Consider the following 144,179-nt stretch of genomic DNA (forward strand, 5'->3'; position numbering starts at 1 on the left):
AGTCAATTATCATATGGTTTCACTTATTTGTGGAGCATAACAAGTAACATGGAGGACATGGGGCGATGGAGAAGAGAAGGGACTTGAGGGAAATTGGAGGGGGAGATGAACTGTGAGAGACTATGGAGTCTGAAAAACAATCTGAGGGTTTTGAAGGGGTGGGGTGGTGAGAGATTGGGGGAGCCTGGTGGTGGGTATTATGGAGAGCATGTATTGCATGGAGCACTGTATGTGGTGCATAAACAATGAAATCTGTTACACTGAAAAGAAATTAAATAAAAACAAAAATTTAAAGAGGGGCTATACAAAGAGTAAAATTAAAAACTAAAGAGAGGAAGTAAACGAATATTGGCAGAATATCTAAGTCATTTGCCAAGTGCTTTTTTCTTAAAGATTGTATTTATTTATTTGATAGACAAGGATCACAAGTAGGCAGAGAGGCAGAGAGAGAGAGCGGGGGAAATCAGGCTCCCCGCCAGGCAGGGAGCCTGATGTGGGGACTCGATCCCGGGACCCTGAGATCATGACCTGAGCTGAAGGCAGAGGCTCAACCCACTGAGCCACCCAGGCGCCCCCCCAAGTGCGTTTTGTTTTAAGTTTTTTTTTTTTAAGATTTTGTTCATTCATTTGACAGATAGAGTAGGCAGAGAGGCAGGCAGAGAGAGAGAGAGACGGAGGGAAGTAGGCCCCCTGCTGAGCAGAGAGCCTGATGCAGAACTCGATCCCAGGACCCTGAGATCAGGACCTGAGCTGAAGGCAGTGGCTCAACCCACTGAGCCACCCAGGTGCCCCCTCCAAGTGCCTTTTAAAATTTTTAATAGACATACCCTATTTGCAGAAAAAAACCTGACCAATATAGGCATTATTTTTAAAAGGAAACATTTTAAAACTTGAGATTGGGAGAATGGATTACACTTTAAAATTATACCTAAGAGTACAAATGCTGTAGCACATTAGGACGTTGCCTCTGAAGATTTAACAGTGTGTCAGAGGCACTATCCTTGGACATGTGGGCTTCCAATTGAAATCTGGGGCAAAAATGTAAAAAGGAAATTCCACCACAAAATGAAATACACCTACTTCTTCAGTGACCACAGAAAAAAGAAATCAAGAGTTTTCCCAAAAGAGTTTACAAGAGCTGGGCTTTACATCTAAAAGTGGCTTTTACCAAGTAAAACTAGGAGGTGTAAAGTCTTCAGGAAACACAGGGCCATGAGAGAACATGCTGAGGAACACAAGTTTAACCCGAAGGCGCATGGTAAGAAGTGGCAAGGATGAGCTGGTAGGTAGGACAGAGCCAGACCATGAACAGACCTCACAGGTCATTCAAGGAAAAAAGGCAATACCTCCTCAGGCAATCAGGCAGCCATCAGGCAGCAACCAAGAATTCTAGGCAGACAAGCTACATGAGCTCTGTTTCCTACAGAGATCACTGGACACCTGGCTGAGCAAAGCTACTCCAAGTGTCCAGGTGTAGGTCTATACTGTAGAGATTTGCAATTAATGAAGTTCACACTGAACTGAAAAATTAAAGAATGAGGACTTAAATTAAGGTGGTAGTGACAGGCATACAGGAGGAATAAAACAACAGAATTTGGCATCAGACTGCTACAGTGGGTGTCTAATGATGCATACAGACTGGTGGCTGTAGTGATGGTAATACCTTTTTCAGAAAAAAACCTTATTAAAAACAATACAAACGTGAAGTAGGAAAAGATCTGAGTCAAGTGCAATAGTACAATATAAACCCAGCTGGAAATGTAAACTCTAAGGCTAATTTTGTTACCTGCCAAGTGGAGCGAAGTATCACACCCTTAAAAGGATTAAATGAGACAATCCATGAAATAGGCTTAATATACTGCCTATTTACTAAATGCAGGTTAAGTAGTGGCCCTTATCAGCATTCGTATTAGGGCGAGTGTAGGTTACAGATGAAGACTTGATAAGGTGTCCCACTCTTCTTCCTGTTACCAAGTGAAGCTCCTTCTCGGTCTGTTGTTCCAATTACTCCCTCAATAATGGCTATTCAATAAACACTATGCATGAAAAAGTGCAAATGTACAGCTGTTTTAACAAAACCAAACGTTACCTTGGGGCATCACACAGTATTAACTATTTCAGTAATACATTTTCCAAAAAAAAAATAAAAGAAAGAAAAAGAAAAAGCAAAGCACTGAGTCTTTCTTTTAATTAAACAGCAAAAACTATGACGACCCGTAGGGCTGTAGTACACGATTCTGTAGGGAATACACCTTCCACACCAGGTATTTTGACAGAAAACTCTTATCTTAAAGATCTTTAAATAAGAGGATTACTGAATCTAGTCATCTTTTCAGTCTGTGATGAGTTTAATTTCTTAGACTGGGAAAGAGAAGGACAAATATATTTAAGTCCATAAATGAAGGATTATTAGTGAAGGATTTCAACATATAAAGCTTAATTATAACTTAAATAAGGAAATTTTCACTGTACATACTTTTTTAAAAGATTTTATTTGAGAGAGAGAGAGAGCACAATCATGCAGGGTGGCAGGCAAAGGGAAAGAGAGAAGTCTCCCTGCCTAACAAGTAGCCCGATGAGGGACTTAATCCTAGCACCCTGGTATCATGACCTGAGCAAAAGGCATCCGCTTAACCGACTGACCCACCCAGCATCCCCAACTACACATACTCTTGCCAACAAGTTTTAACAGAGAAAACCTTCCTATTCAGAGATTTGCAAATGTATAAGTAGCTACTGGGGGTGGAGGAGTGAGACATTACTAATAAATTATTTTCAATAAACTTTAGGCCAGTAATTTGGCATCAAGATATTTCATTATTGCATTAGAAACTGCCAAAACTGACATAAATCACAGCATAACTGGAGGAACCAAGAAATCAATCAGTTCCATGAATTTCAGCGAACTTCAATTAACTGCAGCCCAAAGTTTAAAATCCCAACCTGCATATGTGTCTACACATACATAATATCCTTCAATGTGATATTTTTAAAGCTTTTATCCACAAAGTAATGGCAATAAACAGACACTGTGTATACTGAAACTTTAAAGACACCCTAAAGCACTGAGAAAAAAAAAAAATATGAACCATCATTACATCGAATTTCACTTAGTCTGGACAGCCACATTCCACAATCCTCACAAATGTTCAATAAAAAAAAAAAACTCTAATTGCAGAATTTCATGCTGCTAATATTGACCAAAATCAGAAATGAGATCTTCATAAAGAATGCTGAGGTGTTGTTTGTACATTTACAGGCTCGGTAGAAAAGAAGAGAGTCTCTGGGCTTATCAGGAGTGGTATATTTTGTACTTATAATTTGGGGTGGTAATAAGTTAGGGATGGTGTCAGTCTCTATGGAATTTTGGAAGCAAGTTTCTAGGACCTTGAGGGGCTAGCTATTGCTTTGGAGAAAAGGTTATTCATGACCAGTAATTAAACCTTTATGGGAGACCCTTTCGATGTCTACCAGTGGGCCATATGCTTGGGAATGTTTGTCAACACTATCTTGGAGGCTTAGTTATAAAGTTTCCAACGGAATTGTTAAAGTAGACTTATAGGATCCTGGTTGGGGGTAGGGGTCAGTCAGGCTAGGATTGCCTTTTGCCTTAGCAAAGCCTTAAGGTGGGGGTAGTTGAGTCCCTAGAGGAGGGTCACTCTGCCTGTTTTAAGGGCTTGCCAGTAGGTAAGAAAATTTTTTTTCCAATTTATTTATTTTCAGAAAAACATTATTGCTGAGTGAAAGAAGTCAAGCGAGAGAGTCAAATATCATATGGTTTCACTTATTTGTGGAGCATAACAAATAGCATGGAGGACAAGGGGCGTTAGAGAGGAGTAGGGAATTTGGGTAAATTGGAAGGGGAGGTGAACCATGAGAGACTATGGACTCCGAAAAACAATCTGAGGGGTTTGAAGTGGCGGGGGGGTGGGAGGTTGGGGTACCAGGTGGTGGATATTATAGAGGGCACGGCTTGCATTGAGCACTGGGTGTGGTAAAAAAATAATGAATAATGTTTTTCTGGTAACCCAACCTCCCAACCCCCGCCACTTCAAATGCCTCAGATTGTTTTTAGAGTCCATAGTCTCTCATGGTTCACCTCCCCTTCCAATTTACCCAAATTCCCTACTCCTCTCTAACACCCCTTGTCGTCCATGCTATTTGTTATGCTCCACAAATAAGTGAAACCATATGATAATTGACTCTCTCTTCTTGACTGATTTCACTCAGCATAATCTCTTCCAGTCCCATCCATGTTGCTAAAAAAGTTGGGTATTCATCCTTTTTGATGGAGGCATAGTACTCCATAGTGTAAATGGACCACATCTTCCTTATCCATTCATCCGTTGAAGGGCATCTTGGTTCTTTCCATAGTTTGGCGACCGTGGCCATTGCTGCTATAGACATTGGGGTACAGATGGCCCTTCTTTTCACGACATCTGTACCTTTGGGGTAAATATCCAGGAATGCAATTGCAGGGTCATAGGGAAGCTCTATTTTTAATTTCTTGAGGAATCTCCACACTGTTCTCCAAAGAGGCTGAACCAACCTGCATTCCCACCAACAGTGAAAGAGGGTTCCCCTTTCTCCCCATCCTCTCCAACACATGTTGTTTCCTGTTTTGTTAATTTTGGCCATTCTAACTGATGTAAGGTGATATCTCAATGTGGTATTAATTTGAATCTCCCTGAGGGCTAATGCTGATGAACATTTCTTCATGTGTCTGATAGCCATTTGTATGTCTTCATTGGAGAAGTGTCTGTTCATATCTTTTGCCCATTGTTTGATGTGTTTGCCTGTTTCGTGTGTGTTGCGTTTGAGGATTTCATTATAGATCCTGGATATCAACCTTTTTCTATACTGTCATTTGCAAATATCTTCTCCCATTCCGTGGGTTGCCTCTTTGTTGGTTTTTTTTTTTTTTTTGACTGTTTCCTTTGCTGTGCAGAAGCTTTTGATTTTGATGAAGTCCCAAAAGTTTATTTTCGCTTTTGTTTCCTTTGCCTTTGGAGACGTATCTTGAAAGAAGTTGCTGTGGCAGTTATCGAAGAGATTACTGCCTATGTTCTCCTCTAGGATTCTGATGGATTCCTGTCTCACGTTGAGGTCTTTTATCCATTTTGAGTTGATCTTTGGGTACGGTGTAAGAGAATGGTCGAATTTCATTCTTCTACATAGAGCTGTCCAGTTTTCCCAGCAAAATTTATTGAAGAGACTGTCTTTTTTCCACTGTATATTTTTTCCTGTTTTGTCGAAGATTAATTGACCATAGAGTATTGGGTCCATATCTGGGCTCTCTACTCTGTTCCACTGGTCTATGTGTCTGTTTTTATGCCAGTACCACGCTGTCTTGGTGATCACAGCTTTGTAATAAAGCTTGAAATCAGGTAACGTGATGCCCCCAGCTTTATTTTTGTTTTACAACATTTCCTCAGTGATTCGGGATCTCTTCTGATTCCATACAAATGTTAGGATTATTTGCTCCAGCTCTTTGAAGAATGTCGGTTGAATTTTGATCGGAATGGCATTAAAAGTATAGATTGCTCTAGGCAGTATAGACATTTGAACAATGTTTATTCTTCTGATCCAAGAGCATGGAATGGTCTTCCATCTTTTTGTGTCTTCTTCAATTTCTTTCATGAGTATTCTGTAGTTCCTCAAGTACAGATCCTTTACCTCTTTAGTTAGGTTTATTCCGAGGTATCTTATGGTTCTTGGTGCTATAGTAAATGGAATCGATTCTCTAATTTCCTTTCTGTATTTTCATTGTTAGTGTATAAGAAAGCCACTGATTTCTGCACATTGACTTTGTATCCTGCCACGTTGCTGAATTGCTATATGGGTTCTAGTAGTTTGGGGGTGGAGTCTTTTGGGTTTTCCATATAAAGAATCATGTCATCTGCGAAGAGAGAAAGTTTGACTTCTTCATTACCAATTTGGATACCTTTTATTTCTCTCTGTTGTCTGATTGCTGTTGCTAGGACTTCTAATACTATGTTGAACAAGAGTGGTGAAAGTGGGCATCCTTGTCTTGTTCCTGATCTCAATGGGAAGGCTGCAAGCTTTTTCCCATTGAGGATGATATTTGCTGTGGGTCTTTCAAAGATAGATTTGATGAGGTTCAGGGATGTTCCCTCTATCCCTATACTATGAAGCATTTTAATCAGGAACGGATGCTGGATTTTGTCAAATGCTTTTTCTGCATCAATTGAGAGGACCATGTCATTCTTCTCTCTTCTCATATTAATTTGTTGTATCACATTGATTGATTTGCGAATGTTGAACCATCCTTGTAGCCCAGGGATGAATCCCACCTGATCATGGTGGATAATCTTTTTGATGTGCTGATGGATCCTGCTGGCTAGGATCTTGTTGAGAATCTTAGCATCCATATTCATCAGTGATATTGGTCTGAAATTCTCTTTTTTGGTAGGGTCCTTGCCTGGTTTGGGGATCAGGGTAATGCTGGCTTCATAGAAAGAGTCTGGGTGTTTTCCTTCTGCTTCAATTTTTTGAAACAGCTTCAGGAGAATAGGTGTTATTTCTTCTTGGAAGGTTTGGTAGAATTCCCCAGGGAATCTGTCAGGTCCTGGGCTCTTGTATTTTGGGAGGTTTTTGATCACTGATTCAATCTTGTTATTAGATATCGGTCTATTCAGGTTGTCGATTTCTTCCTGGTTCAATTTTGGTAGTTTATATTTTTCCAGGAATGCATCCATTTCATCTAGGTTGCTAAGCTTATTGGCATATAACTGTTTGCAATAACTTCTGATGATTGTTTCTACTTCCTTGGCGTTAGTTGTGATCTCTCCATTTTCATTCATAATTTTATGAATTTGGGCTTTCTCTGTTTTCTTTTGGATTTGTGTGGCCAGTGGCTTATCGATCTTATTCATTCTTTCAAAAAACCAGCTTCTAGTTTAATTGATACGTTCTACTGTATCTCTGGTTTCTCCCTCATTGATCTCAGCTCTAATCTTGATGATTCCCCTTCTTATGTATGGAGTTGGTTTGATTTGTTGTTGATTCACCAGTTCTTTAAGGTGTAGAGGCAGCTGGTGTGTTCTGTATTTTTCAATTTTTTTGAGGGAGGCTTGGATGGCTATGTATTTTCCCCTTAGAACCGCCTTTACTGTATCCCATAGATTTGGACCGAAGTGTCTTCATTCTCATTGGTTTCCATGAATTGTTTCAGTTCTTCTTTGATCTCCTGGTTGATCCAAGCATTCTTTTTTTTTTTCTTTTTGACGAGGTTCGTCCTATATTTGCTTATTTATTTATTTTTTCTCTTCTCATATACTTTTTTTCCCAATTTATTTATTTTCAGAAAAACAGTATTCAATATTTTTTCACCACACCCAGTGCTCCATGCAAGCTGTGCCCTCTATAATACCCACCACCTGGTACCCCAACCTCCCACCCCCCCCACCACTTCAAACCCCTCAGACTGTTTTTCAGAGTCCATAGTCTCTCATGGTTCACCTCCCCTTCCAATTTACCCAAATTCCCTACTACTATCTAACGCCCCTTGTCCTCCATGCTATTGGTTATGCTCCACAAATAAGTGAAACCATATGATAATTGACTCTCTCTGCTTGACTGATTTCACTCAGCATAATCTCTTCCAGTCCCGTCCATGTTGCTACAAAAGTTGGATATTCGTCCTTTCTGATGGAGGCATAATACTCCATAGTGTATATGGACCACATCTTCCTTATCCATTCATCTGTTGAAGGGCATCTTGGTTCTTTCCATAGTTTGGCGACTGGGGCCATTGATGCTATAAACATTGGGGTACAGATGGCCCTTCTTTTCACGACATCTGTACCTTTGGGGTAAATACCCAGGAGTGCAGTTGCAGGGTATAGGGAAGCTCTATTTTTAATTTCTTGAGGAATCTCCACACTGTTCTCCAAAGAGGCTGCACCAACTTGCATTCCCACCAACAGTGGAAGAGGGTTCCCCTTTCGGCACATCCTCTCCAACACATGTTGTTTCCTGTTTTGTTAATTTTGGCCATTCTAACTGGTGTAAGGTGATATCTCAATGTGGTTTTAATTTGAATCTCCCTGAGGGCTAATGATGATGAGCATTTCTTCATGTGTCTGATAGCCATTTGTATTTCTTGATTGGAGAAGTGTCTGTTCATATCTTCTGCCCATTTTTTGATGTGTTTGTCTGTTTCGTGTGGGTTGAGTTTGAGGAGTTCATTATAGATCCTGGATCTCAACCTTTTGTCTGTACTGTCATTTGCAAATATCTTCTCCCATTCCGTGGGTTGCCTCTTTGTTTCTTTGACTCTTTCCTTTGCTGTGCAGAAGCTTTTGATTTTGATGAAGTCCCAAAAGTTTATTTTTGCTTTTGTTTCCTTTGCCTTTGGAGACGTATCTTGAAAGAAGTTGATGTGGCTGATATCAAAGAGATTACTGCCTATGTTCTCCTCTAAGATTCTGATAGATTCCTGTCTCACGTTGAGGTCTTTTATCCATTTTGAGTTGATCTTTGTGTACGGTGTAAGAGAATGGTCAGTTTCATTCTTCTACACATAGCTGTCCAGTTTTCCCAGCACCATTTATTGAAGAGACTGTCTTTTTTCCACTGTATATTTTTTCCTGTTTTGTCGAAGATTCATTGACCATAGAGTTGAGGGTCCATATCAGGGCTCTCTACTCTGTTCCACTGGTCTATGTGTCTGTTTTTATTCCAGTACCATGCTGTCTTGGTTGATCCAAGCATTCTTAAGCAAGGTGGTCTTTTGCTTCCAGGTGTTTGAGTTCCTTCGGAACTTTTCCTTGTGATTTAGCTCCAGTTTCAAAGCATTGTAATCTGAGTATATGCAGAGAATCATCTCAGTCTTTTGGTATCGGTTGAGTCCTGATTTGTGACCCAGTATGTGGTCTATTCTGGAGAAGGTTCCGTGTGCACTTGAGAAGAATGAGTATTCTGTTGTTTCAGGGTGGAATGTTTTGTATATATCTATGAGGTCCATCTGGTCCAATGTGTCATTCAATGCTCTTGTTTCTTTATTGACTTTATGCTTCGATGATCTGTCTAATTCTGAAAGTGGCGTGTTAAGATCTCCTACGATTAGTGTATTCATATCGATATGACTCTTTATCTTGATTAACAGTTTTCTTAAGTAATTGGCTGCTCCCATATTGGGAGCATAGATATTTACAATTGTTAGATCATCTTGGTGGATAGTCCCTTTAAGGATTATGTAGTGTCCTTATGTATCTCTGACTAAAGTCTTTAGTTTGAAGTCCAATTTATCTGATATGAGAATTGCTACCCCAGCCTTCTTTTGAGTCCCATTGGCATGAAAGATGCTGCTCCATCCCTTCACTTTCAGTCTGCGTGTATCTTTAGGTTCAAAATGGGTATTTTGTAGACAGCATATGGATGGGTCCTGTCGTTTTATCCAATCTGCAACCCTGTGCCGTTTTATGGGTGCATTTAGGCCATTCACATTGAGAATGATTATTGATAGATACGTTTTTATTGACATCGAGTTACCTTTGAAGTCTTTCTTTCTGTAGACTGTCTCTATATTTCTGTTCAATGCTACTCTTGGGATTTTCCCTCTTTTATAGAACCCCCCTTAATATTTCCTGCAGTGTCGGCTTGGTGGTTGCATAGTCTTTTAAGCCTTGCCAGTCTTGGAAACTCTTTATCTCTCCATCCATTTTGAATGTCAGTCTTGCTGGATAAAGTATTCTTCGCTGCATGTTCTTCTCATTTAGTGCCCTGAATATATCTTGCCAGCCTCTTCTGGCTTGCCAGGTCTCTGTGGACAGGTCTGACGTTATTCTGATGGGCTTCCCTCTGTAAGTAAGGAGCCTCTTTGCCCTGGTGGCTTTCAAGAGATTATACCTACAATTATAATTCCTCAATTTGACTATCAGGTGTTGTGGTGGTTTTTTGGAATGTATAATCTTGGGTGGAGACCGTTCAGCCTCTAGTACATGAACGCTGGTTTCATTCGCGAGATTCGGAAAATTTTCATGAAGGACTTGTTCCACGATATCTTCTAGACTTCTTTCTTTCTCCTCCCCTTCAGGGATTCCAATAATTCTGACGTTGCAACGCTTCATGGCATCACTTATTTCCCTGATTCTTCTTTCACGGTTTCTAAGCTCTTTGTTCCAGGCTTCCTCCTGATCCTTTCTCTCTATCTGTTTGTCTTCCAGATCACTAATTCTATCTTCTGTCTCAGTTACCCTAGCTTTGAGAGAGTTTAGATTAGATTGGAACTCATTGAGAGCATTGTGAACCTCCTCCCTTGTAGCTTTAAGCTCCGCCCTAACATTGTGAACATCCTGTCTGGTCGCTTTCAGTTAGGCCCTAATCAATACTGTTTGGTCATCCATGGCTTTCTCCAACCTAGCCATTGCCTGGATAATTGTTAGCCTGAATTCTCTTTCCGACATATTGTCTATGTTGTTAGCTGTTAGCTCTGTTGCAGAAGGTCCATCCTCTGTATTTTTCTTCTGTTGGGCATTCCTCCTCCTAGTCATTTTGGTGGGAGATGACTGAACAGATGTAGCTAGATGTATCAATTCTGGTGCAGTCAAGGTGCACCCTGGAACACTTCTGAGCAATCAGGATTCCCCACCCAAACGAGAGACAAAAGAAAAGAAAAAGAAAAAGAAAAAAAAAAGAAAAGAAGAAGAAGAAAAAGAAAAAGAAAAAAAGAGAGAGAGAGAGGAAAGAAAGGGAAGATGAAAAAGAACGTTCTGCCCAGATGGGCCCCAAGGTAAGATTTATGAAGTAGACAAACGAAAAGAGATAAAAAGTCTGATACAAGTATATGGCAAGAGAATAAATATATATATATATGCAAGTAAAGAATGAACCTCGTTAAAAAGAACCACAAGTATAAAATTTATATGCCATCAGGACAAACAGAAACAACACAGAAACACTGAAGATGGTAGAGTTCTTATAAATTCTCAGTGTGTACGAGGAAGGTTGTTTTGATTCTTCCTGGATGTATCTTGATATCTTTGTTAAAGCACTCAACTTTCCTAAGATAAAGGGGATTAAAAATTGGTTTATCTATAGGGGTAATATTGATTGGGTAAAGGAGACTATTTTGAAGTTTAACTCTATATGAATATTAGAAGATAAATATAAAAAGGGATAAACTAGACTAAACTAAACTAAACTAAAATTTTAAAAAAAGGAATTCAAAAAATAAAAATGCAAAAGAAAAACATAGGTGTATGTATCAAAAATTTCAGGTTAGAAAGGTATTATGGAATTTGATGTACTGTACAGCTCGCTGTGATGGTAAATAGGTTAAAAAATTACCTATGTGTAAAAAAAAAATGAACCTGAATAGTGGAAATGAGCGAACAATACAAGTTTTCCTATGAAGTAGTGGTTGTTCTCTTGTAGCCCTTTTTTTTCTTTCTTGGTTTGTTTTCTGGGGGAGGGGCCTGTCACGTGGGTTGGCAGTCAATGATGTTTCCTGAGTTGAGTCCTTCCGCCCCCGTCAAGGGGGTGGGCTCTGGGGAAACTGGTTTTTTTTCAGGCTTTCAGTCATAAAAAGCGGTTTTTTATGCTTGTTCACTTTTTTTCCTCTCACCTTGACCGCCTTTGATGGTTTTTGTAGTATTAGAAGAAATCAAACCACAACCTGATCTCCCTCTCAGAGAGAAGCCTCAGTCTGGGTACAGAAGCTGCATAAATTCCCCCTTGGCTGCTGGCAGAGCAGGTTCTAAGGTGCAGACCCTGGGGGCACAGGATCTTTTGCTTGTACCCAAAGCCGAGGCAGTGGCGGCTGTCTGGGCGCTCCCAACCGCCAGAGAGGATCCAAGCAACAGTCGCACACTGAGATTTTGCCGCTGACCTGGGCTGGGAGTGCCCGGCTTGCGCGCACCTCTTTTCAGAGGCGGCTCTGGGTCGGGCGCGCATCTGGGGCACTGAGAATGGGGCGCTGGTCCGTAAGCCCCAGGCTGGGCTTTTGCGCGCCTCTGTCAGGGGAAGAGTTTCGGGCATGCGGCTTAGGTTTTGAAACAATGGCGCTGGTCAAAGAGCGTCGGCCGGGCATTTGTAACTCAGGGGAGCATGAGGGATGTGCGCGAGCATCTCAAGCTTTGTGGTAGGGCTATCGCGCGTTCTGCAGACCGGCGCGGCTCCCATCCCCTCACAGGAACCAGAACCCACCTATTCTCGGGCGCGCTGGCGATTTAGGGAACAAGAGCGGTTACTCCACCTCACTCTCTCTGCCTCAGCGCCGGGGAGGCTGTCTGGGGCCCGGGACTTAAGCCCCTGTCCCTAGCTGCCCCGATTCCCACAATTTCCCCCCGCAATCCTTTGCTCTTTTAGAGTGCTTTCAACCAGTCTCCAAGTGAATGCTGGTCCCCAGACGCAGGGCACTCTCCCTCATATTGGGGTATTACATTCCAACCGGTCGCTTCTGGTGGCTCCCTCCCCCTTTTGTTTATCTTCCAATATCAGTCCGCAGTTCCCATTCTGCTTTACCTGCCCACTGGCATCTTCTGCCCCTGTAGAGATCCAGACTTGTATAATTTTGAACTCAGGCTGATTTCATGGGTGATTGGAGTTCTTTGGTAGGTAATCAGCTCACTTTGGGGTACGGCTGAAAAGGCGCCTCTTCCTACTACCCCGCCATCTTGTCCCCCCAGTCTAGGTAAGAAAATTTAATAATTTTTCTTCTGCCTCTGTTTCCCACATTCCCCCCTGAACTATGTTGACCCTTAAATCTTTACGGTAGTTGAAGATGGAAGGTCTCATCTTCTGTAACTTCTTCCTGCTGAATAGGGGTGTAGAGTTGTCCCTACCTACTTGGGTCAACATTGATCAGTTGAGGAACGTGTAGAGAAGTTACAAAAGAGGGAGGCAGCTGAATCCAGCGCTGACAGTGAGGAAGTGTCTCTGTGCGTGTTAAGTATCATCTGTCGTCATGAAGTCATTGCAGCAATGGAGCTTGGCACCAAGCAGAGAAACACTGAACAAGGCAACACATTAAGATTATCAAGGCCATAAGGATGAGAACGCCAAAAAGGAGATATTTAATTGTTGGCCACAGTCCTCCTTTAAACCAGGAACTTAACCAATCACTGAGAGAGAGAGCGGGAGAGAGAGAGAGAGAGAGAAAGAGAGAGAAGGATCCTGCAGAGCCTCAATCTGGGTATTCTTATCTTTTATTAGTCCTGTGATATTTCTGTGATATTCTGGGATGTACACACAACATTCTGCTTTGATAATTGCACATGTGTCACCCGATGCTGCTGTCAGGATATCTAAGGCCATCTTATTTTGTAGGACTGCCTTGTACATATGTGGGACTTTGATAGTAAGTAAGGAGATGCTATTTAGTGAATCACTGAGTGCCTTTGTAGTATATTTATTAAGGGCTTCTACATGCCAAATGAAATACTCTAGTCCCACAAATGGAGCAAAAATGGATGTGAAGTGATCATACCACTTAGAAACAGATCGTGTCCATCTCTGCTTTAAACTGGGAGATTAGCTGGAGTAGTGATGATTATAGTATCATGCCCATGAATCCAGGCAAATCCTAAGGTGCAGTGACCTACCAACCCTGGAGGAAGCCAGGGCCATAGGTTAGTTCCACATATCCAGTGGGTTCCGTCTGGAGCTGTCCATCTAATGCCAGGTCACCTTACCCAATCAGTAGAAAACCTGTCAGTAGCCTGGAGTACTGTTATTTCAGAACACATTTCTAATGATAGCCGTCCCAGATGTCGTGTGCATTTTTCTCATGTATCATATGTATGATTTCTTTGGTCCTGGCCTAAAACTGCCTTTTGACTGCGCTGTCTAATGGTGGGTAGGACCCACAAATATGTATCCCAAATTTGATATATGCCATCCTTGGTATAGCAATGAGGAGGGATGTGTAGTTTAGGCTTAGGCCCTAGTTGGTGGGTATTAATTTGTGGGCTTGTAAGGTCAGTTAGGACTTTAATAGTTTGAGAGTATGAAAAAGCTTGGTCATGGGGTCCTGGTGAACTCCATATTTTAATGAGGATGGGCCAGGAAGAAACATCTGGATTAGTGATAGAGTTATCCTGGTACATAATGTCTCCATATATTATATCTGAAATATAATCCTGCAGAGAATGCCAATCAGTGCCCTGTAAAGGCAAAACACACCAGGGTAACCTGGATGTACTTGACATAGGCAAAATTCCACATATCCAACAAACTGATTATGTAGTTTAATATAATGCTGTGCCCACTGTAGAAAGGAACTGTCAGTTAAGATAGGTGAAAGGAAGATAAAGAGAATTACAACCTTCATTTTGGCTTGAAGAGAAGTTTGAGGTCTTCTATGGGTTCACAGGAGTAAGAAGGCGCATTCATTTGCTCACTGGGTCCCTGTGAAGGAGGTTAGGGTTTTACTCTAGATATACGCACCCAGGAAGAGTGTCTATCTAGCTTTCCCGCAGTGGGAGTACATAGTATGACCCGATATGGACCTTTCCATTTTGGATGTAGGCTTTCTGTTGTATGTGACTTCCAATATTTTTTTAAATAAACCATATCTCTGAGATTTACATGGGATGGGTTTTCAGTTATAATTAAATCTAGTTTGGGGAGTACATGATTAGTATCTTCATTGAGTATCTTATAAGTTAAACCAGCCTCTAGTGAGTATTTAATAAGGCATTATAATCTTCATCTAATAAAAGATCTATGGAAAGAGATATTTTATATACATATATATAATAACTCATTACTACATAATAATAATTATAATAATCATTATATAATATTATTATGTAATAAGTCAAAAGGGCTGAGTCCTAGAGGTTGTTTTGGAGCAGTTCTCATCGTGAGAAGTCCTATTTACCTACCGTAGAGTGATTCAATTTTCCTGGGTTTATAGACTAAGCTTCGTAATATGACATTTCAAAGTATGATTAGTTTTTTCTACCTTTCCAGAAGATTGTGGATGCCAGGCTTAATGCAGGAAATATTTAAATTTTTAAGGCTTTGGCAATTGCAAATCGCAAGTGGGCACTATGGCACACCTAAATTTTCTTACTCTTTTCATGAAAACTACTGTCATCAGTAAACCAACTATCATTTGTATTTTATACAGGGGCATCTTAAATCTGGCCAAATACAGTAATCAAGATCAGTAACATCTGAACAGTTATGCTCTATAGAGAAGTACAATGATCAAGGTGATAGTTAAGTTATACAATTGTTTGGGAATCAATTCTATTTTCCAGTTATTTAACCAAGTGCCATGGGCTCTTGTTATAACCCCCCCAGAATAAAAATGCAAGAAGATCCTCTGAATGAGCTATTATGCAACTTTTCTGAAGTTCACCTCAAATTGTTTAGCTTAGGTAAACAAACATTTAAAGACAATCCAATCTAGAATGTAACCTTCATAAAGTTGTTATTAAAACATAATTTGTCTCTCTAAAACAACCCTCATTTCCAGAGATAGCCAAATCAGGACTAGTTTATTTGAAAAACAAGTCCAGTTTTAACAAATGTGGCCTGATTATATACATAAGCTCAGAAAGAACAGTGAGTGATCATATAGATCTTTTAGAATCTGCTTTATTGGAACTTCTTTAAGGAATTTCTAGGTAGAACTTGTTATAGCCTCTCCAGGCCAGAAGCCAAGCCATGTACTTGCCATCAGACATGCCTGCAATACCCGTTGATTTGGGTGAATTCCTCTTCTTGAGGTCCCCCAGGGTATCCCGAGGTTCCAGCACCTGCCAGGAAGTGACATTATTTACTCAACTGGTGAGGCTGCTGGGAACACTGTAAGCCAGGTATTGGGCCAACAGCTCCAAGGGGCTTTATGGCTCCAGGTTTCAAAAAGGCAACCTTAGTTCCTTAAAGCTGTCTGGTCATATCTGAGTTGTTCTTTTTGTCTTTCTCAAATAGGGCATTCCAGTCAAAGCCTTGGTAAAATAACCCATGTTTCCCATGGTGTTCTATTACAAGAAGAACAGATTCTTATTGAACTTATTCAAATGACTGATTGCCATGGAGGAAAATACTTATTGAGACCTTTTGAGTTTTAGAGGGTTCACATAGAGAGAAAAGGTGAATGTTTTATTTACAAATAAATATTTTTACATTGCTGTAAGTCACGGACCTCTTAAGAAAAAAGTTTCCTTAGTCTGGAAGAGCAAACCTTAGAGTACCAGCAATGGTTAAAAGGACAGCTCCAACAGAGGAGCAGAAGCCATGTACTCCCGCCAGGAAGGAGGGGTTAAGCAGTCTATGTCAGGCCAAAGAAGAAAGGGAATTTCCCTGAAACAAAGGGAGTTTTGGCAGCTGCCTGGGAATATTCCTCAAAGTCTCCATCTCGAGTTAGACTAACCCCAGTTGGCTCCAATTATAGCCATTAACACAGAAATGAGTAAAGGAGAAGCCCCCACATCTATGAGGAGAAACAGAGAGAGGCAAAGTCAGAGTCCCCTTACCTAGGGGTGGCCTAGCAACCTGGGTTTACTAGAAGGCTTATTTACGTAATTATCACCCAATATGTCAGGAGGGAGTTGACTAGCTCACTCCTTCAGGCAAACACATTCTGCAAAACGCCCTTAGGTCTGGGTCCTGGTGTAGAGCAATGATGGCTTAGGTATAAACAATGAAGGCACCCTATGTTCATTCACCCTGTTTCCTGTACAGGAGCTCTAACTGATAGATCCCACTGAGGCCATGCAGTGTTACTGGAGCTCAGTCCTCTCCTACGTTTTGCAATCCAAATTATTTCCAGTGGGTTCAAAGGCATCCCACGGTAGAGTCCTTGGGACTGAAGAAGCCTACTGAGGCCATGCTCCCAGAAAAGGAAAGAAGGTCCATTACCTAATCCCCCCTGATGCCTGGGTGGAGTCCCACACAGGATATGTCAGAGCTGCCCATATGTCAAAAGCCACCCTCAAGAAGGCTTCCCTCAAAACCTCGCTATTGATCAACATTCTACATTCTTGGGAAGGCATTCCTGCCATAAAAGACCCTGGAGAGGTTCCGGCGTCCCTCTTCTTCCCCATCACATCCTAGGCTACAGATGGGTGCCCGGTGAAGGGACTAGGATATTGTGCCATCCTATACTCTACAAGTTGTGGGGTTGCCCTGCCATTTTTAATCCATGGGAAAGAAAAAAAAAATTGGCAAGGGGAAATTACCCAATTTCATAGCTTTAAGTAGTTTGGAGAAGACACTGACGTGAAACAGTAAAGACTGAAACCCGTCATGGTCTATGTGACATTCCTACACATGGGGTCCATACCGCCCACTTCCCTAGGAAACGATCCCCGCTTGTGTTTTAATTGAATCGGGTACTGGTTTTGGCCATCTCCCAGTTGAGGTCCCATGGCAGGAAGTGGCTAGGCCAGGCATGTGGAGGAGATCACATTAGATCATTCAGGAAGAAACCTCACATGGGAGTCTTAAGAATGGCAGCGGTCCTTCCTGGTGACTTAGGTGGCTGTCCTGTGCCCAAGAAAGCCAACTTTATGTAAGAACAGGAATAAAGAGACGACATCAAATTTCTGGGTCTTATTACCATTCCAGCCAGCGTACTAACTTCCAGCCAAAAATCTGATGTTTTCTTCCCTGTGGATTAGCCACGGGCTAGAGGTTTATAGCCTGAGCAACTGACATGCAAGTGTTCCAATAAGACCATACTCCTTGAAAAGCCCTGAAGTGAGAGTAAAGGAAGGAGTGAGAACGGACTCACCAACTTTGCACCAAAGCTCAGAGTCCAAATGTAAAGACTCACAGCCCCAGTTGGATGCCAAATGATGAACTTCTAAAACGTAGGTGAGGTTGGTGGGGTGAGGTCTGGAGCTCAGTACCAAGAAAGGATTCTTGAGGCCTCTCTGGTGCAAAATGGTGATTTATTAAAGTATGGGGACAGGACCTGTGGGCAGGAAGAGATGCTGCCCTGGGGTTCTCAGGAGTGGTCTATTATATACTTGTAAGGTGGGGAAGGGATTAGGGATGGTGTCAGTCTCTAAGGAATTTTGGAAGCAAGGTTTCTAGGACCTTGAGGGGCCAGCTATTTTTGGGGGGAAAGGTTATTCACTACTAGTTGTAAAACCTTTTTGTGAGACCCTTTACATGTCTATCAGTAGGCCATATGATTGGGAATGATCGTCAACACTATCTGGGAGGTTTAGAGATAAAGTTTCCAAAGGAGTTGTTAAAGTGCTCACAGGGTCCTGGTGAGGGGTAGGGGGTCCGTCAGGCTAGGACTGCCCTTTGCCCTTAGCAAGCCCTTAAGGTGGGGTAGTTGAGTCCCTAGAGGAGAGTCACTCTGCCTATTTTAAGGGCTTGTCTGGAGGTAAGGAAATTTAATAATGTTTCTTCTGCCTCTGTTTCCCACATTAGTATGATTTTTATCACAGTATGATAAAATGAATGTAAAGCATCTCACTGCGATTGTATACTGATTACATATTGAAATGATAATATTCTGGATATAACTGATTAAACAAACTAAATTTCTTAAAAATGATTTCAACAAAGGACACCTGGGTGGCTCAGTTAATTAAGCTTGAGCTCAGGTTGTGAATTCAGAGTCATGGGATCAAATTTCACATCCAGCTCTTTTCATACCAGGGAGCCTGCTTCTCATTTCTGCCTAGTCGGATGCCTCTGCCTGCCCCTCCCCCCTGGATTGTGCATGTGCCCACAGGGGCTCTCTGGCTTGAAAGCACATCTACTGGAGCTCTTGCTCTCGCTCTTTCTCTCTGACAAAAAATAAATAGAATCTTTAAAAATAATCATTTTGCCTGCTTTTTACTTTCTCAATGTGGTTGATGAGGCTTGAAATTTCATGTGACCTGCAATGTATATACTTACATTGGACAACAGTGGGGAGCCAGAACAACAAACAGGACATTTGTCATACCAAGAGCAAAAAAAAAAAAAAAAAAACCATTTAAATTTACATACACAACACATTTTAGAGGATAAATACACTCTCCAATCTCAGCTAAGAGCTATTTAAATGCTAACTTGGTGTAACCAATATAAACAAAACTTTACAGTCTCAATGTAACTGTTATTTAAATTTGAACATTCCAGAATTAGATTTTTGGCACTTATTATGAATACAGTTTTTCAAACGACAAAAGTGACACCAGCTCATCTAAACTGTCGACATTATAGAGAAGCATACACACACTCACAAAAGTATCCAAAAGAATCCACCATGCTACTGCTCAGAATATTTTGATCACTCATTACTTCCAGGTAAATGTATTAAGTGATATGAAATATCAAGGTGGGATCGTATGTTTTATCACTTTGAAACTTGTTTTATTCTAATACTGTGAACACTTCCTTTTATTAGATATTCCTTCTAAAACTTCACATTTTACTTTGAAATAATTACAGATTCACAGGGTGTTGCAAAAACAGTATGAAGGCCCATATAATTTCCACCCCATTTCCCAGACAGGGTTGCATCCTCTGGATTACAGGACATCAAAACCAGGAAACTGACATTGGGACGCATGTGTACCATTTTATGTCACCTTATCACAAGTGTCGATTCAGGTAACAACCACCACAATCAAGATCAGATTTCATCAACACAAAAACATTCCCTCTCAGTACCCCTTTCCAGTCACAACCACCCACCTCACCCCCAACCTCATCAGCCCTAACCCTTTGGTGACTGCTAATAACTTTGTGATAACAAAAACGTGAATGGCTGCCTACAGTGAGTGACCTGTACAGATTGGATTCTTCCACTCAGCATCATGCCCTTGAAATCCACACTAGTTGCTGCATGCATCCAGAGTTTGTTCCTTCTTAAGTGCTGAGAAGTATTCCATCTGGTATGGATGTGCACTCATGTACTGAAGGACATCTGGGTTATTTCCAGTTTTACCATACGAAAAGTAAAGCTGACATTATTAAGACCTGCAAAATATTTGTAACTATTACACAGTTTTGTATCAATTCCCTGACCTCTATGTAGACTGTTTTGTTTGTTTGTTTTTAACTTGCAGCAAGAATTACTATCAAACTCCACTTTTTGGGCCACAGACCCTTGTGGTCTTAGCAAAAGAACTGCCCCTCATGAAGCATACTACCAACATTTAATGAGTGCATTGGCCAGGCAGCTATTTTTTGTTGTAATAATGATGTAACAAATGAATTTACACAGAAAATGTATATCCAGAAAACACTAATTCCTATTCTAAATGCTGGGTCACAATCTAAAAATATTTTTAAAGGAATTGCTGTCAACTGGCCTTCAGAAAATCAAAGCAGCTTATCTTATCCACCAAGGCTGTTACAATGTCCACTTCTTACAAGATGCACTAAGATTTTTGTAGTCTTTAAAATCTGACTTGCCAAAAATGTTGTTTTATATTGAAGTAATAGAAGTTATATATTTCTCATGTTTCTGCACTTGATTTGTCATTCTTTAACTATCTATTCATATTCTTTGGCCAACATTCTATTGAAAGTTTAGTTCAGGAACCTATCAAACTTGGCTCTAACATACATTACAAATAAATAGCCTTTAAAACTACATGTATCTGAAATTCGACACACATATTAATAGCCCAAGACAATATCTGATTTTCAATGTGGACGATAAAAATTTAGTGGATATGGTTCCCCAATTGATAAGTGCTCTTCTACTACACACAATGTCTTTATTAAAAAATCACATCTAATTCCAGCTCTAAGTGAAAAAAAAAAAAAAAGAATGTAGGGATGCCTTGGTGGCTCAGGAACTTAAGCAACTGAATTCAGCTCCCGTCATGATCCCAGGGTCCCGGGATCGAATCCCTCATGGGGCTTCCCGCTTAGCACGGAGCCTGCTTCTGCCTCTGCCTGCTGCTCTCCCTGCTTGTGCTTCCTCATTCTCCCCCACATCTCCTGACAAATAAAATCATTTAAATGAATTAATTAATTAAAACGTGAATGGATATCACTTCTCTTAAATTCCCTGTGAAATACCAAAACATCAATTTTCTGTAACATCAAAACTATCTCCAGGTTCATTAAGAAACATGGCTGGCCTCTCTTTTGCATTTAAGATCATCTAACCAATAGTTCCCAATAGCGCTCTTTAGACCAGCAGTAGCAGCACTAACATCACCTAGTAACTTCTAAGAAATATATGCAAATTCACAGGCCCCACCCCAGACCTACTTCATAAAAAAACCCCGGAAGATGGTGGGTAGAGCCAGAAATCAAGCAATGTGTTTCAACAAGCGTTCCAGCGGATACCGATACATAGGAAAGTTGGAGCACCACAACATTAAACAAATTTAGTAGAAAGACATTAAATCTGGATTGCTTTCCACACTTTTTATTTTCATGAAAGACTTCGGTAAAGTTAATCACGCCACAGATACGAAGAATCCAGAGACATATTTTCATTCTCCCCCAAAGCAAAGCAAAACAAAACAAAACAAAACAAAAACTGGAAACTGGATGTTAGCTTTATTTCCTACAAAAAGGAATACCTAAAACTATGAAGTGATCACAAAAAATTACCATAGAGAAGAAAACCCCAAAATGAACGAAAGAGAACCAACAGGTCAGAACTGATGTCTTTCAAACCAGAGACTCAATTAGTTTTGTATCATACACTGCCTGATACCCCCATTCCTACACGGAACTACAACCTATAGCACTTTCAATATTCAATAAACTAGCATATTAAACATCACCTAGAAAACTATAATTACGCAAATATTTGTGGTCCAGGGACTTCCAAAACTTGGGTGTTGTCATAGGAAGCCCTGTGATTTGGTTTGCACAACAGGGAATTTTGATACAAGGGGATTCAGGGTGTGAATTATCTTTCTCTTGATTTGTCTGTAGACTCAATGTCTCCCAGTGGGAGAGATGTATGAATGTGGGTGGTGATTTGTTGTTGTTGCCATCACATGCATAAAACTCCCTAAGATTTCCTTTGTTTTTCAATGCCTTTCCTTTGATTATTCTTCTCGGATGATTTTCTTCATAGATGATTGTGGAGCTCCTGTAGTACTTTGGCAGGAGTGGAATGCTTTACATGCTTTTATCCTTTTTGAAGTTTATGAGATTAGCTCTACAAGACATGCATTGGAAATACTAGATTGTCTCGTCATATGGAACATCTGGTTGTCTTGGAGTTGAAGTTTGATCAGCATGGTTATATGAGGCTTTCAGAAGTACGTTTAGAAGTACATGATGAGAGGATTTGTTAGAGAAGTTTGAATGGAGTTTGGAAAACTGAAATGTTAAAATATTTTAAAGAATATACTTAAGAAAAGTATGATTTTTTTTAATGGTTACATATACTGGGGTATTCATATATGGAATAGTCAGATTAATCCTTCTTGGTGTACAGGTCTGTGAATGTTCATGAACTTATTAACCCTGTAATTACAAGCAGTAATAATATTTGCATCATCCCCAAGAGAACCATTTTGTTTTTCTTCATCAACAGTGTAGAATTCCCTGTTTGTGCATCCTCAGTATTTGACATTGCTGGTTCTTTGTCCTTTTGTAATACCAATATAATAGATTTAATGGTCTATCTTTGTAGTCTTAATTTGCATTGCCTTAATGACTAATGATAAGTGTCTGTTAATGCATTTTTTTAATATTCAATTTATTTAACAGAGATCACAAGTAGCCAGAGAGGCAGGCAGAGACAGAGAGGGGGAAACAGTCCACACTGAGTGGAGATCCCTAGGTGGGGCTCGATCCCAGAACCCTAGGATCATGACCTGAGCTGAAGGCAGAGGCTTTAACCCACTGAGCCACCCAGGTACCCCATCCTTTTATGTGTTTTTATGCAAGTCACCCATCTATCTCTGGGGAAATGTCTTCAGATAATTTTTTTGACAATTGCATTTATTACTCAGTTTTCATACAGGTTTTCATATATTTCAAATAACAGTTTATTAGATACATATTTAGCATATTTCCTCACCTAGTCATTGGCTTTTCATTTCCTTCATGGTGTCTTTCAGTGGGAGAGGGAATTTGAAGAAGGTGGTCAAAATGCACAAATGCCAAGTTAGAAATAAGTACTAAGGATGAAATGTACAACATCATGACCATGAGTCTATTGTATTATGTATAGAAAAGTTGTTAAAGGAGTGCATTCTGAGAGTTCTTACCCAAGGAGACCTTTTTTTCCATTTTATTGTATTTATAGAAGATGATGGCTGTTCCATACTTGTGGTAATCATTTTATGACATATGTAAATCAAATCTTCATGCTGTACACCTTAAACTTTTATAGTGGTATGTGTCAATTATTTCTCAAACCTGGGAAATGCCCTCTTTCAGAAAATGGAGATTTATACTTTTTTGAAACTCAATATATGTATTTTTTTCTTTTGCAGGTTATGCTTTTTATGTTTTGTTTTGTTTTTTTGAAGATTTTATTTATTTGATGGAGATCACAAGCAGGCTGAGAGACAGGCAGATGGGGGGGTGGGGAAGCAGGCTCCCTGCTGAGCAGAGATCTCGATGTGGGGCTCTATCCCAGGACCCTGGGATGAGGACCTGAGCTGAGGGCAGAGGCTTTAACCCACTGAGCCACCCAGGCGCCACTGCTTTTTACGTTTTATACAAGGAATCTGTGCATAGACATGGTCCTAAAGATTTTCCTTTATTTTTTCTCAGAAGATTTATAATAACTTTGAATTTTTACAATTAGGTATTTAATCCATTCTTATATATGGATAAGAATATGGATTGAGGTTCTTAATTTTTATGTATGGACATCCCACCTTTTTCTGTACCAGTTATTGAAGACTCTCTTTTCTCTAATGAGTTAAATTGGTATCTTTGTTCAAAATCAAATGATCCTATGTATGCATGTATATGTATCTGAAGTTTGTGTTTTTGCCAATATCACACCATTTTTAATTAGTATTAGCAGTCATCATAAATCATGAAATCCAGTAACATCAGTCCGTCAGCTGGGTACTACTTTTTCAGAATTTTAAAAAATTACTCACTTACTTATTTAGAGTATATGAGGTCCTCTTTTTCCATCCTCATTTCTGTGAAATTTGGTGAGATTGTGACTGGATTGCATTGACTCTGTAGCTAGCACTGTCCAGTAGCAATAAGAAGTTTTTGTAAGTTTTGTAAGTTTTTGTAAGTTTTGTAAGTTTTCCCATCTACACTGTCCAGTATGACAGTGATGGACAACATGTGACTTGAGCACTTGAAAAGTGATTAGTGAAACTGAGGAAACAAATTCTAAATTTAATGTGATTTTAATTAAATGCAAATGTAAAGAGCCATGTTACTAGCGACTGCTGTGTTGTGTATCATAACTACAGGTCATTTTGAGGAAAATTGATTTTAACATTAATAAGTTTTCTCACCTACAAGCATGGTATGTCTCTTTCTCAGTTAAGTCTCTGATTCTCTCATCAGTGTTTCGTATATTGTAGCGTACAGATCTCCTCCATATCTTTTTATATTTATCCCTGAATAATTAATGTGTTTTTTTATGCTATGGTTAAGTTGTACTTTATGTTTTATTTCCAGTTGTTGGTAATATGTCAATAATCTTGTATTTATTTTAGTATTTTCATGTTTCAGGTACGAAATAACTTTATTACGTGTTACCCTTTTTATGTATTGCTGGATTCAATTTTCTAATTTCTTAAGGAGTTTTGGTTCCATATTCTTGAGACAACTGGATCGTTCTCTTGTGTTGTCTTTATTTTTGGTGTTCTGGTAATACTGACTTCATAACACCGAGTTGAAAAGTGTGTTCTTTTAGGAAGGAAGAATTGGTGAAGAATTCTTTCTTAAATTTTTGGTAGAAATTCACCAAAGATGTTGTCTTGGTGGAGGTATTCTTTTGGTCTTGTTGTTTTAATTGCTGAAGTATTTAAGTACAAATCAGTTATTTTAAAAATATATAGGTCTTTTTACTTCACCTATTCTTATATAACCTTTGATAATTGGAGAAATTCTTTGAGACATCTCCTCTAAGCTGTAACATACACAAATTGTAAGTTTCCATTATCCTTTTAATATCTATAAGACTTGTACTGATGTCTTTTTCTTGATTGTTCGTATAACTTGCATTTTCTTTTTTCCTTTGAGTTAATGTACTTTTCCGTTTTTAAAACCTTTGGAAAGACAATCTTTTAAACTAATAGAAAAAGAAAAAGTAATACTCATGCCCTAAATTTAAAAAATGTTAACTTTTTTGTGTATTTGATTTTCATATTTTTTTAAATTAAGATTTTATTTATTTATTTGCCAGAGAGAGAGAGCGAGCACAGGCAGGCAGAGTGGCAGCAGATGCAGAGGTAGAAGCAGGCTCCCCGCCATGCAAGGAGCCTGATGTGGGACTCGATCCCAGGACGCTGGGATCATGACCTGAGCCGAAGGCAGCCGCTTAACCAACTGAGCCACCCAGGCGTCCCTGATTTAGATAGTTTTGATTAAAATATTCAAACACTGAACAGTTTGCAGGAATTGAAACAGAGAGCACGTCTTCTTTTTCTCCCTCAGTGCCTTTCTGAACCACCGTTACTGAAGGAGGTCTATATCATTTCTTTGCATATTTCTCTATTTTTTGGTGCATGTTTGTATGAAATCATCATCTTTATAAACCTTTTTTTCTAGTTGGAAAATCTGTCTGAAAGGTGTACTTTATGTATCTTTTTGCACCTTGGGTTTTTTGTTTTTGTTGTTGTTGTTGTTTGACTTAGCATTGTGTGACATACAACTATGTTGATACTGGATCTAGCATGCATAAACAGAATTCCAATTTTCTTGTAGAATACCAACAGTTTGGGGTTATCAGGTTTCAGGTCTAGGAAAGAGAGGAAAAGGGAGGGTGGTAAATGGTATTCGAATCTTTTACTCTACATTTTCCTTATCCAGAAGTATAAACTTCTTTTCGTATGTTTGTTAGCTGCTTGAAATTCTTCTGTTTGTTAACTGTGTTGGAATGATCAGAAAGTATAATCTTAGGAACATTGTTCCCAGAGTTATAATTTGAACTTTGGTGTTCCTTTCATTTAGTGCCTTTATACAGTTTTCTTATGTTTTCTGTCCTTTGTCTTGTTACCTGTAATTTCAGGGTGCAAAAGGACAAGAGTATGTGCCCATCTTGATTTTCTTTCTTCTATAAGTTTCAAGTAATGTAAGGATGTTACAGTTTTCAGATGGCTCCTTTACTGTTGTTTTTTCTTTGAAATGGGAAGGAAAGCTTCTCCACCTTTACTATCCGCCTTCCTTTTTCTGGCAGCTGTCCATTGCATGTGAAGACTTGCTGGGTGCCATCCGTAGGTCACCAGGTGGAAAGGGGATAGCTTTGCATGCTTTATGTGGAGTTAAGAGACAAACTGGGCTCCCAAAAGATTTCCACTAACCAGATATCCTATCAGATGGGAGTTGAAGGTGTCAAGGTGCTAAGAACCTAGGTTGTTGCTTTGAACTGACTTGGTAAACTTGGAATTAATAATAAAGTGTATGCCTTTTTGAGTGTCCTACAGTCTCGAAGGCATGGTTTCATCTGTACCATACCTTACTGATTGAAGAGATTGTTCCAGGGTTTTTGGTTAAAAATTTAAATCCACCTCTAGAGATTGTTTTTTGCAGCTCGATGTAGAAGTTTTCAGTGCTGAATTTCTTTCCTGTGTTTGTTCTCTGGTGCTTAAGAATCAGTAGCTAATGATTGATTGAAATCACATTTCTTTGCTCTGCTGTGTGGAAGGTTTATACCCCATAAAAAGATTCATATATTGCAAGCCTTAAAACGTGATGCAGCCTCAGAATATGTGAGCTACTGGTATTCTGTAGAGGTAGCAGTGCAAATATGCTATGTTGAAATTTTTTTAACTTTAAAAAAAATTTTATCTTGAAACACTTGTAGATTTATATGCAGTTGTAAGAAATACTAGAGACATCTCACATCTCCTATAACCTTTATCCTGTTTTTCTCGGTGATAATGTCTTGAATGACTGTAGGAAACAGTAACACATCCAGAAACTTGACACCGACACAATCCAGACTTTATTTAAATTCCCATGTTTTACTTAGACCTATCTGTGACGTTGTCAGGTAGAGGAAATGAGAAAGAAAGAGAGTGTATGCATAATTATTTGTAGGTAATGTTACCATACATGTAGTTTGTAATGCCACCATCACAGTAAAGATACAGAGTAAGTCCGTCACAAGAATCCCTACTGTCCCGTCCTCTGCTCCCAGCCTCTTCGTCAACCACTCATCTGGTCTCTCTCCAGTGATGTGGTCATTTCAAGAAGGTTTTGTAGATGGAATCATATATATGTTACCCATTAAGAGTAGATTTTTTTCACTTAATCATAAATTATTTAAGGTGAATTCAAATTGTGTGTTTTACTAGTTATCCCTTTTTACTCTTCAGTTGGTATTACATGCTGTGGACATGCTTCAGCTGTAATATCCACCCATTGTAGGGTATTTGAGTTGTTTTCAGTTTTGGGCTATGATCAGATAAAGCTGCTAGAAACACGTATGTAAAGGTTTTGATGTGAAAATAGATTTTTCTTTCTTTAGAATAAATGCACAAGAGTATACTTACTGAGCAATTTATTGACTGTGTTTTGGCTTTTTTGATTTTTTTGACCATGTCGATGAGAATGAAATACCTGCTGTTAGACATTGCTAAACAATACACCTTAAATGGAAAACTGTCATCTTAAGTTCCTTTTAATTCTATTACAGTTGGTGTTTGAAAATACAATCTTTTGCCTTTGGAAACTGTGAGAATATGTTGAAAACTAAATTAACTTCTACTAAAAATTTTGGAGCGTTGGGTTTTCACTTATAACAGTATTTTTTTTAATATTATAATACACAATTCACCTGTCAAACGATTTAGCGAGTTTATACATGTGTCCATTAAACAGATATTTATGGAGAGAGGGAGAGAGAATCCTGAAGCAGACTCCCCACTCAAGATGAAGTCCAACGCCAGGCTGGATGCCAGGACCGTGAGATCGGGACCTGAGCTGAAACCAAGAGTTGTCCGCGCATACCATTTGGTTTAAATGGTAAAGATGTTTTTTAATTCCCAAGATACCCATTGAAGGGCAAAGGTCAAAATGGCTTCAGATGGCCTTAGAGATCCAGGCTCCCTCTGCTACTTCTTGGCTCCCTAAGACTGGTTCCTCACAGTTGGCAGAAGACTTTCACCGGTAATTTGGGCGTCAGCTCCTGGTTTAGAACACTAAAACTTTGGTTCCTTGTAGTGTACACCAGGGAGAGTTTAGGCTACCATAGCATTTTCCAGGTTGTGTATATCAGAGTTCAGGCTACTGCACCATTTTCTAGGTTGTAGCTATTATGTTTATTGGTACCTGGTTTTCCCACTGCAACCTGCCTAAGGGATGTTAAAGGGCTGGTACCTATTACAGAGCTGGGGGAAAGGCTTAGGAAGTCATTCAGGTGAGTTTTAGGAAACAATCTTGGAGCTCTTTTCCCATAGACATAGAACTTGTGGTGGAGCAGAGTTGTCTGGCTGGCTCTTGCCAGTGAGTTTGCTGAGGGAATAAATGGTGGCAGTCTTCTAGGTGAGATGCTGTGCTCTGTAGGGTCCTGGGAAGGGAGTTAGGCACCTGAGCAAATAAAGAGTAGAAATGGCCACCTGCGAGGGGTTGAACAGTAAGGGGCTGTGTACGTGAGCACCAAGACAGATGGCTGAGTCTGCTGAAGTTTGTAATGGTGCATGAAATGTGCCTCTGATGACCTTTGGAGGTAGCTGATTGTCCTCGTTGACCTGCTTCCTGAGAACTGGTCCAGAACCTATTGACCTCCCCTCACCTGCCTCGTTAGTTCCCTCCTATGTCTGCAGTAAGCCTCAGCTACTGGCATGATCCTTCCATCCAGCATTGTATAAGACTAAGGAGAAGAAGGCCTCCAGAATTAACAGAGGCAAGTGACTCCCTCCCTCCCCTCATCAGCCCAGAGGCCTGAAGTTTTAGAGGTTCATTCTTCAAAAGAGAGAGTTCCAGTGTTCATGCTCTCCGTTGGCATATGAAAGTGCTCATTTCCCAACATACTCACCAGCACAGGAGACCTTTTCATTGTGGTTCATCTGTTGTGTGAAAAATGTGACCTTACAGTATATTTGTTATTGTATTCCTCTTATTTGGGGGCTGAAATTAAGGATCATTTTTATATGCTTAAGAACCATTTCTAGTATCTTTTACAGTGAACTGTCCAGGTAAGGAATCACCTTTTTGGCCATATTAAAGTGATAATAACACTATTAGGCTCTGCAAGTCCTTTCTATCAAGGAAGGCAATGAAAAGATTTGAGATGGGAGGGTGACTCATTCTCGATCAGATTGAGAAATTAGCCAAATGACCCCACGTCCTTGGGCATGCAGGGAATCCTGGCCAAAAAGATAGAGCCTCTGGGTAGATTTTGTAAGAAACGCAAAGAAAGTTTAAAGTGACAATCAGGACAAGGACCTTCCTTTGAGCTAAGGGTGAACCCAGGCTTTAGGAAGATGGGACCAGGCCTGCCTAAGAGGCCTGAAGCCTCCGTCCGGGGCTCCTGAGGCAGCTTTTGTAACCAGAGGTGGGGCCCCACCTTGGAGCCCTGGGGACCTGGTTGCCCTGAGGCAGCGAGTCAGCAGCCTGTCTGCCTTCTTCCTCTGCATGGGCTGGCATGTGCAGAGTGCTTCCCAAGTAGGGTGTGGTGAGCATCTTTTCAGGTTTTGTTTCAACATCCAGCCTGTTGTGGATGATACTGTGTAACATACAACAAAAATGATTTCCTAGAAATAAAATGCAAGATAACCTGTAAACTACAAGCTCAAATGATTTATTAGGAGAATCAATAGACACCGAACTCCTATATCACATTGCAGTACACTTCTAAATGCTGCTCACGTTTTGTTCTTAAGATAGTTACACTTTAAGCAACAGGGCTATAGAACACAGATTTTATCTTCCTTTCCCCCTTTTATTCACCATCTCCTTTACCAAAGCTCCTCACACTGGAGCTGAATAAGTCCATTTTGGGGGCAATGTTTGCTCGTGCCTTCCTCTCCTGCAGTCGGTCTGTGAGGTCAGTTTATAAGCATAGAGACTTTTACCCACACAGGTTGGAGATGAAGGGAACATGGTAAGAAATACGGCTTTATTTTATTTTATTTTATTTTATTTCATTTTTCTTGGACATTTATCTGCCCCATATTCTGACCGAAAAATATTATATCGTCTTGATCTCGCATGTTGACGTTTAGCTGAGTCCTCAGTAGTTTGCACCTGGGCACAAAAAGCATATTTCAAAGAGGAACATTAAGATCTGATGTTTTGATGTAAAACACTTGTCCATCCTGTGTACAATCATAGGACATTTTATGGTAATCTTTAAAGATTTTATTTATTTATTGGAAAGGGAGAGCATGAGTGGGAGAGCCAGAGGGAGAGGGAAAAACAGGCTGTCAGCCGAGCAGGGAGCAGATCCTGACCTGAGCCAAAGGCAGATGCTTTACCGACTGAGCCACCCAGGTGCCCCAAGGGACATTTTTATTTCTAAGATCTTTATTTCCACCATTAAATCATTAAATAGATTGTAGTTACTTTGGTTCCAGCAGGTTTAAGTTAAAAAGAAGACAATGTGAAAGTCTTGATTTCTCCCATGAGTCCACAGGAAAATTACTGACCCCAAAGAAGAGCAGCCGAATCCTCATTTCCTCCTCTCCTAGGGCGGGCTCTGCAGCGATGCTTTCTGATCTCACTAAGCGATAACTTGTCTCTGTGTCTCTGTCTCAGGATATTTTGCTCGAGTCTATGGCGTCAGTCAGCTGATAAGGGCATTTCTGCAGAAGACAGAATGTCATTGTCAAATTCTAAATCTTGGGACTGGGATGGAGACCACCTTCTGGAGATTAAAGGTAAATGAACATTCGCCCTCTTCTTTCCCAAATTGTTTCATTTGTGAAGGTGCCTGCGTGGTTCAAAATGTTAAAAATATATTAGTAGGAGATGCAGTGACCACCTGTCTCCTACACCTGTCCCCAGCTACTTGCGCCTGCTGCTGCCATCAGCCACATACTTGATGTCACCGGGGCCCCGGTGAAGGATGGGTGCCTGGCTTCTCATCCTCTGCTGTTACCAACAGGGGTCCTGATAAAAACCCTTGTCGACGTGCCCTCTGTATGAGTGGAATACCCTGACAGTGGGACTGTGAGCGCTAGACCCTGTTGTCTGCTGTATTCACAATCACGAAGATTTTATTGTCAGCGTGACAGTATCTTCAGTACAGTTTAGAGACGTGCAAGGCTGGTGATAGTGATATGTACAAAGGCCTTTCATAGCTTCTCCCTGATTTCATCCTTCAGCTGCTCGGTTAACGATCAAGAACAGTTTTAACTTCTCTCACAGGAAATGAGACGGTTCCGGTTAGTGGCAGAACGAGGACCGAATAGACTGTAGGTCCCGCAAGTCCTGGTTGCTTCTGTGTTTCTCTGTACAGAGCCTTGCGCTTGCTCAGGGGGGTCTTTGTGATCCATCAGTCAGTGGTGCCTGCACCTCAGTGGCCATTGTGTGACGGATGGAGCTGGAACAGAATGCAGGGGCAGATCGTGTGCAGTAGGAACAGATGCCACTGGAGAAATGCCTCCTCTCAGCCCCACATCCTTTCAAATTGGTCCCGAGGTTTGTTTTTTCCTTCGTGGCATATACTTGGGTTGGTCAGGAATACATCTGACATTTTCATTTCTGGTCCAGGTACACTGAGACTTAGGTACCCCTTCCAAGGATAAGGTTATCTGCCAGTAGTAAGGAGGGCAAATAGCACAGGGTAGAAAATATTTAGTGGAGGTGTTTTGGATCAGGCCAAAAGGTTTTTTAAAAAACTCAAGTCTCCTTGAAACAAAAGAATGCCTGTTCCAAACATCTTCATGTTCATTCCCTGCTAGAAGGTAAAACCTCCTCACTTGACAATGGCAAGGTCTCCAGTATCTTGTAGGTCTTCCTTAGCATAGGAAAGTTCTTTTGAAACCCTTCCCTGTCCTTACCTCCCCCACCTTTCAAGGGTGTATCAGTTCCCCCCACAACACTGATGCCACGCTTTCTGTGCACGGATCCTGTCCCCGTGCTTTAATAAAACCACCGTTTTGCACCAAAGAGGTTTCAGGAACACTTTCTCAACATCGGCTCTGGACCTCACCCCACCAAACGTCACCTACATTCCAAAACTCTATGACTGCTCCCCTGTCTACCTGCCGCTTGGCATTATTTCTATCATTTCCTACAAATGATAGCAAAGGAGGCACTGCTAGGCTGTAGGGGACAGGCTTCAACTCTGGAAACAGGATCAGTGTGCACTAAGATCATAGAGTGGAGTAGCAACCAAATTAAACACAAAACAAAGCCACTGAGTGAAAGAAAAGTTATGGGGAAGGACCCCCAAAACCTCAATAGCAAGTTTAGAAAATGAGAGGGGAAGGAAAAGCATTTTGGTTCACACACACTAGAAGAACTGTCACATGTGCTTTGACCAAACAACACTCCCCATTTGACCCAGGTTTTGGGGGAAAAAACAAAAAAGCAAAAGCTGTGGAAGACTCACACTTTGGTATCTCATCCAGAATAAACAGCAAGTAGGTCCAGTACAGCCAACTGCCCTAAGGACCTTGAAAGTTGTGCCCCAGATAACTGGGCATATGACCATCACCTCCAGGAGCTCTCAAAACCACCAGGGAGTGGTTCCTATTCCAACAGCCAGAAGGTCTACAAACCATGGCATTCGCTGACATTTCATAATGGATAATGTTTCCTGTCAGTCATTAAAGCAGAAACCAAAGAAACTTGGAGAGGATCTGCATCCAAACCCAGAGGGAGAAAGGAATTTTTAAAAGCTCTTTAAAATAATAAAAAGAAAAATAAACTTAAAAGTCGGCCCAACGCGTTTCCACAGTTCTTTTCTCCCAGAGGCCTGGGTTTGGAGGCAGCAGCACCTCTACGGTCCCTCTATGGATACCAGGAACTCTGGAGGCAGATCCTATTGGCCCAGACATCCCCTTAATTCTTTCCTGCAATTAGGCACATGGAGGCTGAGGATCTACAGAGGTAGGACACCCCCGAAAGGCAGAGAACACCTCCCCCAGAGCACAGCGTCCACGGGGCCTCAGGCACATCAGTGCCCAGAGTTTTCACCCAGGTCAAACCCTGATGCGGGGGGGCAGGGGAAGGCTCAGGTGCAGTCCCCCCAGGGCGATGCTGGGCGTGGCCAGGACAGAGGGCGGTGGACACCCCCTGCAGAGGGCGTCTTAGAAAGGCCAATCCACCAAGTAGCTCTTCCCAGACTCTGGCACTGGCCCAAGCTGGCCTCCAGTCTGTGGCTTGGTGCAGACCCAGACCAGGACCCTTTGTGCCTGGTGCGTGGTGGTGGCAGGGGACGGGAGCACGCCACCAGGAGAGCCGCCAGCCCTCCCGTTCCGGCTCCTGACCTCACCTGGCACAATCCCGGCCTGAATGGGCACATTTGCAGGCCAGGGTCTGGTTGGACAGCTGCTTCACGCAGCAGAATTGCATCTTCATCGTGGCGATGGGGTGGGCAGCGAGGCTCCCGCGGGGCAGCTGCCAGCGCAGTTCCTACCCCTATCCCCTGGACTAGCATTAGTCAGGACTGGCAAGGGGGGTGGAATCGGGCCTCTGCTGCTGCACAGCTGCCACTCTGTGCGGGCGGAGGACCCGCGGACCAGGCATGTCCACCATTCTGCCCAACCGCCTGCCTGGTCTAGGCGCACTGTGGGAGGTGATAGAGGCGTAGCGTTGGCAGTGGCCAGTGAACCGCCAGACAAATCACGACCAAGCTGTCCCTGCAGAACTGATGGGGCAAGAAGGGACAGGGCACTCTGGAGCCACTGGAGGCTGGAAATACACAAAGTCTCCATGAGGGCCATCCTCTGTGCAGATAAAGACCTCTGTGAAGTGCCCTGAGGATCCACTCTCCTAGCTGGATGGATGTGTGTGACCCTATAATTTACACCAGAATGAAAAATGTACTATTGGGTGGAAAGACCATACCACAGGACTTTGTGTATTGTGATCCCACTTAGGGGGAAGTAGAGGGCCATGTGCATTTTCTGGGGGCAGGCACCTGGGTGCAGTCAGGCGGGATCATGCACTAGGGGCACACCCAGGACAGGCACCAAGGAGGACAAGGGGCCCAGGCCTGGTTGGGAAGTTGTGGGGATGTGCTGTGGGGACAGGGACCCGGACCAGTGGCCAGAGGGCCTTGGCTGTTTGGAGCTACCTGAGCAGCAGAGGTGCGAGGGAGTGAGCGGCAGGAGGTGGGGTGGCAGGGTGGAGAGGTAGGAAAGGGGCATGCAGGCATTGCCTGGAAAGGTCTGTATGCTTAGGCACAAGGGAGCTCTGGAGAGGGGGTGGGGGAGGGGCATGCAGGCATTGCCTGGAAAAGTCTGTATGCTTAGGCACACCTGAGCTCACAGGAGGGGACGGGGGAGGGGCATGCAGGTGTTGCCTACAAACCTCTGTAGGCTTTTGATTCTTAGCCTTGTGCAGCTTGAGGTTCTGGGACACCTGGCAGGGTAGTCCGACTGGGCTGGACGCTTTTGTACCGCGGACCAGGACAGTTGTATGACCGTCAGATGTTCTCCTGGGCTGGTAGGCTGGGCTCTGGCCTAGGCCATTCCCTAGGGGCCGTGGACAGCAGCCAGACCTCTTTGGCCAGGGACATCAATATTAAGAGACATGTGCTGGGGAATGGGACTTTCCCTGGGGATGCCAGGGATTTGGCAGATGTCATCTCAACCCAGACACAGATCAGTAGACTCCTCCGTGAGATTGAAACATTGGAGGCTGAAGTGACTCATTGGAAGAAGTTGTGCCAGTGTTCCACCCAGGGACCCAATACCATCGACCCAGAAATACTGTGGAAACTGAAGAGCCACATCAGGGACCTAGAGCAGCGGCAGAAGCGGGAGCTGCACAAACATCAGCTGGAGGTGGCGGGGTTGCAAAACACCCACCGGTGGAAGCTAGCAGACCTTAGTGACCGGCACCGCCAACAACTTAGAGACTATCAACGGATGGATCGGCTCTCCAAAGAGGAGATTGGGAAACTCACTCAAATTATCCAGCAAAAGGATTTGGAAATTCAGCATCTTTCTAGGAATATCTCTGCGGCTTCTCACTGCCAGAATGGGCCCGTGGAACAACTTCAGCGCCAATTGCAAGAGTGTACTTTGAAAAGCGTACAGGTCTTGGTGGTCTTAAATGAGAAGACAAGGGAGAATAGCAATCTGAAAAGGAACTATCACAGAATGACCGGTCGACTTGCTGCCGAAGAAGCAGAACTCCAGAGGATGCAAGAGGAAAATCAAAAACTGCCCACTAGAATAGAAAGCAGTGGCCTAGAGTTGTTTAGAGAAACGATTCGGAATTTGTCACACATTATTCGAGAAAAAGACCTGGAAGTGGATGCGTTAAGTCAAAAATGCCACACTTTAAGGACGATCCTGCAGACACCCAGCACTGGTCATGAGGTTGGAGGAGTTTCTATTGATCAGTTCCAGCAGCTTCTACAGGAACGGGACACATTAACACAGCGGGCGAAGATCATGGAGGAGTGGAAAGAGCAGGTGCTGACCACAGTCCAAAATATGAAGCGTGAGTCACCCCAGCTTCAGAGAGATCTGCGACAACTCCAGGTGTGGGCTTGCACCAACAGCGAGGTTTTGAAACCACAGACGACCTCTCTTGACCAGATCCACACTTACCAAGGACATGAGATAAACTTACAAGAGCTAGAGAAGGAACTGGCACAACTTCAGCTCCGCATTGAGAAGCTCTGCAATGCCAAGGACCTCCTTTTAGGGAACCTTGACGTGGTTTTCCTCCGGCCCTCCAGCGACTCCGCAGAGGCAGCCAACTCTCTGAAGGAGGTGAAATCTGACCGAGTGAGTGAGTCTTCTCAGGTGCTCCTAGAGGAGGTAGAAGAGCTCAGAAAATCAGGGCAAGGAAAAGATACAATGATTCAAACCCTCCAGGAAGATCAGCAGAGACAGATTTCTTTAGGGGCTGCTATGGGGGAAGGAGAAGGGAAGCCACAGGAACACAGCGATTCTGATTCCCACATGGAGCAGCAGAAGGAGAAACAGGCTGTTCTACAAGATTTCCCTCAGCCTCAGGAGCTCCGAATCCCAGCGAAAAGTGAGGAACTGCTTTCTTTCCAGGAGAAGCTCAGGGGCCAACTGAGTGAGAATGAGCTGCTGAGGCAGGCATTCACCAGTCTGAAGGAGAGGATAGCAGATTTTGAAATGGTTGTGTGTCGGCTGAAAGAGGAAAATGCAAAGATGGTGGAAACATGTAGAGAAAAGGACATGGAAAATCAGGCCTTGCAAGAGACAAATCGGCTGCTTTCAATGATGCGGAGGGAGGAGGAATCCCAGCTTGCCACGATGAAAGAGAAGGCACTTGCTCTGGAGCAACTGCTGCGGGAGAAAGAACAGGGTGAGAGCGGGGAATTGAACCGGCATGTAGACGCAGTTCAGTCAAAGCAGGAAAAGGCAGTTGTGGGTCAACAGGAGAAAGATGATGTCGTGTTGGCACAGAAACAGAAAGAAACGGAAACCTGCGCCCACCAGAAGGAGGGTCACCAGTTACATGAGAGAGAATTGCGCTTAACCCAGGAGCTGGAGAGAGGGTGGCACGTCACTGAAGAAGCCCAAGATTCTCGTAGCCTGGAACCTTTGGCTTCAGAAAACCAAGTGGCTCATCTAAGAGAGGAAGTGATGGTCCTGCAGGGAAAACTCGTTTTGTCTTCTGCTGCCATAGAAAAGGGCAGCCATGGAGCCAGTCTGCAGGTAGAGTCGCTGCGGGAGCAATTGTACGTGGTCACCCAGCAGAAAGAGGAAGCGGCGCTCTGGTTTGCCGCCTCCCAGGAAGAGGGAAGGCACTATGATCGAAGGCTAGTGAACCTCAAGCTGGAACTCGCTGAATGGATGGAAAAGGCAGACACCCTAGAAGGAAAACTGAAGTCGTTACACGGACGATTGCATCAAACAAATGCCGACTTGGAGGAGAAGGAGGACCAACTCCAAGAGTTCAAGAAACAGAATGAGGTTCAACAGGAAATACTGGAGGACACACAGAAGAAAATCTTGACATTAGTAAGTAAGGCTGAAGGAATGGTGGACAAAACCCTCCTAAGGAGACTCTTTGTGGGATCTTTCCAGGCAGCTGATGCAGAACGGCAAGAAGCGTTGAGGTTGATGGCAAGCACACCGGGGATCCAAGAAGACCAGTTGCGGCAGCTGCGTGGTCAAGAGCCCGCGGGTGTGCCCAGTGGGGTGACTGGGGGGCATGGATCCAGAAGCGCCCCCAATGCACCTGGGAAGCCAAATCACCAAGCTGTGGCCAATCATTCTTTTTCAGGACTTTTCGTCCAGTTTCTAGAAGCGGAATCTCATTCAGCTTTTCCATCGCCAAACTCCTCTGCTCATGACGTGAAACCCCCAGATTCAGGAGGAAGGGGAAAACTGCCTAAGAAACAAGGCCCACCACGACTGAATGCTACCCTGGGATCCAAACCCAGAAAAAAAGATGTCAAGCCCCGAACAACAGCTGTGTCTCTTATTAACCCACCTGGACCAGAAATTGGGCGGAGCACCTTCTTCTAAATGTTATCTCTGATTCTTTACCCAGATACACACCCTACATACTGTCACCTGCCAAGAAGATTGGAATGGCGGCCAAAGACCTCTCAAAGAAATAGGTGATCCAGAGACGAGACCACTTACTGAGACCTTTTGAGTATTAGCAGGTTCAGATAGAGAGAAAAGGTGAATGTTTTACTTACAAATAAATATTTTTACATTGCTGTAAGTCACAGACCTCTTAAGAAAAAAGTTTCCTTAGTCTGGAAGAGCAAACCTTAGAGTACCAGCAATGTTTAAAAGCACAGCTCCAACAGAGGAGCAGAAGCCATGTACTCCCGCCAGGAAGGAGGGGTTAAGCAGTCCATGTCAGGCCAAAGAAGAAAGGGAATTTCCCTGAAGCAAAGGGAGTTTTGGCAGCTGCCAGGGAATATTCCTCAAAGTCTCCATCTCGAGTTAGACTAACCCCAGCTGGCTCCAGTTATAGCCATTAATACAGAAATGAGTAAAGGAGAAGCCCCCACATCTATGAGGAGAAACAGAGAGAGGGAAAGTCAGAGTCCTCTTACCTAGGGGTGGCCTAGCAACCTGGGTTTACTAGAAGGCTTATTTACGTAATTATCACCCAATATGTCAGGAGGGAGTTGACTAGCTCACTCCTTCAGGCAAACACATTCTGCAAAACGCCCTTAGGTCGGGGTCCTGGTGTAGAGCAATGATGGCTTAGGTATAAACAATGAAGGCACCCTAGGTTCATTCACCCTGTTTCCTGTACAGGAGCTCTAACTGATAGATCCCACTGAGGCCATGCAATGTTACAGGAGCTCAGTCCTCTCCTAAGTTTTGCCATCCAAATATTTTCAGTGGGTTCAAAGGCATCCCACGGTAGAGTCCTTGGGACTGAAGAAGCCTACTGAGGCCATGCTCCCAGAAAAGGAAAGAAGGTCCATTACCTAATCCCCTCTGATGCCTGGGTGGTGTCCCACACAGGATATGTCAGAGCTGCCCATATGTCAAAAGCCACCCTCAAGAAGGCGTCCCTCAAGACCTCGCTATTGATCACCATTCTACCTTCTCGGGAAGGCATTCCTGCCATAAAAGGCCCTGGAGAGGTGCCGGCGTCCCTCTTCTTCCCCATCGCATACTAGGCTACAGATGGGTGCCCGGTGAAGGGACTAGGATATTGTGCCATCCTATACTCTACAAGTTGTGGGGCTGCCCTGCCATTTTTAACCCATGGGAAACAACAACAACAAAAAAAAAAAAGTTTGGCAAGGGGAAATTACCCAATTTCATATCTTTAAGTAGTTTGGAGAAGACACTGACGTGAAACAGTAAAGACTGAAACCCATCATGGTCTATGTGACATTCCCACACATGGGGTCCTTACCGCCCACTTCCCTAGGAAATGATCCCGGTTGTGTTTTAATACAATCGGATACTGGTTTTGGCCATCTCCCAGTGAAGGTCCCACGGCAGGAAGTGGCTAGGCCAGGCATGTGGAGGAGATCACATTAGATCATTCAGGAAGAAACCTCACATGGGAGTCTTAAGAATGGCAGCGGTCCTTCCTGGTGACTTAGGTGGCTGTCCCGTGCCCAAGAAAGCCAACTTTATGTAAGAACAGGAATAAAGAGACGACATCAAGTTTCTGGGTCTTATTACCATTCCAGCCAGCGTACTAACTTCCAGCCAAAAATCTGATGTTTTCTTCCCTGTGGATTAGCCACGGGCGAGAGGATTAAAGCCTGAGCAACTGACATGCAAGTGTTCTAATAAGACCATACTCCTTGAAAAGCCCTGAAGTGAGAGTAAAGGAAGGAGCGAGAACGAACTCACCAACTTTGGACCAAAGCTCAGAGTCCAAATGTAAAGACTCACAGCCCCAGCTGGATGCCAAATGATGAACTTCTAAAACGTAGGTGAGGTTTGGTGGGGTGAGGTCTGGAGCTCAGTACCAAGAAAGGATTCTTGAGGCCTCTCTGGTGCAAAATGGTGATTTATTAAAGTATGGGGACAGGACCTATGGGCAGGAAGAGATGCTGCCCTGGGTTTCTCAGGAGTGGTCTATTATATACTTGTAAGGTGGGGAAGGGATTAGGGATGGTGTCAGTCTCTAAGGAATTTTGGAAGCAAGGTTTCTAGGACCTTGAGGGGCCAGCTATTTTTGGGGGGAAAGATTATTCACTACTAGTTGTAAAACCTTTTTGTGAGACCCTTTACATGTCTATCAGTAGGCCATATGATTGGGAATGATCGTCAACACTATCTGGGAGGTTTAGAGATAAAGTTTCCAAAGGAATTGTTAAAGTGCTCACAGGGTCCTGGTGAGGGGTAGGGGGGTCCGTCAGGCTAGGACTGCCCTTTGCCCTTAGCAAGCCCTTAAGGTGGGGTAGTTGAGTCCCTAGAGGAGAGTCACTCTGCCTGCTTTAAGGATTTGTCAGGAGGTAAGGAAATTTAATAATGTTTCTTCTGCCTCTGTTTCCCACAGCAGTATGATTTTTATCACAATATGATAAAATGAATGTAAAACTTCTCACTGCGATTTTATACTGATTACATATTGAAATGATAATATTCTGGATATAACTGATTAAACAAACTAAATTTCTTAAAAATGATTTCAACAAAGGACACCTGGGTGGCTCAGTCAATTAAGCTTGAGCTCAGGTTGTGAACTCAGAGTCATGGGATCAAATTTCACATCCAGCTCTTTGCATACCAGGGAGCCTGCTTCTCATTTCTGCCTGGTCTGCCTCCTCTGCCTGCCCCTCCCCCTGGATTGTGCATGTGCCCACAGGGGCTCTCTGGCTTGAGAGCACATCTGCTGGAGCTCTTGCTCTCACTCTTGCTCTCTGACAAAAAATAAATAGAATCTTTAAAAATAATCATTTTGCCTGCTTTTTACTTTCTCAATGTGGTTGATGAAGCTTGCAATTTCATGTGGCCTGCAATGTATATACTTAACATTGGACAACACTGGGGAGTCAGACATCAAACAGGACATTTGTCATACCAAGATCAAAAAACTGCTTTAAATTTACATACACAACACGTTTTAGAGGATAAATATACTCTCCAATCTCAGCTAAGAGCTATGTAAATGCTAACTTGGTGTAACCAATATAAATAAAACTTTATGATCTCAGTGTAACTGTTATTTAAATTTTAAGATTCCAGAATTAGATTTTTGGAACTTATTATGAATACAGTTTTTCAAACGACAAAAGTGATACCAGCTCATCTAAACTATCGACATTATAGAGAAGCATACACACACAAAAGAATCCAAAAGAATCCACCATGCTACTGCTCAGAATATTTTGATCACTCATTACTTCCAGGTAAATGTATTAAGTGATATGAAATATCAAGGTGGGATCATATGTTTTTCACTTTGAAACTTGTTTTATCTAATACTGTGAACACTTCCTTTTATTAGATATTCTTTCTAAAACTTCACATTTTACTTTGAAATAATTACAGATTCACAGGGTGTTGCAAAAACAGTATGAAGGCCCATATAATTTCCACCCCATTTCCCAGACAGGGTTGCATCCTCTGGATTACAGGACATCAAAACCGGGAAACTGACATTGGGACGCATGTGTACCATTTTAGGTCACCTTATCACAAGTGTCGATTCAGGTAACCACCACCACAATCAAGATCAGATTTCATCAACACAAAAACATTCCCTCTCAGTAGCCCTTTCCAGTCACAACCACCCACCCCACCCCCAACCTCATCAGCCCTAACCCTTTGGTGACTGCTAATCTAACTTTGTGATAACAAAAACGTGAATGGCTGCCTACAGTGAGTGACCTGTACAGATTGGCTTCTTCCACTCAGCATCATGCCCTTGAAATCCACACTAGTTGCTGCATGCATCCAGAGTTTGTTCCTTCTTAAGTGCTGAGAAGTATTCCATCTGGTATGGATGTGCCACTCATGTACTGAAGGACATCTGGGTTATTTCCAGTTTTACCATACGAAAAGTAAAGCTGACATTATTAAGACCTGCAAAATATTTGTAACTATTACACAGTTTTGTATCAATTCCCTGACCTCTATGTAGACTGTTTTGTTTGTTTGTTTTTAACATGCAGCAAGAATTACTATCAAACTCCACTTTTTGGGCCACAGACCCTTGTGGTCTTAGCAAAAGATCTGCCCCTCATGAAGCACACTACCAACATTTAATGAGTGCATTGGCCAGGCAGCTATTTTTTGTTGTAATAAAGATGTAACAAATGAATTTACACAGAAGATGTATATGCAGAGAACACTAATTCCTAGTTCAAATGCTGGGTCACAAGCTAAAAATACTTTTAAAGGAATTGCTACCAACTGGCCTTCAGAAAATCAAAGCAGCTTATCTTATCCACCAAGGCTGTTACAATGTCCACTTCTTACAAGATGCACTAAGATTTTTGTAGTCTTTAAAATCTGACTTGCCAAAAATGTTGTTTTGTATTGAATTAATAGAAGTTATATATTTCTCATGTTTCTGGACTTGATTTGTCATTCTTTGACTATCTATTCATATTCTTTGGCCAACATTCTATTGAAAGGTTAGTTCACTAACCTATCAAACTTGGCTCTAACATATGTTACAAAGAAATAGCCTTTGAAACTACATGTATCTGAAATCCAACACACATATTAATAGACCAAGACAATATCTGACTTTTCTATGAGGACGATAAAAATTTAGTAGATATGGTTCCCCAATTGATAAGTGCTCTTCTACTACACACAATGTTTTTATTAAGATATCGCATCTAATTCCAGCTCTAAGTGAAAAAAATTGAATGTAGGGATACCTTGGTGGCTCAGGCACTTAAGCAACTGAATTCAGCTCCCATCATGATCCCAGGGTCCTGGGATCGAATCCCGCATGCGGCTTCCCACTTAGCATGGAGCCTGCTTCTGCCTCTACCTGCTGCTCTCCCTGCTTGTGCTTCCTCATTCTCCCCCACATCTCCTGACAAATAAAATCATTTTAATTAATTAATTAATTAATTAATTAAAACGTGAATGGATATCACTTCTCTTAAATTCCCTGTGAAATACCAAAACATCAATTTTCTGTAACATCAAAACTATCTTCAGTTTCATTAAGAAACATGGCTGGCCTCTCTTTTGCATTTAAGGTCATCTAACCAATAGTTCCCAGTAGTGCTCTTTAGACCAGCACTAGCAGCACTAACATCACCTACTAACTTCTAAGAAATAAATGCAAATTCACAGGCCCCACCCCAGACCTACTTCCTAAAAAAAACCCGGAAGGTGGTGGGTAGAGCCAGAAATCAAGCAATGTGTTTCAACAAGCGTTCCAGCAGATTCTGATACATAGGAAATTTGGAGCACCACAACATTAAACAAATTTAGTAGAAAGACATTAAATCAGGATTGCCTTCCATACTTTTTCTTTTCATGAAAGACTTCGGCAAAGTTAATCACGCCACAGATACTAAGAATCAAGAGACATATTTTAATTCTCCCCCAAAACAAAACAAAACGAAACAAAAAGAAAACTGGAAACTGGATGTAAGCTTTATTTCCTACAAAAAGGAATCCCTAAAACTATGAAGTGATCACAAAAAATTTCCTTAGAGAAGAAAAACCCAAAATGAACCAAAGAGAACCAACAGGTCAGAACTGATGTCTTTCAAACCAGAGACTCAATTAGTATTGTATCATACACTGCCTGATACCCCCATTCCTACACGGAACTACAACCTATAGCACTTTCAATATTCAATGAACTAGCACATTAAACAGCACCTAGAAAACTATAATTATGCAAATATTTGTGGTCCAGGGAATAAACAAATAAATTGGTCAAATAAAAGTAATTCTACATGGGCAGAATAAAAGTGACCTTTATGTTGTTTTGTCCCCTAATTTCTTCTAAGCATGTATTACCACCTTCACAACCAAAAGAAAGGAGAATCAGGAATATATGGAATGATACAGGAAAATACCCTACAAATACATCCGTTATTTTTTAAATTTTACCAATGAGCTGATAATCTCTCTCCTTCATGGGATCAAAATTCAAAGAGGCTTTGGTAGTACCAGATAAACCGAGTTCCAACCTTCATGCTTATTAAAGTTTGAAACTCAAAGTGAACACATGGCTACTAACCCAGTTACAAGCAGGTAGCTACCTCCTATCCACCTGGGTAAGTGCCCCATTTTCCTCCAAGTAAGACCTTCTGAGCAGGGAGCCTGATGTGGGGCTCAATCCCAGGACCTCAGGATCCTGACCTGAGCCAAAGGCAGATGCTTAACCAACTGAGCCACCCAGGCACCCCAAGACCACAGAACGGTTTGTTTTTTGTTTGTTTGTTTTTAAGATTTTATTTATTTATCTGACAGAGAGAGATCACAAGTAGGCAGATAGGCAGGCAGAGACAGAGAAGAAGCAGGCTCCCTGCTGAGCAGAGAACCTGATGTGGGGCTCGATCCCAGGACCCTGGGATCATGACCTGAGCCAAAGGTAGAGGCTTAAACCGCTGAGCCACCCAGGTGCCCCAGAACAGTTTGGTTTTGACTGATGTTCATTTTAAGCTGAATTTTTATTTCCTGAAACCTGGAATATTCTGGCAGACTTATGATATTCGACAACTTTTACTTCTAGAAAAGAATGAACAGTGTATAAACCTTCTACTGTACATAGGAAATCTCATTTCTTCTCAGAAAGCAGTAATCAGGTATATTTTCTCCCTGACTAACCACCAAGTACTCGATAGATTTGAAGATCCAATACAGGCTGATAATACTGGCATTCTACATCCCCTTTAATTACCTGTTCCCCGCAAAAGCAACTTCATCTTAAAATGTATTGCGAATGCTCTTAATATGAAGTTTTAAGTAAGATTTTTTTAACATATCCCTTGTACCAGTTTCTTCTCTTAACCAAAGGATCATTTAAATAGTTTTTCTAAACTGAGAAAGCGGGGGAAAGGAGAGCATTATCTAATCCTGTTGAAAAATTAAAATTTCCCTTGTTTACCTTATGATTTCCACTATTCCTGATTTCTGACTAACACTGCAGTTTTCTTGCAGTGTCTTTACTGACAATTCTTCTTGGACACGACAGTCAATCACGGCATAGAACTGAAATTAAAAGCTCAATACGTGGAGTGAATGGTCAGGACTTCCATTTAACAGAATTAATCCACAGTCCTCAACAGAATATACTCTGTGTACAACTTCCAACTTATAGGTATATGAGCACTAGACAACTTACACGATGGACAGCATAACCCCTCCATCGATACCCAACATGTTCTGTTCCCATTCTTAAACTGCCTTTTGACACCAGGTCACGTGCACACCCATCTAGTTCCTCAAAACCGATTTTGCGCATGATGGACCTGCGCTTCCTCAGCAGACTTTTAAGACTTTCTCGGCCACGTAAATAACCAAATGGACACCCCAAAAGGATTAGTAATCATCAGAGTTTTTGCTCAGGTCAATGTGCTCATGCTCTGAAGCTCCACACCACTCCAGGAAGTACTTTCAAGGCACTGCCTACAGCATCCAAGACTCAAGTTCTGGGTTTAATTTCCAGCCCTGGTGAGAAAAACAAAATAAGAAAAACAGGCATACTACTTTTAAGGACACACTTCATAAAGACAACTTTCCCCTATCCTAGTAACATTACAGACACAGGATTCAAGCCCTAGTATGAAAGCTTATTTATTACATAAAACTTCCAAATGGATGGAACAGTTTTAGGCGGATTCCAACTAAAACTCATCTTCATGTATTCTATACACATTTCCTGAAGCCCTGTCACTGCCAGGCACTGTACTACACTGTTTAGAAAAATAAAGATGTGAAAAGAAGGTCCTGCCCTCAGGGGGCACCTGTGTGGCTCAAATCAGTTAAGGGTCAGATGCTCAGGATCTCAGGGTCATCAGATGGAGCCTCATGTGGGGCTCAGAGTCTGCATGAAGACTGCTTAAAACTTTCTCTCTCTCTGTCCCCACCCTCCCTCCCTCCCTCAAAATCATTAGGTTGTTTTGTTTTTAAAAGGTCCTACCCTCAAAAATGGTAAAATGTAGTAGGTGATCCAATAAAACTTCTGTTCAAGTGTTAAATGAATTGTACATGATTTGGAGGGTGAGGTAAGCCAATAAAAATACAATTCGAGTGTTACAAAGATGAGCTACACCTGACTGGAGTGATGAACAGGCTTCCTGAGACATCTAGGAGTCCAAATGGTAGTGAGGCAGGTCACAGAAGCAAGGGAAAGCATTTCAGAGAAAATCCAGAGGAAGAGTAGGTGTGAAGGTATGGAAATGAGGTCCCATGGTCCCAGCCCAAGACACAAGCAGTTGGCAGGTAACACAGACCCCTATATGTGGAGGGCACATGGGGATTGGTGGCAGTCTGCTTGCAGAAATCCTAAAGGAACATGAAAGAACTGAATCAGGAGCCCCTCGTGATGCTTGGCATTTGGACTTTATTTCAAAGGCAATGAGAGGGGCACCTGGGTGGATCAGTGGCTTAAAGCCTCTGCCTTCGGCTCTGGGCATGATCCCAGGGTCCTGGGATCCAGCCCCACTTCTGGTTCTCTGCTTGGCGGGGAGCCTGCTTCCTCCTCTATCTCTCTCTGCCTGCCTCTCTGTCTAATTGTGATCAATGTCAAATAAATAAGTAAAATCTTAAAAAAAAAAAAAAAAAAAAAAAACAGAAAAGAAAGAGGCAATGAAAACTGCCACGTAATTTAATTTGACCAAGCAGAGAGAGTTGGATTTGCTTGCCTCGGGCCTGGACGCATAAGGCTGGTGATGGTTATATACAGTAAATGGTAGTTACCAGCCTGTGGGGTGAAGTGGAAAGGTGTGGATGACCTCTGAAGTGAAGGAAGAGCTTAACAAGGATGGAGGAGGGAACAAACAACTAACTTGTATCGGCATGCCCAACAAGCGACCTCCAAGAATCATAAATCCCAGGTTCAGTAAGGCCTTTCCCAATGTACCCACAGAGACTAACTTTCTCTCCCATGGACCCATTTATTCCATGGGTGCGCCTCCCACCACTGAAGACCTTTTTGTCTCACCTTTTCAACATCCGTTCAGTTCCCTGAAAGCAGGCATTTTCTATCCACTTCACCAATGACATGAAAGAGCAATGACTGATAGAACTCTACAACTGAGGAGGCAAAAGCTTTCTCCATTTATGGGCTGTAGAAAAGTTCCACACACCAGGCTTGATCCTTACACTACAGCTGAAAGAAGACACCTTGGTTCAAGGATGCAGGTAATTAAAAGGCACCAAGGAGCTATCCTATTTCTAGGATGTCTAAGGGTCTACACGCAGAGTGGAGCTCTAAAATAGTGTGAGGATGAAACAGCAGCACTGGTAAACTCACAACCACGCACACAAACACGGATGACTCTCCATAAGGCAGGCCCAGGAGTGCATCCAACTGGATGACTCCACGTACACCAAATTCAGGAACTTGCACAACAGCTCCCCAGCAACGGAAGTCAAGAACTGTGGCAGAAGTGACCCTCACGGGGGTTATCACAGACCCTGGGGTCCTGGGTGTAAAGTCACATGGTGTGTTCCCCTTGTGAAGGTTCCTCAAGCTTTTGGCTTATGATCTGTGCACTTCTCTGTATATATGCTGCGGTTCAAAAAGTTTACTTAAAGGGGTGCCTGGGTGGCTCTGTGGGTTAAGCATCCAACTCCTGACTCTGGCTCAGGTCATGATCTCGAGGTCCTCGGATGGAGCCCTCATTCTGGCTCCTGGCTTAAGTGTACCTGACATTCTCTCTCTGTCCCTCTGGCCTCCCCTGCCCCCACAGAGACTCTCTCAAGGAAACAAGTATCTTTAAAGAATAAGTAATCCTTAAAAACAAACAAACAAACAAAAAAAAACTAACAAACACAAAACTCCCTTCCCTTAAAAAGAAGGGAACATCCCCATGGGGAGGAAGACAACACAACCAAAAAGGCCCAGGTGACAGAGCCAAAGAGAAAATGAGAGCCAAAAGAATAGAGCATGTTTCAGTTCAAACTGCAAAGGAGACATCCAGGGATCCACTATTACCTGAAGTTCCTATGAATTGAGTTAGTGCTGACCACTTCCTCACCCAGCTGCCTTTTACCAGAATAGTTTTGTTTTTGTTTTTGGTTTTGGTGTTTTGTTTTTTGTTTTTTGTTATTTTTTTTTGTAGGGGGGCATAAAGAGAGATAGAAAGCATACAAGCAGGCAGAGAGGCAGGCAGAGGTGGAGAGAGAGGCAGGCTCCCCGCCAAGCCAGGAGCCCGATGCGGGACTCCATCCCAGGACCCCAGGATCATGACCTGAGCCGAAAGCAGTGGCTTAACCCACTGAGCCACCCAGGCGTCCCTACCAAAAATTGTTTTTATTCATCTTGGAATTTCTTCAGCATTAACTGAAGCACAGGATGAACCTACGTCACTCAAACCTCCCATCCCAGCAACTAATAGCATACACTGACAAGTTAGCTGGCCTGGCCTCAGAAAATGGCAGGCAAATAAGGAAAAGCAGACTAGCCTCTACACAAAGGTCTCAACTTCACATTATCCCCAACCCAATGAGCTAAACGGCAAAGCCTACAGTAATAACCTACAGAAGTAACTACCCTTGCTCCAAAAGAAAGGAGATTGTGTGCTGCCCAAAAAGACTAATGTGTACCTTAACACTGTCTAGAAAGACACCCATCACCACTGCAGAAGATCATCAGAAAACAGACACAAACTGACCATTCAGCTTTCCAAAAAATTACACTTTCTTTATCCAACCCCAATGTTTATCTTCAAACACAAGAAAGGAAGAGACATTTGCCGCTCAAGACAGGAAAAGCACAACAACCAGCATAACTGTACCTCCACCACCAAATCGCTCAGGAGAAGAAAACGTAATTCAGGACAGGCAAATTAAAACCATTCTACACATGGTCAAAAGAAAACGTCTAAACTCCGCCAATCCACAGAAAAATCCCTGCTTCCTCTCTTTTTGAGACCATCCATACCAATAACCCAATGGATACAAGTGGCAAACCAATCCAGCCCGTTAGAAATGAGAAAAAAACTTGGTAAACTCAACAAGTTGGAAAGAGGACCTCAAGGAGAGCCCTCCACCCTCTCCCACACCTTAAGCAACAAAAGTCCTCCCATCAAAGCTAAGCCAGATCTTCAAGTACCTGGTGGAGGTGCCTTCCCTCACATGGCAGAGGCTGCCTATGAAGGCTTCAGCGCAGCTTCTGAAGGTGCAGATGCTCAAACCCCAAAAGCCTTTCTCTACAGCAGGTTCTCTGGTCATTCTGGCCTTCTGAGGAGTGAGGAGTGGGGGAAAGGGGAGGGAAGAGACAGGGATCCAGTTAAAAAGGAGGAGAAACAGCAAAACACAGGCACTGGTGAGCCCTAGCAACTTCCCAGGCATCCAGTGCTGCAAACTTGGCTTGGAGACCACCCACCCACCCTTTCCAGGGACCCAAACAGGGACCTGGGAGTGCACGGGGTGCCCCCAAGGGCACCCCACAACCTCAGGGCCCAGACCCTGCTACCTCTAACAGGAGGCACAGATGGCAGCGGCCCAAGAGAGGCCGCGGTGGGCGCGGTGAGCGGGCAGACTTGTGGACTGCAGTGTGGGGCTGTGGGGAGCAGGGTGGGGTGCAGCAGAGGAGATGCTGGCTGGATCGGACGGGGCGCTGCAAAGGCAGCCAGAGGCCCAAGGCGGGGAGTGGGCTGGCTCCTTCCCTCTCCCCTCCCAGGCTGGCTCCCTTCCTCCCTCCTCACCAGGGTAAATCTTCCTTTCCCTGGGAGGAATGGCCAGGGCGGCGGCAGCGGCGAACAGCCGCTGAGGAGCCGGCGCCAGGACTGCTGCACCAGAGCAGCCAAGCCTGAGAGGGAGCGACCCGGACCGCTGCCGCCACAGCCTCCCCCAGCCCGGAGAATCTCAATTTTAGCATTGTGCGCCTCCCTTCGCCCTGGGGAGCCACGGAGACTTGTCGTCGCCAGCCCCTTCTCACCACCAACCCTCCCTCCCCTTCCACCCTCTCAGCTCAGAGCAGGTACCTGGTCGGGCTGTCCTTATCGCGCAAGGACAAGGGTTGGCTGTACACCCGCCCGCCCACCCCAAAGCCCAAAGTGGCGCCACTGGAAGGAGAAATGCCATCCAGGAATTCCTTCCAAATCTGCCCCCCTCCCTTCTCAGCGCCTGTCCTCAGCCCTACCTCTGCCCTTCCTCAGTTGCTGGCCCTCCCTGGAGCTGCCGCTGCCGCCTCTTGCGCAGCCCCCGCCGAATCTGCTTTGCTGTCATCTGCGTTGCTGGCATCTGCGCCAGATCCGCCGCCTGAGTTGGCAACACTGCTTGTGCAGCCGACGCAGTCTGCGCCCACGGCGCTGTCTGTTCCACCGTTGCTACCGCCGCGGACGCCGCTGCTGCCGCTGCTGGAGCCATGGACGCCCAAGCGGTTGCCGCTTGTGCAGTCTAGCTGTCTGCGCCAATGCCGCTTGAACCGCCCAACCATCGTCTGTGCCGCCGCCGCTTCCGCAGCCAACACCGCCTGCGCCGCCGCCGACAATACCGCCCCCACCAAAGCCACCGCCATCTGCACCGCCACCGCCTGCTCCGCTGACGCCGCAGTCTGCACCGCCGCTGTTACCGCTGCCGCCGCAGACTCTGCCCCCGCCGCTTCGCCGCCGCGGCCACTTGAATCTAGACGCCGCTTGTGCAGCCCAGGCCGCTTGCGCCGCCGACGCCGTCCCCGCTTGTCTGGCGACGTCGCCACCTGTGCCGCCGCCTCTTCTCCGGCTAACGCCCTCTGCACCGCCTCAGACGCCGCTTAAGCCGCCCGCGGAGGCCCCGGCTGCGCGGTCGCCGCTACAGAGGCCGTTGGCGCCGGCGGCGCAGACAGTGGCGGCGGCGGAAGCGGCGGCGGCGGAAGCGGCTGCGTCAGAGGCGCAAGCGGCCCTGAGGCGTAAGCAGTGACCGCAGACAGCGGCGTTGAGGGCGCCAAGCGGCTAAGGGTAAGATGCCTTCAGCTGCACAAGCGGCTTCGGCGTCGAAGGCGTCCGGGGCTCAAGCGGTGGCGGCAGCGGCATAAGCGGCGGCGACGGCGGGGATAGCAGGGGAAGCGGCTTCAGCGGCTGCACAAGCGGCGTTGGTGACGGCGCAGAGGATGTCAGCGGTGGGACAGGCAACATCGCTGAGGACAGCGTCAAGGGTGCAAGCGGCCTCGGCACAGACAAGGGCGGCGGTGCAGACAGCGGCGGCTTCAGCGTCGTCGGTAGCAGCGACGGTGCAGACAGCGGATTCGGCATCGCAAGCGGCGGTGCAGATGGAGGTGGCTTCGACGGAACAAGGGGCATCAGCGGCGGCGCAGGCAGTGTTGGCTGCGGAAGGGGCGGCCACACAGAGGATGGCGTCGGCGGTGCAAGCGGCATTGGCACAGACAGCTGGTCTGCTCAAGCGGCAACCGCTTGGGCGTTCAAGGCTCCAGCGGCGGCGGTGTCTGTGGCGGTAGCAGCGGTGGAGCAAACAGCGGCGTCTGCGCAGACTGCGTTGGCTGCACAAGCGGTGTTGGCAACTCAAGGGGCGGCTGGGGCGCAGATTGCAGCAAGGCGGATGGCGGCGGCGAATTGGCGGCGGGGGCTGCGCAAGCGGGGGCAGCGGGAGCCCGAGGGCCGGCAACTGAGGAAAGGCAGAGGTAGGGCTGAGGACTGTCGCCGAGAAGGGAGGGGGGCCGGTTTGTGAGGACTTCGTGGACTGCATTTTCCTTCCAGTGGCGACACTTTGGCCTTTGGGAGGGGGGGTGCGGGGGTAGAACCCACCCTTGTCTTTGTGCGATAAGGAGAGCCCTACCAAGTACCTGCTCTTAGCTGAGAGGGTGGAAGGGGAGGGAGGGCTGGGGGCTAGAGGGGGCTGGCGACGACAAGTTTCCGTGGCTACCCAGGGCGGAGGGAGGCCCGCGCTGCTAAAATGGAGATCCTGGGGCTGGGGGAGGCTGCTGCAGCAGTGGGCGCCTTCGCTTCCGCTGGAGGCTGGCGGCTCTGAGTGCAGCAGCCCTGGCAGCTCCTCCTCAGCGGCCCTCCACCGCTGCAACCGCCAATACCATTCCTCCCAGGCAAAGGGAGATTTACCCAGGTAGGGAGAAAGGGAGGGAGCCAGCCTGGGAGATGAGAGGGAAGGAGCTGGTCCATTTCCCTCCACAGGCCTCTGGCTGCCTCTACCTGCTCCCTCCAGATCTGGCCAGTGTCTCCCCTGCAGGCCCCCTCCCCAGCCCCAGGCTGCAGTCCACAAGTAGGCCGCTCCCCATGACCGCCTTGGCCTCTCTCAGGCCACTGCCATCTCACTGCCTGTGGGAGGCAGCATGGTCTGGGCCCAGAGTTTGTGGGGTGCGAATTGGGGCCCCCCTGTGCACTCCCAGGTCCCTGTTTTGGTCCCTGGATAGGGTGGGTGGGTGGTCGGTCTGCCAGCCAATTTTGCAGCACTGGATGCCTGGGAAATGGCTGGGGCTCACCAGTGCCTGTGTTTTGCTGTTTCTCCTCCTTTTTAACTGGATCCCTGTCTCTTCCCTCCCCTTTCCCCCACTCCTCCCTCCTCAGAAGGCCAGAAAGACCAGGAAACCTGCTGCAGACAAAGGCTTTTGGGGTTAGAGCATCTGCACCTTCTGAAGCTGTACTGAAGCCTTCATAGGCAGCCTCTGCCATGTTGGGGAAGGCACCTCCACCAGGTACTTGAAGATCTGGCTTAGCTTTGATGGGAGGACTTTTGTTGCTTAAGGTGTGGGAGAGGGTGGAGGGTTCTCCTTGAGGTCCTCTTTCCAACTTGTTGAGGATGGCTTTTTTGCATTTTCAGGTTGTTGATGTGTGGTTTTGGTTGTGTGTATTTCTTTTTGGGTGCAAAGCAGACACATCTCCAATGGAGACATATAAATGACCATCAGACACATGAAAAAATGTTCATCATCACTAGCCCTCAAGGAGATTCAAATTAAAACCACATTGAGATATCACCTTACACCAGTTAGAATGGCCAGAATTAGCAAGACAGGAAACAACATGTGTTGGAGGGGATGTGGAGAAAGGGGAACCCTTTTCCACTTTTGGTGGGAATGCATGTTGGTGCAACCTCTTTGGAGAACAGTGTGGAGATTTCTCAAGAAATTAAAAATAAAACTTCCCTATGACCCAGCTATTGGGCTCCTGGGTATTTACCCCAAAGGTACAGATGTAGTGAAAAGAAGGACCATCTGTACCCCAGTGTTTATAGCAGCAATGGCCACGGTCACCAGACTGTGGAAAGAACCAAGATGCCCTTCAACAGACGAATGGATAAGGAAGATGTGGTCCATATACACTATGGAGTATTATGCCTCCATCAGAAAGGACGAATGCCCAACTTTTGTAGCAACATGGAAGGGACTGGAAGAGATTATGATGAGTGAAATAAGTCAAGCAGAGAAAGTCAATTATCATATGGTTTCACTTAATTGTGGAGCATAACAAATAGCATGCAGGACATGGGAGGATAGAGAGGAGAAGGGAGTTGGGGGAAATTGGAAGGGGAGGTGAACCATAAGAGCCTAGGGACTTGGAAAAACAATCTAAGGGGTTTGAAGGGGCGGCAGGGTGGTAGGTAGGGGGAACCAGGTGGTGGGTTTTAGAGAGTGCAGGGATTGCATGGAGTACTGGGTGTGGTGCAAAAATAATGAATATTGTTATGCTGAAAATAAATAAGAAATAAATTAAAAAACAGAATTCCATAGTGTATACATGTATATATATACATGTGTGTTTATGTATGCATATACTTGTGTATACATGTAGTTTTCCAGTTTGGGGCATTGTGAATAGAGCTAAAAACATCTGTGTAATCATTTTGCATAGTTTCTTATGGAAAAAAACAAAAAAAGAAAGGTTGAGTTTCAAATATGCAATTTAAGAGTGTGTAACCTTGGGAAAGTAATTTATAACCCTATATATTATACAGTAACTAGGTGGTACAGGAGAAAATATACACATTTTATCTCAATAAAATGCATTTTATAACTTTTATGTAGAAATATGTAACATTTGATGTAAAAATGCATAAATATTATCATATTAAGTAGAGCTGATGTTATTCCCAGTTTAAAAATAAGAGCATAATGATTGATTTGTCTACAGTCTGACTGTGTTTAGGTGCAACAATTAAAAACCAAGCTAAATCTTTTGTCTCGATAAAATCTGTTTTACATCACATGTCTATGATGCGTAGGCAGGAAGCATGACACAATTTGAATCCTCATTTTTCTCTGTATTTAATAATCTTTCTTGATTTGAGTGTATTAGGGAGCTCAAGTCAAATGAAAGCCTACATTTGTGAAAATTTCACATTTCATTTGTGAAATGAAAAACAACATTTGTGGTAAGAAAGCCAATAGAATTTTGTTGCATTCTTGATGCACACTCCATGGAGTAGCAGCTAAAAGAGAATCATTGTATAATTATAAAATAACATCAAAATTAAACAGCAGTAAATAAGTAAATAGACATATGCTTTCCACTACCCAGGTTAATAATTAAAATACAGTCATATGAAGTGTGCAAATATGTGTATGTGGGGGGGGGAAACAGAGTGAAATGTAGTCTCAGGAGATCTGGCCTTGATGATTAGGCTACCTTTCAAAACCCAGGGGTAGGATCTTCTTTCTATAGTTACCACATTATATAGATTAAACCTTAATTTTCTCAAAAAATTGCACAATACTCCAGCAAAAGGGAAGTATAGCTATCTATACACTAGGAAAAAAGAACAAAATACAATGAATTAAAGCCATTTCCAAAGAACTCCAGATATAGATTGAATGGATAAAGACGTGGACAAAAACTGTCATTCTTATGTTTCCATATGTTAAAGAACTGAAGAAAAACCATGTTTAAAGAATACACCGGGGTGCCTGGGTGGCTTAGTGGGTTAAGGCCTCTGCCTTTGGCTCAGGTCATGATCCCAGGGTCCTGGGATCTAGCCCAGCACTGAGCTCTCTGCTCAGCAGGGAACCTGCTTCCTCCTCTCTCTCTTTCTGCCTGCCTCTCTGCCTACTTGTAATCTCTGTCTGTCAAATAAATCAATAAAATCTTACAGAAAAGAATACACAGGAAGTACAAGAATGGTGCCCCACCAAATCAAGAATATGCTAAAAATAAAATTAGAACAGAATGAAATGAAAGTTGCATTATAACTGAAATAAAATATTCTCCAGATGAGCTCAATGGTAGTAAAAGATGAAATAATCAGGGAATATAAATAGAGATCAATTGAGATTATCCAGTCTGAAAAACCAAAAGATCTATAAATGTAGTATTCCTGTTGAAGAACTAATGTCACTCAATGTATGGTCTCTAACTCCATGACATAAAATAAAGGTCATTCACAAAAGGAAACAGAAAATTCACAAATATGTGGAAAATAAATAACACACTCCTAAATGAGACAGGAGTCAAAAAAGAAATCACAGTAGAAGTTAGAAAATACCTTGAGATCATTGAAAGCCAAAAATCTGTCAATTGCTCATCTCTTGAAAGTGAAAATATAAAATACAAAGTCTTATGGGATAGAGTTAAGTTGGTTTTTTTTTTTTTGAGGGAAACTTAGTATCATAAACATATTTAAAAAGGAATAATGTGTTACTTTAATAACCTGTCATAGTAAGAAATGACAAAATGAAAAACAAATTAGGGGCTTATAGGTGGCTCAGTTGGTTAGGTGACCAATTCTTGGTTTTGGCTCAGGTCATGATATCAGGGTTGTGGGCTCGAGCCCCGTGTTGGGCTCTGTGCTCAGGGAGGAATGCTTTTGTCTCTCTGCTCTTCCCTTCTCACTCACTCTTTCAGTCTCTCAAATAAAGAAATAAAAATAAAAACTTGAGAAAGGAAGAATGAGTTAAAAAGCAAGCAAAAGGAAAGAAATTTTAAAAGATGAGATCAGATATAAATGAAATAAGACACAACAATACAAAAGCTAATTCTTTTTTTTAAAAAAAGATTTTATTTTATTATTTGTTTGACAGAGACAGATCAAAAGTAGGCAGGAGGCAGGCAGAGAGAGAGGAAGGGAAGCAGGCTCCCTGCTGAGCAGAGAGCCTGATGAGGGGCTTGATCCCAGGACCCTGAGATCATGACCTGAGCCAAAGGCAGAGGCTTTAACCCACTGAGCCACCCAGGTGCCCCAAAAGCTAATTCTTTAAAGAGATGAGCTATTGACAAATTTTTGGCTATTATTACCAAAAATAAGATAAGAATACCAAATTATGAAAAAATATGGAATGAAAGAGAGGCATTCCTATTAGCCTGATAGAAATAAAAAGAATTAAATTGCCATACGAGGAACAATTGCATTCTAATAAATTAGAAAACTAAAGGAATTTGGCAGGTTGCTAGAAAGACTCAAATTCCTTCATCTTAACCCCAATGTAGACAATCTGAATAGAACAGAAACAAGTAAAATAATCGAAAAGGTAATCCAAAAACTTTCCATAATGAAAAATATGGGACCATATGGCACACTGGTGAATTCTGTGAAAACATTTAAGGAAGATTCAAAAATCATTCAAAATGTAGAAGTGGAGAGAATAGTTCGCATTCATTCTGTGAGAGTCAGTATTAGCGAGATCCCAAAACCAGGTAAAGAGGACACAAGAAAATGAAATTATAGACCAATATCTCTTAGAACTGTAGACAAAAAATCTTCAATACTAATGCTAGTAAACTGAATTCAGCAACACATAAAATGCTATGGCCAAAGAGGAATTATCTCAGGTATGCAAAGTTTGCTCAAAATGTGATATTTAGGGGCACCTGGGTGGCTCAGTCATTGGGCATCTGACTTCAGCTCAGGTCATGATCCCAGGGTCTTGGGATCAAGCCCTGCATAAGGCTCCAAGCCTGGCAGAGGGCCTGTTTCTCCCTCTCCAACTTCCCCTGCTTGTGTTCCCTCACTCATTGTCTCTCTCTCTCTGTTAAATAAATAAATAAATAAAATTATATTTAATCAATATAATTAATATGCCATATTAATATAATAAAGGGTAAACCACATGATTACCTCCATAGATATAGAAGAAAAAAGTGGTTAAATGTCAACACCATTTGGTGATAATAATTTTTCAACTGAATAAAAGAGAATTTTCTTAATGTAATAAAAAGCTGTATATGAGAACCCACACTTACATATTAAATGGTAAAAGGCTAGATGGTTCCTCCCTAAGGTCAGGAACAAGAAAAAAAGCCTGCAATTGCCACTTTTATTCAACATTTTATTGGAAATTCTGTCTTGGGTATTTAGCAAGAAAACGAAATAACAGGAGTATGAATAAGAGTGGAAGAAGTGAAAAGGTCTCTATTTTCATAAGATACTATAGAAAAAAAATTCTTCTATAGAATTCTTCTATAGAAAAAGATTAATCCACAAAAATGCCATTAGGCCTCAGTATGTCCAGCATGGTTCCACGATGCAGGATCAGTACTCAGGACAAGTTGTAGTCTTATTCACCAAAATTGAGCAGTGCAAAAATGAGATTAAGAGATTAAGAACAATCCCAGTTACAAAAACATCAAACCTTAAATGATTTAGGAATAAATTTGACATAATCACAAAACTCATACATACTCAGGCAAACTCATACTTAAAAGACCCATGATCACAAAACTCAGGCACTGAAAATGCAGCCCCGTAAGGGGGACATGAGGGGTCCAGAGCCCATCACTGCTTGTGGGGCTCCCAGGCTCCACCTCGCCGGGCCCCCGGGTCACCAGCAGTCCCGCCCTCCCGAGCGAGCACACCCACCCAGACAGACGCACCGACAGCTTGGCACATGCCACGGCACACCATGCCGTGCCATGCCACGCTACTGCATGCCTCAGCGCAGTGCCCGGCCTTGCCCCTCAACAGTCACTTGGAGAAGGCGGTGCAGATGGGAGGGAGACTGGCAGGGAGACTGGTAGGTGCAGTGGTGCAAGCGGAGGTGGCCCGGGAGCTTAAGGCCCAGGGGCTGAGGTCCAGCTGAGGTCAGGCCATGGAAGGGCTCTGGGAAGGGAGGGAGACTGTGTTTCTTCTCCCAGCAGTGCCACTTCCCGCTTGGGGCAGGGGTGGGTGCATTGGGGTACAGCATATCACTGACCAGGTACCTGCTCAGAGCTGAGGGGGTGGAAAGGGGGGGAGGGCTGGGGACTTGCTGTGGGCCAGTGACTGCTAGGCTCCAGGGCCACCAGGGGTGTGGGGTGGCCCGCACTGCTAAAACGGAGATCCGGGGACAGGGAGAGGCAGTGGCGGGGAAATACACACAAAATACACACAACCAAAACCACACATCAACCATCCCCAAATGCAAAAAAGCCATCATCAACAAGTTGGAAAGAGGGCCTCAAGGATAGCGCTCCACCCTCTCCCATACCTTAAGCAACAAAATTCCTTCTGCCAAAGCTAACCCAGATCTTCAAGTATCTGGTGGAGGTGGCTTCCCTCACATTGCAGATACTGCATTTTAAGGCTTCAGCGCAGCTTCTGAAGGTGGAGAAGCGCCAATCCCAAAAGCCTTTGTCTGTGGCAGGTTTGCTGGAACTTTTGGCTTTAGGAGGAGTGAGGAGTGGAGACCCGGAGCAGGGGAAAAGTGGGGAGAAATAGCAAAACACAGGTGCTGGTGAGCCATAGCGATTTCCTAGGAATCCTGGGCTGGAAACATGGCTTGGGCCACCAGCCACCCACTCTTTCCAGGGACCGAAACAGGGACTGGGGAGTGGACAGGGCGCCCCCACTGGCACCGCGCAACATCTGGGCCTGGACCATGCTGCCTTGCACAGCTGGGGTTATGGTCCTGGGGTCCTGGGATCCATCCCTGCATTGGGCTCTCTGCTCAGCAGGGAGCCAGCTTCCTCCAATCTCTCTGCCTGCCTCTCTGCCTACTTGTGATCTCTGTTGTCAGATAAATAAAATCTTTTTAAAAAAGAAAAGAAAAGAAAAAGCACTTACTGGGGGCTGAATAGATTTTGTTTCGCTCTCTGAAACAGGGAGTTCCATCAAATGGCATGAAAGTTTAGAAATGTTATTTAAAGCAGTGTGATTGTGTTTAATTTATGTGTCCTGTGTGTTTTTTGTTTTTTTTTTGTTTTGTTTTTTTTTTTAACATGTGGAATCCCGCAGAGGCCAAACCTCTTTATTGTGGTATTGCTTTGAGTGTTCCCTTAGATGAATGGCTAGGAAACTACTAAGAACTTGAGAAATTTACCAGTGAAGACCAAAACCAAATTCAAGTTTATACTGATGTATTGCAGGGAATAATTATCTTCTAATGAAATGCATTTCAGTTTCTACATGTTTCTTACAAAAAATCTGATTTACCACATTTTGGAAGCACGTGAGAGGTTTTGATTTTAAAAGCCATAGAAATGTTCGAAGTTTGTTCCAGAGTTACAGATGTTGAGAGTGACATTCCGATTTTTAATGAATCTAGGAGATTACTGAATTCAGACTGTTTTAGGAACAGGATACTTCTCTCTTCTCTTTAAGTGTTTTCGTGTAATTTTTTGAGGTTTCTGCTTGAGTGGGGTTTGAACTCAGATATCCAAGATCAGAGGACTTAACACTCTGAAAAGTGGTGCCAACTTTCTGTGGCCTTTTTGTTTCATCTTATTTTTTTAAATAATTTATTTATTGTCAGCATAACAGTTTTCATTATTTTTTCAATACTTGGTTATTGTCAGTGTTAAGGTGTTGGAGAAACCAACACCTCCAATGGTTCTTGAAGCCATCTTTAATTGGAAAGCAGGCCCCATTTGGGCTTTCTTAGGCTAGAAATGGGATTCCTGTGGGAAGGGGACTTTCAACAGGTCTTCACCCAGGTGTCATGAGGTATAGATACAGTTGGTTAATTTCCCTGCCATCCTACTTACTGCTCTGTGATCTTGCTGGGTCTTTTTCTTGTAATTCTTTTTTGGTACTGCAAAGATTTCATACTTTCTGTCTTGCATATTGGTATTGATGACAGTAGAAAACTTGTTGGGTTTGGATGCTGAGGATGAGGTAAGAATTGGGGATTTTAGAATAACTTTTAAAAATATTAAAAGGGGGGGGCGCCTGGGTGGCTCAGTGGGTTAAGCCACTGCCTTCGGCTCAGGTCACGATCTCAGGGTCCTGGGATCGAGTCCCATATTGGGCTGTCTGCTCAGCAGGGGGCCTGCTTCCCTTCCTCTCTCTCTCTGCCTGCCTCTCTGCCTACTTGTGATCTCTCTCTGTCAAATAAATAAATACAAAATCTTTAAAAAAATCTTAAAAGGGATTTGTTAACCTCTTGGCTGGTGTAGAAGTTAGGTTTTACTGCTCTGAGCTGGTATTTCATATTCATATTATGACACCAGCCTCACTGGTGGTCTAACCCGTGGTCATTTTGGAGTTTGTTCATCATTTTGGTCTTTATTGCCATAATCGACCAAGTCTAGGAAGGAAGTCAGAGTTTGATGAGTGGTAGGTCCAGTAGGACACAGAACTGTATTTACCCTTTGAGGATAGAAGAGGTGTCACTTAATTGGGTGAGGAGAATAATAACTTCCCCAAAGAGCATTTATGAAATTCCTAGGAGGTGAAAGGTACTGGTCAAGATATTGGTGAGGGGTGGGGGAGGAGTTGGTGAGAAAGACACTAGGATGAGCAGAAACCAAGTTTTACAGCCTTGGAGACAGGTATAAATAAGGTGCTGTGTGGGAGATTAGAGCACTCTGGCTAGGGAAATAAATTCAAATGCCTCCTTTTCCTTCCCATTTATTCTGAAAAAAGGAATCGACTTCTACAAGATCACCTGCCAAATTTTCATTGTTATTGCCACGTGTACTTTATGTGTTGAATACTCCAGGTGGATTCGTGGAAGGAATTCATAAGGTCTGCTCCGGAGCAGAATGGGAAGGAGGTCAGATGCACCAGAGGAACATGTGAAGGGAAGCAGGAGGAAATACTGAACAGGATCCTCGGAGGTTCAGGGAGCAACAGAGATGTATATTGGGTGTGTCAGTCATATGGAGGGTCACTTTGGGTCTTGGATACACTCCTTTTTTCTAACTGTGTCATCGTAGTCTGCCCCTGGCTGGGGATTATTGTGTAGTTTGATGGAGGTATGATTTCCATCTTGTCGAAGTCACTCATGGTAAGTGCACGATTCATTGAATTTCAGTTGTTTTAAATACTTGTGTAAGCATCACCACAAACCAGTTTGGAAGATTTCCATCCTAACCTGTGGTTGTCTCCTGTTTGTTCTGTGATACAACTTAAGAGCCTGGAGGGGTCACCCGCTCCCGGCCAGGAAGGTTGCCTCCTCACCATGCTGAGAGAACTCTACCCTAAGCCTTTCAACATAGGAAATAAAGGGGTGTATATTGAAGGTGGCTGTGGGTGGGGAGGAAACTCTGTCCCTTTCCTCTGTGATAAGAGGAGACGGATAAAGTAGGGTTTGCCAGTGTCATGAAGGATGATGCCATCAGCTTTTAGGATGAGCCACCCCTGCAAATTGACAACTTTACTTAACCCTTTTGTGAAGTGGACATTCTTGACTGTTGAGCAGAGTAACTTCTTAGACTCGGTGGTAGATTCGATGTACTTTGCTTCGGTCTTGCTGCTTCTCTGAATCCAATCATGTCTTTTTTGGAAGTAAAGATGGCCAAGATACTGCTGCAGCAGGAGATGATTAGTGCCTCTTTGATCATAGTGCCGCATTTGAACCCTCAGCTACTGCTTACGTGACACTCACTCGAAAGTTGGTAAAATGTGGTGTTGGGTAATTCCCATGGATTTAGTACTTTTCTATTCTTCAGTGCCCGATTTTATTGGGATACTAGGGTCAACTCATATTTATTTGCACACCCTCTCTTTCAGAAGTTTGTAGAGCTTTTGCAGGGAGAAGTGAGGAATTTAATTTAGATGTGTCATAAAATTATGTCTTAAAAGGAAAAAAGTTGGTACTCAGGATATTGAATGAGAAGTTGGTACACTGTATTGTTTGTAAAACATTTCCTTTCTTCTGGAACTCCCTCATTTTTTGAAGTTGTAAGTTTGGACGTTTCTCTCCTCAAATTCAGGTAGCCTAACAACTCAATAGCCCTTGGATAGTCATGAAGTACTTTAGAAGTTTTTGGGGAAAACATTCATTCTTAGCGAGACATGGAAGTTCTAATCTTGCCTCAAAAGTGCATCTCCCTGAGGTAATGAGTTTCAGATTGAAAAAAAAAAAAAGAACAACTCCAAGAAAACAGGGCTGGGGTGTAGCTAACCTGGAGTAGAATCAGGCTTCTTCCCTGTGGTTTGGGGTCATCCACCACAGTGGTTTTGCTCCTTAGGGCACATGGGTTTTACTGTAGTGTTTGTCTTTCATAAACCTTCTCCATGAAATACATGGAAAAACTACATGTCTTCTGAGCCATCTAACTTGACCCAACCTTTTGGCTTCTAAGCTCACCCTTATTCCAAAACGGTGGTAGTTTTATTTGTATTTGCTATTACATTGGGCTTAGTGATTTATAGGTACTGACTTGATCTTCTACTTGGTAACCTTCCAGTAAATTACCTGGGTAGTTGTTCTTATTTGACAGGTTTTTCTGGAGCACACCACCAAATGGGCTCTGTTGTCTAGTGGTGGAAAAACAGACAATGTCCTTGTTCTCATTGTGTTTGGAATACTATGGAGAAGAAGAGAAATCAGGAAGTAAACAGAAAAGTGAAATAATTGTGGCCAGTGGCAAGTGTTTTGAGAAATCAGAGCAGAATGTGAAACTACACAGTGATGAGAAACTCTTTCTAGACAGTGTTAAGGTACACCTTTGCCTTTTTGGGCAGCGTGCATGCTCCTTTCTTTTGGGGGCAAGGGGTAGTTACTTCTGTACGTTATTTCTGAAGCCTCTGCCATTTATCTCCTGGGGCTGGGGAGAATTAAAGGTGGAACTTTCATGGACAGGCTAGTCAAACTTTCCTTAGTTGCCTGTCACATCCTGAGACCAGGCCAGCTAACTTGTCAGTGTATCCTGTCAGTTACTGGGATGGGAGGTTGGAGTGCATTCCTCATGTGGCATAGGTTTCTCCTCTGCTTCTGTCAATGCTATAGAAATTCCAAGATTAGCAAAAGCTCTTTTGGTAAACGGCAGCTACTTGAGGAAGTTGTCAGCACTAACTCAGTTCAGTAGAACTTCAGGTAATAGTGAATCCCTAAATGACGTGTGCTGCAGTCCTTTGGCTCTCGTTTTCTCTTTGGCTCCTTCAGGAGGGCCTTTTTGTGGGTGGTGTCTTCGTCCCCATGGTTCCCTCCTTCCTTTTTAGGTAAGGAGGGTTTTGTTTTTGTTTTTGTTTTTGTTTTTTTGGTTTTAAAGGTTTATTTATCCTTTTAAGGATATTTGTTTATTTGAGAGTCTCCATCGGGGGCATGGGGAGGGTAGAGGGAGAGAGTAAAAATGTCAAGTACACTCTGCACTGAGCCAGGAGCCAGACTGAAGGCTCCATTCCAGGACCCTGAGATCATGAAGTGAGCCAGAGTCGGGAGTGGGATGCTTAACCTTCTGAGCCCTGAAAATGGGCTGAGAATATGTAGTATAACACTGCTGACTGTACTGTTTGTCACTTTACTCATACAGAAAATTACACAATTCCTCAAAAGAACATGGCATGCCATCATTAAAATCAGTAGTCTCAGGCAGGAGAGAGATTGTGAATGACTCCCCCCACACACACACTGGGACAGGGCACTGGTGTCTGGACAGGGTCTGATGGAGCACGTGTAATTAGGCCTTTGGTCTCTGTGTTGTCACGTGTGGATTCAGCTTTCCAGGGTATGCATTGCTGTCTTTATTTTGTCAGCACAGTTCTCTCCTGCCTCAGGAGCCTGGGAAGGGGCTTCAGCCTTGGGTATGGGCAGGAGGCCAGAACTTTAGGAGAGGCTGCTCCAAAGCTCCTGGTGGCAGAAGAGCAGAAGGGATCAGGGGAACTGGGGCCAAAAGAAAGAGACCCGCTGGCTCCCAGGGCACTCCAAGCCTGGAGGAATAGCAAGCAGCACTGGCAGTTGCAAGCCTCAGAGTGGGGAACTGCTTCCCTGGGAATGGCTTCTGGACTGGGTGCCCACTACAGCCCCTTAAGGCAGACTTGCAGGGTCCGGAGCCCATCACCACTTGTTGGAATCACACGCTTCACCTCGCTGAGCCACTAGGTCACCAGCAGGCCCGCGCACCCCCAAGGAGCACACACTGCCTGTCATGCACTCAGTGGAGGCAGCGCAGGTGGGAGCTGGTCTCAGGAGACTGGCAGCTGTGGAGGCTGTGGTGGCAGTGGTGGAGGGTGCTCGAGGCCCAGTGGCCTAGGTAGGGCTGAGATCCTGGTCTGTGAAGGGAGAGGGACGGACCACGAGGACTCCACCTATGGCGTTACTCCTCCAAGCGGCGCTAGTTTTGGCTTTTAGGGGAAGGGCGGTGTACAGCCCATCTTTGACCATGGTCCACAAGAAGAGCTTGACTAGGTACCTGCATGGAGCAGAGGGGATGGAATGGGAGGAAGGACTGGGGACAGGCAGGGACTGGCAACGGCTGGACTCTGGGGCCACCTGGGGTGGGGGGAGGCAGGCACTGCTAAGATGGAGTTCCCGGGGCTGGTGGATAACCTGGTGCTGGGGATGTATCTCTCCCGCTAGGGATCGGGATTGGGGCTGTTCCCACTGCTGCAGCCGTGGGGGCTTCTTCTCAGGGGCCCTCCGTGGCTGGGTGGCTCAGTCAGTTAAGCATCTGCCTTTAACTGGCATCCTGATCTCAGGGTCCTGAGACTGAGCCGTGCATCCTCCCTGCTCAGCGAGGAGGCTGCCTCTCCCTCTCCCTCTGTGTCTGCCCACAACTTGTGCTCACTGTCTCTCAAATAATAAAATCTTTCTAAGAAAGTAAATATCAAGTTTATTTAGCATAATGTTGAGAAAAACAAGTTCAATCTTTAAGAAAAAATGATGATAGTGATAGGTATAAGTATCAGTTTAAACTAGCTTTGTATGTTGGATCTCGATGAATCTTGGCATCCATGCCCTGAGGAATGAAGCCGTCCTGTCCCCACATCACAGAGAAGGACACAGAGGTTTGGAGAGGTGAAGTAATTTTCCAGGCAAAGAGTAGAAATTGGAAAAATGGAAACTGGTCCTGTTCTCTTCCAGAGGCTCAACTGGCAAATTGTTTTTTCCATTTCCTTAATAAATATATACTTTTTAGACTATGAACCAGTGCTACATTCTGTCCCCCCAGGATTCTCCCCAGGCCCCATCAGAGAGGGCTCTGGGGCCAGATTCTCCCTCCCTGTTCCAGGGGCCCTGGGTGACTCCTTCTGTCTGTTCAGAAACAAGGACACAGAGCTCGGGGGGGGGGGGGGCCCTTCCTTGGCTGCGGGTGTGCACCTCTTCTTGGCTTTCCCACACCCTGCTGGAAGGTGAAGTCAGGGTCAGAGGTTGAGAGGTGGCTGGGGAAGGAGGAGGAGGCCAAGGGCGTCCCAGCCTGGTGATTCCACTTACCTGCCAGACCATTCTTCCCAGGTCCATCCAGCATCCCATTGATCTGCTGCTACTTCTGTTGCTGGTGCTGCTGTTGCTTCCAGATCCCTGACAGCACCAGCAGGAGTGTAGGAGGGATCTGCCCTGTGGGGACCCAGGAATCTTGTACGATGCCTCCAGCCCTTTCCACAGGTGCCCAATCCCCCAATTCCTTCCTGGGTGCCCCAGAGCTCAGTTCCCCAGTCCTGTATAATCCCTCACTTGATCACCTTTCCCATGGTCCAGGAATATCTCAGTCTTGCCTGCGGCCCAGAGCTCTCCCCAAAGTTCATGGGGTCCTCCTGCCATTGGAGCCGGAATGCTGATGTGGGCAAAGGGTAGGGCATAGCACGCCTGAAACAGGAGGGACATGTGGTTGTCACCTGGGCTGCCATTAACAGGGGTGAGACATGAGGCACTGGATCTCCAAAGACACTGAGCCCATGGAGGTGATGACGCCACTGTCTGTGTGTTCTCAACATGTGACTTTTTCTTGTCCTCCACACAGTTATGGACACGGGCATGAACACTCCCGGCCCACTGAAGGAAATGAGCACCGGGCCAAACAGCAGGTAAGCAGGACAGCTGGATCTCAAACTCTAGGCTCCCGGCTTGTCTCCAGGGGCTACAAAGGGTTTCACAGATGGGAGGCTGACACTGGCTTTGGGGATACCTCCTCAACTCCATGACTGATCTCACCTGTTGGGGGCCCCCAAACTCTGTTCCCTGCTTCTTTCCCTGCTCCTGATTCCAGTTCTAATCAAGGTGACTCTGGCCATATTCCATGGAAGACCCTGGCCCCCCTTACAGGTTGGGCCTCTCTCCTGTTCACTTTTGGGCTAGTCTGACTCCACCCCTTCCATAGCCTGTCTCCTTCTACAACCAGGGCAGCCCAACTCTGGGGCTCTTGAGGTGGACAGCGGCATCTAAGCAGAATTGAATACTTTGTTTTGTTATCCTTGTTTTGTTGTTGGCTTGTTTCTTATGATTTCTGTATGTGTATGTTTAAGGTATTGTATGTGTATGTATGTGTATGTTTAAGTGAGGGTGGCAGGAGTGGAAGTGGGTAGGAAGGATGGGGTGGCTGGGCAATGGGCATCGGAGAGGGTATGTGCTTTGGTGAGTGCTAGAACTATGTGAGACTGATGAATCACAGACTACCCCTGAAACAAAAAAATACATTATATGTTAATTAGAAAAAACAAGCTGTTGTTCTAATTAAGTGTTCTATTTAAGTTGTTCCTGTTTACAAGAAATTTACACAATAATAAAGTGGTGGTTTATAGAGCACTGACAATCAGCTGTCTTGGGCCAGAAGGAGTTGAGGAAACATTTGAGAGTCCTAGGGAGACACAGTTTAGCAAGTTCAGCTCAAGACAGGCCCCAGGAGAGAGGATAACAAGGGGTTTGTCTAGTCTGCTGGGTCCCTGGACCTGCCCACCTGCTTGGCTGTCCCCACCCAGCACAGATGGAGCTGCCAGCTCTCTGGGTGTTGTCCTGGATCCACCAGGGGAGAAGCTGGTGAAAGTCTTCTCTTAAAAGGCTCTCATTCCTGGAGGTCCCAGAAGATGACATTAGAGTCTGAATGGATTGTTTCCCTGTAAAGGTTCCTCATGTAAAGCCGAAGCTAGTGGGCAGGAGGGTCACGAAGAGAAGTGACAGGTCTACTCTGTCGGAGGTGTTCCAATGTCTCAGCCAATTGGGGATGATTTTGAGACCATTAAGTCTTCTCAGCAAATACCGGAGGATATTCCAGCCCAGAAGACATATTTGATTTCAATTGTATCATCCTCGTATAATTCAGTTCCAGTGTTGCTCTTTTCCTTTTCTCTTTCTTTTTTACTTAAGATTTTATTTACTTATTTGACAGAGAGAGAGAGAGAGATCACAAGTTGGCAGAGAGGCAGACAGAGAGGCAGGCAGAGAGTGAGGGGCAAGCAGGCTCCCTGCTGAGCACAGAGCCTTATGTGGGGCTTGATCCCAGGACCTGATCATGACCTGAGCCACCAGGAGCCCCTCTTTTTTCTATATCTTTACTCCTGTTCCATTGATAGAGGTACTTCTCAATTTCTAAACATATGGGAATTTCTAGTTCACTTTTTATCAGTGATTTCTAGCACATTATATTACCACAAGATGCTCTGTAGTTGCCTGAATTAATGCATCTGAAACAAAATTGAAATTTCCCTTATGGCTAAAGTTAATTGGGCACATTTTTGTAATGGTCTCCTATGTGCCTAAAATCAGTGGATGTGGATGTGGACAGATGTATGGAGACAGCTATGGGATTCAGATGGTTTGCCATTAAGATCTACATCTTGTGGATGTTCTGTCTGCGTTGAGTTGCTGAGAGAGGGTTCGAACCTCCTACTCTGGTTGTGTACTTGCTTGTAGTTGCAGTTTGGTTCCCCTTTGCTTTCTACATTGTTCAGCCAGTGGCTCTCAGACGGGAGTTTGGAAGGGAAGGAGAGAGCGCCTAGAAGAAGGAACAGGGACTTGGGTTGGAGGGAGCAAACAAGAAGTATGGCCAAAGATCCAGAGAGGATCTGTCATTGGGATGGCCCATGTTGGGGTATCAGATGGGAAGGGGCTTTGTATCAATGAGGTCACCTGTGGCATCCATGTTGAGCTACTAGGGGCAAAGGCAGTGGATTGGTGGAGAGATTAGAATGTTTCTAGGTTGCTAAGGAAACGTTCAAACCCGGGAAGGCTTGGTGGAGGATGGGTTCTCATCACCAACTGCTCCTGAGAGTTCACTTTACCTGCTAATGTGTCCTGCTGACCTTGTCCTTTACTAACCTGCTGACCTCGTAACCTTTCTGAACCGTGCTATTTCCCCTTGAGTACTTTATCTGACCCTGACACTATCCCTGACCCCTTCTCCTGACCAACACCTTCCCCATCCTACCCTCTATTTCTTCCCTATTCCCGTTCCTAATTACCACCCAGCCCCTCCCAACCCGTTCTGAACACCCCCACCCCACCCTCCCCTGCCCCCCAACCATCTCCACTTCCTCCCTGGGCCCACAGTGCCCCTTAAAAGGACCAGGACATGATGGTGCAAAGACTGCTCTTCTGGCTTGTCTTGCTCCAGTGTCCCAGTTCCCCAAACCCAAATGTGAGTAAATGTGAAACTACACTCGTGTCTTCCTTCTTCTCCTTCTTTTTCTTCTTCTTCTTCTTCTTCTTCTTCTTCTTCTTCTTCTTCTTCTTCTTTTGATATGATTTATTTGAGTAATAGAGAAATAGGGCTCATGTGTAGGGGGCAGTGCAGAGAGGGTGGGAAAGAGAAAATCCCAAACCAGCTGTGCAGTGGGCACAGAGCCCAAAGTGGGCCTCAACCTCAGGACCATGAGATCATGACTTGATCACTTATCTGACCAAGACTTGGTCACTTATCTGACTGAGCTACTTGGGTGCCCATGAGCTGCTAGTGGTGTCTTTCTTCCAACTGGGTTATTTAACCAGAGCTTTTTCATGGGGTTCTTGATGGTAACTTCAGAAGAACGAGAGTTCTTCCTGATGACTGGGCACCACAGGGCAGGTTTCAGGGTCAACCTGAAGGGATTGTGACCACAGCCATTTCCCTCATGTTTTGGGTCCTGTCTGTGCTGCTTGGTCCAAGAAACACAGCTTTGGTAGGATGGAAACCTGAAGCACCAGGCTTATAGTGTCAAGAAGAAGGATTTATGAAGATAGGTAAAGCCATTGAGCTCTTTGTCCTAAATAGGGGGCTTGTGTGATATATACATTATATCTCTTTAAAATTGTCTTTGAAAATGTCAGGAACTCTAATTTAGTAGGAGCTAGGGGTGTTAGATTGTCCCCTGGAATCCCGGTGAAGATCCTACTGCAAGCCTGGTAAATTCAGGGTCCAGCTTCTGTTTAGTTTGTTTCTGTGTCAGCGCATTGTTTATATTTGTAAAGTTTGACAGCCCTGGGTATCTTAAGCATTGGTGTTTGGACTAGAGTGTTAAGAAGTGAAATGTCCTTTTTGCTCTGCGTCTTGGTTGGTAGACTTTTAGCAACTTCTGAATCAGCACTTTCCTTCTGTTCTTGGAGGCTGTCCCCAGGGACTGTGTGTCCCACCAGGTCAATGGAGACCTGAGAATCCCAGAAGACACTAATAGACCGCAACCTGCTGGGATATATGTCACAGGAAAATCACTAGGAGTGATGTGATCAGGAAGTGAATGAGTTGTTGTCCTTTCTCTGACCAAGTATGTGCACAGTGTTGATTTCCCCAAAATAAGAAAGTTCTGGATGTCCATAGGATTGTCCAAATATAAAGAAATACGTGGTTTCCAGCATTAATGTTTCACTCTGTCATGAAAAAGTAAACCCTGTACCCGAGGAGAAAGAGAGAGTCAGCCAACAGTTAGGAAACACCCCTGGAAATAAGTAGACTTCTTTAGATCCGCTTGCACCAGATTATGAAAGAGGGATCTGGAAGTGTCAGTAGTCAAGAAGGATGCTTGTATTGAGTTAGACCCATCCCACATGAAGACCTCTAGTCAAAGGAGACTTCATTCTGTTTCATTTGAGTCTTCAGAAGAGGGAATTTCTTGGTCGTCTGGATTGGAATCATTCCTCTCTACCTGGGCTGCATCTCATGGATCAGTTCACTTTTCTCACCCTTCCTCATCTCTGAACTCTTGCCTAAATGAACTGGTCCTGCATTTCCCACCTCCACCTGCTCATGGCCACTGTTGGAGAACGGAGGGTTTTTGACCCTGCTGGCTGTCCTCTAGTTAAGACTCAGCTACTGGTACCAGCATCCAGACAGCTGCCAGATGTACTGAGTGCCCACAGCTGGGCATGTTTTACATTCCTGACAAGACAGCCTCTGTCTTTTGTGCATTTGATCCCCATGACCAACCATTGTGCTGACAGCTACTGCTCTCTTCCAGACAGTGGCTATTCAAAGACAGTGTACGTTTCCCACCAACACACATTTTCCTGACCTCAGGTGTGAGGGCTGAAGAGGAAAATGTTTTAGATTTCAGGAGCTCCTTTCTAGAGAGGAGGGTTTGCACAAAATTCAAGCTTGGTGTGAATTAGTATGAATTGCATTGTTAGTGTCTTTTCTCCTGAAATAATTCTAAATGTAGTTTTTGTAAAATGATGTGTTCCTAGCCTTGGTGTTCATATCCAGGAATTTTGTATTCTTAGAATTCACAGGCACCTGGGTGGTTCAGGCAGTTAAGTGTCTGCATTGGGCTTGGGTCATGATCCCAGGGTCCTGGGATTGAACCCTGGTTGGGTTCCCTGCTCAGCTGGCACTCAGCTACTCAGTCTCCCTCTGCCCTTCCCCCTCTCTCTTTCAAATAAATAAATAAATACATTCGTTAATATTTTCCCTCTTTAGAAAGTTAAATTTTAAGTTGATTTATTTACAGTACTGCATGATTTATTTACAGTACCAAGAAATAGGCACATGAATTGCTTCCATTGGCTTTTTGTAGATACTAAACCTCACAGATATCCTTAGAACATACATGATCACCTGATTATGTACTTCAGAAATCTGACATCTGGGTTTGTGATTCAGAATCAGAGTGAGCATTGAAAGAAAGCATCAATGTCTTCAGAAACTAATCAGTAACTCTGATTTATTTTTATTGGGCAATAATCACATGTCGTATTAATGAGCAGCCTCCTGTCTCTCTCACTTATGTCCTGATCTATAAACATGTGTCCATATAATGTGCTCATTTGTACCTCTAGTACAAATTCTATTCATGCTTTCTCATTCGTCCATAAATTTTGGGTGTAGTTTTGGAAATGGTCCAAAGGAGTTTTTCCAGGTCCTTCATGGATGTACAATAGAAGTCACTGACTCCTTACCTATTCTAAGTTTACATTGACTTACCTTGTTTTTTTATGTTGGCTTATAAATTCTCAAGTTCTTTTAGCTATAGAAAAACTATCGCAATGTGCTTGTAGATAAAATAAAATCTCTTAAGCTTTGTCTATTATATTTTGCCTGCAGCTTTAGTGTGTTATAGTGTATATATGATCACAACATCTTTTCAAAGAATACTTTTTGTTGATATTAGACATAAGTGAGGAACAAGGAAGCCATCATCATGGTAAGTTGATAAACACACTCATCACTGCCAAAAGTTTGCCCCAGCTCCTTGGAAATGCCTCTGTGCTCCTTCTCCTCCAGGAGGAGGTAGTTGAGAGGTATGCTTACCTCCTGGAGGCTGATTGAGGGTTTGTAAAGTTGATTTTTTGTGACAGATACACAGTAAATGTCTTTGAGATTCCTCATTGTCTCAAAAGGTATTTCAGCTTGTCCTCTCCTTGCCTGACGATTTCCGTCTTGGCCCTCATGGGATTGAAGTTCTGTGGAAGCTTCTCATTTTAACAGCCTTCTTGGGAACTTGTGCCTTTCTCATTGACCTCTTTTTTTTTTGAAGTTCTAAAGATTTATTGTAGTAAAATCTGGATGTGAACTATGTTTGTATGGTGAATGAATTGCAAATAACTAAAAAGATTCCACAATAGAACATTATTTAAACAAATCATGTTTAGCCATTCTAAAAAACTCAAAAGAATAAATAAGTACATACTTCCTGAAATAGAAAGATGTTTGAAACATAGTGTCCAGTGGAAAGACAGACTACAAAGTTTCACAATCCACACACAATACTAGTAGCTAATATTTCCAGGTCAGCTTTCTGTTGCCAATTTTGTGTATTTTATTTTATTATTTTTATTTTTTAAGATTTTTTTCCAATTTATTTATTTTCAGAAAAACAGTATTCATTATTTTTTCACCACACCCAGTGCTCCATGCAAGCTGTGCCCTCTATAATACCCACCACCTGGTACTCCAACCTCCCACACCCCCGCCACTTCAAACCCCTCAGACTGTTTTTCAGAGTCCATAGTCTCTCATGGTTCACCTCCCCTTCAAATTTACCCAAATTCCCTACTCCTCTGTAATGCCCCTTGTCCTCCATGCTATTTGTTATACTCCACAAATAAGTGAAACCATATGATAATTGACTCTCTCTGCTTGACTTCTTTCACTCAGCATAATCTCTTCCAGTCCCGTCCATGTTGCTACAAAAGTTGGATATTCGTCCTTTCTGATGGAGGCATAATACTCCATAGTGTATATGGACCACATCTTCCTTATCCATTCATCCATTGAAGGGCATCTTGGTTCTTTCCATAGTTTGGCGACTGTGGCCATTGCTGCTATAAACATTGGGGTACAGATGGCCCTTCTTTTCACGACATCTGTGTCTTTGGGTAAATACCCAGGAGTGCAATTACAGGGTCATAGGGAAGCTCTATTTTTAATTTCTTGAGGAATCTCCACACTGTTCTCCAAAGAGGCTGCACCAACTTGCATTCCCACCAACAGTGGAAGAGGGTTCCCCTTTCTCCACATCCTCTCCAACACATGTTGTTTCCTGTTTTGTTAATTTTGGCCATTCTAACTGGTGTAAGGTGATATCTCAATGTGGTATTAATTTGAATCTCCCTGAGGGCTAATGATGATGAGCATTTTTTCATGTGTCTGATAGCCATTTGTATGTCTTGATTGGAGAAGTGTCTGTTCATATCTTCTGCCCATTTTTTGATGTGTTTGCCTGTTTCGTGTGGGTTGAGTTTGAGGAGTTCTTTATAGATCCTGGATATCAACCTTTTGTCTGTACTGTCATTTGCAAATATCTTCTCCCATTCCGTGTGTTGCCTCTTTGTTTTTTTGACTGTTTCCTTTGCTGTGCAGAAGCTTTTGATTTTGATGAAGTCCCAGAAGTTTATTTTCGCTTTTGTTTCCTTTGCCTTTGGAGACATATCTTGAAAGAAGTTGCTGTGGCTGATATCAAAGAGATTACTGCCTATGTTCTCCTCTAAGATTCTAATGGATTCCTGTCTCACGTTGAGGTCTTTTTTCCATTTTAGTTGATCTTTGTGTACGGTGTAAGAGAATGTTCGAGTTTCATTCTTCTACATATAGCTGTCCAGTTTTCCCAGCACCATTTATTGAAGAGACTGTCTTTTTTCCACTGTATATCTTTTCCTGTTTTGTCAAAGATTAACTGACCATAGAATTGAGGGTCCATATCAGGGCTCTCTACTCTGTTCCACTGGTCTATGTGTCTGTTTTTATGCCAGTACCATGCTGTCTTGGTGATCACAGCTTTGTAATAAAGCTTGAAATCAGGTAAGGTGATGCCGTCAGCTTTATTTTTGTTTTTCAACATTTCCTTAGCGATTAGGGGTCTCTTCTGATTCCATACAAATTTTAGGATTATTTGCTCCAGCTCTTTGAAGAATGCCGGTGGAATTTTGATCGGAATGGCATTAAAAGTATAGATTGCTCTAGGCAGTATAGACATTTTAACAATGTTTATTCTTCTGGCCCAAGAGCATGGAATGGTCTTCCATCTTTTTGTGTCTTCTTCATTTACCTCTGGAGAACCATCCTCGCTGTAAGTATATTAATGTACCTTCTGTACTTTCATTCATAAATAAGCAAAAATTGTTATAGTCCCTGGACATTTTTATGTCCATTCAGTACTACAAATTTCACTCTATTACGTCAATTTTGATTATCACCTAGATTGATGTAGTTTTAAATTTCTATTGAAGTGCCTTCTTGATCCATATGTTCTTTTTTTTTTTTTTTTAAGTTCAAGCGTAATTGGCAAACAGTGTAATGTGAGTTTCAGGTGTACAACATGACTCCACAATTCTTTACATTTCTCAGTGCTCAGCAGAAGAAGTGCACTCTTCTTTCCCTTCACCTCCTTCACCCATCACTCCACCCACCTGCCCTTCCACCCATGTCTTCCTTAGAAGTGGGCTGTTGAATCTATCTCTCTCTCCGGTCATTTCTCCAGCTATCTTTCTGTTCTCGATCTCTAGTTTGAGTCATCTGTGGTCGGAGAGCATAGTTCCTGTGATTTCGATTCCTTTGGTGGTTCACATAGGTTGTATTGCCCCAAATATGGGCTCTCTCAGTGACAGTTCGTGTGAGCTTGAGCAGAATGTCTATACCTCATTGTTGAATGAAGTATTCTGCCGATGTGAGTGGATGCGGTGGATGGGTGATGCTGGTCAGTTCACCTGTGTTCTCATGGAACTTCTTCATCTCTGGATCAGTCAATGAGGGATAAGAGGATTTTGAATTCTCCAGCTGTAGGAATGGATTCATCTTTTCCCACCAGCAATATTTTCAGTTTCTGCTTCATGTGCTCTGATACTCTGCTGTTGATGCATGCGCATTAGAAATTGTTGTGTCATTTTGGAGAATTGACCCCTTCATCATTGAAATAATGCCTGTCATTATTCCTGACGGGTTTCCTTACTCTGTGGTGTGTTTTGAAGGATCATTTCACTGGCCACAGGTTTCTAGCTCGATGTTCCTTTAAACAGTATAAACACTTCATCCTTCTTGATGGCATGGTTTCTGAAAAGAAGTGTGATGTCGTTCTTATCCTTTTTCTCTGGAGTAAGGTGTTACTGCTCACCTCTCCCCTTCCCACACCCACTCCCAATCCCTGCTCCAGATTTCCAGAACAATTTCTTTGTCTTTAATGATCTGTAGCTGAATATTCTAGATTAGGAAACATTGGTGTTTTTGGTTCATTGTTTGTGTTTGTGTTTTGGTATTTATACTGCTTTCAATGTTTTGATTTTCCTGGTTCTTGATTAGGTAACTCCATTAATTTCGGGCAATCCTCTGTCATTATTGCTTCAAATAGCTCTCCGTCCACTCTCCTATAGGAATAGGTATTCCTGTTAAGTGTGTGTTACACATTTTGTAATGACCTACCAGTCTTGGGTTTTCTGTGTTGTCTGTGTAATTTTTGTCTTTGTGTTTCTTTTTTTGGAAGTTTCTTTACTGTCAATGATTCTTTCCTCTGGTTTATTTTGAGTCTCTTCATGAAGCCAGTGCACACACTCTTGATTTTTATAATGGTGTTGTTGTCTTTCTACACAACATGTTACAATCTTAGAGTTTCCTATCTCTGTCCACATTTACCATCTCTTCTTCCTCTTGTGCACTTTTCCCTTAGGCCCAGTATCATACATCAAAGAGATTTTAAAGTCCAGCCTGCTCTCCCCATCACTTCTGCCACAGGAAGTGTGATTCTCATGCTTGCTGTGATGGTTTTTACCTACAGCATGCCTTGTAGGGTTGTGTTGAAAGCTAGATACCGTGTCCTGAAAGAAGGGAAGTAAGTGGGAGTTAGGGTGAGGTTTTCTGCTCCTCTGGCTCGGGGTTAGACTGAGGTCCTCGCCAGTGAGACAGGTAGGAGATGGCACTGGAGCTGAGTATTTCCCTCACCTCTATGGCTTAGTCTTTGGGAAACCCCCAGTTAGACTCTGGAGACATAGTTTCATTTGAGGGCAGACCTTTGTAAGAAGAAAGAACTCTTTTGAGTTTCTTTCTCCGTGGGACTATTCCCCCCTCTCCCTCACAATGGAGAAAACTTCCCTTCAAAGAGAAAAGAAAAATATTATATATTTGGTGTAGCCATCGACCTTTCCACTTCCCCTGCCCATGGGGCTGGTGACATGGGCCACAGGAGCTCAGAGATTCCTAATCAACATGTGAAATTAAAGGAATAACCATGGCTTTCTGATTTCCCTCCCCTGATGCACTCTCTCCAACAACATACTATGACTGGTTTATTGATAGAATGATGATATTCCAATAACCTGGCAAGATTTGGGGGTTGGCCCCAGCCTCTCATCATCCTGTAAAACTTTTAAAACAGGAAATATGTTAATGGTGTCAAAATGAGGTCTTGCCTAGATGTTATTGAGCTATAATAACATGAGGGTGACTCAAAGCTGAATTGCCTCACTCCCCCTTTTGGAAACACCAGCTCTCATTTCTTCCGTGGCTTATGCTTCATCTCATCACGGGCCACTCTTTATCTCATCCGATGGCTCTTACTTCTTTTGGATGACACTGCATTTAAACAGTCTGGGAAACTTCATATCACCTGATGTGCCATAACTGTGTGTGAATTCAGCAAACAGCCAACTCTTTGTCAGGTTTCAGGATAGCTTTGTAGAGAAGGAAAGAGGTGGCATATCCTTGACACAGCCTTTGCTCCCTTGCCTGCCTGCCTTCTTTCCTCATTCCTTCTATTTTCTTTCTTTCAGTATTTTAAAATAGTCCCAGGTTCTGTGCTTCAGTGCAGATACTGGGTTGCAAAAATGTGAGGGAAATATACTAAGTGAAATAAGTCCAGTGGAGAAAGTCAATTATCCTTTGGCTTCACTTATTTGTGTAACATAAGGAATAGCATAGGCAATATTTGGAGAAGGAAGGGAAAAATGAATTGGGGGGGAAGAGTTAGAGGGAGAGATGAACCATGAGAGACTATTGACTCTGGGAAGCAAACTGAGGGTTTTAGAGGAGAGAGGTATGAGGAGCCTGGTGATGGGTAATAAGGAGGGTATTTCATGGAGCACTGGGTGTTATACACAAACAGTGTATCCTGGAACACTACATCAAAAACTAATGACAGAAGGGACAAGATGGCGTGGGGAAGTTGGTAGGAGGCACCTTTTCAACCTGTACTCTAAAGTGAGCTGATTACCTACCAAAGAACTCTGATCACCCATGAAATCAGCCTGAGATCAGAATTTTACACATCTGGATCTCTACAGAGGCAGAAGATGCCAATGGGCAGGTAAAGCAGAGTGGGAAAGGCAGACTGATATTGGAAGATAAACAAAAGGGGGAGGGGACCACCAGAGCTGACCAGTTGGAAAGTAATACCCTAATACGAGCGAGTGTGCCCTGTGTCTGGGGACCAGCATTAACTTGGAGACAGGTTGAAAGCACTCCAAAAGAGCAAAGGAATGTGGGGTGTAAATTGTGGGAATTGGGGCATCTAGGGACAGGGGCTTAAGTTCCCGGTCCCTGGAGAGACTCAACTGCCTCTGAGCCAGAGAGAGTGTGACAAGGAAACCAGATCTTGGTCCCAGAACTGCCATCACACCCGAGATTGCATGGGTTCTGGCTCCTGTGAGGGGATGGGAGCCACGCAGGATGGCAGAATGTGCGAGCCCTGCTACAGAGCCTGTAATGCGCGCATCCCTCATCCTCCCCTGAGAGAGGTACAAAGGCCCAGCCAGCGCTCTTTGATACCCGCCATTGTTTCAGAGCCTAACACAAGCACCCCATACTCTCCCACGAGAGAGGTGCGCGAAGGCCCAGGCTGGTGCTTTTGGACCTGCGACCATTCTCAGAGCCTGAGACGCGCCTGCGACCCACAGCCTCCCCCGAAAGAGGTGCGCGCAAGCCAGGTGCTCTTAGACCCAGAAAGACTAGGCACTCCCAGCCTGGGCCAGCGGGAAAATCTCAGAGTGTGATCACTGCTTAGAACCTCTCTGGCGGTCTGGAGATCCCAGACAGTCGCCGCTGCCATGCTGTTGGGTACAAGCAGAAGATCCTGCATCCCCAGGGACCACGACTCAGAACCTACTCTGCCAGCAGCCAAGGAGAAATTTATATGGGCTCTGCAACACCCACAGAAGAACAGACTGAGGCTTCTCTCTGAGAGGGAGATCAGGGTACAGTTTGCTTTCCTCTAAACCTACAAAAACCATCAAAAGAGGTCAAGGCGAGGTGGGGGGAAGGTGAACAAACATAAAATCCTCCAGAGAACAAAAGCCTGAAACAACCAGTTTCCTCAGAGCCCACCCCCTAGAGGGGGACTGGAGGACTTAACTCAGGGAACATTACTGACTGAAAACCAACGTGGCAGGCACCTCCCCCAGAAAACCAACGAGGAAAGAAAAAAAAAAAGAAAAAAGAAAAAAAAGAAAGACTACAAGAGAACCACCACAACTACTTCATAGGACAACTTTTATTTTTAATTTGTTCCCACTATTCTGGCTCATTTCTTGTATATAGATAATTGTTAACCTATTTACCATCACAGTGAGTTGTCCAGCACATCAAATTCCATAATAAACTTCCACCCTGAACTTTTTGATGCATATACCTGTGTTTCTCTTTTACACTTATATTTATTGAATTTTTAAAAAAATTAGTTTAGTTTAGTTTATTCCTTTTTTATTTTTATTTTCTAATATTCATATAGAGTTAAACTTAAAAGTAATCCCCATTCCCCAATCAATACTTCCCCTATAGGTAAACCAATTTTTAATCCCCCTTTATCCTAGGAAAGTTGAGTCCTTTAACAAAGACATCAAGATACATCCAAGAAGGATGAAAACAAACTTCCTCACCCACACTGAGAATTTATAACCACTCTCCCATCTTTTTCTTCCACCAGTGTTTCTGTGATTTTGTGTTTGTCCTGATAGTATATAAATCTTACACTTGGGGTTCTTTTCAACGAGGTTCTTCCTATATTTGCATATGTTTATATATTTTTCTCTTGTTATATACTTTTATCAGTCTTTTTCTTTGTCTGTTTTTGTTTGTATACCTCATAAATCTTACCTTGGGGTGCATTTGGGCTGAACCTTCTCTTTCATCTTCCCTTTCTTTCCTGTCTCTCTCTATCTCTCTCTCTCTTATTTTTTTTTTCTTTTTCTTGTCTTTTTCTCTCATTTGGGTGGGGAATACTGATTGATCAGAAATGTTCCAGAATGCACCCTGAATGCACCACGGTCGATGCATCCAGCTACATCTGTTCAGTCATCTCTCACCAAAATGACTAGGAGGAGGAATCCAAACAGAAGAAAAATACAGAGGATGGACCTTCCACAACAGAGCTAAGGGCTATCAACATAGACAATATGTCGAAAAGAGAATTCAGGCTAACATTTATCCAGGCAATAGCTAGGTTGGAGAAAGCCATGGATGACCAAACGGAATTGATTAGGGCCGAGCTGAAAGTGACCAGACAGGATGTTCACAATGTTAGGGCAGAGTTAAAAGTTACCAGGGCTGATGTTGACAATGTTCTCAATGAGTTACAATCTAATCTAAATTCTCTCAAACCTAGGGTAACTGAGACAGAAGATAGAATTAGTGATCTGGAGGACAAACAGATAGAGAGAAAGATCAAGAGGAAGCCTGGAACAAACAGCTTAGAAACCACAAAAACAGAATCAGGGAAGTAAATGATGCCAGGAAACATTGCAACGTCAGAATTATTGGAATCCCTGAAGGGGAGGAGAAAGAAAGAAGTCTAGAAGATATAGTGGAACAAGTCCTTCATGAAAATTTCCCAATCTAGTGAATGGAACCAGCATTCATATACTAGAGGCCAAAAGTTCTCCACCCAAGATTATAGATTCCAGAAAAACATCAAGACACCTGATAGTCAAATTGAGGAATCATAATTGTAGGTATAATCTCTTGAAAACTTCTAGCACAAAGAGGCTCCTTACTTACAAAACCTATGGGATACAGCAAAGGACATCCTAAGGGGGAAATACATAGCCACCCAAGTCTCCATCAAAGAAACCTGAAAACTCCAGAACACAGCAGCTGTCTCTACACGGAAACTTCTCAAGAATAAACCACATACTGGTTCACAAATCAGGACTCAACCGATACCTAAAGACTGAGATGATTCCCTGCATATTCTCAGATCACAATGCTTTGAAACTGGAGCTCAATCACAAGGAAAAGTTCCAAAGGAACTCAAATACCTGGAAGCTAAAGACCACCTTGCTTAAGAATGCTTGGATCAACCAGGAGATCAAAGAAGAACTGAAACAATTCATGGAAACCAATGAGAATGAAGACACTTCAGTACAAAACCTATGGGATACAGCAAAGGACATCCTAAGGGGGAAATACATAGCTACCCAAGTCTCCATCAAAGAAAACTGAAAACTCCAGAACACAGCAGCTGTCTCTACACCTTAAAGAACTGGAGAATCAACAACAAATCAAACCAACTCCACACATAAGAAGGGAAATCATCAAGTTTAGAGCTGAGATCAACGAGGTAGAAACCAGAGATACAATAGAACATAACAATGAAACTAGAAGCTGGTTTTTGGAAGAATCAATAAGATTGATAAGCCATTGGCCACACTAATCCGAAAGAAAAGAGAGAAAGCCCAAATTCATAAAATTATGAATGAAAAGGGAGAGATCACAACTAATGCCAAGGAAGTAGAAACAATCATCAGAAGTTATTATCAACAGTTTATTTGCCAATAAGCTTAGCAACCTAGATGAAATGGATGAATTCCTGGAAAACTATAAACTCCCAAAATTGAAACCAGGAAGAATTCAACAACCAGAATAGACTGATGTCTAGTAATGAGATTGAAGCAGTGATCAAAAATCTCCCAAAAACAAGAGTCCAGGTCCTGACGGATTCCCAGGGGAATTCCACCAAACTTTCAAAGAAGAAATAACACCTATTCTCCTGAAACTGTTTCAAAAAACTGAAGCAGAAGGAAAACTTCCAGATTCTTTCTATGAAGCCAGCATTACCCTGATTCCCAAACCAGGCAAAGAAAATACCAAAAAGGAGAATTTCAGACCAATATCACTGATGAATATGGATGCTAAGACTCTCAACAAGATCCTAGCAAACAGGATCCAATAGCACATTAAAAAGATTATCCACCATGACCAGGTGGGATTCATCCCTGGGCTACAAGGATGGTTCAACATTCGCAAATCAATCAATGTGATAGAACAAATTAGTATGAGAAGAGAAAAGAACCACACATGGTCCTCTCAATCGATGCAGAAAAAGCATTTGACAAAATTCAGCATCTGTTCCATTAAAATGCTTCAAAGTATAGGGATAGAGGGAACATTCCTGAACCTCATCAAATCTATCTATGAAAGACCCACAGCAAATATCATCCTCAATGGGAAAAAGCTTGCATCTTTTCCGTTGAGATCAGGAAGACCACAAGGATGCCCACTGTCACCACTCTTGTTCAACATAGTATTAGAAGTCCTAGCAACAGTAATCAGACAACAAAGAGAAATAAAAGGTATCCAAATTGGCAATGAAGAAGTCAAACGCTCTCTCTTTGCAGATGACATGATTCTTTATATGGAAAACCCAAAAGACCCCACCCCTAATCTACTAGAACTCATACAGCCATTCAGTAATGTGGTCGGATACAAAGTCAATGTACAGAAATCAGTGGCTTTCTTATACACTAACAATGAAAATACAGAAAGGGAAATTAGAGAACTGATTCTATCAACAGTAGCACCAAAAACCATAAGATACCTGGGAATAAACCTAACCAAAGAGGTAAAGGATCTGTACTTGAGAACTACAGAACACTCATGAAAGAAATTGAAGAAGACACAAAAAGATGGAAGATCATTCCATGCTCTTGGAACGGAAGAATAAACATTGTTAAAATGTCTATAATGCCTAGAGCAATCTATACTTTTAATGCCATTCCAATCAAAATTTCACCAGTATTCTTCAAATTCCTGGAGCAAATAATCCAAAAATTTATATGGAATTAGAAGAGACCCCGGATCGCTAAGGAAATGTTGAAAAACAAAAATAAAATGAGGGCATCATGTTACCTGATTTCAAGCATTACTACAAAGCTGTGATAACCAAGACAGCATGGTACTGGCATACAAACAGACACATAGACCAGTGGAACAGAGTAGAGAGCCCAGATATGGACCCTCAACTCTATGGGCAAATAATCTTCGACAAAGCAGGAAAAATATACAGTGGAAAAAAGACAGTCTCTTCAATAAATGGTGCTGGGAAAACTAGACAGCTATATGTAGAAGAATGAAAATCGACCATTCTCTTACACCATACACAAATATAAACTCAAAATGGATAAAAGACCTCAACGTGAGACAGGAATCCATCCGAATCCTAGAAGAGAACATAGGCAGTAATCTCTTCGATATCAGCCACAGCAACTCCTTTCAAGATATGTCTCGAAAGGCAAAGGGACAAAAAAGCCAAAATAAACTTCTGGGACTTCATCAAACTCAACCCACACGAAACAGACAAACACATCAAAAAATGGGCAGAAGATATGAACAGACACTTCTCCAATCAAGACATACAAATGGCTATCAGACACATGAAAAAATGCTCATCATCATTAGCCCTCAGGGAGATTCAAATTAAAACCACATTGAGATATCACCTTACACCAGTTAGAATGGCCAAAATTAGCAAGACAAGAAACAACATGTGTTGGAGAGGATGTGGAGAATGGGGAACCCTCTTCCACTGTTGGTGGGAATGCAAGTTGGTGCAGCCTCTTTGGAGAACAGTGTGGAGATTCCTCAAGAAATTAAAAATAGAGCTTCCCTATGACCCTGCAATTGCACTCCTGGGTATTTACCCCAAAGATACAGATGTCTTGAAAAGAAGGGCCATCTGTACCCCAATGTTTATAGCAGCAATGGCCACAGTCGCCAAACTATGGAAAGAACCAAGATGCCCTTCAATGGATGAATGGATAAGGAAGATGTGGTCCATATACACTATGGAGTATTATGCCTCCATCAGAAAGGATGAATACCCAACTTTTGTAGCAACATGGACGGGACTGGAAGAGATTATGCTGAGTGAAACAAGTCAAGCAGAGAAAGTCAATTATCATATGGTTTCACTTATTTGTGGAGCATAACAAATAGCATGGAGGACAAGGGGCGTTAGAGAGGAGTAGGGAATTTGGGTAAATTGGAAGGGGAGGTGAACCATGAGAGACTATGGACTCTGAAAAACAGTCTGAGGGGTTTGAAGTGGCGGGTGAGTTGGAGGTTGGGGTACCAGGTGGTGGGTATTATAGAGGGCACGGCTTGCATGGAGCACTGGGTGTGGTGAAAAAATAATGAATACTGTTTTTCTGAAAATAAATAAATTGGAAAAAAAAATCAAAAGCTTCTGCACAGCCAAGGAAACAGTCCATAAAACATAGAGGCAACCCGCGGAATTGGAGAAGATATTTGCAAATGACAGTACAGACAAAAGGTTGATATCCAAGATCTACAAAGAATACCTCAAACTCAACACACACAAAATAGATAATCATATCAAAATATGGGCAGAAGTTATGAACATACACTTCTCCAATGAAGTCATACAAATGGCTATCAGACACATGAAAAAATGTTCATCATCACTAGCCATCAGGGAGATTCAAATTAAAACCACATTGAGATATCACCTTACACCAGTTAGAATGGCCAAAATTAGCAAGACAAGAAACAACATGTGTTGGAGGGGATGTGGAGAAAGGGGACCCCGTTTCCACTGTTGGTAGGAATGCAAGTTCGTGCAGCCTCATTGGAGAACAGTGTGGAGATTCCTCAAGAAATTAAAAATAGAACTTCCCTAGGACCCTGCCATTGCACTGCTGGGTATTTACTCCAATGGTACAGATGTCGTGATTAGAAGGGCCATCTGTACCCCAATGTTTATAGCAGCAATGGCCACGGTCACCAAACTGTGGAAAGAACCAAGATGCCCTTAAATGGATGAATGGATAAAGAAGATGTGGTCCATACACACTATGGAGTATTATGACTCCATCAGAAAGGACGAATACCCAGCTTTTGTAGCAACATGGATGGGACCAGAGGAGATTATGCTGAGTGAAATAAGGCAGCAAACAGAGTCAATTATCATATGGTTTCACTTATTGGTGGAGCATGGTGGACATGGGGGGTTAGGAGAAGGGAGTTGGGTAAAATTTGAAGGGGAGGTGAACCATGAGAGACTATGGACTCTGAAAAACAATATGAGGGGTTTTAAGTCTTGGGGGTTGGGAGGTTGGGGGAACCAGGTGGTGGGTATTAGAGAGGGCACGGATTGCATGGAGCACTGGGTATGGTACAAAAACAAAGTATACTGTTAGGCTGAAAATATATAAAAAATAAATTAAAAAAAAAACAAGAAAAAAAACTAATGACGGACTGTGTGGTGACTAACATTAAAAAAGCTAGGGAAATAATGAATTAATGGATATTTTTTTCAATGTCTGCTTGATTCCTTGTCAAAAGTGAATAGGTTGAACATTCATTGAATACTATGTGAATAGAATTTGGGGGCAAAAATAAGTTAAACACACTGTGCTCTTTATCATAAATTTATTGTTAACAATGATGACTTCATCAGAAATTCTAATTTTATCTTCCATTTTAATCCTGTGAATTCATGCTGCTAAGCAAAGTGATCATTTTAATATCTTTGGGTTTCAATTGTGGTACTATCTGTACTACAGATTATTATTCATAATATGTTTTGTCATCCAGCTTACCTTTGTTTCTTCCTCTCTTAGATAAAGCCTCGACAATATGAAGGTAAGATTTGGGGCTTCGGTTTTCTTTGGCAAAAATTCTCAGTACCCGTGTTTGATGTGTGTTTAATTTAATGAGGGATAAATATGGTGACTTCTGATGTCTCACTGAGTTAAGTCTTGAAAATGCTTCTCTTCCCCATGGGGAGTCTTAAGTGACAGTGTGTAGGGAGTTGCCATCTCTATGAGTCCAGGAGAAGGAACTCTTTGTGGGACTAGGGAGAATACAAGGTGTAATTTTGCAGAGAGATGTTTAGGAGGCAAGTGATGATGACAGCGTGAGGTCTGGAGAGAGTACTTCACCATGAGCTGGCTCTTGGTGAAATGTCAAGAGGAGAAAACTCTCTGAGTCTAGCAAATCAGCTACACTTAGAGAAGAAGGCAGATATTGCCATGCAGAGCGTGTGTCACAGGAGAGAAGTAAACCATGGTTTTAAGTCTGAAGTGGAGGGGGCCTTTCCTGCCAGGGGAGAATGAATGGAATAGAGCCTGTGCCAGAGGGGATAATGGATAGTGTGTGGGGCTCATGGATTGTGGTGATTCCATGGTACTGGCTGATGATGGCCTGGGTGGCCACCTGGCACTTAGGAAAGCATTGAATGTCGTTGTTCATTGTTGTGAGTGTAGAAGTGGTACTGGTGAGAATAGAGGTCTCAGAGCAGGAGAGCGCTCACAGTGGGTCAGGAGAAGAGAATTTTGCACTTTGAGGCAAGATGAGAGAGTTATTTTTTTAAGAGATTCTGTTTATTCACTTGATAGAGAGAGAGAGAGCACAAGTAGGCAGAGTGGGAGGCAGACAGAGAGGGAGAAGCAGGTCCCTGCTGTGCAGAGAGTTGGATGTGGGATGCGATCCCAGGACCCAGGCTCCTGATCCCAGCAGAAGGCAGACCCTTAACCAACTGAGCCACACAGGTGACTCAGGATGAGAAAATGAAGTGGCTCCTAGAGGAGTCTGTGTTCTAGACCTTACAAGTGTTATGCAGCTGCCATCAGTCTCCTCATGAGTGTTGTTTTCCTTGAAGGGTGGAAGGTAATATTCTCCTGTTGTGATGAAAAAAGCTTTTCTTCTCAGGCTTGTGCATTATCTAGGGCCTCCAAAGACTCTATGTAACATGGAGATTGTACCCAAGTGAGTTTATAGCAGAGATCTTGTCCTCTAGAGCCCCCAGCCTGGGACACATGAAAGGCGATCTCTGAGCAGCAGAAAGTCTCTGAAGGCCTGTGAGTTGTCACTCACTGACATCTTGAGCTTTCCTTGTGTGGAATTCCAAGTAGGACCTGGAAGTGGACATTCCACTGAGCAGGAACAAAGTATAGTTTTTTCTCATTATGGGTTGTTTGCAGGGACCTGCTTTTGTATCTCAATCACTGGAGGAGAGAGATGTTAGTTGCTAGGATGCTTGATTTTTCGGTCACATCTCTGGCAATGACATTAGCATATGCAAGGTTTGAATTTTCCAATAATGGTGCTTACAGGTGGGAGAAAAATGAGAAAGCATTCGATTGTTTTTTTTTATTTTTATGTTTGAAAACATTTTAAGTAGGAATCTCACTGATATAGAAAGTCTTAGGTTTCAAATGCTGCTACAACATGCTTCCTTCAGGCACAATGGGAATGCTAGCAAGTTAGTGACACCCAAGTGTCAGAGAATGTACTCTGGTGCTAATATATTGGGATTATTCAATGTCGCTGTTTTTGCTAATTATCTTAAAATTCTTTTTTCTCCTTTCAGTTACTTTAGACAAAATCAAGATGAAGATTAATGATCTTAAAAACGAAAACAGGGATCTTGAAAAAAACATAGCGAGTTGGGAGGAGAAGGTATGTGTGCCCTTTCAAATATTTTCTTGTGATTTCATTTTGGTTACTTACCCTCTGGTAGTTCATTCTATCGACCATATCATGCAACCCAGAAATGGTCCTTGAATAAGAGAAGCTTCACAAATGTAGAGTACTGCCTCTTTCTTTGTGAAAGGAGTCACAAATATAGGTTTCTTTCACATGCTATTTTGGACTTCTGATTCCTTTTTCATATTTTTTATAGGCCAGGGAAGCAAAGAAGCAAGCAGAAACAAAGACAGACCATAAGCGTTCCCTTGCTGGAGTACATATATTAAAAGTAAGACTCCTTTCTTTGCCTGACTTGTGTTTTAACAGCAGAAATAAAAGTAATAAATTATTATTATTATTATTAAAATTATTATTTCAAAGATTGATTTGAGAGAAGGAAAGAGTGAGGGGAGGGGGTCTGAAGGAGACAGAGAGTGAATGCCAAGCAGACACCGTGCCGAGTGTTTCACCTGATGCAGGGATCATTCCCATGACCCTGAGATCAGGACTGAGGCAAACGAAAGCAGGAATCAGACACTCCACAAACTGGGCTACCCAGGTGCAACCCAGGTGCCCCAAGGAATGAATCATTGTTACTCATTCAATATGTTTTCTTGAAGAACATTAAAAAGGTGGAAGAGATTAATGAAAATTAGAAGGTCTCCCTTCATTGTAAACAGGCTCTCTTACAAGCTCAGAGAGAAAAGAATATCAAGAATGTGGATGTGGGAAAACTTAGGTGTTAGTTGTACTATAATGTGGCTTGGGAGGCTTTTGGTTCATTGGATGAGGTGAGTGCAGTGTACTCGTGTGCTGTTTACGCAGTAGAGCCTGGGCATCTGGGACCTGCAACTCCTACTGAACCATGAGCTGTGATTTCACTTAGGACCACCCCGATGAGGTTTGCAATTTCAAGGCCTAGGAAGTATGGCTTATTTCACAGCTGGGTAATCATCACATCATTCAGCACTGCCCTCCAAGTTATGTAGAAAATCCCACAAAATACGTGAGCAGTGAAGGATGATAGCAAGCCCAATTTGTATAGTAGAATATTATTTTATATCAGTTCCTCTAAGAAAGCCATTTGTGCGTTTTTTGACATGAACGAGTTTCTTTACTTTCCCCTTATTCTATTTATGCCTCAAGGGCTTTCTTTGTTGTTGAGATGGGCATCATTGAAGACCATTTTTCAGATCTGCCTACCATAATACTTATTAAATTAATCAATTTTCTTTCACACATTGATAATTTTCATGCATTTGTAGATGTTAACATAATACTACTATATCATTCATATTGTTATTGATGGAGTTAAATTTATTAAAGTTTAATATTAGTTTATTAAACTAAATATATTGGGTGGAGATTACACCCCAAAAATATTTTGCATAGGAATTTTTCAGTAAAAGAATGTATTAACCATTGTACAGAGAGCTATTTAAACCAAGAAACTGTCTCTAAAAGGGGACTAAATAAAACAGTTCTTTTTCTTTCAGATTGTGATAACTATGGCAATATAGATGTCTTAAAGCCTTGAGGACTAAACTTGTGCTTTACAGGAATTTAGCAGAACTATAATCAGATAGAGTACTCTAAAGCAACATGGATTATGCTGAGGCATTGTTCATACAGTTAGTTGAGCTGGTCAAGGTAAGGAAATAAATACAAAAGTAACATATATTGGCCTGTGATTAATTAATTATTATTATTACTATTTAATCTAAGAACCACATACTGTTTTCCACATTTTGCTCTAAATATTTTATAAGCAATTGATTTTATTCAAACAATAACTCCATGAGGTAGATAGTATTATTATTTTTTTTACATCTTACAGAAGAGGAAACTGATGCAAAGAGAAGTTAATTCACTCACTAAGAAGTGACAAAGCTAGACTTGAACTCAATCAATATGGTTCTAGTCTCTGGAAAACCACAGATACTGACTCCATTTAATAACAATTAGCAATACCTTATTATGTGCTCAGTTGTATTTCTGGTTAATCCCAATAGCCATATGATACAGAACTATTATGGTATTGATAAAACTGAGGCAGAGAGAAGAAAAGGAGCATTCCAAAGCCAGACAGTAAAGTGTTGTAGAGGAACATAGAAAAATCTAAAAATAGAGGACCTACACCACTGAATTGAAAAGGAAATTAATTCTAATTGTTCTAACTAAGCAGTTAAATATAAACAATAGATGTGATAGATTAGATCATTCTGGTTTTAAAAACATATTGTTTCTGGATTGTCAACATAAAGATTCAAATAAAGGAAAGATTGACACATATAACTTAACCTGATTCAGTAATACCAAAATAGCTTATGAATATTTAATACTTTAAGTCAGTAGAATCCACTGTCAATGTATTGTCATTATGTCTATAGAATTATCTTAATAAAGTATATTTTGGATATATAAGTAAAATCTTTAAGAACTGAAATAGTTCAATAACTTATATTTCATGATTCTCATACTCTTCTGCAATATTTGATTTTATTATAATTTAAACATGCAGAAATCAATTATCACTGCTTGAGATTTAGTTGGAGATATTATTTTCCTTTACTGCTAAAAATCCTAGAGTGCATTTTCTAAGAATGAGTATTTTTTCTTATATAACCACAACTAAAATTTCAAGACTTAATATTTACAGAATTCTGTTGTCTAATCAATAATACTTTTTCAAGTTAAGAATCAATTATCAACTGGGCCAATAATATAATTTACATTTTGTTTTATCTTTGTCCCAAATCCACTCTAGGATGACATATTGCACTGAATGATTATTTGTCTTTATTCTCCTTTAGTCTGAACCTTTTTTTGTTTCATGGGCTTTAAAGGATATGTTCTAGTAGTCTTACAAAGTTATTTTATGATCTGTTCCTCAGTGTGGGTTTGTGTGATGTTCTTCAAGGTTAGATTTGAGCTTTGCATTTTTAGCAGGAATACTGCAAAATTGATGCATATCTCTCAACGCATGATATCAATAAGTACATTTTGGTGTTATTATCCCAATGTTGGTGGTATTAAATGATTATTTGCATAAAATAGTAAACGCTAGGATTTTCCACTATGAACTTATTTTCTCTTTATAATTATTTTTCATATCCTTACAAATTGTGTTCTGGTTTATCTATCATTTGATGAGAGAATGATGTTTAAACTTTCAAAATAATATTATTGAATTTGTCTACCTTTTTGTCAATTATTGCTTGATTATCTATATCTATATCATCTATATATATTTGTTTAAATTTTTAATGGTTATTTTTAAGTAAGTGTAGTTGACACATTTATAATTGATATGTCTCTGATTAATTCACTTTCTTTCTTTATGAAATATTAGCCTTTAGCTGTGATATACTCCTTGTGTTCAAAGATAATTTGTCTGCTCTTATTATAGCCATTTCATTCTTATTCATAATGTTCGCAGAGTATTTCTATTTCTATACTCTTTCTTTACACCTGTCTGTGTTTTCATATTTAAAAAGTGCTAGTAGAAGAATGTTAATAAAGTTTGGTTTTTAATTTTATCCTGTCAGAAAATTGCTGCATTTAATTAACTTATTCCATTTATATTAAATGTAATTATGTTTAGGTATGTTGATCATTTTTCTAGATGTTTTCTCTTTGTTTTGTTAGCCTTTATTGCTTTTTACTTGTCTCTAGCACTTTTGGGGTATATTTTCATTTTCCTACTCCTATTTTAATTCTTATATTCACTTTCCCCCCATACCTGTTTGCATTACTTTTTTCTTTCTTTTTTTTAAAAAAAATATTTATTTATTTGACAGACAAATCACAAGTAGGCAGAGAGGCAGGCAGAGAGAGAGGAGGAAGCAGGCTCCCCACCGAGCAGAGAGCCCGATGCTGTGCTCAATCCCAGGACCCTGGGATCATGACCTGAGCCGAAGGTAGAGGCTTTAACCCACTGAGCCACCCAGGTGCCCATGCATTACTTTTTCTAGTTGTTTTAGCAACCGCATCACACATCCTTCACTATCATATTCTACTTCCATCCAGTGTTTTATAACCTCGCTTAGAATTTAAGAACATTGTAACAATATTGTCCCCTCCAGCTGATTTCTGTGCTATTGTTGTCATGTACATATTAGATCCACCTATGTTAAAGACCCACAGTATACAGTTACTTTTTTTCTTTACCTATCATACTTTTTAAGATATTAAGGGATAAAAAGTACAGTGGATTTTATATTTACCCATATATTAGCCATATCTAGTGTTCTCCTTTTAAGCCTGTGGATCTAATATCCACCTGACATCATTATCTTTCAGCTTAAATAATTTTCTCAAGCAACTAAGAAAAGATAAATCTAGTATCAAGCACTCCACATGGGTATTTGTAGAAATCTTTCATGCTATCTTTAAATTATAAAAAGTGGGATATTTTTGAAATAAGAACTAAAGTCATACTGATAAAAGGGATATGCCATCGGAAAAATAGATATGTGCAGATCATTTGAAATTACAATTAATTTTTTTACTAACATTTACATATAAAACCTTGATATTGCAAAAATAAAAATTTAGAATTTGAAAAAAAAGAACAAATCAGTACTGTACTGCTTCTTTACAAATGCCCACTCCATTCATTAGAGTACTAGCTAAGTTGTTGCAGCAAAGAAACTCAATGTACATTATATTAATATTATATTAAATATTTCATGCCCCCAATAAAGCCTAACTATAAGCAACTCAAGGCTAGTGAAAAATATCACTGTCCTTAAGCCATGGCTTCCAAGATTTTCTCAGTCATTTTTGACCAACAAAAGAATAAAGAAAATAGAATAAACAACTTTGTCTTTAAGAGTGTATTTTATATTTGCCTACATCACTTTCACAAACATCTTTTGCTCTGATCTTAGTTATGTTCCATGATAATATTAAGCTATAATATAGGATGAGAAGTACAGCCTTTTATAAAGAAGTAGTGTGTCTGGTTAAAAGTCAAAGGATCCTGGTAAAAAGGAAAAAATGAATAATGGAGACAAACAGAAGATTGTATCATATCCTTATACTTGCAGATTCATGTATCTGAACTTCCAGTGTCCTACATTGGTTGTATTTGGTTATTTTTCCATTTTTTATGTAGAAAGAACAGAAGCACTGTAGTACCATGGCAGGGTAAGAGGGATTTGGATTTAAATACTAAATTTCTTGTTCTAGATATGTAGTGTTCACGAAAAAGTTACTGAAAATCTACAACTCCAATTTTCCTTATTTTTATAATGTCTATATGATAATGGTACTCAAAGATTTGTTTTGAGAATAAAACATACCTGAATTATACTATAGGACTTTAATTACTGTAGTTACTCAAGATCTTCTTCTTTCATTTCCTTTTCCTCATCTCAGCCCACCTCTTACCTAGTTATGAAAATTTTAATCAGAGAGGCAAAGTTTGAATTAGCTAATTTTATTACCTGATTTCCTGTTATCTATTGGGTTTTGATGATATTAGTAAATTAATTATAAAATATTTCTGCATTAATTTTCTGTCAGTCTTTTTTTTTCCAATTTATTTATTTTCAGAAAAACAGTATTCATTATTTTTTCACCACACCCAGTGCTCCATGCAAGCTGTGCTCTCTATAATACCCACCACCTGGTACCACAACCTCCCACACCCCCACCACTTCAAACCCCTCAGATTGTTTTTCAGAGTCCATAGTCTCTCATGGTTCATCTCCCCTTCCAATTTACTCAAAAGCACATACCCTCCCCAATGTCCATAACCCTACCCCCCTTCTCCCAACCCCCTCCCCCCAGCTACCCACAGTTTGTTTCGTGAGATTAAGAGTCACTTATGGTTTGTCTCCCTCCCTATCCCATCTTGTTTCATGGATTCTTCTCCTACCCACTTAAGCTCCCATGTTGCATCACCACTTCCTCATATCAGGGAGATCATATGATATTTCTCTTTCTCCGCTTGACTTATTTCGCTAAGCATGATACGCTCTAGTTCCATCCATGTTGTCGCAAATGGCAAGATTTCGTTTCTTTTGATGGCTGCATAGTATTCCATTGTGTATATATACCTCATCTTCTTGATCCATTCATCTGTTGATGGACATCGAGGTTCTTTCCATAGTTTGGCTATTGTGGACATTGCTGCTATAAACATTCGGGTGCACGTGCCCCTTTGGATCACTACGTTTGTATCTTTAGGGTAAATTCCCAGTAGTGCAATTGCTGGGTCATAGGGCAGTTCTATTTTCAACATTTTGAGGAACCTCCATGCTGTTTTCCAGAGTGGTTGCACCAGCTTGCATTCCCACCAACAGTGTAGGAGGGTTCCCCTTTCTCCGCATCCTCGCCAGCATCTGTCATTTCCTGACTTGTTGATTTTAGCCATTCTGACTGGTGTGAGGTGATATCTCGTTGTGGTTTTGATTTGTATTTCCCTGATGCCGAGTGATATGGAACGCTTTTTCATGTGTCTGTTGGCCATCTGGATGTCTTCTTTGCAAAAACGTCTGTTCATGTCCTCTGCCCATTTCTTGATTGGATTATTTGTTCTTTGGGTGTTGAGTTTGCTAAGTTCTTCATAGATTTTGGACACTAGTCCTTTATCTGATATGTCTTTGCAAATATCTTCTCCCATTCTGACAGTTGTCTTTTGGTTTTGTTCACTGTTTCCTTTGCTGTGCAAAAGCTTTTGATCTTGATGAAATCCCAAAAGTTCATTTTTGCCTTTGCTTCCCTTGCCTTTGGCGATGTTCCCAGGAAGATGTTGCTGAGGTCGAAGAGGTTGCTGCCTGTGTTCTCCTCAAGGATTTTGATGGATTCCTTTCTCACATTGAGGTCCTTAATCCATTTTGAATCTATTTTTGTGTGTGGTGTAAGGAAATGGTCCAATTTCATTTTTCTGCACGGGGCTGTCCAATTTTCCCAACACCATTTATTGAAGAGGCTGGCTTTTTTCCATTGGACATTCTTTCCTGCTTTGTCGAAGATTAGTTGACCATAGAGTTGAGGGTCTATTTCTGGGCTCTCTATTCTGTTCCATTGGTCTATGTGTCTGTTTTTGTGCCAGTACCATGCTGTCTTGATGATGACAGCTTTGTAATAAAGCTTGAAGTCCGGAATTGTGATGGAACCAACTTTGGCTTTCTTTTTCAATATCCCTTTGGCTATTCGAGGTCTTTTCTGGTTCCATATAAATTTTAAAATTATTTGTTCCATTTCTTTGAAAAAGATGGATGGTACTTTGATAGGAATTGCATTAAATGTGTAGATTGCTTTAGGTAGCATAGACATTTTCGCAATATTTATTCTTCCAATCCAGGAGCATGGAACATTTTTCCATTTCTTTGTGTCTTCCTCAATTTCTTTCATGAGTACTTTATAGTTTTCTGAGTATAGATTCTTAGCCTCTTTGGTTAGGTTTATTCCTAGGTATCTTATGGTTTGGGGTGCAATTGTAAATGGGATTGACTCCTTAATTTCTCTTTCTTCTGTCTTGTTGTTGGTGTAGAGAAATGCAACTGATTTCTGTGCATTGATCTTATATCCTGACACTTTACTGAATTCCTGTATAAGTTCTAGCAGTTTTGGAGTGGAGTCTTTTGGGTTTTCCACATAGAGTATCATATCATCTGCAAAGAGTGATAATTTGACTTCTTCTTTGCCGATTTGGATGCCTTTAATTTCCTTTTGTTGTCTGATTGCTGAGGCTAGGACTTCTAGTACTATGTTGAATAGCAGTGGTGATAATGGACATCCCTGCCATGTTCCTGACCTTAGTGGAAAAGCTTTCAGTTTTTCTCCATTGAAAATGATATTTGCAGTGGGTTTTTCATAGATGGCTTTGATTATATTGAGGTATGTGCCCTCTATCCCTACACTTTGAAGGGTTTTGATCAGGAAGGGATGCTGTACTTTGTCAAATGCTTTTTCAGCATCTATTGAGAGTATCATATGGTTCTTGTTCTTTCTTTTATTGATGTCTTGTATCAAAATTCAGGAGGTTCAGAGAACGCCCCTCAAAATCAATAAGAATAGGCCCACACCCCGTCACCTAATAGTAAAATTTACAAGCCTTAGTGACAAAGAGAAAATCCTGAAAGCAGCCCGAGAAAAGAAGTCTGTAACATACAATGGTAAAAGTATTAGATTGGCAGCTGACTTATCCACAGAGACCTGGCAGGCCCGAAAGAGCTGGCATGATATTTTCAGAGCACTAAACGAGAAAAACATGCAGCCAAGAATACTATATCCAGCTAGGCTACCATTGAAAATAGAAGGAGAGATTAAAAGCTTCCAGGACAAACAAAAACTGAAAGAATTTGCAAACACCAAACCAGCTCTACAGGAAATACTGAAAGGGGTCCTCTAAGCAAAGAGAGAGCCTACAAGTGGTAGATCAGAAAGGAACAGAGACAATATACAGTAACAGTCACCTTACAGGCAATACAATGGCACTAAAATCATATCTCTCAATAGTTACTCTGAATGTTAATGGGCTAAATGCCCCAATCAAAAGACACAGGGTATCAGAATCGATAAAAAAAAAAAAAACCATCTATATGTTGCCTCCAAGAAACTCATTTTAAACCCGAAGACACCTCCAGACTTAAAGTGAGGGGGTGGAAAAGAATTTACCATGCTAATGGACATCAGAAAAAAGCAGGAGTGGCAATCCTTATATCAGATCAATTAGATTTTAAGCCAAAGACTATAATAAGAGATGAGGAAGGACAATATATCATACTCAAAGGATCTGTCCAACAAGAAGATCTAACAATTTTAAATATCTATGCTCCCAACGTGGGCGCAGCAAACTATATAAACCAATTAATAACAAAATCAAAGAAACACATCAAAAATAATACAATAATAGTAGGGGACTTTAACACTCCCCTCACTGAAATGGACAGATCATCCAAGCAAAAGATCAACAGGGAAATAAAGGCCTTAAATGATACACTGGATGAGATGGACATCACAGATATATTCAGAACATTTCATCCCAAAGCAACAGAATACACATTCTTCTCTAGTGCACATGGAACATTCTCCAGAATAGATCACATCCTCGGTCCTAAATCAGGACTCAACCAGTATCAAAAGTTTGGGATCATTCCCTGCATATTTTCAGACCACAATGCTCTGAAGCTAGAACTCAACCACAAGAGGAAGTTTGGAAAGAACACAAATACATGGAGACTAAACAGCATCCTTCTAAAGAATGAATGGGTCAACCGGGAAATTAAAGAAGAATTGAAAAAAATCTTGGAAACAAATGATAATGAAAATACAACGGTTCAAAATCTGTGGGACACAACAAAGGCAGTCCTGAGAGGAAAATATATAGCGGTACAAGCTTTTCTCAAGAAACAAGAAAGGTCTCAGGTACACAATCTAACCCTACACCTAAAGGAGCTGGAGAAATAAAAAGAAAGAAACCCTAAGCCCAGCAGGAGAAGAGAAATAATAAAGATCAGAAAAGAAATCAATGAAATAGAAACCAAAAAAACAATAGAACAAATCAACCAAACTAGGAGCTGGTTCTTTGAAAGAATTAATAAAATTGATAAACCCTTGGCCAGACTTATCAAAAAGAAAAGAGAAAGGACCCAAATAAATAAAATCATGAATGAAAGAGGAGAGATCACAACTAACACCAAAGAAATACAAACAATTATAAGAACATACTATGAGCAACACTATGCCAACAAATTTGACAATCTGGAAGAAATGGATGCATTCCTAGAAACATATAAACTACCAAAATTGAACTAGGAAGAAATAGAAAGCCTGAACAGACCCATAACCAGTAAGGAGATTGAAACAGTCATTAAAAATCTCCAAACAAACAAAAGCCCAGGGCCAGATGGCTTCCCGGGGGAATTTTACCAAACATTTAAAGAAGAACTAATTCCTATTCTCCTGAAACTGTTCCAAAAAATAGAAATGGAAGGAAAACTCCCAAACTCATTTTATGAGGCCAGCATCACCTTGATCCCAAAACCAGACAAGGATCCCATCAAAAAAGAGAGCTATAGACCAATATCCTTGATGAACACAGATGCAAAAATTCTCACCAAAATACTAGCCAATAGGATTCAACAGTACATTAAAAGGATTATTCACCACGACCAAGTGGGATTTATCCCAGGGCTGCAAGGTTGGTTCAACATCCGCAAATTTTCTGTCAGTCTTATAGGTAATTATCCCAATTGAGCTAGATTTTTAAAATATATTATGTTCAGATCATACTTTTCAATGCAATATGAACACTGTTAATTATACATATTACACACAATCATCCTTATCAGCTTTAATAAAGTCGCATTTAATGAAGAATATATCTCTCCTTGTATTTCTAATTCTGATGTTAGTAAACACAAAAGAGAATACATATTTCCTCTTCAAAGAACCTGTATTTACTATAGACAATTTTTCTCAACTGGGATTATTTTACCCCCAGGGAAATTTGGTAATGTCTAGAAATATTTTTGGTTGTCACAAATTAAAGGTGATCTTATTGGTGGGTAGAGATTACAAATATATCCCACAATACACAGGACAGCTATCCACACCGTGAATTATTCAGTCCAAAATGTCAATAAGGGCATGGTTGATAAACCCTACTATAGAAATATCTTTTGTTATTCTGTGGGCTATGACAGCAGTTTCCTGACAAAATGTAAGGAAACGAGTTTAGGTAACATAAATATGAAAAAGCTATTATATGTTCTGTGAGAGTTTAACATGTATTAAAATAGATGTATTTAGGAGGAAGCTTGTCAAATGTTTTGAGTTACATAGTAGTAACAATGAGTAGTGTGTGTTGCAATTGATACAGCAAAAACTTATGTGCAGATAATGGCTCCTAAAATATTTTGAAAATCCCATTTCTCTAAGCATCCATTCCATTCCATTCATTCCGAGGCAGAGATCATTACTGTCTTTTTTTAAGATTTTTGTTTTATTTGAGACAGACAGCACATGGTAAGGAGGGGCAGAGGAAAAGAGGGAGAACATCTCAAGCAGACTCCATGCTAAGCATACATGCAATTCAGGGCTCAATCTTAAGACTGTGAGATCACAACCTGAGTCAAAACCAAGACTCAGATGTGAAACTGATTGCACCACCCAGGGTCCCTGTTGCTTTGTCATTCATAGTTCTGTCCCAATTACCAGTTAAGAAGAGAGAAACACAACAAAATAATGATTCGTGTAAGTATGAATTAGTTCATAAGTAAGCATAATTTTAATAATCCCATTTATGTTTCTTAGTTCAGTAAAATATTTTTAATGATAAGCACAAAAGCCAAGTTAAAAAGACTGAGTTACAAACTCTGAATTTTTTTTCAATTTATTTATTTTCAGAAAAACATTATTCATCATTTTTTCACCACACCCAGTGCCCCATGCAAGCCGTGCCCTCTATAGTACCCACCACCTGGTACCCCAACCTCCCACTCCCCCGCCACTTCAAACCCCTCAGATTGTTTTTCAGAGTCCATGGTCTCTCATGGTTCACCTCCCCTTCCAATTTACCCAAATTCCCTACTACTCTCTAACGCCCCTTGTCCTCCATGCTATTTGTTATGCTCCACAAATGAGTGAAACCATATGATAATTGACTCTCTCTGCTTGACTTGTTTCACTCAGCATAATCTCTTCCAGTCCCGTCCATGTTGCTACAAAAGTTGGATATTCGTCCTTTCTGATGGAGGCATAATACTCCATAGTATATATGGACCACATCTTCCTTATCCATTCATCCGTTGAAGGGCATCTTGGTTCTTTCCATAGTTTGGCGACTGTGGCCATTGCTGCTATAAACATTGGGGTACAGATGGCCCTTCTTTTCACGACATCTGTATCTTTGGGGTAAACACCCAGGAGTGAAATTGCAGGGTCATAGGGAAGCTCTATTTTTAATTTCTTAAAGAATCTCCACACTGTTCTCCAAAGAGGCTGCACCAACTTGCATTCCCACCGACAGTGGAAGAGGGTTCCCCTTTCTCCACATCCTCTCCAACACATGTTGTTTCCTGTTTTGTTAATTTTGGCCATTCTAACTGGTGTAAGGTGATATCTCAATGTGGTTTTAATTTGAATCTCCCTGAGGGCTAATGATGATGAGCATTTTTTCATATGTCTGATATCCATTTGTGTGTCTTGATTGGAGAAGTGTCTGTTCATATCTTCTGCCCATTTTTTGATGTGTTTGCCTGTTTCGTGTGGGTTGAGTTTGAGGAGTTCATTATAGATCCTGGATATCAACCTTTTGTCTGTACTGTCATTTGCAAATATCTTCTCCCATTCGGTGGGTTGCCTCTTTGTTTTTTTGACTGTTTCCTTTGCTATGCAGAAGCTTTTGATTTTGATGAAGTCCCAGAAGTTTATTTTCGCTTTTGTTTCCTTTGCCTTTGGAGACGTATCTTGAAAGAAGTTGCTGTGGCTGATATCAAAGAGATTACTGCCTATGTTCTCCTCTAAGATTCTGATAGATTCCTGTCTCACGTTGAGGTCTTTTATCCATTTTGAGTTCATCTTTGTGTACGGTGTAAGAGAATGGTCGAGTTTCATTCTTCTACATATAGCTGTCCAGTTTTCCCAGCACCATTTACTGAAGAGACTCTCTTTTTTCCACTGTATATTTTTTCCTGTTTTGTCGAAGATTAATTGACCATAGAGTTGAGGGTCCATATCAGGGCTCTCTACTCTGTTCCACTGGTCTATGTGTCTGTTTTTATGCCAGTACCATGCTGTCTTGGTGATCACAGCTTTGTAATAAAGCTTGAAATCAGGTAAGGTGATGCCGCCAGCTTTAATTTGTTTTTCAACATTTCCTTAGTGATTCGGGGTCTCTTCTGATTCCATACAAATTTTAGGATTATTTGCTCCAGCTCTTTGAAGAATGCCGGTGGAATCTTGATCGGAATGACAATAAAGGATAGATTGCTCTAGGCTGTATAGACATTTTAACAATGTTTATTCTTTCAATCCAAGAGCATGGAATGGTCTTCCATCTATTTGTGTCTTCTTCAATTTCTTTCATGAGTGTTCTGTAGTTCCTGAAGTACAGATCCTTTACCTCTTTAGTTAGGCTTATTCCCAGGTATCTTATGGTTCTTGGTGCTATAGTAAATGGAATCGATTCTCTAATTTCCCTTTCTGTACTTTCATTGTTAGTATATAAGAAAGCCACTGATTTCTGCACATTGACTTTTATCCTGCCACGTTGCTGAATTGCTGTATGACGTCTAGTAGTTTGGGGGTGAAGTCTTTTGGGTTTTCCATATAAAGAATCATGTCATCTGCGAAGAGAGAAAGTTTGACTTCTTCATTACCAATTTGGATACCTTTTATTTCTCTCTGTTGTCTGATTGCTGTTGCTAGGACTTCTAATACTATGTTGAACAAGAGTGGTGAAAGTGGGCATCCTTGTCTTGTTCTTGATCTCAATGGGAAGGCTGCAAGCTTTTTCCCATTGAGGATGATATTTGCTGTGGGTCTTTCATAGATAGATTTGATGAGGTTCAGGAATGTTCCCTCTATCCCTATACTTTGAAACGTTTTAATCAGGAACGGATGCTGGATTTTGTCAAATGCTTTTTCTGCATCAATTGAGAGGACCATGTGGTTCTTCTCTCTTCTCATATTAATTTGTTGTATCACATTGATTGATTTGCGAATGTTGAACCATCCTTGTAGCCCAGGGATGAATCCCACCTGATCATGGTGGATAATCTTTTTAATGTGCTGTTGGATGCTGTTGGCTAGGATCCTGTTGAGTATCTTAGCATCCATATTCATCAGTGATATTGGTCTGAAATTCTCCTTTTTGGTAGGGTCCTTGCCTGGTTTGGGGATCAGGGTAATGCTGGCTTCATAGAAAGAGTCTGGAAGTTTTCCTTCTGCTTCAATTTTTTGAAACAGCTTCAGGAGAATAGGTGTTATTTCTTCTTGGAAGGTTTGGTAGAATTCCCCAGGGAATCCGTCAGGTCCTGGGCTCTTGTTTTTTGGGAGGTTTTTGATCATTGATTCAATCTCGTTATTAGATATCAGTCTATTCAGGTTGTCGATTTCTTCCTGGTTCAATGTTGGTAGTTTATATTTTTCCAGGAATGCTTCCATTTCATCTATGTTGCTAAGCTTATTGGCATATAACTGTTCGTAATAACTTCTGATGATTGTTTCTACTTCCTTGGTGTTAGTTGTGATCTCTCCCTTTTCATTCATAATTATGAATTTGGGCTTTCTCTCTTTTCTTTTGGATTAGTGTAGCCAGTGGCTTATAGATCTTACTGATTCTTTCAAAAAGCCAGCTTCTAGTTTCATTGAAACGTTCTACTGTATCTGTGAGAGAGAGAGAGAGAGACAGGAAAGAAAGGGAAGATGAAAGAGAAGATTCAGCCCAGATAGGCCCCAAGGTAAGATTTATGAAGTAGACAAACAAATAGAGGTAAAAAGACTGATACAATTATATGGCAAGAGAAAGAAAAAAATATATATATATATATATTTATATATATATATGCAAATAAAGAAAGAACCTCGTCAAAAAGAACCACAAGTGTAAAATTTATATGCTATCAGGACAGACTCAATAAACACAGAAACACTGGTGGAGGAAGATGGGAGAGTTCTTATAAATTCTCAGTGTGTGCGAGGAAGGTTTTTTTGATTCTTCCTGGATGTATCTTGGTATCTTTGTTAAAGGACTCAACTTTCCTAAGATAAAGGGGATTAAAAATTGGTTTACCTATAGGGGTAGTATTGATTGGGGAAAGGGGATTACTTTGAAGTTAACTCTATATGAATATTAGAGCATAAAAATAAAAAGAATATACTAGGCTAAACTAAACTAAAATTTAAAAAAAAGGAATTTAAAAAATAAAAATGCAAAAGAAAAACATAGGTGTATGTATCAAAAAGTTTAGGTTAGAAAGGTATTATGGAATTTGATGTACGGTACAGCTCGCTGTGATGGTAAATAGGTTAAAAAATTACCTATGTGTAAAAAAAAAAATATATATATATATATATATATATATATATATACCGGAATAGTGGAAACAAGTGAATAATACAAGTTTTCCTATGAAGTAGTGGTGGTTCTCTTGTAGTCTTTTTTTTTTTTTCTTTCTTGGTTTGTTTTCTGAGGGAGGGGCCTGCCACATAGGTTGTCAGTCAATGATGTTTCCTGAGTTGACTCCCCCCGCCCCCCTCAAGGGGGTGGGCTCTGGTGAAACTGTTTTTTTTCAGGCTTTTGTTCTCTGGTGGTTTTTTTGCTTGTTCACTTTTTTCCCGTCTCACCTTGACCGCCTTTGATGTTTTTTGTAGTATTAGAAGAAATCAAACCGCACCCTGATCTCCGTCTCAGAGAGAAACCTCAGTCTGGGTGCAGAAGCTGAATAAATTTCCCGTTGGCCGCTGGCAGCGCAGGTTCAAAGTTGCAGACCCTGGGGGCGCAGGATCTTTTGCTCGTCCCCAAAGCAAAGGCAGTGGTGGCTGTCTAGGAGCTCCAGACCACCAGAGAGGTTCCAAGCAGTGATCGCACACTGAGATTTTGCCGTCGGCCCAGGCTGGGAGTGCCCGGCTTGCTCGCACCTCTTTTCAGAGGCGGCTGAGGGTTGGGCGCGCGTCTGGGGCACTGAGAACGGGGCGCTGGTCCGTAAGCCGCAGGCTGGGCTTTTGCGCGTCTCTGTCTGGGGAAGAGTTTCGCGTGCACGCGGCTTAGGCTTTGAAACAATGGCGCGGGACAAGGAGCGCCGCCAGGCCTCAGTAACCCAGGGGAGATCGAGGGATGTGCGCGAGCATCTCAAGCTTTGTGGTAGGGCTAGCGCGCGTTCTTCATACCGGCGCGGCTCCCATCCCCTCACAGGAGCCGGAACCCATGCGCTCTGGGGCACGCTGGCGGCTTAGGGACCAGGAGCGGTTTCTCCGCCGCACTCTCTCTGCCTCCGCACCGGGGAGGCCGTCTGGGACTGGGGACTTAAGCCCCTGTCCCTAGCCACCCCGATTCCCACAATTTTCCCCTGCGATCTTTTGCTCTTTTGGAGTGCTTTCAACCAGTCTCCAAGTTAATGCTGGTCCCCAGAAACAGGGCACTCTCGCTCGTATTGGGGTATTACTTTCCCACCGGTCGCCACTGGTGGCTCCCTCCCCCTTTTGTTTATCTTCCCATATCAATCCGCCGTTCCCAATACTGCTTTACCTGCTCACTGGCGTCTTCTGCCCCTGTAGAGATCCAGACGTGTATAATTCTGATCTCAGGCTGATTTCATGGGTGATCGGAGTTCTTTGGTAGGTAATCAGCTCACTTTGGGGTACCAGCTGAAAAGACGCCTCTTCCTACTACCCCGCCATCTTGTCCCCCTCCTACATCATTAGTTTTTGATGTATTGTTCAGACTTTTCTATAGCATAAATGATTAGGGAATAAGAGTAATGTGATATATCCATTGCTTTATTTATGTGACCGTTTTTATTAGAATGACAGTCTTCACCAATTTTCTAATTTTATACCAGTTATTTTAGCCACATTCTGAGAAATTACAAAGGACAGGAAAAATATATACCCATATTTAAATGTATATATATACTTCCAATCTCCTTAATATTTCAATTTGCCAGAGGTCCTTTAGGTGATCTTTAAGTAGTGAGATTAGTATATCTAGGCTCCCTTTAAGCTTGTGACTAAGTCTGACTCTTTTAACTTGAGTAGACACAGCTTAGGTGTTACCCTTTTTAGAATGATGAGCAACAAAATCTGAGGACAAAGAGTAGCTCATGAAAAATGTTCTTTTTGAAGTTGCCTTAATTATGAATGTGCCAATGGACAATGAATTTATTTTTTGTTCTATAAAATTAAGTCATCTAAATGTCCACAGGGGGAGAAAAATCTGTGCTATAATACACTGAAATTATTATAGCTGTAAATCAACAAACCATGCTCACTGTATTAAAAAGACCCTTTCATTTTTAAGATGTTTTGTATTGTTTTTCCTTGTAGTTATGGTTCTCTCTCCATAGTATGTAATACTTTATGTATATAAGGATTGTTGGGGAATTATATAATTTTTCATTCCCAATTTAAAATGAGTCATTATAGTACCAATTGCCCAATTATAATACTGTCCCTGTACATGCTCTTAATTTCTTTAAATTAAGCCCTAATGGATTAAAAACAAAAATTACATGTAAAGGAACAAGAACAAAAACATCAAAAACTCCTTTAACTCCTATCATCCAAAGCAATAGGAGGAGACTTCAAGCAAAGTGGAATGAGAGGGGCCTATTACAGTGTTACAATATTGCTAAACCTTCACAAACGCAATTACTGTCAGTCAAATGAGGCAAATGGGAAAAGTAATTGTACACTCTGTTGACACTGACCACTGCACCAAAGGAGCTACAACTAAATAGTAATTTGTATCTAAAATACTCAAACACATTTCCCCTGTCAAGAGTAAATAAGAATGTTTTTTTTTTCCCTGCAAGTTTCAAGTCAAGTACTGTATGAGAGCTACATTTACCTGGTTTCCTAAAAAACAAAGAGAGAGACATTAGAAATAAAAAAACATGTGGTGATAAAAATGACAATATCAATAAAGTAAAAACTGATTCAAGTCTTAGATTTGCCATTTAAGAGCTAGCGGATGTTAACACAAGTTACTTAATCTCTGTTTTACCTTAGTTACTTCAAATGTAAGGAATGGATCTAAATATATTAGAAATTTTTGTGAAGGCCAAATTATATGATAAAAGTAATTTATTTTATGTTATTATAATGATAATCAACCATAAAAATACTCTTAAGTTTTATATATGTATTAAAATATGCTTATATTTTTAAATTTTATCTTATTATATAATTTTTAGATTGTGAAACACAATTTATTTTCATAATTGGTTACTCTCCCAGCCATATGAGAGGATAATAACTGTTGATCAGTTCATTAATATTTTTTGTTCATTGAGTAGTTACTGAGTACCTACAGGGTTTCAGACACTGTGGGAGGCAGTGAGATAGATTAGTCACTATTAGAAACAAAATTAAAGTCTTAGATTGATTTTCCATGGTGCCTTTTCCTAATATTTTATTAATTTTTTTTTAGAATGCACAAAATATTACAACCAATGCTCATTTGCCCTCCACCTTGAATGAAAATGTGTCATATTATTCCATAGTTGATTTATATTACACATATACATACACATACATGCACTTATACACACATATCTGAGTCATTTGGACGTAGCTTATTGATAGACTGAGTATTCAATTTTTCAATATGCATCACCTAAAAATTCAGGTAGCAATATATTGTTGCCCAAAAGGTAGCAATAATTCCATAGCATTTCCTAACATCAAATCTATATATAAATCATTTCAATGTCCTCAAACTGCTTTTCTAGATTGCATTTTAAAAAATGAGGATCAGAACAGTTAAAAACTCAAAAAATTGGTTGTAGAGGAAACATACCTCAACATGACAGAGGCCACATATGACAAGATACTGTGTTCACTATTTTCAAAATCAATAGAAAATTATTACACTCTACATATCTGAAAAATATCTTGTAGAGGCTTCACTACTTGTTTTTTCTCTCAATTTGCCAAAAGTGTCTCTTCCATCTTTTTGAATTGTTTTACGAATATTTGTGTTGAAAAGTCATTCATTAGGGGATTAATCCTTTCTCAGATGATAGGATAACTAGGAAAAAACTGGTCATACTTTCATAAAAAGCTATGACTTTGAATAAAATGCAAATAGGGCCCTGCTTTTGTATTTTGAACATGAAAAAAGTCAAGGTGATGATTCCTGAAAGAAGAGTGCTTATGAGGAAAGTCCCAATATTCCCACAGTCCTTGACTTAGGGATAATTACCTAAGCACAGTGATAATTATAAAATATTAAAGTCACTAATAGTAAAAATAAAATATACCAAAATTGTAATATACAGCTAAAGCAGAGCTTAAAGGAAATATTTTCTTTCAAACAATGATTATATAAAAAATGAACAAAGGTGTCAGATCAGTGACCTAAGTTCCTACCCAGAGAAACTAGAAAAGAAGATATGAAAAATAAGCCCCAAATAAGTTCAAAAAATTAAATGACCCACTGCAGTTTACAGATGCAAATCTCTATTGGAATCTTGTGGTGTTTTTCACAGAACTGGAAGAAATAATCCTAAATCTAAAAAAGATCCCAAATAGTCAAAGCAATCTTGAGAAAGAAGAGCAAAACTGGAAGTATCATGCTCCCTGATTTCAAACTATCATAAAGTCATAGATATTAAAGTAGTATGGTACTGCACAAAGACAGAAACATGTATCAGTGGCACAGAATAGTGTCCAGAAACAAATCCATGTTTATATAGTCAATTAATCTTCAAAAAAGGAGGCAAGAGCAAGCATACAACATGGAAAAGAGTCTTTAAAAATGGTGCTGAGTAACTGGCCAGGTGCATGCAAAAAAATGAAGCCAGGGGCACCTGTGTGGTTCACTTGGTTAAGCTCCTGCCATCAGCTGAAGTCATGATCCCGGGGTCCTGGGACTGAGCCCTGCATTGGGCTCCCTGTTTCCAGGGGAGCCTGCTTCTCTTTCTGCTGGCTTCTCTCTTTCATTCTGCCTGCCACTCCCCCTGATTATGCTCTCTCTCTCTCTGTCAAATAAATAAAATCTTCAAAAAAAGTTGTTTTTCTTTTTTAATGAAGCTGGACCACTTTGTTATATCATATACAAAAAATATGATACAAAAATAAACTCAAAATGCTTTAAAGACTTAAATATAAGACACGAAACCATGAGATAGCTAGAAGGAAACATATGTGGTAAGATCTTGGATATTGGTCTGAGCAATAATTTTTGGATCTGTCTCCTCAAGAGACGACAATAAAAATGAAAATAAACAAATGGGACTACATCTAACTGAAAAGCTTTGGCACAGTGTGAAGGAAACCATCAACAAAACAAAAGACAATGTATTTATTAGGAGAAGATATTTGCAAATGATATAACCAACAAGGCGTGGTTATCTAAAATATATAAAGAACTCACACAACTAAATATCAGAAAATAAGCAATCCAATTTAAAAATGATCAGAGGACCTGAATAGAAATTTGTCTAAAGAAGAGATACAGATGGGGTGCCTGGGTGGCTCAGTGCGTAAAAGCCTCTGCCTTCAGCTCAGGTCATGATCTCGAGGTCCTGGGATCAAGCCCCGCACCGGGCTCTTTTTTCGGTGGGGAGCCTGCTTCTCCCTCTCTCTCTCTGCCTGCCTCCCTGCCTACTTGTGATCTGTCTCTGTCAAATAAATAAATAAAATCTTTAAAAAAAAGAAGAGATACAGATGGCCAATGGTGCATGCAAAGATACTCAACATCACTAATCATTAGGGAAATTCAAATCAGAAGCCACAGTGAAATATCTCCTCACCCCAGTCACAATGGTAGTACTTAAAAGGCAAGAAATCGTGTTACTGCGATGTAGCAAAAAAGGAAACTTCATACACTGTAAGTGGAAATGCAAAGTGGTATAGCCAATGTCAAAAACAGTATGGAGTCTTCTCAAAAATGTTTAAAAAGTAGAAGTATTGTATGATCCAGACATTTGACATTTGGAGAAAAGAAAAACACTAATTTGAAAAGGTATATGTTTACAGTAGTATTATTTACAATAGCCAGAAATTCCAGACTCAGCTGTTACATACCAACAACTTAAGCCAACAGATCAGCAGCAGCAATCACAAGTTCCAGTAGCATCTAGTACCTTCTATCAATCCTCCATACATAACAGTCTTGGTCAACTTAGCCAACTTTAATATCATATAGGGAAGGCCATTCTGGAAAATATACTTTAACAACATTGACACAGAACAAAGCCAATACTGCCCACCTCTTGGCAACCTGAAATTCATAACCATCTCTTCTAATTTTACTTCCAAATTCAGACAATAGCAAAACCTTTCATTCCTCTACATATTTCAATCCCAAATAAAATGAAAATACACCAAGTTTCTCCAAAATAAATATATGTTCTTTTTATCCATGTTTGCTAATGATCAGTTCTCTTCTATCTAAGTTGCCTTCTCCTTTACTATCCTGTACTTAAAATACTCAGATATAGAGTTGACTACTATTAAAATCTTATGTTAGCAGGTAGGGAAAGAAGATTTTTAAGAAGTGGTAAAGTAGTTATTTAACATGTGCTCAAATGTTTTGATGTCCTCTACACTGAAAAACTATAAAATATTTTCAAACAAATAAATGAACTTCTTTCACCTACTTTAGGTTTTTTCAGTTCTGGGTTTTTACTCCCACATGACCAGAAGGGCTCTTGACATGACAGTTGACTTAAAACGACTGACTTCTCAACTTTCAGGATTCCGCAAAAATATCATTCTTCAGCTATATTGTTTCTAACCATAGATTTAAGTATATTGTCCTTCAAGTTACACTTTCGCATTAAACTCTGCCTCTCCATCTACCCTAGGTTATAGTTGTATATATTTCTAAATTTTTTTGCATATAATCTCTCAACGTTGAATGTAATTTTCATGGAGTTAAAAACTATATATATATATATATATATATATATATATATATATATATTTCTGGTTGATTACAAATCCAGAGTAACACACAAAAACTGAAATGTAGAAAGTTTGCAAATATTTGCTGAAAGAATGAATCCAAACCCTTCTTCTAAACCTGTCTTACTTTTTTAAAAATTTCATGTATTGTGGGCGCCTGGGTGGCTCAGTGGGTTAAGCCGCTGCCTTCGGCTCAGGTCATGATCTCAGGGTCCTGGGATCGAGTCCTGCATCGGGCTCTCTGCTCAGCAGGGAGCCTGCTTCCTCTCCATCTACTTGTGATTTCTCTCTGTCAAATAAATAAATAAAAATAAAATCTTTAAAATTTCATGTATTGTAAGATTAAAATCTATTCACTTGATCAAGCTGTAAGTTTCATGACCTCTCCTTACTTACCTTCTGACTTTAAGACTTGACTTAGTGATTCATCATCCTTACTCTCTTTTGTGTTTCTCACCCTTTCTCTGCCATTACCTTAGTTCAGACCTCATTACTTCACTCTCATGTTATTAACTACACAGCATAACAAGAAACTCTTCACATACTTTTCACCTAGTGTTGTATTACACAATGGGTAAGTGGTGGGTACCACAAAAAACCAACAAACCATAACAAAGTTTCTTGAAGAAGAATGAAAGCCTTTTCTACATATTTTATTTGATGTGTTTGCATCAAAATGTTTAATTTGGGTGAAAATCAAAGTTAAGTAATTTTTATAGATTTTTTAAAAGATTTGATTTATTTGAGAGAGAGACAGAACACAAATGGGGAAGGGGCAAAGTGGGGAGAGGGATAAGCAGATTCCCCACTGATAGTGGAACTTGATGACTGAGGAGCTCAATCCCAGGACCCTGAGATCATGACCTGAGCTGGAGTCAGACATTTAATGGACTGAGCTATCCAGGCTTCCTCTTATCATTTTTTTCAAATGTAATATAATAATAAAAAGCATGTTATCAGTAGTTACATTGTCCTAAGTCGAGGTTCTGATTCTGCCTCCCATTAATTTTCTGTAATTGTCCTTTACATCCTTATAAATTAATCCATGTAAAACATTTAGATTAAGTGTTGCCTACATTTATTTATAATTATCAGATAACAGCTTTTGTTTGTTTAGTTCCTAGGGTTTTACTTCAACATTGTATATCATGGCCATATTGTAGGCTATAAAATAGTCCCCTAATAGACTCTCACAATATTCAGAAATTACCTTTTTCATCCTGCATTGCAGTTATCTGTTTATTTATTTGATTCTCCATGAGATATGAAAACCTCAAAAGTAGAAATTCTCACTTCAATCAGTACAGTTGCATAAGTTTGCAGTTTCATCCCTTATATAACTAGCAATTTCATTGATATGTCCATCAGGCATGACTAGAGGAATCTTGAGATGTAGGATGAATAAAAAAAAATAAATAGAGAAAAGCATCCAGGCTAGGTCTAATTTAGAAAAGAGGATCCATTTTGAAATTGAAGATGATATTAATAAATACTAAATTCTGGAAAGAAATAAAGCAAAAGGTCAGGAAAGAAAGATAGAGTAGGAAATGTCCTCATATAATATGCTAAATAAGAATGTGTTGTTTCAGTTCTGCTGTGTTCATCTGAGCTTCCCATTCCTGGGCTTACCATGATTGCTAACGATGTTCTTGCCAGCTTTGGATGCCCTAAAGTATTAAGAAGCCTACCATGTGTCCAGTAGATGTTCACTAAATTTGGGGAATTGAATTATTAAGCAGAATTGTTATTTCTCCAGTCATTAATTCCCATCCATAATAAAATAGGAAGTGAATTTAAATTTTTAAAGGTGTGTATCTCATATCTGTAATAAATTCTATAGCCCATCATTAATATGTTCACATTTACTTGAATGCTTTTTCATGTAAATTGCCACCTGCAATTATTACATTTGATAATAATGATTAATGTCAAAATTTATAAACAAATCTGAATTTTGTAAAAAAAGATTTTAGCAGCATTTTTGAGCAGATTTTTTTTCATAGAAAATGTGAATTCATATAAGCCATATGAAACGATTTAACATTTTAAAAAATAACATAATGAGCTATAGCATATTGAGTAATATGTTGACATAGTTTCTATAAATACTTTTAGTAAGCTTAGTTTTGAAAAAAATAAACATTAACCTTAATTATAGTTTTTAATTTTTTAGAGTATGCTATCTTTTGACAAATTTAAGACATTTCTTCTCATTTTTTTCTTAAGCTAGCAAGCAAGTGTAGTTTTTTTTTTTTTGGTTTTTGTTTTTTTTATCTATAGCTTACTGCTGCCTGTATTTAAACAGTTTCATGACCTAGCCAAAGTTACAGAACTTATCAGTAAGGAACTATGATGAAAATAGCAGGTTTTCATACATGGAAGCCTGCATTTAATGTTTACCTTAAGTATATATAAACTAAATCCAGTATTCACCCATATAGTCTTAAGAAGAGAAAAAAAATTCTCCAGATATTTTCAGAATAATTTACAGAGTTTTTTTTTTTTAATTTACAGAGTGTTCAATAGTTAAGTGCAGAGGACTGTCCCGTATTCATTTTCTTCAGTCATCTGTAACGTTAAAATACTTTCACTGGGTACACATTGTGCGGCACAGTGCTTAAATCTTAGGAACACAATTTTGAGAGAGACATGGTTCCTTCTCTCAAGATCTAATTGAAAAATAAACAAAAATAAATATTATATACATTATTAAGTAAAAATGGGCCATGTAGATGTGCCTATGCAAAGTGTAAGTGAAAGAAGAAATGAGCTTGTTAAGATGATGATAGTCTAGATGATATAACTGATGAGGTTTTTTTTCCTGCTTTATTTGAAAAGGAGATGTTAAAAAATAGAGAAGAATTTATTTCTGTCTAGAAGAATGATATGATAAAATCCACAAAGGCAAGTATGGACTGTTCCTCGGTATAGACTGAGAAAAGTATGAATATCAATTTTGATGTAATAAAATTTGGAATATAAAGGGAGATAAGATTGGCAAGGTAAATAAGGAACATATTAAAAATACAAAAATATATTTAAAAAAGACTTTAGCAAAGTATTGAAAAAAAATTAAGTCAAAGACTGACATGAGTCAAGCAATATTTTAGAGAAAACACTCTTTAAAAGGTGTTATTATGCTTGAAGTGCCTGGGTTACTCAGTTGGTTAAGCATCAGATTCTTGGTTTTGGTTCAGGTCATGCTATCCTGGGTCCTTGGATAGAGCCCTGGGTCTCGCTTGCACTCAATGGAAGTCTACTTGAAGATTCTCTCCCACTGTCCCTCTCCCCGCTCATACATTCTTTCTTTTTCTCTCTTTCTTTCAAATAAATAAATAAATCTTTCTAAAAATTATGTTTGATGTTAAAATTATTCTAAATTTTTTTAAAAAAGTATATAAGTAAAGGATGCTAGCCGATTGTGTGTAAGAAAAGGATGCTAGCTGAAGTGGTTGGGAAAAGTAGGACTAAGCAATTACAGCTGACTTATAGATGATGACAGAAGTCTATGGCAATGAGGATGAGAAAATAATCAATAGATACACTGAATCAGATATAATGCCTTGATGTATATTAGGGTGAGTGAAATAAAAATAATCTATCCTTTTGAGGCTCAGTATCTAGTAATGGGCATGTCAACATATACTATGGCTTATGGGAGGAGATGATAAATTGAATGCTGGGTGATCCTAAGGCACCCAGGTAAAATATAAAGCTGGTGAGTGACATTAAGTTATCTCCAAATAGGTAAGATTTCAAGTCAAATGAATCAGTCAGCTTTATGAACAACATCTACAATGCAAGGAGAACCACGTGTATCTGATACCATTTCTTGAGTTCTACATTTATAGTCAGTAATAGGTTGAGTGATTTTTGTGAATTACTGACAAATATGAGTACTCATGTCATGCCTTATGTCATAATTCCCCATCATTATAATTCACAAATATTGCTAGATCTTATCAGTAGGCTTTCTAAAGGTAATTAAGTCATATATCTGTTTTAATAATAAATACATTAGGACTCTACTTTCATTGATTGTATATATATTCTCAGCTACCCAAAATGATTATAGTTGGTAAGAATCATTTTATAATATCTCAGTTCAATATCCCACTTCAAATATTAATTTTATTGGGGGTTAGTTAGATCAAGCATGGGTGATGCTAGAAACCTAAAATAGACAAGAATTATTGCTACAGTGCTCATCTTGAACTTCATAAATATGTCCTAATTATTTTATTTCTCTTCATGTATTCTGGATCTCCTTTATATAATTATAATCAATAGTTCCTGGAGGGCTTATATCAAGTCTTATTCTTAGTAAGTTTCCAATTATTAACACAATGCCTTTAAAAGAGTGGTTGATCACCTTTCTTTTCTTTTTGATAGTTAAATTATGAACAACAGGGTGGTTAATAGAAAAATTAGTAATTAGTAATTAGTAATATTCTGGGGTCCTCATATAATCAATTGTGGTCCATCAAAGCACTGTCGTTACTCCTAATCATTCTGCTTTGAGTTTTACTGCTTAATTGACCATGAACCCCTATCTCCAATGCTAAATTATCTTCCCCTTGATTTGGAATATTGTTTATCTTTTTACTTTCCTCTCTGTGTTCTAATACCCTTCCAGACTAGTAATAGGAGCCCACGGACTAGAATATTGAGTGCTTTTGAGTCAATGCTAAAGATTGTAAACTGCCAACAAAGTTGGCAAGGTTAAAATGAAAAGAATCTCTTCTAGGACCTTTAAAAAAAACAAAAACAAAACAAAACAAAAATGACTTCTGGAACGTGGTGTTATCCAGTCTCTCCTGGTAATATCCTTCTCATTCTGCCACTCCATAAACATAATGGATGTTATCTCAGAAAGAGGCTGAACTTGAGAGAAGCTTATTTAATATTCTTTTGGCAGGCGAGAATTCTACCACTGAACCACCAATGCAGCTTATTTAATATTCTTTTGGAAGGAAAGTCTTGTGAGCTAAGTGTTGGGGAAAACAACAATGACAGACCTCACATGCATGTTTGAGACAAGCTTAGGACTCTGGATTTCCTATGTTCTCTGAAGGTTTATTACTGTACAAGGATAATAAAATCATCTATATTAACAATTGCCAGATTGAGTTTAATTCTAATATATTTCTAGATTTAAAATGATCACAATTAAAAAAGAAAGTGACAATGCTCCTATTACCAACAACCATAAATATTGATAGAGTGGATAGATGAATGACATGCAGGTATATGAGAAAGGTGATGTTATCTTGTAATTAAATAATCTGAATGATATCTAAATTCAAAAATCAATGTTTCAGAACTATATTGTGGAAAAAATCTTTTTCTGAACTATCTTTAGGCTCTAGATACATTTAATTTAAAACATTTAAACCACTCAAACTGGTTAAAAAGAGAAAATGAATTAATTCATACTTGTAAATTTCTACCATATAGTAAATTATTTAGACATTTGATGACAGTCTCATGTAACAACTCAAAAACATGTAAATTATTGCCAATATATCAGCTACATCTCCACTGAAATTAATTTAGCTAATAACAATATCATCTAACAAATTTCATTTTAAATAATCCAGTCAATGGAGATTCCAATATAGAATTTATTTTAATCATTATAGTTGTCCGATAATTCAAAAAAAGTACCGTAGATGCTTTCAAAATCCTGGAGTCAATTTAAATTACTAAAAATTTTAAGGTATCTTCTGAAGCATTTTAACTACTTCATACAATTTATATTAAGGCAATAGAAGTTTATAGTCACATTGAGACTGTAGAAAATAATGTATTTTAGACAAAACAGAGAAACACATACTTTTATTTAAAGATATTATTTTGACTTCACGTTTAGCTTCTAAATGTGTCAGTTACTTACAATTACAAAGAAAAGGTTAAAAAAATATAGGAGTACTTAAGTTTTCTTTGAATACATGCATCAAAATACAAACTGGTTTATGCTGTCGTTCACCAAAATCATATACCTCTTAATGATCAGAAGTAAAAGCAGAACTAGTTACTGTATTCAAAAAGCAATGAAGAATTATTTTCTATTTGAACATCAAATTAAGATGTATTTAAATAATGCTCTTCTCACAGATACCCCAAAGCAGTATACTTATGCTATCATCACATATTTTAGTTAGGTAGAATGTGCACTTATAATTTCAGGGAGCAACCTGGTAGGACAGGACACTGTCTGTCATTGGTAATGATATCACGCAACTGATCCATTCTTGAATAAAAATTATTCTTGTGTAAATGAAAATTTGTTTTGTCCCTTTGTAACATGAATATTCTCATGTTATTCATGATATGGTTCCCTAAATTTACTAGAGGTATGTTTATTTTTTAAGATATTAAATACTGTGTCTTCCTGCTAAAGACTGTAATCACTGAAAGAGTTCATTCAGGCCATAAATTGCTTATTTGTAAGCAAATGGAGAAAATTCATGATTTCAATTACTGCTGTGGAATACAAACTAAATTGAACTCATAAAATTTTATGCTTCCTATAAAATAGAGCAGTATAAGGTTATTGAGCTATAAGAAGAAAAAAAAAACTGTCAAGGAAACTTAGTCCAAAATGTATTACCTCTGCATATGCACATTTGCCTCAACATAAAACACAGATTTAGAGAAGAGGGAGACTTGATAGTGTTATATATTTATGAAAAGAATATCAAAGGTCAAAACATAACTGGGGAGGGTATTTTAAGATGACAATGTAGGAAGACCCTTCCCATTTATATCAATGGATAGATCATCCAGTCAGAAAAGAAATAAGAAAACATAGTCCTTAAATGACACAATAGATCAGATAGACTTAGTAGATATATACAGAACATTCTATCCCAAAGGAGCAGAAAACATATTCTTCTCAAGTAGCCATGGAACTTTCTTCAGGATAGATCCTATACTAGGCCACAAAATAAATCTCAATAAATTTTAAGAATACTGAATAATCATCAACAGATGAATGGATAAAGAAGATGTGGTATATATACACAATGGAATACTATGCAGCCATCAAAAGAAATGAAATCTTGCCATTTGCAACAATGTGGATGGAACTAGAGGGTATTATGCTTAGCAAAATAAGTCAATCAGAGAAAGACAACTATCATATGATCTCCCTGATATGAGGAAGTGGAGATGCAATGTGGAGGGTGTTGGGGGGTAGGAAAAGAAAAAATGAAAGAAGGTGGGATTGGGAGGGAGACAAACCATAGACTCAATCTCAAAAAACAGACTGAGGATTGCTGGGTGGTGGGGATATGGACATTGGGGAGGGTATGTGCTATGATGAGTGCTGTGAAATATGTAAACCTGGCGATTCACAGACCTGTAGCCCTGGGGATAAAATTCCATTATATGTTTATTAAAAAAATAAATTAATTTTAAAAAAAGAATACCGAATAATATCAAACATATTTTATGACCACAATGTTATGAAACTGGAAATCAATCACAAAAAGAAAAGTAGAAAAAAATCAAATGTGAGATTAAACAAAATGCTACAAAACAACAAATGTGTCAGTGAAGAAATCAAAGGAGCTATCAGAAAATGCCTTGAGACAGATGAAAATGAAAATATAACCCACCAAAATCCATGGGATGCAGCAAAAGCAGTTCTAAGAGGGAAGTTTATAGCAACAAAGGCCTACCTCAAGAAACAAGAAAAATCTCAAATAAACAATCTAATTTTATACATAAAAGAACTAGAAAAGGAGGAATAAACAAAACCCAGAGTTAGTCGAATGAAAGAAAAAAGATCAGAATGAAAATAAATGGGATCGAGACAAAAAAAAAAAAAATCAGTGAAACTAGATCTTTGAAAAGATACACTTGATCTTAGCCAAAAGGCCGAGAAGCGATAGTTCTTTGAAAAGATAAACAAAATTGATAAACCTTTCACTAGACTCAGTAATAAATAGAGACATTTTTCTAAAAAAAAAAAAAAGCGCCATCAGGGGGTCAAGAGACACATAAAAAGATGTTCAGCATCAATAGATATCAAGGAAATGAAAATCAAAACCGCAAATCAGTCAGGCTAGTATCAAAAAAATAAGAAATAATAAATTTTGGTGAGGATGGAAAGAAAACAACTTCTTGGGCATTGTTGATGGGAATGTAAATTGGTGCAGCCAGTATGGAAAACAGAGATATTTCTCAAAAAAAATTAAAAAATAGAACCACCATATGATCCAGAAATACTACTTCTGAGTATTAATCCAAAGAAAAGGAACACTGATTTGAAAAGATATATGCACTCCTATTTTTTGTTTATTGGTGCACTATTTACAATAGATCATACACAGAAATAACCAATGTCCGTTGATGGATGAATGGATTTAAGATGTTGTACACACACACATACATACACATACACACAAACACAAGACATGCATTAGATTACTAAGCCATAAGGAAAAATGAAATACTGCCATTTGTGACAACATGGATGGACTTTGAATGTATTATGCTAATTGAAATAAGTCAGAGAAAGACAATTACCATATGATTTCACTTATATGTGGAATCTAAAAAAAACAAAACAAACAAAAATCAGAAACAGACCCATAAATAAATACAAAGAATAAACTGATGATTACCAGAAGGGAAGGGGTTGAGGATGGGCAAATGGATGAAGGGGAGTGTATCATGGCTGGAACAGAATGGAGTGAAGGTCTTGCCTGGAAAGTAATCATAGCACAGCTGGATTAGAGACTGACCAGGTAAGAGACTGCACATTACAGAATGACATGTGCTGTAAGATATGTGGCAACTATGGTTGTGTATCTGAGAGGAATCTAGTATAGGCTAGAGAAGGGGAGTGATTACTTGTGAAGGCTTTCTGGAGGACAGTATCTGAGCAGCTTCCCCCAAATGTATAGGATATGAGAAGAGATGCTAACTGGAGAGATCATAAAATACCATGACCAAGAGGAGCCTGGGTGGCTCATTTGGTTGAGCATCTCCCTTTGGCTCAGGTCATGATCTCAGGGTCCTGAAATCAAGTCCCACGTCAGGCTCCCTGATCAGCGGGAATCTGCTTCTCCCTCTTCCTCTGACTTTCTCCCCTATATCATGCTCTCTTGCTCTGTCTCTCAAATAAATAAACAAAATCTTAAAATAAATACCTGACCAAGTTGTCTTAAAAAATAAGACCAGGGCGCCTGGGTGGCTGAGTGGGTTGAATGTTCAACTCTTGATTTTAGCTCAGGTCATGATCTCAGGGTTGTGTATTCAAGCCCCAGGTAGGATTTTACACTTAGGCTTGTTATCCTTCTCCCTCTGCTCCTCCTCCATTTGCACACCCCCTCCCTAAAATAAATAAATAAATAAATAAATAAATAAATAAATAAATTTATTTTAAAATAAGGCAAATCATTTTCATACATATGCATTTGACAGGCTTTTTTTTTCCTAAAGAAATTGGGATTAAGATAAATTAGTACTTATTGATATTGCTGAAGTACTAGTTAATTACAAATTGTACTTTATTCTTTGAAGGACTACAGAGAAAGCTAGTGTGTGTCTATAATGACAAGGTAGGGAAGAATCATGAGCAGGCAAATATCTGCCATTGTACTCTAATACAGAAGAAAAGAGACACTCATGCCATCTGCAAGTTTAATATCTAGTAGGCAGAACAAAACACAGAGGAAATTAAATTAGTATGGCAGATTTAAATAAATTCCATCCTGTCTTCTATGATTCATTTACAAGTGAATGGGAAATATTAAAAAATCTTTGGGAAATTCAGAGGACTAAGAAATTACAGCTGATTGGAGATGAGGGAGTTTACTGGAGAAACAGAATCTCACAGGGGTCCGCAGCAAGACCTTGAATCAATACTTATGTCTATGAATGCTTTTGTTTGTGCACATTAACAACACATTATGAGTGATTTGAGGATCAATTATCCTGCCTTAAAATACAGTTTGCTAGTAATATCCAGTCATTAAAATTAACCTCATTGAAATCAATTCACTTTTATTTGATAATTTGGATCAAGCTCTTAACTTGCCTTGGGTCATTTTGTTTTCATCTGCCACGGATTTTCACATTGCATGTATATGTTCATGCTTTTATTCTAAAGATCATGAGGTTTCTGTAGATGTAGGCAGAAAGTCAGATCCATTTTTTCTTAGGCTGTGGTTAAATAGGCATGAATGCAAGAAGACATATTGTTACCAGAACACTTTCAACAATAAACTTTTTTTGAAAGATGAATTTTCCAAAAAGTTAAAATCTACTTTTATGGTCAATAGAAGAAAATAATGAATTTTTCCTATTCAGATTCTATTAAGTTGTCCATTCTAACACAATTTACTTCAAAAATATATTAATTCTGTTAGCTTTAATTCCACTATTAAGAAAACATATTTTAGATATGTGTTTTGATCTATTCACTCTTAAAGTAATGTTATATCCATATGTTAGACATAATAGAGAATATCATCCTGAAAATAGAAATTTCTCAGTGCCTGGGGAAAGTTGATAGATTTTATGGGCATATTACCTTGTCAGACATTCCTGTGTACTCTATTTATTTTTTATACTACTTTGGCTGAAAACCGTCCTATCCCAATTATTTATAACAGTGAAGTTGAACAAGTTATTTGCTAACATCTTCTTTAGAGACACTTGGTAAATATGAATAATTATGTCCAATAAAAAGAGTCCTTGGAATTGATAATTTACCATCAGCCATGGTAATAAAGATTAATGTCAGGAACTCATTTAATCTTAAGGCAAAACTGTCATTTAATTTTACTGACTTCTGTTCTCCTTGTATTACATAATGAAGTTATGGGTTAAAATCTTTGTATTGCTTTTTGTAAGATTTTGAATTGCAATTTTAATCTCATGTAAAATTACTTTTCCCCAGAAAAATGAGGAAAGTGTTTTAAAATAACCATATTTATTAACACAAATAATATAGAATGAGGAATATTTGACTATAACTTTTCCTGACAAATTAAAAAGAAGGTTTATTCCTTCCTACAATGAAAACAAACTGATTAATGAATGTTGTAAATTACATATTCTCTCCTTCCAAAGAATAAAAGTGATCTCACATAGCATATTGCATTTACTCTGAGATAGAGAGGAAAACATGTTATAGTTTTTTATTATATGAACATAAAATTTTAAGTAAAATGCTCCTACCTGGAGTATATAAGATTATGTAGTTGAAACACATACACAGACACACACATGCACAGACTCACAGATACATGTAAATGTACACACACACACACACACACACGGACCTGATTTTCTAATTTTTATTCTGAAAAAGAAAATACTGTAGTATGTAGATGACTTCATTATTTTTCTGTCCTTTCTTTCCCTCACTGTATAGTTTAATAATATGCATATGATACCATTGAATAGATACATGATGTTTGTACATTAATTTCTAATTAATAACATCTACCTTTTCAATATAGTTTTACGGATTTCAATTAATTGACTATGTAGAGATAGATAAAAACAATATTGAGAAATCTACAAATATATGATAACTACACTTAAATCTATATTCTTAAATTATCCATATTCTTATTCTTGGAGCATCCTTATTTATAATGGCAACCAATACTAAAGAAGAGCAATCTAATTTCAAAGATACAAAATCAAAAAAGGACATTTCTTCTAAATTTTTATACTTGTTCTTTTTCTACCTTGTTTTACTCAGTAAAAGTCACTCAAAGTAGAACAAATAATTTGTATCTTTCCCTTTTAAAATAATTTTTCACCATTAAATCAATTAAGGGATAAAATATCTTTCAGGTTGCTGCTATCTTCTCATCCAGATGCAATCTGTCTCAACTCTATTGTTTTGAGTTATGTAATTGTTTCACTTCCAACTTATGCAATGTCAAAATAACTTCTTTATCTAGATATGTTACTAGGAAAAACTCAAATTCTTATGTAAAATGCCATTCAAATTCAACATCGTGTCATCTGAGAAACCAGTTGGTTTATTATCACAGCCGGTGTTACAGAATAGGGGGTTATATAGGCAGCCCTAGTTTTAGGAAGTACAAATTCCTAAAACTAGGGCTGCCAATTTGCAAATTGGACAATAGAGACGTAGTGAGAATAAGACAATACAAAGAAGTTGCATTACTTCTTTTGTGAATCAAATCTATAATCCCTCATTTAAAAATATATATATATGTATATATATAAACCTATTTTATTTTTGTAGAGAAAAAATGTAAAAATTCAGATAAAACAGAGTTGCACATATAGAGTTTAATATGTTTAATGTGTGACAGATACGTTCTCAGATCTTACGTTGATTAACTCCTGAAGTCTTCACAACTATTTTATGGAATAGTCACTATTATTACCCCCAGTAAGAAGATGAGTAAACTGAGACATCAAGAAGTTAAGTAACTTGAGTGAGTTTAGTCAACTGTGGAGTTAGGATTCAAATCCAGAAACTCTGTTTCTAGAATCTGAGCTTTTAAACACTGTAGGAAAAGTTTCAAAGAATATTTAACTATCAACTGATAATATATAAATATATATACATATATATACACATATATATGTGTGTGTGTATGTCTATATATATATATGGATCTATTTGTACATATGCAAATCTCTATGTTTATATGCATATATATACAGATATATACATATACATATAGTTATGCATGTATAATTACATATACCTTTTTTTTAATCCAAATGAGTTTATATTTAACAGTTAACCAGAATTTTGAATAAGAACTGCGTGGGAGATTGAACATATTTACTCCAGGGAATTAAAATTCCCTGCTCTTGCTAAAATAGCAGGGGACATCCATGTTTATCTGGTGATTCTAAAGGAAAAGAAAGTCTTAATTTTTAAAAAAGATTTTGTTTACTTACTTAAGAGAGAGAGTGACAGAGAGAACGAGAGGGGAGAAGGTCAGAGGGAGAAGCAGAATGTCCATGGGGCTGGAAGCCAATGTGGAACTCGATCCCGGAGCAAGAAGGCAGTTGCTCTGACCTGAGAAGAAGGCAGTAGCTTAACCAACTGAGCCACCCAGGTGGTGGAAAAGAAAGTCTTATAGCAATTTTAAGTTGAAAACATTATCACAATTTAGTAATTTAAACTGTGCAGTTCTATGTAAGCACTTTAAAATTTTAACATTGATTTAATAACAAACTTTTTTACCTCCCTAGTTAAGGTCTTGTGTGGTCAGGAAACCTCAAGTAGGTTCTATCACCACTTATTGCAATTATTATTCAGTAACCAGTGACGCCTTTGAAGCAAGCCCATTTTTACCTTTGTGAATGTAGAACATCATCCTTTTCCTAAGGAGAGGAGTGAGATGGGATGACAGAAGCTTTTAGCATCCACCATTTTGTTACTTTTCTATTGACTAAAGAAATTAAATGATCAATCCCTTTGGTAATACAGGATTATGTCCAAGAAAAGGATCAGCCAACTACAAGAAAACACAATCATAATGAATCATAATGCAAAAGAATGCAGTTTGAAATGTCAGTTCAGATTACTGGATCGTAATTAATTGATTTGCATGAGTCCATGCAGGTAGCTTGCTAGGAGATAAGTAAGGGAAGAACAGCTAAACAATCCAATCTATTCTTGTCTTGGCTGTGTTTTGGCAATTCTTGGTGGTGGTTAACTAATCTGCCTTCAATAGGAGCGGGAACAAGTTTGGTCCTGTGATTAATTAGAACTTCTAGCTACTAAAACTGATACTAGGTGTTCCCACTTGGTTGGTGCTATTTGTGTTAGCCTATCCAAGAATAATTAACTAGGTGAATATTGAGGAAGCAAGAATTCACATTTAATTTACCTGATCAGAAGTTGCCTGCAATTTTCCCAACCAGATCTGCCTTCCAGTCCACACCCTAACATTCTCCTCCTTTGCCTTCCCAATTCCAGCAGTTGCAAGAACTTTAGCCTATCATCATTTGAGACAGGAACATGGACAAAAGATGGAAACCAATAATCATCAATTGTGTCATATCCAAATATATTCCTGGTTATATCTCTGTTCTTTCACTGGACTTTACAGGATAGAAATGCTTTATTTTTAGCAAATTCCTTTTCAAACATGACACTTCATACATACTTACCCATAAAATGGATGCCTATGGTTCCATTTGTGTGGATATGTGTAAAGATGTCTCCTTAATGTCACTGACCATAAAACTAAAAGTGATAAAACTTCTTATTAATTACTTTTGACCCCAAAATACATTTTACTCTAAAATGAGCAGCAACTCCTTCTAATTATATTTCTTATTTTGGTATAGCCTCAGCCATGTTTTCCTATTATATTCAGAGACAACAAGTTTTCTATTAGACCACATTCACAGAGATACAAATAAAGCATTGAATATTTTAGGCATAGTTGTTAGATAATATTATTTTTTTTAAGATTTATTTATTTATCTTAGAGAGAGAGAAAGCCTGCAAGCACAAGTGTGCAAGTGGAGGGAAGTGCAAAGGGAGAGACAGAGAAGGTCGAGTGGAGAGCCCGACGTGGGGCTTGATCTCACAACCCTGAGATCATGCCCTGAACCAAAATCAAGAGTCAGGGGCTTGACTAACTGAGATACCCAGGAACCCTGTTCTATTTTAACATTATAATTACAGATGATGAAGAGAAGGTGTTGTATAATCCCTGTATTTCAGGGTTATAGAGGGATGTTCAGTAAAGGTATATCAGAGAATCAGAATCACCATAAATGATGCAGAATAAGAAATTTATAGTAGAAATGAGAACTTACCAATTTTTTGAAGTGAGTTAAAGTCTATATATAAGACTGATACTTTTGTTTCTGATATGGGACCTAAAGATAGCAAGCTGGTAGCTGGGTGCAAAAGATGGACACAAAGTAAGGGACTCTGGGGAAATACTGACATTTTGGAACTCAGAATTTCAAACTGGAAACCACGTCTTTCTCTAACTCAAATCTCAATATGAACAATGGGCAGTGAAAGCTTCACCATGCAGTGACATACCCATTTGGCTCAGGATCCGGAGAACCTGAATGATGTGATTTAGCAGGAAGTAGAGGCACTTCAGTCCTGGATGCTGTTCCTTGGCAACAAGGGGAGCCAGCAGGGCAATAGCAATATGTGGAACTGCAGCAACATGTGGGTCTGAAAAACTTCCAGTGCAGCCCCAGCTCCTCTAGCTTTGGCTCGCAGAGAATACACACCAAAGATCTCTTAAGATGTTTAAAGTTTCATTCTTATATGGATTTCTTAGCATCTTGATAAAGGGGGCCTCCTCTGTATCCTTTCGGTGAACGCGGTTAGTATAAGATTGGAGAATTTGTAAGTCTTATATGATTACTCCATTATAGCTTTTCAAACATTCTAAACCTTTAGATACCTTCATTTATAAAATACCAAGGAAAATCTGTCATTTTATCTCCATTGGTCTCTGTCTGTGATCGGTTTTGGTCACCTAAGTTCAGTGCTAGAACTGTTTTCAACCCATCATGTATAACATCTTAAAACAGAAAGTTTACTTAGTATGCTCATATGAAAGAATTCACTCCAGTCCAATGATATATTTATTTCACTCTGTTTCAATACCAGTAGGATTAATCCCCATGCATATTGTCAGCATTTCTGCTAATACAAATTAGCTAAAGACTTACAATTTTTTTCATGCTTATTCTACCTTCCCATGTATTATAATTTTGGGTTAACCTCTTGTGGCATGCCAGGACTTGAATCTAATTATAAGTTCAGAGACAATAAGAGGTGATGGGATAGTTATTAAAGAGTATCAAGAGTTCACTTCAAGTCAGATACTTTAGAGGAGGCCATTATAGGTATACAGCAAAGTTGAAGGTAAATCTATTTTTAATGGTAAAAACATTTCAGAATAATTTATGAGGTCAAAGTCCTCAGCTTCAACAGACTGTGCTCATAAGGATCTGTACTAATTTTAAGTGCCCCTATTCTTCCAAATTGATATCTTAATTTTAACAAAGGACACCCATGATGATACAAATGTAATTTGTAATTTACTCACTTATAATTTAGAATGTAAAATTGTAATCTTACTTGTAGGATAAGACTTAAGTTTGACTTTTAGAAATCTTAATTCTATGGATACAGAAGATAAGTGTTCCATTTTAGGAGATCATAAAAGGGTTCTTGTCTCTTACCTGGACCCAAAATTGAGATGATATTTTAGTACTAAGCTTATCAGTCTATTTCCCCAAACTACTAGCATACTAAGGAATACAACCAACCCCCTTGTACTCTATTATTTTCACTACTGGATTCTGTGGCATAGCCATTCAAAAATGACTTCTGTAGCACTTGATTATAGATATCTCCAGATGATAATTTAAATAACTCTTTTGTCAGGGAATGCCATGAACTACCATGAACCCAATTACTACTGGAAACAACCATTAATGTTTTCAAAACTAATAAGATTGAATAAACAATTCTATATAATCTACAAGAACTTAAGAGAACTAATTCTTTTTTTCCAATTTATTTATTTTCAGAAAAACAGTATTCATTATTTTTTCACCACACCCAGTGCTCCATGCAAGCCATGCCCTCTATAATACCCACCACCTAGTACCGCAACCTCCCACCCCCCCACCACTTCAAACCCCTCAGATTGTTTTTCAGAGTCCATAGTCTCTCATGGTTCACCTCCCCTTCCAATTTACCCAAAAGCACATACCCTCCCCAATGTCCATAACCCTTCCCCCATTCTCCCAACCCTCCTCCCCCCAGCAACCCACAGTTTGTTTCATGAGATTAAGAGTCACTTATGGTTTGTCTCCCTCCCTATCCCATCTTGTTTCATGGAAGGAGAACTAATTCTTAAGGTCTGATCCCTTAAAATCATTTGTGGTACTCAATTCTGTATGATTTCATGTTTGACCAGAGAATAAGAACCATGATGAATATTATAGAGTAAGAGACTTGTTATAGGGATTAGGACTTACATAATTATCAGAGAAGATTAAGCATTTTATTTAAGGTTGTTGCTTTTATATCTGATGTTGAACTTGAAGTCAAGGTCAGGATATGGAAAGAAATATTGGATGTCAATTTGTGAGGAAAAACAGACTGTAATTGGTGAGTATAACTGGAACCTATGAGATAAACGAATCTATGAAACTAATAAAAACAAAATAAAACACACACCTGTTACTCATTGCTTCCAGTTTTAATGATGTGAGAAACCTACACTGCAATCTGGGCACACTTTACCGAAGAGTTACACATGTGCCTTGGCCATGATGTGCAGAGGATGAAGCACAAGATCTGTCAAGAACCTTAGAAAACAAGGGTCCAACTGCTTCCCTACACTAGCAAGGTAATGTAGTGCACTGATGAAAATTTACATAAGCTGAAAAAGGTCTTGGTTCTACCTTACCTTCAGAATACTTATAAAAAAGAAAGAAAGAAAGAAAGAAAAGAAAAAATGTCAGCTATTCATTTTGGCCTTGGCCTTCCAGATATCACACAAGTTTCTTTTATCGCTGACTTTATCCAGAATATATGAGAAAAAGAAATCTGAGAAATTAAGTTAGCAAAATTGACGCAATACAAAGTTACCACATTGAGAGTAAGATTCCTAAGAGTACATCAGGAAGAACAGAAACTAAGTAAAAATACAAATTATTTCCCTTCTAGAGAGCAGGAGCAGTATTGGAAGACGGCTTGTCTTTATTGTCTTACAGCTAAGATTTAAGGGAATCTGATGAAACACCAATTCATAAATATGAAACATACATTTGAGTTCTCATATGCAAAGAAGCATAGGGATACATAAAAATATTTGAAGTTCTGTAGACCAAAATCCTTACCTTCAAAGAGCTTACAATATACATCATTGCCTCATCTTCAGAATTATTCTTGTACTCTATCCAGTATTTCCTATCATCATTACCAGTGGAGTTATACCAAAAAATGGAAAAAAAAATTCTCATTATCATCATTCTTAACCAGTTTTCACCTATTTTCATGAAATGGTATTTAATGATTCTATTGATTTTGCTTTCAGGTTTATTTTTTATTGTGTTTTAGGTGTTGAAATATGGAGAAATACCAAGTGATACAAATAAAATTTCATGCTAAATTCTCTAAGAATAGGAATCACATATAAAATTTCATGATTTAACATATAGATATATTAATATACATTGGATTAATTAACACATGTTGTTGACTTCACAGTGATGTGCATTTTTCATATGTCAGGTCTTATTGCCAACAAGAGATAAAATTGAGCTAGTGTGGAACAATAAAAAATGTTGTAAACTGGAAATATTAAACTAACAAAGACAGAAGAAAGTTACAATGAGACAGTTAGCCAGCATATGGCTTCTCAGTTTAGAATTCTGAAAAGGTTTTGTCTTCATAAATATTTATTATCCATGAGTCTAGATTTACTTTGTAGCAAAAAACAATCATTGAATGTATATGATTTATAAATCTTGAACAATCTATTCTTGAATTCACTCATCCTGTGCAGCTTATAAAATTGGTGGGAAACAAGATCTGTGTACCAATAAAAAGCCATATTTGCCATGTTTCAGTGAAGAAATTCCATATGTCATTCACTAACTGAATATTTAATTCAATATGTCAGGCAAACAAATCCAAAATCAACAAGCAACATATCTTTTTTAATTATTCAAAACAGATAATAGTTCTACTCATGGGTGGAAGCAATAATAACCCAATGAAAACAACCACTATAAAAAGACATTGTTGTTCTCAGTCCAGTTATTTTGCTTTAAAAAAAAACATGTTTATTAAAAAAAATCTTATGATTCTGTAGATTTTTTTTAAGATTGAATACAACTTGAGATTTTAACAAAATGTGCTTGAGCACAATCATCAAGAGTTAGTCACCACTATAATAAAAACAAGTTGCAGGTCAATATATCTCTGAAATATTTTTAAAACAATTCTGTTTCAATTTAAGGAAAGAGGCAAAAAAATAAGTGAAAGCAGATTTCTTCTGTTGGCTATGTTGGAGTAGCTTGTAGTAGGCATTGCTTCTGCCAAGAATAACAAGAAAACTCATAAATTAATTTAGAAAAAGGTTTGGTTCAAAAGAATCATAAAGTGACAAAGCAGCCAATGCTTCAGAAGCAAGATCCTTGCAAGAAGGGAGGCTCATGGAAGGCGGGAATAGAGAATCTGTGAAAGACTGAAGGTGAGGGATCTGAAAAGAAAGTAAAAGGACAAACGAGTTTTGAGGAGCCTTATGATTTGATCAGGAGGTCAAGAAAGAGGGGCCATAGTAAACACCTGAGGCTTTCTGAAGAGGCTGAAACAAAATAAATGTACGTAGAGCCTTGAAAAGACAAGACACCTACCTTGGCACAGGCAGTCACTGATGGGCTAGAGGTGATTCTCTCCGCACTCACTGAGAGAGGAAAGGGATGACAATAACTTCTTACAGAGCTTTTAATTATTTTTTTCTAAAATAAATAAAAAATTACCAACTATGCCAAGAAAGTACCAAGAAAAACAAAGAAGAGAAGGAAGGAAGGAAGGTAGGAGAAAGAAACCTAGCCATAGAAAATGTAGAGGTGGAAAGTTTTTCCTTCCTCCCTTCTAGGTTCTTTGGCTTGTCTAATAATTACTTTGATATAAGACTGATTAACAGGAAAAAAGCAAAATTTTAACTAATATGTATATCTCCTGCATACCTGGGAGAAACCCAGGAAAACTGAGTAACTCTCCAAAATGGCCATCAACTTAAATAACACTGTCAGCTAAAGGCAAAAGAAGATATTGGGGGGTGAGGAGTCAGTTATGGGACATTACCAGAAAAAGCACAGTAAATAGGGTGAGGTTGTTAAACAGATTTAAGTCCATGTCTTCTCTATTGATAATACTCCATGGGGACTGAGCCATCCTTCTTCGTTGGTATAGAGATTTGACAGATACTCTTACGAATGGAGATTTCTTTATAAATATAAATCCTTCTTATAAAAGGGTAATTTCTGCTCAGTTTTCAAAGCTTCAGTTGTATCTGCCCTTTCTTAAAAATAACCAACATAAAATAATCAAAATGCCATAGAGGTATATTTTGGGGGGATAAATTTTGCTCCCTTTTAATATTATACAGACACTTCGAAATTACTGTGTTTAAAATGTTCAAGAAAAAATATTCAAGAAAACAAATGACAAAATGCCATATTTCATTAGGGAAGTGGAATCTACTTAAAAACCAAATACATACACTAAGACTCTGCCACCTTCTGACAGTGCATGGGAGAAGAATGAGGCACAAATAAGTCAGCTGTAAGAGAATGGGAGCAGGGGACGACAGTAGAAAAGACCGTCACCCTGAACAACTCCTCAGTTTTATATTTATTAGAAAGTGAGTAACAACCAACAAAGAAGTTGGAGTAGATTAACATTGACCATGAGTTTTGTAAATACTTAAGAAAGGCCAAATATACCTGGTTACATAGTCCATGAACTATAGTGAGCAAGCCCCAATGAAAGGATTGTCTCACTAACTGCTGATATTGTCTGGGGGAAGTGGAGATCATGGAAAATGAAGCAGGCAGAGTTCCGCCCTGAGTGAGCAAGTCATTCCCAGCTGTTCGGCTTTACCCTTCAAAGACGTATATCCTTCTCTCCCCCAGAGGCCTATTGCCAATACATGTTTTTCTTAGGGCTATAACCAAGCATGCTTGGTAACTAGTAGAATTCTTCACGCGTTATGTTTTCAGCAGTATGTTGTCTGAGGGACGGTTACAAACTAGGAAAGAAAATGAGTAAAATCAACAATTTAATATATGAGTTTATCAAGTCTATTAAGCATAGCTAGAGCCATGTTGAAGTTTATGGAAATCCAGTGCTCTCAGAAACCAGTGAAAGTTGAGAAATCCATTGCACTTTTGTGTTTGGAAGAAAGGTTAGCCAAAAAGAACCACTGTGTTTTCACATACTCCAAGATCCAACCTCAGTTTTTTCATTGGCTCACGTAAGGTCTGACACATTTCTTCCTGATGATGCTTATAAGACTCACTGATGACTTCCTTGTAAACTTGCCTCTAGAAATCTCTAGTTCCTCCTCACTTCATTCATCAAGATGGTCCTCATTAATATATTCTCCCTATCTCATGATCTGAATAAAATTATCTCCTTAACTGGCTGTATATTTTATCTTTTATAGAGAAAACCAATGAATTGAAAAATATATTAGGAGGAAAAAGAAAAAAAAGAAATATCAAAAAGAATGTAAAGGATATATAGGAATTTGATAAAAAATATGTATGTATTTGGGGTCCCCAAATGGGAAGAACAATAGAAAAATTAGGCAGTCAACAATATTTGATGTTATAGATGAAAGTATTTCAAAGTCTTATTCAACATAGTATTAGAAGTCCTAGCAACAGCAATCAGACAACAGAGAGAAATAAAAGGTATCCAAATTGGTAATGAAGAAGTCAAACTCTCTCTCTTCGCAGATGACATGATTCTTTATATGGAAAACCCAAAAGACTCCACCCCCAAACTACTAGAACTCATACAGCAATTCAGCAGCGTGGCAGGATACAAAGTCAATGTGCAGAAATCAGTGGCTTTCTTATATACTAACAATGAAAATACAGAAAGGGAAATTAGAGAATCGATTCCATTTACTATAGCACCAAGAACCATAAGATACCTGGGAATAAACCTAACTAAAGAGGTAAAGGATCTATACTTGAGGAACTATAGAACACTCATGAAAGAAATTGAAGAAGACACAAAAAGATGGAAGACCATTCCATGCTCTTGGATCGGAAGAATAAACATTGTTAAAATGTCTATACTGCCTAGAGCAATCTATACTTTTAATGCGTTTCGATCAAAATTCCACCGACATTCTTCAAAGAGCTGGAGCAAATAATCCTAAAATTTGTATGGAATCAGAAGAGACCCCGAATCGCTAAGGAAATGTTGAAAAACAAAAATAAAGCTGGCGGCATCACCTTACCTGATTTCAAGCTTTATTACAAAGCTGTGATCACCAAGACAGCATGGTACTGGCATAAAAACAGACACATAGACCAGTGGAACAGAGTAGAGAGCCCTGATATGGACCCTCAACTCTATGGTCAATTAATCTTCGACAAAACAGGAAAAAATATACAGTGGAAAAAAGAGAGTCTCTTCAGTAAATGGTGCTGGGAAAACTGGACAGCTATATGTAGAAGAATGAAACTCGACCATTCTCTTACACCGTACACAAAGATCAACTCAAAATGGATAAAAGACCTCAATGTGAGACAGGAATCTATCAGAATCTTAGAGGAGAACATAGGCAGTAATCTCTTCGATATCAGCCACAGCAACTTCTTTCAAGATACGTCTCCAAAGGCAAAGGAAACAAAAGCGAAAATAAACTTCTGGGACTTCATCAAAATCAAAAGCTTCTGCATAGCAAAGGAAACAGTCAAAAAAGCAAAGAGGCACCCCACGGAATGGGAGAAGATATTTGCAAATGACAGTACAGACAAAAGGTTGAGATCCAGGATCTATAATGAACTCCTCAAACTCAACCCACACGAAACAGACAAACACATCAAAAAATGGGCAGAAGATATGAACAGACACTTCTCCAATCAAGACATACAAATGGCTATCAGACACATGAAAAAATGCTCATCATCATTAGCCCTGAGGGAGATTCAAATTAAAACCACATTGAGATATCACCTTACACCAGTTAGAATGGCCAAAATTAACAAAACGGGAAACAACATGTGTTGGAGAGGATGTGGAGAAAGGGGAACCCTCTTACACTGTTGGTGGGAATGCAAGTTGGTGCAGCCTCTGGAGAACAGTGTGGAGATTCCTCAAGAAATTAAAAATAGAGCTTCCCTACGACCCTGCAATTGCACTCCTGGGTATTTACCCCAAAGATACAGATGTCGTGAAAAGAAGGGCCATCTGCACCCCAATGTTTATGGCAGCAATGGCCACAGTCGCCAAACTATGGAAAGAACCAAGATGCCCTTCAGCAGATGAATGGATGAGGAAGATGTGGTCCATATACACTATGGAGTTTTATACCTCCATCAGAAAGGACGAATATCCAACTTTTGTAGCAACATGGACGGGACAGGGAGAGATTATGCTGAGTGAAATCAGTCAAGCAGAGAGAGTCAATTATCATATGGTTTCACTCATTTGTGGAGCATAACAAATAGCATGGAGGACAAGGGGCGTTAGAGAGTAGTAGGGAATTTGGATAAATTGGAAGGGGAGGTGAACCATGAGAGACTATGGACTATGAAAAACAGTCTGAGGGGTTTGAAGTGGCGGGGGGGTGGGAGGTTGGGGTACCAGGTGGTGGGTATTATAGAGGGCACAGCTTGCATGGAGCACTGGGTGTGGTGAAAAAATAATGAATACTGTGTTTCTGAAAATAAATAAATTGGGAGAAAAAAAAAGTAGACAAAAATATCAATCAACATTTCCAAAAAAGAACTACAAACTTGAGCAATAAAATTACAGTAAAAACACTGTTGACTCGGGGCACCTGGGTGGCTCAGTGGTTTAAAGCCTCTGCCTTTGCCTCAGGTCATGATCTCAGGGTCCTGGGATCAAACCCCATATCAGGCTCTTTGCTTATCAGGGAGCCTGCTTCCCCCCAGCCCTCCCCACCTGCCTCTCTGCCTAATTGAGATCTCTATTTGTCAAATAAATAAATAAAATCTACAAAAAAAAAAAAAAAAGCAACAGTGTTGACTGAAAGGAAACCAGGATCAGAGTGAGTTAATAAATCCTATAGCCTGAGAGATAGTATTTCAAATTACTTGTTAGCTACAAAACTTGTTAGCTATAGGGGGTTATGTATACAAAAGGGGAAAAGGAATATAAATACTTGAAAACAGTTCTACAAATACCCACATATCACAAGGTATGATTTGTTAGAGTTGTAAAAATTAAGATTTTCTGATTTACACATAGACTCAAGAAAGACCCTTATGTCCTCTTAATACATTATATTTCTATATTATCTGATTGTTTAAAAATATTACTTGTATGCCTCTGCTTAATTATACTCTGATTCTTCCTGTTTCTGGAATCTCCTTGAGATGACTTGAGATGGTCATGGAAGGCTGACATCAGTCACCTACTAAGTTTTAGTACATAACAGTATTGAGGCATATTATATGAAACATGAAAACGAAAGACAAGAGGAACATTTAAATGAAGCCAGAAATAAAAACACACTACAATCAAATAAGCAGTAATTACAACTTATCTGATTTCTCAAAAGAAAAAGAAATGTAATCCAGATGACAATTGATATATGAATGTTTCATATACTCTAAGAAAATAAGTTCAAATTATATTTCTACATTCTGAAGATACATTCAGATGTGAAGCAGGAATGAAGTACTCATCACTAACAGACCTGAAGTAAAAGAATACTCTAATTAGTCAGTCATGTAAAGTCTAGTTAATCACAAAAAGAAAAGAATGAAAATGAATATATTAATAAAGGTGGGTGGAATGAAAATACTTGATTAATGAGTACTTAGAACTAGCTAAATTCATAGTTAAGTAAGGCAACTATGCTCCAGATTATCTCATCTGTTCATAACTTCTGACTCCATTTGAAAATATGACAGAACCAAAATGACCTTCCATTTTGATAACTGACTAGAGTGACTTACAGATCTGCGGTATAAGATATGCAAGTTATTATAGTTTTATTATAGCAAAATGATACACAGTAGAACCAGCCAAAAAAAGAGATGCATAGGGTAACAATCTGAGAAGATTTTAAACATAAAGTTTCTGTTGTCCCTTCATCTTTTTTTTTTGACTAAACATGAAATAGGTTTATTTTTGAAGGCTCTCTCCATAGATAATTTTCTTCAGAAAACATGCAATTGCCAGTCCCTTCTCTGTTACTTTATTTAGAAAATACAAATCTTCTCCCAGACTATTGTCAGTTTATAGAATAGGAATGTCTTTACAAAGGACCTGGGAGACATCCTTTTAAAATGAAATCATCAAGAAAGGTAATGCCCATATCTTCTGGGTTCTGTAGGAACTTCAATACCAATTTAGCAAACAAGATAGACTAATCACATTGACCAGGCTCTCTAATGTCTTCCAGTACTTTTCCACTAATTCACCCAGTGCTTAGAAACTCTTCTGCTTTTATTTCATGGAGTTGATCTCAGTGTCCCCTATGTCAGTTGCCTTGAACAATGTCTTCCTTGCTTTTTTATTCCATTTGGTGGGATTTTTCTTTGACAAGAAGGAAAAAGGAAACATTCCATGAAGGAAGAGTTATATATGTATCTCTTTTAAAAACAGATGCAAAAAAAAAAAGATGCAAAAGTCCCTAAGAAAATATTAGCAAGCCAAATATGTGATTTATTGAGTAAATAATGCCTGATGTTCCAGAAATAAAAATTTACCTGGTTATGTGAAAATTAATCAATATAATTTACTAAATTGATAGGGGAAAAAAGGAGAAAACATTGAAGTTTAACATTAATGGAAAAAAAATCTTTAACAAGTAAGAATAGAAAGGAAATTTCTTAATCTGGTAAAAAGTAGAAGAAAAAATCACACTTACCCTGGTTTGCATTGCTTCAGAAGCAAAAGCAGAGCCAAGCCTCCAAGAGTAAATGGGAAGTAGTTTATTTAGGTTTGTAGGGAACACCAGTGAAAATGAGGGAAATCAATACAGGGAAGGAACTCCATAAAGAGATTTTTGAACTGGATGCTACATAGGTGTTTGGAGCTTAATTCAATGGGGAAACTCTGGGAAATGCTTCAAATCACATGCCTCAGGGAAAAGAAGTAGTTATATACCACTGTGATTCAATAAGTAGTTAAGGGCTTCTTCCTTGAGGTGTTAATTTCTTGGCATTTGGAAGCCTACCAAATAGTTAGGTTTAGTGACTTTTAATAGAAAAACCCTCCCTATTAATTATACAGATATTGGCTGTTGGAATTCTAATGGACCACAATGCTGAGGTAAAGATTGTAGGATAAGGACAGAGTAGTTGCAGTGTTTGTTAACAAAGTGCAATGGTAAAAACAGTGAACTCTTTTCAATATCAGGGGTAAGAAAAACAAATTCTCTCTCTCTTTTTTTAAAGATTTTATTTATTTGGGGCACCTGGGTGGCTCAGACCATTAAGCGTTTGCCTTTGCCTCAGGACCTGATCCCAGTCCTGGGACCAAGCCCCTCCTCTGGCTCCCTGCTCAGCCGGGAGTATGCTTTTCCCTCTTCCTTTGCCTCTCCCCCTGCTAGTGCACTCTCTCTTTCTCTCTTCCAAATAAATAAATAAATAAATAGCATCTTTTAAAAAATAAGATTTTATTTATTTGAAAGAGAGATAGAAACAGGAGCAGAGGGAGGGGCAAGAGGGGGAAGAAGCAGATTCCCTGCTAAGTCATGAGCCTGGATCCCAGGACCTGGGATCATGACCAGCTGAGCCACCCAGGTGCCGCAAAACATCTTCACTATTGACACTTTAATTCAACACTGAACTAGAAGTCCAATTCATGCAAATAAAGTAAATAAAACAAATGAAGTTAACTAATTAATTAATTAAAATATCAAATAAAAATCAAGTAAAAACATTATTACTTGCTGATAACATTATTTAATAAGACAATATTTTAAATTATGCATTTTTAGAATTAATATAAGTCCTTAAGGTGGCAGAATACAATGTCAATATTTTCAAAATTAGTCATATTTTTAAGGATAAGCAATAGTCTATTTGTTGATGTACCATTTTAAGTAATATACAAGCATCAAATATCTGAAAATGTAATGACAGACATCTTACAAAGACAACTACAGAGTACTACTGAGAGATTTTAAAATTCTAAATAAATAAAATGGGTTCATGGGTTGGAGAAATCAAATAATGTAAAATGTTAATTATTCTCAAATTGATCTTTAGATTAACTGCAATCCCAAGCAAAATCCAACTGTTTTTCTGTGGGTGATTGTAGAGAGAGGCAAATATCATTTGTAGTTTTGGGGGAAATACAGTGAGCTAAGAATATCCAGAATATCTTGAAAACCAACACATTTGGAAATTTAGTACTGACAGAACTATTTAATATGAGTTACATAATAAACAGAATGTGGTTTTAGAATAGACAATAATTTAGTGGAAAACAATAAGGATCCCAAGAATAAGCTTACACAAATATTGACAATTGTTTTATGACAAATATTTATCATAAATGAATTTGGGAAGAATACTGTTTTTAATAAATGGCGTTGGGTCAACTAAACTATGTATGAGGCAGGAATAGTGACTCTTTACAAACACAGTCAAAAAAATTCTCATGATGGAAACATTCTATATCTCTTTGATATGGTAGCTATTAACCACATATGGTTGTTAAGCACTTGATTATATGACAATAATGAAACAGAAAAATTGAATTTTTAACTTTAATTACTTTTAATGTAAATAAACATAGTAACTCTGGCTACCATATTGTATGCCTCTGTTCTACTTTGCATGAGTACATACACATATATTAAATAGGTAGTACATATAAATTGGAAAGAAAAAAAAACCCTGATAATATAACATAGGTGCATATCTTAGTGTTCTTGAGAAGGCAAAGATTTCTTAAACAGGACAAAACAGTATTAAGTATAAAGAAAAAGATTGATACATTGGAATATACATAACATAATACTTTTTTTTTCTAATCACATTCACCCTAAAGTGTGAAAATGCAAGTCAAAGAGTCACAAAAACAATTTCTAAAACATACATCTGACAAATGATTCAAATACAGGAAACATAAGAGACCATGTCAATATTAAAAAGAAAGCAAATCCAATAAAAATGGGCAAAAGGCTGAACAGGCACTTTATATTTGAAAAGATAAAATTAAAATTCCCAATGAATATGTGACATTTTTTCAACCACATATGTTACCAGAGAAATGCAAATTAAAACCACATTGTATTTTTTTTTAAGATTTTATTTATTTATTTGACAGACAGAGATCACAAGTAGGCAGAGAGTCAGGCAGAGAGAGAGAGGAGGAAGCAGACTCCCTGCTGAGCAGAGAGCCCGATGAGGGGCTCGATTCCAAAACCCTGAGATCATGACCAGAGCCAAAGGCAGAGACTTTAACCCACTGAGCCACCCAGGTGCCCCAAACCACACTGTATTTTAATCTTAAAAGGAATGGCAACAGTTTTTAAGGGAAAATTTGCCAATATTGGCAAAATGCAGAATAAATGGCACATTTATATACTTTGGAGATTAAAATTGACACAAACTATTTTAGAAAATTCTTTATCTTTTCCTATTATACTAGATTTATAAATTCCCTGTGACCCAATAAGTCCAATCTTAAACTAAAACGTGTGTCTGCACATGTTCTAGAACGTTTATAATTGGATTATCCATAACAACCTCAGTCTAGATACAACTGAAATGAACATTCAAAGTGAAATCAATAAACAAATTGTGCTATTGTTAGGCAATGAATATCAAGCAGAAATGAGAAAAAAAGTGTTACAGCCTTTTATGATCTGTATAAAGCTTACAAGGTAATGTTAAGCTGTTGAAATCAGATGAAGTATGACATAATGTAGGATTCCATTTATTTATAGTTCAAAAATATGTGAGTTGATCCATGGTGATAAAGGTCAGGAAAGTGTTTACTTTTATGTGTAGTAATAACTCACCAGAAGCATAAAGGAACTTCTTGAGGGCTGCCAACATTCAAATATTTTATCATAGTGGTGGTTTCATTGGTGTGTTTATTTTGTAAAAACTCACTGAAATTTGTACTTATATTTATCGTTATTTATCGTTAAATTTTGCTTAGAAACAATAAGACAATCCTGGAAAACAGTGGAAGTACATGAAGAATGAATAACCTGATACTAAAAAGATGATACTAAAAGATGAATATAGTGATACAGTTAGTAAGTGATTTTTCTGAAGATAGATAATTACTTCGTTTCCTTTTACCTTGTTTTCTTAAAACAGTGACTCACTGTGTTTTAATATTTTGCTACTTTTTTAAGTGAAGTCTGTGAATCTATGGAGAATGTGAAAATAGTTTTTGTTTTTTGTTTTTCCCTTGAGATAGGAGAAAAAGTAGTATGGATGATGGCATTTCTTTGGTGTTTAGGATATATTTCAGGTCAGGATGCACATGATAAAATGAAACAGTACAAATATTTCAAAGATTCAACAAAAATTGATCAAAAATATGTTAAGAAGCTAATATTTATGAGACATTTATGTTAGCAAAGAAAGCGTAGAAGAGTATGATGAAAGATAACCATTTCCTTTCTGATTCTCATGTCCCTTAAGGGACTTAAAATTTCTGAAGCTCAAGATCTCCCCTCAGAGTTTCACGACAGGGTAGATTATACTCAAATTGCCTTGAGAATTGAGTGTGAAATGATTTTAAAGGACTGTACCATAGACATGGATGATACTGTTGTGACATGTTGTGACATGTTGTGACAAATGATGTGTCACAAAATCTGTTTTTCTTGTTGACTGGAGATTTATTTAAACCTTCACAATGGATTTAGTATCTCCCTTTAAATAATTACAGCCACCTCATTAATTCCACAATTCTGCAAGTATTAATAATGTTTCCTGCATGTTATATGTGCTGACCTGTGTACTGAGTATAAAGAAATAAAGAAATTATCACAGTAGTCAAGAGACTCATTCTCCTGAGAAGTCACATATATTGGTATTTATAGAAGAAAATCGGTGTTTTTAACCATCCTGGGAAAAAGAAAATGGGGTATTAGAGGATTACCTTTCGAAAGGTGAAGATTGAGTCTTGTAGATAATTGGAGAGTGATGAAGTGAATTCTAGCAGGGAATTGACATGATCAGATTTGCATTTTTAATATCTTGTTCAGTCAACTGCAAAGACGATGAATTTGATTGGAATAAGAAAGATACTGGGAAAGCAGCTAGAATGTTATTGGAACAGAAGAAATAAGAAATAAGAGTCTAAGAGGTAGTAGAGATAATGCGCATTCAGTTTTTCTTTATGTGATATTTTGAAGAGATGAATCTTAAGTGACCTTTATTCTCCAGCAGACTTTCTGTTATATCAGAATAGGTAGAATTGGAAGATGAACAACCTTTTCCAAAATGTGTGATATTACAATGACCGTCTTAGACTAATTATGATTTCTTCCTTAAGACTGGGGAATATCTCACCTTCTCTGAACTCATTTGTGCCTGACACCTGAACAACACTGAGTTCCCGCAAGCTTAGAAATGGGGGCCAGGGAGGCTCTTGGATGAAGTTATAAATAGTGTCTGCCATGGCACTGAAAAGTTAATAATTTCTTTAAAATATTGTCGCCCTCAACCCGCAAGAACGACAAAAAAGACCGTTTCATCTGTATCTTCTCTCTCTTTATTTCCGCAAGTCTACACACTTATATACGTTTACATGACCAATCAGCGAGCAGGGTGACCAATAAGGGGCCAAACAATGGGGAGAGCCAATGAGAGTCCTGTTACTATGCTGATTAAATTTGAAACAGCCAATGACTATGTCCTCCTTTAGGCGAGCTTCACCAGAACGTTTGGTGTTCACTTGCAGCTTATTTTGCTGGCAGTGAGCCAAGCGCCATCGTGTAATGGTGGGGATTTTCCCGGCCGTAGGTGGTCCCCGACAAAATATTATCTTAAACTGGAAATAATTTCAAGTTCATCTCAGTATTGGAGAAAATTTAACCATTTCTTATTTGGCTTCAACCTTTTTATACATTCATTACTTGGAATAAATTGAAATGGAATTAATTTCATGCATATAATGTAAACTCATTTTTATGCCCTTATTAGTCTTTAATGTTTCTCAATTTTAAATTATGTTAAAATTAATTTTTTTTCTCTGCACATGACTTCAATTTGATTAATGGCTTTCTCCCTATGTAAGAAGACTACATGATCACATTTTAGTTAGGGAAAATAATTTGTATTTTTTTTATCTAAAGTTGCATATTTCTACCAGCCTAGAATTCCTAAGATATCAACCAAAAAATAAACATTTTATATTAGATTATCTTTTTTTATGAGCCAAGAATTCTTGAGATATCGGAAAAATTGAAATATTTAATTATCTTTTCTTTCTTATTGTTTGTAATGGAGGTAGAACAAACATATAGATCTATGCTCATTCATTCTGTTTGTGCACTTGGTTTGTGTTAATTTGCCTTGATGCCACTGTGGTTGGAAAAAGCTCCCATTCTAGTGAGCCACAAAATTGACAACTAACTGGAAATATATATTTTCACAAGCCAAGAGTATGTTTAAGGAAAGTATTCCTGGTGAATATAAAAAAACTGATAATGAAAACTTAGTTAACATATAGCATACCTCATGGTCCATCCAAAAAATGTCCCCTAACCCATTAAGATTCTATTACCCCATCACAATTAGGACACTCATGTGTAGCATGGAGAGCTTTGCAGAATCTAAGCAAATATGAGAATAGCTTCCATTTAATTTTATACTTTCCTACCTCGAAGATTTCATTCCACATCATGCTAATTGAAGACCTCCCTTCATTTTCTTTTGTTTACTTTGAAGATACTTCCTCAATAATATCATCAGCAGATTGTTAGTAAGATCAGCAGTTTCTAAATTTATGGAATATTATAGAGGCATTAGTTTGTTGTCTTATTTATTGGGTGATGAAAATTATAATTGTCCCTGGGTCATATGTGTTCACTGCTATAGTAGAAAGAACATCTAATACTTCAGTTATATCATTTTTTTCTCGATCCTGATATATCAGTTATCACTGTAAAGTTTAAGTGTGGGGAAAGATAGTCATATATCTGATTTTTTTTCCAATATTTTGTTAATTTATATGAGAGCTAGAGAGAGCATGCGAGCGAGCACGAGGCCAGTGCAGAGGCAGAGGCAGAGGGAGAAGCAGGCTCCCCATGGAGCAGGGAGCCGGATGCGGGGCTCGATCCCACGACCCTGAGATCATGACCTGAGCAGAAGGCAGACACTTAACTGACTGAGCCACCCAGGTGCCCCCATATATCTGATTTTGCCTTCAAGATGTTGCAGAGTGTTTAACCTAAAATATACTAGTGAAGGAGTTGAGCTATTTTGTCTTAATTCATTCAGGAAAAAAGAGAGTCAACATACATTTTGGAAGTTAGCTTTATACCTTGTATACCTGATAATGTATGAACTATACATACATATAATATTTATATATTATACCCATAAAACAATTATACATATTCAATAATCATACATATACAATATAAATGGTAGGAATTTTCAAACAACAAACTAATTATGACAAGTAAACAACATAGGGAATGGATATGGAAGGAGAAGAATATGGTAGTCTTTTTTTCAAACAAGTATTAAATATTTCAAAATTCTCTTGAAACATCATTTCAAATTTTCCTATAAAAAGAGACATTTGCACTAAAGTTAAAATATATACACAGATAATGGCAAAATTAACTTGAAATCAGGGAAATTTGCTACATTCCAAGTCTGATTTCATTTTTCATAGTTTTGTTATCTTATAAATATTTGAAGCACTACCTGTCTGGGTTTCTCTGTATTCTGACAGGGCCTACAAGGCTTCAGGGAGTGTTTTTCCAACAAAGTCTCTGACTTTAATTGATATCGTAGTATGAACCATTGATTTACGGTATTCTTCCAAGAAGATATGTGATGGGCTGACAACTGAAATCTGATACTGCTTACTTCATCTCAGTAGTTATCCTGCCATTTTCATTACTCTTCCTATATCATATTTAATTTCCTTAATAATTATCAGGTCTTGACAAGCATGGGACAATTCATTGTATTAGAAGCTATAAATAACTTTAAAATAATTCTGATATTTATTCATAATGTATTGACTTATTTTAATGTGCTTCTCAGGACTCAAGAGTGTTATGGGTTTTATTTGAGGTATTCTTAGATACAACTATGAGGGAAAAAATACATGCACTCTTGAAAATAATACAGAAAACTATTTTATTCTAATAATTTCCAATTCATTGATGAGTTGCATATGACCATTAACTGCAGATGTTCACAATCATATAGTATATGAGTATATTAAGCAGCTAAAAATTGTATTTTTAGCCTATTTGTAGATAGTTTTCAGCATTTTCAGAAACTCCAACCCTTCCCTATCTCCTTCCTCCAGCCCATTCTTAGAAGTCAGACAATATGAAACTTTGGGGATTATTAAATTCTTTCTCTCCCACATTACTATAACTGAATTCTTCATTCCTTGCTCACTTTGACTCAGATGTAAATGAATTCTATTATGGTCAGGGGCGCCCGGGTGGCTCAGTGGACTAACGCTTCTGCCTTCCACTCAGGTCATGATCCCAGGGTCCTGGGATCGAGCCCCACATCAAGCTCTCTGCTCAGTGGGGAGCCTGCTTTCTCCTCTTTCTCTCCCTCTGTCTGCCTCTCTGCCTACTTGTGATCTCTATCTGTCAAATAAATAAATAAATAAATCTTTAAAAAATGCATTCTATTATGGTCAGTATATATAATTAGTTCAACATTTGTTTTACATATTTTTTGATGTTGGGTAAATGATTATTTTTGTATCTATTAATTATAGTAAATTATCAGATTATGATCACATTGGATATATAAGTAGCTCCTTGTCATTTTTCTAATAGTGAATATGAGTGAATGGGTGAAATCCAACTTCATTTATTCACAGCAGTTCATTCATGTTCATAATTATTCAAATGTATATCAGTTTCTTGGGAAACATGGCATTCTTACATTTTATTCTTTATATAGGTTTACTAATAGTTTTCATGATGAGAAGGAGTTTCTGTTACAACTAGGACTTTAAGAAATTCTTCCCATACAGATTCATTTATAAAAGGAAAACGTTTCTACCTGGTCACTATATTTAAATTCTCAGACCTTACTGGACAAACCATTTTAATATGTGTATATAATTTCAGTGTATCCTTACTGTGTGTGATTATCTTGGTCAGATGAGTTTAGTGATTTCTTTAGTAAATATTCTCTTTAAGTCTGGACTTACATCCAATGAGAAATTACAGTTCTTTTCTTCATTGCTTTCTTGAAATTCCATTGAATTTAATTGACAGGTTTTTTTTTTTGCCAATTTCAGAATAAGCAAATATTTGGATATTAGCTTATTTGAATGAAAATTAACAGTGAATTCTTTCTTGTTTGCCTACAATTTGTACTAACAACAGCATTCAAAGAAGACTGGGATAAAAAGCAAACAACATGATGTTCCCATATTTCTAATATTGGCAAGTAAAAGACAAAGAATGATTGCTTTCTGTAAGTTGAGGAAATAAATGAATGACCAGAGTGGTAAAAGAAATATTATAACCAAACAAAAAGCAATCAAGTTCTTCAGGGTTGTAGTAGATTCTAAAGTTAACTAGTATGCATTTGTAAGCTCATTTGAGAAAAAAACAATTTGAAGCCTTTTCAGTTATCTCTATGGATGCCTTTTTAGAGGACTATTTAGTAATGTTTCCACAGATTATGATCCAGGGGAAATCATGTTTAAAATAAAGATTAAAGGATGAACGGAAGTTAGATTTGTAGGGTTACCTATATAAAAGTTTGTAGGCAACATGATACAATGTGGAAATATGTGGAGAGAATTTCATGCTGAGGAAGCGACATAAAAAAGAGATAGAATGACACAGGTCATGCTGTGAACAAAGAGTAAGTTTACTGGAATACAAAAACTCAGAGGTGTACTTTTTATATTTTTTCTTAAATCCTAAAGAGTAAAATATAATAATATAAAGTGTAGAATTGTTTCGTGACTATACAGTAGAAACTCACATTATTGATATTAAATAAATGATAATTACAATAGAAATTGCATTCTTAGACAATAAAACAACTGAAAATTGCAAAGACCATCTCTGTATTTGACTTCCCTGGATATTTTACATTGCTTCCATGGCTAACTTCAGGAGTTATTCCTAGGTCACTTACATGTCTCACACAAATAAAGACACTATCACAACAGAAGTTTAAAACAAAGAAGAATTTTTTTTAGCTTATATATAGAAGAAGAAGAAAATTCCCCCATCCCAAATAACTAGTTGCTTGTTCTTATCCTTGTTGTTCTATAAAACTCTTATTGGGATGAATATCTTGTTTGTACTTCCTCCTGGACCATGGCTTAGCTGGATACATTCTGTGGCAAGCAACCACTAAGATGGCACCCAAGGATACTACCTCCTGTTTTTTATACCCAGATATAATACCTTCCACTCAGTAAAAGCTTGGCTTATTGACCAACTTTTATGAATATCATATAGCAGAAGAGATTGAATGTAACTTTTTTGAAAGATTTTGTTTATTCATTTGAGAGAGAGAGAGAGAGAGTGCAGAAGTTGGGTGAGGGGGACAGAGGGAGAAGCAAACTCCCCACTGAGCAAGGAGCCCCATGTGGGCTTTTATCCCAGGACCCTGGGATCATGACCTGAGCCAAAAACAGATGCTTAACCAACTGAACCACTCAAGCACCCTGTATGTAACTTCTGAAATTAATTTATTTTAAAAAAATGTGACTCCTATCCTGAGTGCTCTCATTTTCTTTTGAAATCATTCACCCTAGGACAATCCTGGTCCCATTTCGTAAGTCATTCTGTCATTATGTCGGGAGGTCCCTATGGGAAGTGACCAAGGCCAGCAAACAGTTGTGTGAATGAGTTTATAAGTATGCTTACATGGTCAACCTCTCACATGGAACTAGTCTCAACTGAAATTCTAATTGCTACTGCCTGAAAGCCTTGTGTCAGGTGTGCTCAAATTTTTAACCCATTTAAACTGTAAAGTGATAAATATTTTTGATTATGCCATGAAATTTTGAAGTAATGTTTTAATTTAGAAATTTAGGTAACTGATTCAAAGTTTGGTACCAAGAGTGGAGTATCACCATAATTGAAACTAAAATATAGGTGTCTTTTTGCAACTGGGCAGCCATGAAAGAACAGAGTAAGTTGAAGCCTAAAGTACCTTGAAAAAGTTATTACTAGAAGCCTCATAGTCTTTGAAGCCTCTTAGTTATTACTAGAAGCCTCGTAGTGGCCAGTATGGGCTTTCCAGAAAATAAAGAAAATGATCTTAAAAATTGGAATAAGGGTATCATTTTTATTTTTTTTATTTATTTTTATTTTTTTAATTATTTATTTATTTGAGAGAGAGAGAATGAAAGAGCATGAGAGGGGAGAGTCAGAGGGAGAAGCAGACTCTCCGCCGAGCAGGGAGCCCAATGTGGGACTCGATCCCAGGACTC

General features: G+C 39.8%; 1 protein-coding gene, 1 long non-coding RNA gene, 2 other non-coding genes and 1 pseudogene across 4 annotated transcripts; 1 reads left to right on the top strand and 4 right to left on the bottom strand.

The window, feature by feature from the left end:
* Positions 1-19,989: 19,989 nt before the first annotated feature.
* On the bottom strand, positions 19,990-20,139 carry LOC122890789. The gene has a single exon (XR_006381211.1). It is a non-coding gene; the product is annotated as a small nucleolar RNA SNORA62/SNORA6 family (small nucleolar RNA).
* A 9,648-nt stretch (positions 20,140-29,787) lies between these two features.
* On the bottom strand, positions 29,788-32,147 carry LOC122889832. Its single transcript, XR_006380981.1, has 2 exons — positions 30,651-32,147; positions 29,788-30,249 (listed from the first exon to the last, which is right to left on the bottom strand). It is a non-coding gene; the product is annotated as an uncharacterized LOC122889832 (long non-coding RNA).
* Positions 32,148-41,714: 9,567 nt separating this feature from the next.
* Positions 41,715-41,864, bottom strand: LOC122890800. Its single transcript, XR_006381222.1, has one exon. It is a non-coding gene; the product is annotated as a small nucleolar RNA SNORA62/SNORA6 family (small nucleolar RNA).
* Positions 41,865-50,067: 8,203 nt separating this feature from the next.
* On the top strand, positions 50,068-86,563 carry LOC122890360 (translation initiation factor IF-2-like). The gene is made up of 8 exons (XM_044225990.1): positions 50,068-50,082; positions 50,166-50,589; positions 50,644-51,318; positions 52,217-52,344; positions 65,681-65,744; positions 84,397-84,418; positions 86,148-86,236; positions 86,460-86,563. Exons 1-4 carry the CDS (start codon positions 50,068-50,070, stop codon positions 52,294-52,296), a joined length of 1,194 nt encoding a protein of 397 aa, XP_044081925.1. The 3' UTR covers positions 52,297-52,344; positions 65,681-65,744; positions 84,397-84,418; positions 86,148-86,236; positions 86,460-86,563.
* A 29,081-nt stretch (positions 86,564-115,644) lies between these two features.
* LOC122890593 lies at positions 115,645-115,732 on the bottom strand (annotated as a pseudogene).
* Positions 115,733-144,179: the final 28,447 nt, after the last annotated feature.

The sequence above is a fragment of the Neovison vison genome, chromosome 11, assembly GCF_020171115.1.
Source record: "Neovison vison isolate M4711 chromosome 11, ASM_NN_V1, whole genome shotgun sequence".
NCBI classification, from domain to species: Eukaryota; Metazoa; Chordata; class Mammalia; order Carnivora; family Mustelidae; genus Neogale; species Neogale vison.

Excerpts from the sequence above, each read along its gene's own strand:
- LOC122890360 (XM_044225990.1), top strand. Across the intron at positions 50,590-50,643 it reads GGCGCAAGCGGCCCTGAGGC|ATGCCTTCAGCTGCACAAGC; the intron begins GTAAGCAGTGAC and ends GCTAAGGGTAAG. Across the intron at positions 51,319-52,216 it reads GCAACTGAGGAAAGGCAGAG|AAGGCCAGAAAGACCAGGAA; the intron begins GTAGGGCTGAGG and ends CTCCCTCCTCAG.